Source organism: Aristolochia californica, unplaced genomic scaffold (assembly GCF_029961685.1).
Source record: "Aristolochia californica isolate CCGP_79_NKW_82.1479 unplaced genomic scaffold, dmAriCali1.0.hap1 SCAF_11, whole genome shotgun sequence".
In the NCBI taxonomy this organism is placed as follows: Eukaryota; Viridiplantae; Streptophyta; class Magnoliopsida; order Piperales; family Aristolochiaceae; genus Aristolochia; species Aristolochia californica.
In genome coordinates, this window is record NW_027181782.1 from 31789930 (window position 1) to 31910817 (window position 120888).

The window sequence follows — 120888 nt, forward strand, 5'->3', positions numbered from 1 at the left end:
CTGTGAATACTTGGATATGGAGTCAGACTGACGCTAGGTTCACTTCTTGTTAGTTCTTCGTTTGCTTTGCAGTTTTTCCAAGTCGACTTTTGTTTTTATTTTATTTTTTTTGTTTTTTAAACTTAAAGATCATTTTTTTATATTACAGATCGTGGATTTTTATGATCTACTAGATAAGACAGTCACTGCTGGTTTTTCTTTCGATTTCTTCTTCATTTGCTTCAATAATGGTTGTAAAGATTTTCATTTCTGGACATTTCGTTTTGTTATTCGTTTTAGATCCCTTCCAATCGTGCTGTTATTTTTTTTTGTTTTTCTCTGTATTCTTCAAAATATGTTTTCCTGAATGGAATCGATCGTTTCCAACATTACAATTTCACACCTTCACCATCAACGCAGATATTAATATCAAGCCAAAAAAGTTTGAGTTTTTTTTTTCTTTCGATCATTATACTGACGGTTAAATCGATGTTCTCATTACAGTGACGACCTGCGATTCTGGCGAGGCTGCATTGGCGCTGCTCCGGGAGAGGAGGCAGGACTTCGATATAGTTGTCACAGACATCCACATGCCCAATATGGATGGACTTATGCTTCTGGAGCACATCAGACTCGAAATGGATCTGCCTGTAGTCTGTGAGTACCCCTTCTTCTTCTTCTTCTTCCGATTTCACTCTTTCTGAGTTCGCTTCTTTAGTATTTCATAAATCATCCAGTTTTTAATGGGTCTTCCTCGTTTTCTTCAGTGCTGTCAGCCGATTCACAGCCAAGCATGATGTTGAGAGGACTCAGGGAAGGAGCAGTGTTTTACTATACAAAACCTGTAAAAGTCGCGGACCTCAAACACATATGGCAGCATGTAGTCTGGTGGAAGGGCACGAAAGAAATAGTGGAGACTGAGCAGTCGACCTGCGTCAGTGTCAACGTAAAGAAAAATGAAAACAGCAGAATCGAAGACGAATGCACTTCAAAGATGAGCACTAAAGAGAAAACGATTAGAAAAACTAAGAGGAAATTAATGGATTTCAGAGAAGACGAAGGAGAATCTTCGGGGAAGAAGAAGAGATCCCGCATTGTCTGGAATCCTGATCTACACAGCAAATTTCTGAAGGCCATAAAATCGATAGGATATGAGAGTATGCAGAGACATTCTCTTCTTGATTTCTTGCTTATAAGATTGCAGTACTGGGGTTCTTTTATTTAGTTTTTTTTTTAATTCTTCTATGACAAGATCATCTGATTTTCGTTGTTTTTTTAATGCACGCAGGGGCAGTTCCAAAAACAATCCACGGAATAATGAATGTCCCGGGATTGTCCAGGGAAAACGTCGCCAGTCACCTACAGGTTTGATTTGATTCTCCTTGATTCCTGAATTACAGTCCATCTGTTTGATAAATCGAGCGTCTATGCATCAACTTCTACCGTTCATGAAAATCTGAAGAAATTATGTTTAGTAATTTCTCTTTTATGAAAATCAGAATTCTCTTTTATCAATTAAAATAAAACGATTTTGCAGAAATCTAATAAATCAAATTGATTCAACATGTTTGCATTATTCTCTCAAAACTCTTTTCTGATAAACTACTAAAACTCTATTGTTTCTTGGACATGAAAACATTCATTTGTGGTAAAGAAGTTTCGTTTGTACGTTAAGAAGCATGACCATGAGCAGATTGGTCCAGATGAAAACATGCAGGAAGAACACAACAAGGATCATGGCATGCGAGGATCCAACACAAGAAACCAAAATAACCTAGAAAGTTCACAAGCACATACAACTACTAGAAGAAGGGCATCAAACTCAGGCTCTGGAGCTCCATCAAATGTAACTCGGACTAGTAGATTTTTCCTCGGGAGCGGCTCTAATGCTCGGACAGCAAATCAAGAAAACCTGGAGAAGCCACCGTTTTCTGGTTCATATTTACTCGGAAGCAGCTCTAACACTCCAATGCCGAATCAAGAAAACCTTGTTAGGCCAGTGATGTCTGGTTCAGGTTTATTCGGGAGTGGCGCTAACACTCAGATACCAAATCAAGGAAACTTGGTGAGGCCAATGATGTCAAGTTCATATCCGCTAGGCACTCAGATACCAAATCAAGAAAACTTGGCAAGGCCAGTGATGCCAAGTTCAGATCCGCTCAGAAGTAGCCACAACACTCGGATACCAAATCAAGAAAACTTGGCGAGGCCAGTGATGCCAAGTTCATATCCGCTCAGAAGAAGCCACAACACTCGGATACCAAATCAAGAAAACTTGGCGAGGCCAGTGATGCCAAGTTCATATCCGCTCGGAAGTAGCCACAACACTCGGATACCAAATCAAGAAAACTTGGCGAGGCCAGTGATGCCAAGTTCATATCCGCTCGGAAGTAGCCACAACACTCAGATACCATATCAAGAAAACATGGTGAGGCCAGCAATGCCTGGTTCATATTCACACGGAATTGGCTCCAACGATCAGATGCGTCATCGGGGAAACCGCGTGAGACCAATTGTTTCGATGGCAAATGGTGTCTTCACCATGTCGAATTTCCAAGGCTCCAACAATCAGTCAAGTATGGGAGGAAATGTTGGATCAGTTGGAAGACAAAACTCACGACCTAGGCACTCCATATATGATGCCGGTCTTCCGCTTCCTACAACTCCGGGTCCCTCTAGTTCAACACAGAGAAGCTGGGGTGCAAAGCCGAGCTTCACTGGACTCCTCTCACAAATGGATATGCAGGCGAATTCCAGTCGAGTCCTCCGACAAATGGATATGCAGACGAATTCCAACAGGATCTTCCCGCAAATGGATATGCAGATGAATTCCCATGGAGTTCTCCCACAAAGGGATATACAGATGAACTCTAATGGAATCCTCCCCCAAATGGGTATGCAGATGAATTCCAGTGGAGTCCTACCACAAAGGGATGTACAGATGAACTCTAATGGAATCCTCCCCCAAGTGGGTATGCAGATGAATTCCAGTGGAGTCTTCCCACAAAGGGATATGCAGATGAATTCCAGCAGGCTCTTCCCGCGAACGGATATGCAGATGAATTCCCATGGAGTCCTCCCACAAATGGATATGCAGATGAACTCTCATGGAACCTTCTCGCAAATGGGTACGCAGGTGAATTCCAATGGAGTCCCTCGACAAATGAATATGCAGATGAACTCTCATGGAATCCTCCCCCAAATGGGTACGCGGATGAATTCCAATAGAGTCCCTCCACGAATGGATATGCAGATGAATTCCATTGCGAACACAGGTTTTAGAGAGACTGGAATCTCTTCTCTTAAGCCTTTTTCGGGAACAAGTCAGTACCCAAACAATGTCAATGTGATGCTTCAACGAGATCATAATCGTCATGGTGGGATTAATGCAACTGAAGGTGTTGCGAATCAACCAGGGTGTTCTAAAGTTTTCGCTCCGACTAATTCTTGGTATGGTACTTCAAGGATGAATCAAGAAAACACTGCTGGAAATTTCAGTCTTCCACCTGCAGTTCAGCCAGACACATCTACTGCTCCACCTATCGATAATCAATTCCAAAACAACCACAGTGGCATGGTTCCTGTTGATAATGAGGTTTTGTGGAGTACTTCCAGTTATGATGAGGATCTTTCGCCAGGGCCTTTTGCCTTCGAAACTCTCAACGTCCCCAATAAGTTTGGCTTTGATTCCGTGGAAGAAAGCATTACTAACGAGATCTCCAACTTAAACTTATCTGATATGCAGTTGGGCAGGCCTGCAGGCCAGTTTGATCTCAATGACCCCTTCTCAAATGGCTTCACTCACATGCTCCAAGAGGCCATCGACGGAGTTGGTGGAACCGAGATTGATGACTTCCCTACCGAAGCTGTCCCTTCTCGATTCTCTGATGATGACATTAGAGACATGACCAGTGAGTGATTGAACCTTTTTGCTATAGAGTAGTAACAATTACTTAAAGATATTTTTATCCACTCTTGTTTTTTTTTTTCTTGACAGATCCTTGAGAATCAAGCTCTAGAAGAAGCTTCAATGGAGGATTTCTGCACCTCAAACTCTTCTTTCTGTCAAAGGGGACTGCCTGAGGATGATTTCTTGGTGAAATTCTGAAGTTGTTGCTTGCCTTTTCTATGACATTAGGGTACTTGTAGTTGAATTTATTAAGAACTGCAAGAATCATGTACAAGTACTAGTTGGATTGTGGAATGTTTATAATGTTGTCAAAGATTTCTTGTTATAGTTGTTGAGAACAGATTTGGGTTTGATTGGTGAATGATTTTTAGCGTAATAACTTTGGTTGCTGCTATGAATTACGAAGTATCCAGTTAAGCTTGTATACAGCATGGTCTAAGTTTACTTACTGTAATGTTGTGTTGCTAGTTGCATTAGAAGGGCTTGATGGGGTTCCCTTCTATGGTCCATTGCTCGTGATGTTGCTAGTGATGCTGGTGAACATATTTCTATTTGATGCTTTGTTGATGTTGGAGTAGATTGTTTTCAACAGGTTTTATGGTAATATAAACCCTTGCATGGCTTGAACTCCTAGTACTTGTAGCATCCTTCACAGTTTAACTGAAGAATATTTTGAAGGCTAAGTTTGTGATGATATTCATGATAACTCCATTAACAAGTGGTTTGGTAAATATATCTAAAGTCTCTGTAGAAAGTGATATGTGGTTCACTTTGACAAGTCTTGGTGTGTTTTTTCTCTTTTTTTATGTACAAAATGATAATCTATTTTTATAGGTTTATCGAGAGAGTAAAGTGCTTAGATTTAGGGTTTGGGAGAGTAAGAGTTGCGGGGATTTGAGAGAAGAGAGGAGTTTTAGGAGCGGATAAAGACTTTAAACTAAAGGGTCTATTTGGGACCCTGTGGAAAAGAAAAGAAAAGAAAATGAGAATTTAATTATTATCTCATTTTCACTAACTATTTTTTGGACTTTTAATGATCAAATTCCCATTTTATTTTCTTTTCTAGGGGTTCCAAATAGACCCCAACTAGGCAGCTAGAAACATTAGTTTTGATATTAGGTGTAAGTTGTGTTTGAACAAGAGTGCAACATTAATCTGTTCTTGCACAATGTTTAGAGATACTTATTTTTTTAATTAATTTTATTGAATTGGAAAATCAATGACAAATCTATCAATATATTAATTTGTATTGATGACCTAAATTCAAGAGAAAATCTCTTGATTAAATTGATTGTAAAATCAAGAAATTGATCAAAGAAATACAAATATTTGATCAGGGTGAAATTATCTCCTCTTAGCATATAAATATGCATGTAATTGATTTAAAAAAAATACTTTGATTCAATGAATTTTCTTCATCTCTTTTAGTCAGTGGATTATGCTTCCAAGGCTGAAGCATGCAAAATTTCTTTGTGTTTTACTTTTCATGAATCCAATAACATTTCTCATAGTTTCACACATAGTATTAGGGTTGAAGGTTTGATCTTTGGTTCTTTTTTATTTTTTTCTCAAATTTCATTCAAAGTTTATTCTTTATGTTTTCTATATTTATTCATTCAAATTTTTCTATCTATTATGTAGATTAGTCAATTTTGGATATTTCTCCTCTTGTTTTATTGAAATCTATAGATTAATTATAATATTTTTATGCAGTTCATTTGAAATCGAAACCATTTTAAAAATAAAACCACACGTCTCAATTTTACCACCTTTATTTAATTAAAAAAATCGAAAGAAAAGGTCAATTGCCAATTTTTTGCCACAGGTTCAAATCTCGTTGGAAGAAAGAACAATAGCCAATGTGGCTCACACGAACAACCATAGTAGGTCATTCAACCGATTTTAGAAACCAATTCCGATGTAGGAACATTGAACTGACTCGATACAATGATACCGAGTCCATGGTACTAAACTACACTTTCACTCGACCTTCAAGTTCGGATTCAACGCATTGATATACTAAGCAATTTTGAAACCACATCAATAATTTGTTACATATTTCAAAATTTTCTTTGCATTTGCCATTACTATCCATGCCAATTATCTACTCACCATTTGGTTTTGTTCTTTCTCAATTTTTGACCCAAACCAGCCTAGTTATGGTTCAAAAGACAACTAGTTTGGTGTTCAACTCATATTTCCTCCTTTTTACCTAATAAATTTTTTTTTGTCAAGAGAAGATTCAAAATTCTTGTAGAGATGTGAGTCACGGGTAGAAAGACTAACACTCTCTACATAAACAGTAAAATAAACAAATGATCTTTAGATCAGTTGTAATAAAACAAGGATGGGAGCTTGCTTACACCCATAAAAGTGCCTTCTTGGAGTGTCATGAATTCATCGAAGAAATGACCAGAGCAGTGAGTATTGCCCTAATTGTGGGAGAAGCAAAACCAGTTTGTAAGAGGGTTCTACATGAAAACATGTGGCTGAGAAGGATGTGTAGAAGCTTGACTACAATACTTAGAGAGCTTAATCTTGTCGTGCCATTTGAACTCAACATCAGTGATAGAGAGATAACAAAGTTAAGCTACCAAGTTCCTTTCCTGAATTTTCTCCTTAAGTTACTCTATAACTCATCTGGTTCTATTTCTTATTTCTTTCTTTCATTCTTTTCTCATGTCGAAGAACTAGTAAATGTCGCAACAAACTTTACATAAAAGAGAAATAGTCGTTCCAATCGAAAATTTTCACATGGATCGTTCGTTGAACTTATAGTCACTAGAGAATACATAGTGAGTCCACAGATAGCAAAAATATGCATATATTTTGCTGGTTCTTTGGGGAAAAAAGAAAGATTCTTTTCAAACTGATTTGTATAAGTGGAGTATCCATGAAGAATATATTAATGCTAATAAGATGTATTAGAAGAGTTAGATGGAGGAGGGCTACAAAGAGGCAAATAATTAAGTGAAAAAGATGATTTTAGGTGAGGAAAACTAGTCATGCTAGAAGAGGAGGGCATAGCTACTCTCTCTCTCTCTATCTTATAATAGTTTCTCTCTGAAATCATGTTAAACTTAAAAGAGTTTTTTTAGAACAGAAAGACCTATTCTTGTTTCCGTTCAAGAAGAAAATTAAAGAATAAAAAGGGAGAGAAGTTTTTACCTTTTGAGCAATATGATGAAATGGTCGTCATGGCTGGGCATCGGTGTTGAAGACAATGAAGTTCTAAGTGAAACCGTTGATCGAGTTGAGAGGTCAGGAGAGAGAGGAGAGACTCTTCTGGATTAGTTTCCTCAGTAGAAGGCTCATGGGTTATGGAGGATGGATACTCCTCATAGTGAGACGATGTCCATTCTTTGGGAGAACTATTTTTTATCATCTCTCCACCTTCATCAATTTCTTCAGTCCATACCTCTACACCAACCATTAACATCTTTCTTTGTCATCTTATTTTACTCCATTTTCTCCTTCTTTTCTTTCTTTTTTTTCTTTTTCTCCCCCTTCGCCTTCTTTCTTGTCATTTTCTTCTACCATTTCATACAAAGTTTTAACTACTATTTCACACACAATGAACTCATTTTCATTGTATAATTTCCTCATCTCTTGATTAGCTAACAACATCTTCAAGTCTAGGTTTTTCCTATAACTTCAGCTTCTACAAGTTTACCCTCATTGTGGCAAGGATATCATACACATCCTCAAAAAATGCATTTGGAAACAATTCTTGTTTGGGAAGACTAACTATATTAGAGCCTTTGACATGATTGCTTCTTCCACTTCTCCAACCTTCTCTTTACCTTTATGTGCATTTGAATTTGATGTTTCTTCTAGTTAAGTGGTTTTCTTTTGTGCTCTTGCCATTTGGAAGTCTTAGGAAGGATTTCGATGGATTTTGGGGGGGCAAACAAGTTCTCTTGAAAAGTCATAACATCCAAAGAAAAAAAAATGTTTGAACTTAGTCCAAGCATGGGTAGGAGTTATGTAGCCCAACAAAAGTCATTATCATTTTCAACTCGACCAGCTGAGATTTGAGTTCATTTCTCCCTAGAGCTCTCCATTGTAAATCTTTCGATGTATCATTTAGATATCTGGTTGGTCAATTTTTTTGTTTCAATTTTCTGAAGCTCTCTATTTCAACCTGTCCAATGACTCATTTGATCTTTCCACCAACTAAATTCAATGCCCATGCTGCTTTTACATGCTTTTTCAAGTAAGATCAACTCGATCGGTCAACTTGACATAGGAATAATGCCTTTTGTGTTTCTTTTTAAGCTTGATCAAGTGGAAGACTCAAGTCTTGTCATCGGGTTTACTTCTTTTGCAACTATTTCTTCTTAATTAAGAGATATGTCAATTAATCCTAGTTGACTTCTTTTTTTTTTTTAAACTCTTAGATGTAAGGGGTTTAATGAAGATGTTATCTAAATGATCTCTTGTTGCCACCGATTCCATTCTTATCAATACCATTTGAGCACAATCTCTAAGGAAAATGTGTTTCATTTCCATATCCTTACTTTTACTATGATGCACAAGATTGATGGATGGTGAAGACCAGGCATGGAAGTCTTCAATGATTCTTATAGAAAGAAGTCTCAAAGAAGGAGAGTTAGTATGATTGAGAGTGATAGGAGTATCACGTAAGGAATTCTCACAAGAGAGTATGAGTTCAAAGGTGTTTCAGTTATTTTAGCTATCTTTAGTTGTTGTTTATTATGGGGTGTAACTAGGACATGAGTAGTTTAATTACACTCTAATTCAAGTTTTTCTCCTCTATTATAAGTAGAGGGCCAATGTACTCACTTTATATCAATTAATCAATTATTTTTTCTTCTCCTAAAATTCAATAGGTATCAGAGCAAGTTCTATGAGTTGACTTGGACAACCCACAAAGACGATGGAACGCTATTCCAGTGAATCTTAACTTTTAGTTTTCTTTGTTTAGATATTTATTTGTGTCCCAACAACAATCGTTGCAAACCTTTTTTATTAATAGAATCTTTAAACCTCTTGAAATAGCGTCCTTCCCGATAAAATCCTCAACTCGACTTACTTCTATGAATTAAATACCACCACTTTGTTTGCTGCCTTTCTAACTCATCAGCTCCAATTCTTGATGACAAATTTTTCCTTAGTTGTCGTTGTTCTCTATCTCAGATCCCTCTTTGCACCAAGTAGTGGGGGTATTATAAGGGAGCTAATCAAACAAATGTGTAAGTTGAATTTGTTTATTTCTTTCCTTCCCTTAGGTTAAAGGGTATCAATATATCAATATTTTGATGATTATATAAAAGTTGAGCGAGAGGATTAGGGTTTCACATCGAACCCTAACTCACTCACTTTTTCACCTTACCTCACCTCACCTTCACACAAATCCTATGTTAATGAAATCCTAAGATTCATCATAGTATCAGAGTAGAGATCTTAAGATTCCATGTTTTTTCTACTCGTTTTACTAAAGGTTGCATTTGACAGACATTGGTGGATACTAGGTATGCCTCAAATCAGATAAGTATCATCCTCCCATGTGTGGTTTTCTTTTTGAACCACCGAGGCTTATAGTACAGAGCTGGTTCTATGTAAGATCCATGATTCAATTCCTCATGTTTTTCATAAGTATGTAAAAAAAATCAATTTTTTACCTATCCATGCATGCATTAAGTAGCAATATAAGTTACACGTACTTGTTGTTTCTCCTCTTGAACTGAAGGTAAAGATGTTGTTCTACTATACTAAAAAGTGTTGAATTTTTTCTTGAACAATCTTTGATTTTAGCTAGTGGATTTATCTGAGTTTCTGCATGGAAGAACAACAGTAAATAAGCTCAATTCACCTTACCATGTTTGTTGAAACTTTCGCAGTTGAGGCTTGAGTTTGCTAAGGACTTTCCTGAGTAGGAAACTTAGTCTTGAGTAGAGTTTGTATCCAAGTAGGAAACTTACTCTTGAGCAGGTTGATAAAGTGTGTAGTGTTCCTAGTGCATAAGGACACTTGTCAAAGATACAGAGGTTGAATACACACCTCTTTCAGACTTGTTGTTGTAGTAGGATACAATAGCCAAGAAACCTTTGTGTTCTGGTCTCTCCTTGCTGCTCGCAGTTCCAGCCCAATCGAGGCCTTGTTCTCCTCTCAAGTTCTTCATGAAAAAGAACTCTAAATTGATATTGAGATAAGAGGAGATTGGGGCATGTGTTACTTGAAGAAAATTGAGTATTAACTAAGGTTATTCACCTCAGATATGTGGATTCAAGTTGGTAATTGATACATATTTGGCTATCTTTGTATGAGCCTTCTACTTGATAGATATGTTGAAGTGTTGCATATTGTTTTGATAAGGTATTATTTTCTTGTATTTCTAGTATTTTTCTGTTGAGAGTCCTCACTTTGATTGAGTTAAGAATAATTACTAATGGCTAAAGAAATTTTTTTAAGTATATTTGGTAAGAATGATTTACTCAAGGTTACTACTATTCCACTTAAAGGGTTATCAAATTATTTGAGTTGCTCACAATTTGTTACATGCTTTCTGCTTACCCAAGATTTGTCTAATCATCTGATTAAACTCCCACCAATTATTGATGAAAAGGATATTATGTATAAAAATGGCTTAAAGAGGACACCCTTATTATTTTGTTGTTGATTAATAGCATGGAAGAGAGTGTAGCAAATAATATGGTCCACCTAGAAACTGCAAAACTCATTTGGGACAATTGTGCAAAGCTCTATTATAGTGTTGATAGTTTACAAAAGTTGTATGATTTTTTTTAGACTATGTATAATACCAGACTGGGGGAGAATTTGCATGATTATTTTGTCAGATTTTGAAGCATTATGTAGGAAGAAAGCTTGTCTAACATACTCTATTAATATTGCAGTTTAAAAAAAACAATAGGAAACATTGGTGGTTGTCATATGTCTTGCATATATGAAACCAAATCTTGAAGTAGCTAAGACTCATATTCTTAGCTTTGCAACCTTGCCCTCTGATGACATATGTGCCACAATGCTTTGTATTCCTGACGCCTCTTGAGACACTTCTATAGACGTATACAACCATGTTTTTTTAGAATAAGGGAGGAAGTGCAAGTAATTAGAGGTTGAGGGAGAAATAATATAGGTAGCTAAAGAAGGGGTGGTAGGACTAGTCAAGGTCCTCAAAGAATAGATAATTCAAATCGGAAGAGTACATATTATGGTAAACTAAATCATCTAGCTAACACATATTGGAAAATACATGGAAAATCAGAATGGATCACCACTAATCAAGCTTCAACCTGTAACTGTAGCCAACTCTATAGGAACTATTGAATTCTTCAAAGGAAATAGTTCTTCACTATGAGGGTATTGAATTACTCAAAAAACTTAAAGATATGTTCAAATCTACCTCCAACACTGCACTCCTACTACTATTGATGCCACTACTATTGCACGCATGTTTTTTGATACCTCTCACTCTTCAATTCTTAGATTATTGACTGTGGAGTCTCTCAACATCTGACTAGTAATGTTAATCTTTTTGACCTCTTTATCTCCTTGTCAAAAAAAAAAAAAAAAAATTGTGCGTATAATAGATAGATCCCAAACCAAGGTACATGGGATTGGATCTACTACTGCTATACCATCATTTCACCTAGATGATATTCTTTTTGTTCCTCAATTTCCATTGAGCTTATTTTCTGTCAATAGTTAAACCAAAAATTTCAATTACTCTAGAACTTTTTGTCTTACTTTTTGTACCTTTTGGGATCTACAGACTAAACAAGTGATTGGTAGAGGCCATGAGAAAGGAGGTTTTTACTTCTTGGACACACCAGTAGTCACTACCACAACAAGCTCATAATAAAAGGCTCTCCAATAGCATAATGAGTGGAGCCATCCTTCCCTTCAATCTATCTAGACATTGTTTCCTTCTGTTTAAGTTTGTCTTTGATTTACAATGTGAAATTTGTCACTTGAGTAAACACCACAGAGTACTTATTCTCCTCAATTCAAAATTAAGGGTGTCTCTCCCTTCTTTTTTATTCATACTGATGTGTAGAGACCAATGTTCTAGGTATTTCTTAGTTAAAATACTTTATTATATTTGTTGATGATTAGAATAACGTGGTTGTTCTTGATGAAAAATCGTCTACATTTTTACCCATTTTAAATTCTTTCATGTTGTGGTTTCTACTCAATTTGGCTCAAATTGAAAGTTCATTGGTTTAACAATGCCAAAAAAAAATATATTTATGGTGAGTTTCAATACTTTTGTAGTAAGCAGGGCATCATTCATCAGACATTATGTGCTTACACTCCACAACATAATGGAGTGGCCGAAAGGAAAAACAGGCTCTTACTTGAAGTTGTCAGGGCTCTGGTACAAGATATGAATGTGTCTCAATTTTATTGGTCACATGCAGTCCTCACTACATGTTTTCTAATTTATCGATTGCCTTCCTCATTTCCCACTTAACTAGTCACCTTGATGTTATTCCCTCGTGATATTGTTTTTCCTCTTCACTTGAAGGTTTTGGATGTACCTATTTTGTTCATGACACCTAAATTGTCTCTTTAGGCTATTAATGTATATTGTTGGGATACTCTCGCATTCAAAAAGTATTGAATTTGTATAAAAGAGAAAAACTTCATTGAATTGATGTAATTTAAGTACAATGACCCTCTATTTATAATATAATGGAGAAAACAAGTAGAATCCAATTGCAATTAAACTACTTCTGTCCCAATTATACCCAAAGTTAAATACTAAAAGATAAATCCTAGAATAATTGAACAACAAAACATAAATAGAAGACTAACAAAACTAAAATACATTTATGTGAGACCTCCTTCCATGAGACTCTTTGTAGACTCCACCATATTAATTTTGGCTTTGTGAGACTTCTTACTATGAGAGTCATGTAACGTTCTTCCATACCTACTCTTCAACACTCCCCCTCAAGCTAGATTTTATAACTTCAACTTGCAATGAAAAAAATTCTTGGTCTTCAATTTTCTTTGACTGAAAAAAAAAATCTTCTTAGATGGAAAAACTTCATCTTTTGTGCTCTTCCTTTCTTGACTATTTTGGTCACATCAAAAGTGTCACAACATGTGGAACAAAATATATTTTTTTGTACTTCTTCTTCTACTTCTCTTCCTCAAGCTGAGAATAAAAAGGACTTAAAGACCCAACTTGGACAAAACATAGTATGGGAGAAGAAAATCACTCCTAGCCGTACGACAAAGCTCCATACACCAGTCAAAATGGCCATAGTCTAAAGACACACTCCGCTCAATTTTGAAGGCAAAAAAATGGCCCAAGTTTTAGGCTTAAAAAATAAACTAATTACTTTTTTAAGGGTAGCTCAAATACAAATCACTTCTTGGCTAAAGAATAAATGATTTGACTCAAGTTTTGATGTTGGGCACACTCCAATACTTTTTAAGTAGTGTGTCTAGGCATTGCTCTGAAGTGATGAAAAAATAAGAAGATAAACTGAAGAAATACTAGAGAAAAACAATTTTAACCAAAAGAAGGTGACTATGCAACACTCATACTGCCAACTTGACCTGTTTTTCCCTGAAAACTAGGAGAGACTATAAAGATACAACTTAATAAATTTGACCTAGTATAACATTTTGGGAGGCGATCACATTTTTTCGGAGTCAACTATATGGAAGATGCACAAGTAACACAACCGGAGTTGTCTTCTATTTGTCAAGTTTACATGCAAACTTGCTTAATGTTGGGCAAATCATAGAAAAAGGGTACAATGAACACAAAAAGGGAAAGCAGTGCAGGATTCACAATAGAAAGGGAGCTCTAATTACCAAGGTATCTATGAACCCCAAGTTGCCTATTTTGTTCATCACTCACATAGGATACCTATTTGGCCACCAATGTGCAAAGCGACTCTTGTTTATGACATTGTCTGTTTGAATATGTTAACTAGTTTGGCACTACTAGACCGTGAAGCATGTCCACCATAAAAATAGATAAATCTATTTGTAACACATGCATCATCACCAAGCATTGGAGCACATCCATTCCTTTCAAGCAAGCTTGTTAGGCAAAGGCACTCTTGGAGCTAAGTCACTCATACTTGTGTGGTCCTATCGAAGTTCCCTGACACAAAGGGAAGCGCTACTTTATCACATTTATCGATGATAATATTATAAAAAAACATGGGTGTATTTTTACTAAGAAATAAGTGAGATGCAATGATCATGTTGAAAAAATTCAAATCATATGTTGAGAAGCAGAGTAGGAATATGATCAAGATTCTACTAATGGAGCAAAGCACCAAATACCTTGTGGAGAGTCATATTTCAAATAGTGTGGCATAGAACAATAGATAACAACGCAATCATGCTGCAAAAAAATGGTGTGATCGAGAGGAAGAATCAAACAATCATGGAGATGGTGAGATGCATACTAAAGGGAAAGCATGTTCCCCATCTACATCCTAAAAATGTGTCCACCAAGGGACTCAAGAACATGACACAATATGAAGCATGTAATAGACATGAACCCAATGTCCACCTTATAGTCTTTGAGAGCATGGTGTTCGCATAGATACCGAGAGAAATCCGAAAGATGCTAGATGACAAATAAATTCCCAGAATGTGTATTCATTGGCTACCATAGCCAGATCAAAGGATTCAAGTTGTACAATTCAGTAACCTAAAATACATGCGTAAGCACAAATGTTACCTTCAAAGAAGATGTAGGGTGGCCCTAAACCTACAGGAGTAGAACGAGAAGATTGCATTCTTGTTCCCAATCGAGTCTAGCATGTTCGATCTGATGATTCGCCTCAACATGGAGTCTTCACATTGCAGATAGTCCTAGCACTACTGGTACAACAAAAGTGGGCACATTATCACATAGATGTCTTATTTACCTTTCTTAATGACAGACTAGAGGAAGAGGTCTATGTGGATCGACCCGAACGTTATGTCCAATTAGGGAAAGAACTTATGGTGTATCAACTATAAAATACACTCTACAGACTCAAGCAAGCCCCTCGTGCTTTGAACACATGGTTTGACGATTACTTCAAGCAGAGAGGTTTCAAGAGGTTTGCAAGAACAAAAGACCGATGATAGTAGACACTTTGCTAAATCTTTCTTTGAGATTTTGAAGACTCCAAGACGATCCTTAAGTGAACATAAGACACCTAAGTTTACAACCTAGCTCATCAATTACACTGTTGAATAGCGCTAGTAAAAAAACATCCTTAAACCCTACCTCTAATTACAAGTTTATATAGGTTAGGAAAGATGAGATTTAGCAAGATCCATCATCAAAAGTAAGCTGATTCCAAGCCCAGAGAAAACAAACCAGATTAGACGCGGTTCATTAGTCCCACCACGAGCCTAGTCCCAACTCGGGTATCATAAAATAAGGGGCCATGTCGACTGGTAAAGCAAAGACTAATGAAAAACAGACCCAAGTTTGCTTTCAAGAGCAATCTCTTCTTTAGATTTCAGTTGAGCAGCCAGCAGTTCAGAAATCAGAAACTTTAACTAGTGAAATTCTCACCTGGATTTTGATGTAATTTCTGTAGAGCTTAGGAAGAGGGTGAGAGAGATTCCATAACTCGCTAATGGGTAAAATGAATTGCTACTTGTCTCAGATTGACTTATGAAACTATTTGACTGCAATTTGCGCTGAAGTTTGCTCCCTTCGCCATCGTCTGGATTATCAAAACGCGTAATCATCGAAGAATTATCTGCATCTTCTTTGTTTCGAATTTTTTCTAAAATGGCTGGGAAGGCCAAGGACTTGATCGACGAGCTATTTCTGTATCTTTGACTAATCTAAGACTGAACCCATCACCGAATTATTTGATGAATGAGATTCGTTCAACAGATCAAACAGTCAACCCACTTAAAAAAAACCCAGAGTCGCTTCCCAATCCCAGTTTTCCTGTTATTTTCTCATACCGAAACTGTTATTCTCCCAAAGACGCGTTAACCATGCCCTTCTCGAAGTCCTGAGAAGACATCGTAATCCACCCCTGAAGTCAAAATTCAAAGCAGCATGAAGGCTTCTTCTCAACCCAACCATGACCGACACCAAACTCACTTCTACTTTCATGACTTCAGCTACAGTATTCCTTGTCACCCAACAAGCAGTTACCACCCTCTTTCTTTAATCTTTAAGCACAATCTAAATCTGCTCCAAACCCATTAAAAAAAAAAGGCTTATCGTCTCCTTAAAGCATCCCATTAGGTTAAACCTAGCAGCTTCTTTAATCTTTAAACACACTCTAAATCTGCTCCAAACCCATTAAAGAAATGGATAATCTTCTCCTTAAAGCATCTCACTAGGTTAAATCTAGCACCTGATGAGGATCCCCGCGCTTACCATCCGGCGGCCATGGCCGGCACATGAGCTGTCGGGACATTCTCTGCACCTGGAACCCCTCAAGATTCCAAAAACGGCGACGTGGGTCCTCATAGAAAACTCAGTTTAAACCTCTGATTTAAAAAGGTGGATTATCAGTTCACTCCTGCATGATAAATAATCACCATAAAGGGAGAAGGCATGGTTGGTGGTGGAGGTTGAGGTTGATGATGTTCATTTTGGTCAAACAACTCTAATTACTAATCACAAGCCAAGCCTTCAAAAGCCCAAAAAAAACAAAAATAATCCAATATCTATGAAATTAGTGTGAAAAGGATGTTAGTGATGGAAACTAAACCAGATTCTGATGCATGCACTTTAGATAGGAATATCGCGGAAATGGGTGGTATTTATAAAACTTCGAATAAAACCGACAAAGAAGATCTTATCTTCTAAACCGAAGGGAAGATGAGAGATCTATCTCCTGAACCTAAGCGAAGATAATCCCTTAACCCACATTAAGATGCTTTCTTAGCATGAGATTTTGAACCCGTGAATGGAGCAGAGAGTTGTGAGCATGGTTGAAAATCTAAATCTCAAGAAATATTAAAATGAAGCATTGCGCGTCTAACACACTCAATAATTAACATCATGACTTGCACCAAATTGCATGCACATCAGAAGTCAAATGCCAAACGCGTTTTTAACCTTTAACTAAGAAGAAAGGTCACCAACTGTGAGCCTAACAAAACCCACTTTGAGGTCATAATCTGTCAAAATTACCGAGTAAAAACGCGGTATAATCACATCTAGCTTCAATAAAAAGACTCAAAATCATTTCCACTTAGTGATGATTTTTACTCTTAGTTATTGTTTTCAAGGTAAAAAAACAATAAGAAGGAGAGGAGACAATGGAAGTTGGTAGAATTTGGAGAAGAGATTAAAAGACTGCAACTCTTTGAAGTTGGGTCCAAAGATGACTCTTCTAGTCTCTTGGCAAATTGACTTTTAATGCATTTGCTTTCCTTTCCCCTCCATCATCGGCTTCATATTCGTCAAAATCAACATATATAAACCCTAATTTCTATTATCCATCATAAAATTCATAAACGAAAATTAAACGAAAACAAGGATGCTTATTCTAGAACTTCCAAAAGAGTGTTTCGTCTATTCAAAAATTCTTCAATGGAGACACACAGGCTACCTCTGCTAAATCAGATCCAAATTTCTACCATCTATTATAAAATTCATAAACAAAAATTAAACGGAAACAAGTTTGATTATTCCAGAACTTGCAGAAGAGTGTCTTGTATATTCAAAAGTTATTCGATGGAGAAGACATAGACTACCTCTGTTAAACCATGTCCGAATTCTTTAAACCATCTTTTACCATCAAAAGAAAGAATGGCTACAATCTTGAAAAGCAATGGAAGCATCATACAAGTTCAATATTAGTAACCTTTGAACCCTAAAATCATGTGGAGGGCATTTTTGCAAAATCGTGGGGAGGCCTTGCCATTGGTCAGGGTACACGAGTAGATGGCCGACAGGGTTAGTCCCACTCGCTCCCACCAAACCAATATTTGAAGAACCGAAAAAGAAATCTGACCCTATAAAGGAACCGTCTTCTCTCTCTCTCTCTCTCTCTCTTATCCATCTACCCTACCCTTCACGCGCTATTTCTCGTTTGTCTCCTTCTCTTCATTTTATCGCGCTACGGCTCGCGAGAATTCGAAACCGGTTCGTCTCGTCGGTCAGGAGATCCGATATTCCTCGCGGTCAAAAACTGTGAGAGCATTTGGACTTCGATCCACTGACCACTTTTCGTGCTTTGATTCCCCTGCTGAGCCGGGATTCGCGCGTCCAAACGCACTGAGATTTTTCCGGAGGAAAACGGTGGACCGCTTGACCCAGCTTATTGAACCGGACCCGGACCATATGTTTACATGTAAAACATAGAAAATATATAGAATAAAACATATCAACCATATGTTTACATGTAGAACATAGAAAATGTATCTCCCTTAAAAAGTCAGATTCTTAATGCTTTAGGAGAATACCTAAAACTTTTAGTCATTTCATGTGTCTTATCACCGTTATGATGGCAATGATGCTCGAGAAGGGCAAGTTGATACACCCCTTAAGGCTCTGTTTGGAACACAGAAAGTGGAGATTAAAGAAAATGAAGAGAAAATAAACTTGTTTAGATGCTCATGGAAAATAAGAGAGAAAATAAAAGAGAAATGTAGTTTCTCTTGTTTGGATACAAGTTAAAAATGAAAAAAAAAAATTGGTAAAATTTTAAATTTTTTTTATTAAGATTTTCTCTCAACTTTCCATTTCATTTATTTTCTTCCCAAATTCCATTATTTTGAGAGAGAAAATTTATTAACTACAAGAACAAGTGATTTTCTCTCTTATTTTCTTTTATTTCAATGATTTTCTACTACCAAACAACAGAAAATAATCTTTTTTTCTCATTTTTTTTTCTTTTTTGTGGGTTCAAAGCATGCTCTAAAGGGTCACTGCTTAGACTAGGACCTGGTCCAGTCTTGTCTACATTAGAATAAACTCTTTACAAACACCTCCCCCCTCCTCTTTTCTCTTCCACCATATAAGCTATTGGTGAATTATTTTCTAATGGTTTTATTATGTAATAGCTTAATTAATTGTTTGTAACTTAGTAGTGGTAGTTAATTTTGAAACTAGCAGGGTTGTCTATGCTCCCCATATGTGTTAGATTTCACAAGTGTTTCTACATCTCTTAAAGAGATAACCCAAATAAAGTTTGAAATGTGGTACATACCACACATCTTATATTATATTCAGGCTCCCAAAATGTCACCCTATACCATACATGTTGCCCAAAATATATTACAAATATTTTATAAAAAAAAAAAAGCAAAGGCTTTAACTCACTAAACTTTGGATGTTAATGTTATGAAGATCATAATGAGACTTAGTCTAACCATCTAAATGAGACTAACCATGGACTTGGAACTAGGCCAAAATGTGATGACCAAGCTGAGTATATCGATGAACTATTTGACATACAAAAAGGGGGTATCAAACTTTGCGTATTCGACTTTTAAATTATAAAATAATGATTAATGATGATATCATATGACATTATCACAAGATAACCAACAAACAACCCAATTAACTTTGGTGCAACTAGACACAATCATCTTAGGTGGAATACTATTGAAATACTATTATATAAGGTGTGGTATCTCTAAGTATGTGACTATCTTATTATTACTTCAAGTAATCAAGTTAAAACCCGTGTATTTAAATATGGCGATATTATTTAATCGATCGCCTAAAATCGATATTATTTAAAGATATATATTTGTTGTCAATACCCTAACTTGTTTGCCATAGTAGTTTAAATTTAATACAACTAGGTGTTATTTTATTATGAGTTTTTTACGTATTTTAGTTTTAATTAAGATATGGGAGAAATAAGTAAAGGCATAAGGAGAGAAGAGCAAATTTAAGCCAGATTGGAAGAGTTTTTATTTGGGGGATAAAATATGGGAGTAATTTCTTAATTGGATTAGTAGTTTCCCAAGTAGAAAGATCAATAATTCGTGAAGTGAATCTCTTTTTTTTTTTTTTTGGAAAGCTTAATAATTTGTAATGCAAGTACTATATAAACATGGAAGAGCACAATAGTTTATCCAAATCTTCAATCAAATTCTCCTACCTAGCTTAGAGCTTCATCTATCTTTTACCAAAATATGAGACATAATTAAAATTTTACAAGAAAACAGAGAACGGGCTTATAATTTAAACAGCAAAAGACAAATTTGCAGAATAAAAAAACGATCATGGTGTAGTTTTTTTTCATTCTTAACGAGAAAATTAGCTAAGAAGATTTTTTTCAAAAAAGAACCGACTAATCCAATATAAGGTGACATCTGGACATGATCGATTAGTGTTTTTCAGAGCATTTTTCTTTCTTTTTTCAACTCTGCGGCGCGGCGGATTCTTTTATAGTCGTATCGGGAGAAAATCTTTGTCTATATATTGCAGAGTGCGAAAGTATGGTAACATCTCCCGAGAAAATCGAGAGAAAAAGCAGCACCAACGTGTGAGCGCGAGTCCCTGCATGCCCTCTTTTTCTTCTCTTTCGCTTTCCTTTTCCGTCTTCTTTTCTACTAGCTTCTGGCTTGGAATTCCAGGGGGTGAGGGAGACGGAAGATAATGAAGAAATTGCAGACATGGGTAGTGTTGTGAGAGATGCCATTGACGAGGGGGACAAGGCAGAAGCGGAGAAAATGGCGGAGGAGAGCGTTTTGTACGTTAAGGTGATGACCGACGAGCAAATGGAGGTTCTGCGCCGGCAAATTTCTGTGTATGCGACCATCTGTGAACAGCTCGTCGAGATGCATAAGGCTGTTACCACGCAGCAGGACTCCATTTCAGGTCTCAGCTCTCTTTGATCTTTGTTCTTCGGTTTATTCATCGTTTTCTGGGTGTTTTTGGGATTTTGTTTTTATGGTTGGGACTCTTCGGTTAGTTAATTTTCGTTTTCGTTTACGTTTTTGTTTTCTCTCTTTATAAGTGGTTTTCTTTCTGGGTTGTACTTGGTTTTCGGTGGTGATTCGTATTTGATTTATAGTGTTTGTGTGTCCGGGGGCTTGTGTGTACGTTTACAGTCTTGTGTTTCTTTTATTGCCTGCTTCCACTTCTGCTCTGTAGTTTGCCTATTCTTTTCAATGCCGTCTTGTTTATTCAGTGGGTATGGAATCTTTTCGGTGTATTTCTGATTCAGATTTTGTTCCTTACGTTTTGTTTGAGAATTTTGGATTTTAGCTGAGTTTTTACCCTTTCTTCCTTCTTTTCTATCTTTTTTTTATTTTTTTATTTTTTGCTTCTCTCTTTATCTTTGCGTATCCATGTCCTGTCTTCCTCGGTGTACTTGTTTTATATCCTTGGTTGTGTTTGGTTGTACTGATTATAGCTCACAGAAAGGGCTTGCATTCTGTAATTCGATTTGTTTGGTAGGGACGTGACTATATAGATTTTCTTAAAACTTTCTTACCTTCCCGGTGAAGAAGACTAATTAATTAGAGCATGGTAGTCCTTGGCGAATGATGGATTTTTAAAATTCTGGTTTTCGGTTGACAGCATTTTTCTGTACGTAGTTTAGATGTTTCGGAGCTATTAATGTCCGGGCATGATCAATGGGGTTGTAATTGGAGTCACTATTGTTTAGTTATTTGTACGGTTCTCAATAACGGAGGGATTTCATCATAAATATTTCGAACAGACTTGTTGGTGTCATTTATGCGCCATTTAGTTTTTTGTTCTTCATGTATTATTATTCATGGATTGACGCCTCTTTTTGCGTCTTCGTTTACTTGATTGATATGCCATATTTTCAGAGTCACGGTTATCTTGTAAATATTTGTTTCAACCTCTATTAAAGCCTATGCGAAAATCTTCCTCTGTTTGCTTTACAAAATTTTCTGCCTTATGATGTATCTCTCTCAGCGCCCCGCGTGTTTTTTAAAGCTTTGTGTGAATCCTACCTGGGTTAGGAAATGCAATTCTTCTGCTGCAAAATGGGGTACAGTGTTGTTATGAACTCAGTGGCAAAATCTGCAAAAGGATAGGAAGATAAAATGTTAAGTAGTTCTGTGTTCTTCTTACTAAAATTTTGAAATGGTGCCCTTTTTTTTTCTTGATTATGCTCTCAGATAAGGCAGGAATTATTAAAATACGATTTAGATTGTTTGCGCTTTGGGGAAATGTGAAACAGGTTTATATTTGCCCTGTCAGGAATCAGGCTGGGAAATATGTATTGCGATCCACTAATGACTCCAAGTGGTCACAAGATCACAGCAAGGCAACGATGGACCCCAACGCCTGTGCAGCTTCAAGTTCTTGAGAGTATTTTTGATCAAGGCAATGGGACTCCAAGCAAGCAAAAGATTAAAGAGATAACCTCTGAACTTACCCAACATGGTCAAATCTCAGAAACAAATGTTTATAATTGGTTTCAGAACAGACGAGCCCGATCTAAAAGGAAGCAGCAACTCTCTATCCCAAACAGTGCTGATTCAGAGGTGGATACAGAGGTTGACTCCCCCAAAGAGAAGAAAGCAAAGGGAGAGAATATTCAGACTATAGAAAATCAGGCTCCGGGAGCTGATGATTTATGCTTTCAAAGTCAAGAAATAAGCTCTGACTTGCACCCCTTAGATTCACAATCTGGTAATGCTCAGGGACCATTTCTATCAAATGGTTCTGTGAAGTCATCTAGCACCATGGATCATATTTTGTTCTATGAGAATGTCTTATCTGATCCAAGTATGTATCCTGTTTCAGATTCATCAATGTCTTTAATTCCTTTTCTTTTTATCATTTTAATACATGTCTTTACTTCCTTTCACTTGGATCTTGTTCGAAACATCAAATTTATAAATGCAAAATGTTTTTTACCCATTTCAAACAGTAAAATAAAATAACGATTTAGTATGAAGTTTCTAGATTTTGTCGATGTTGTGTCTTTAATCATCTGTTGTTTGCATCTCTCAGAATGCAATTCGTAAATAAAGGGAACTTAGTTTGCCTGTCCTTTTGAGGTTATGCTATGGAAGAAATGTTTCATAAGATATTTTACATCTTTTGAAAAAATTGTTTAAAACACTCTCTGAAAGACTAAACGAGATTGTTGAAAAGTGTCGTCTTTTTCCCCTATTTACCGAATTTTTAAGTGGTGAAGATCTCATTCTGATCATTTAAATTATCTATAGCCCAAAAAAATTGAACTGTTTTAGTGCTCTTCAACAGACAACCTTGAATGACCTGTTCATTTTACTGCTCTGTCTGAGAAACGTCTTACAAACTCTCTATTTCGGTGAATGCAGGAATCGATCACCATCTCATGGGAAAAATGGGGGTCTCTGGAGGCTTCTGTCACTTTCGAGCAGGAGGCAGCTATGACATGATTGGTTGACATTTCTCTTACTGCAGTCCCACTTTTGGTGTGGCATTTTGAAGTAACTTGAATTGTGCTGATCGCGGCTTGACATTAACAGTCTAGAGGAGAGTTTTGTGAAGAAATTATACAGGGTAAATAACAAGATATACATTTAGAATCTTATACCAGGTTAACCTTTGCAGAATGTTTGTGGGAGTTAGTGTTTGTTGAGGGCGCCTAATCTTTTGGCTTTGGTTCATCAGAGTTACTTCAAGCAAAACCTGAGTCCCTTAAAACTTATGTCCAGGTTAGAAGAAATATAGAGATATGATTCCCACTGCTGGGATGTGGTTGATTGGGATTAATGAATCTTGTTTTAGTGAGTGTAAAGTATTAGCTGCCTGAACACCCTTTTCTTTCTTTTCTTTTTCTTGTTTCTTTCTTACTTGATGTGAACACTAATAGCTAGAGAGGATCTACCAGGCCCCTGCAATTGCAGCTTACTGTGTGGGAATTGATTGTTGCCTGTGTTACCTCTTTGTGAGTTTGTATTGCTTGATGATGTTACTGGCAGAGCTTGATTACTTTATCTTCTTGTCCATAGTGACAGGTTACTTTGTTACCTCTTTAAGGAGAAGGGAATAAGAAAAACTGTGGGTTTGATTTGAGGCATGGAGCCCTTATATGGAGGCTCCCACTAATAGAAAGGACAAGGGAGGGTGGGGTTGAGTCCTCCCCTACCTCCCTTTTCTTCTGGTTGATGGTGAAAAGATCTTTTCCCCATTGATAGAAGAAAGGGGAGGGAAAGCCCCACTTCCCCTATCTCTCTACTAAGAACTGATGGAGGGGTTGGGGGTAGAAGGGCTACCCCACCCTGCCCTTCCAAACTGTTTAAGAATAAGTGCTTAATGAAATTTTATTAAAATTATCAATAAAAACAATAGAGATTCACTATGGAAATATAAGATTTAAAATGGAGGTTTATTAAGAACTCTGTTTATTTAAGAATTAAATTATTTAACTGAAAATCTCAAGGATGTCCTTCTAAATTGGTCTTTACATTAACCTTTAAAGAGTACCAAAATGGTCTATGCACCAAGCAAACAATGGGAAGAATTTTTTATAAGAAACTTCTTGTGTCTATCTCGTTGTCCATATGAAAATCCAACACCAAAATAAGAATATGAATTGTGAAAGTGCCTAACAACAAATATCAGGAAAATACACGGTAATTTGTGAATATAAACTTCTCAGAAGTCATGTTTATAAATGTGGCCAATTAGATGTTGTAATTCCATTCATGACCAAATTCTAAATACGGCCAATGAATACAATAAGGGTAGAGGGTAAATAAGTAATTAATTTAAAATTAAAATTTTCATTTACTATTACTTTATTAATTTTAGTAATAATAATGATAATAATAAAATAAAAATAATAAGGAGGAAGGAGGGTGGTGGGAGATCTAAGGATGAATAGGAAGTTCTCTCTCCCTATGGAAGGATTATGGGAGGGAGGGGTCACCCTTCATGCCTCTCTCTATTTTAAGCAGGCAGAAGCAAAGGTTATCCCCTTCCCCTCTTCCCTCCTCTTCCTTTTCAAATCACATGTTTGAAGGTAGTTCAGCTAGAGTTTACTAGTTTTAGATGACTTCCCTTTGTTGGGGAGGCTATTCTATATAAATCTCCTCTGTTCAGTCCCAGGAAACAAGTATGGAGTGAAATTTTGTAGTTGCATAGAAAGTTTAAAAAAACATCAATTTCCACAGCCAAATTGGTGTTAAAGGAACGTCTCTTTCACCTAAATAAAGAGGTGGGGGTTCCTACCCTTCGGAAAGAGTATGGGCTGACCCCCTCTTGTTCTATCGTGCTAATATAAGGGCACCATGAGAGACCGTTCCCCTCCCCTTCCCTTTTCAAACTATATGCTTGAAGATTGTTCAGACCAATGGAAGGCATTAATGAGTTTTTTACTAACAATTAATGTCACTAGGCACGTTTATGTTCTTTTGTCAAATGAGCTAAGAACATTGTAATGATAAGAGGCCTCCATGGATTACCTTTACAAGTTATCCATGAATTGGTTCAGAAAACAATCAACTTTGTGAAAAAAACTGTTCAAAAAGCTTTTCAAACCTTGATAAGTGAACAATTAGTTAAGATTGATTCAAAATAATTCAAAAAACAAGCAAGCGCTAATTACATATAAAACTTAAAGATTTATATTCATACTTAAGTTCCATGTATGATAACTAACTGCACAAAGAAAGAAGATTTATAATGTGAGGATTTGAAACCTTAGGACACAACAAATGGACCAAATTATTTGAAAATCTAATAATACTTCTTGAGCCTGGACTTCAAGTGGCTTAATGACCGTCTCCAACACTGGCATCCGCTGAACTCAGGCCAAGCTTATTGTGAACCGAAAGCTCAATGCAATCAAGCTTCAGCAAGTAGCACCAACGGAAGACTAGGCTTCAAGTTCAAACATAAAGCACAGATGTGGGGTGTCACCTGATAAGCATCTGGAAAAGCCCTCGCTGAACATTTGCAGTAAGTACACTTCAGCACAGCTGCTCTCTTTGGCTTGTATGTGTTTTTATCTTTAAGATTGGAGAAGAAATCGAACCTTTCGCACTGGAGTGTTAAGCATGCCTCGGCCAATGGCTTTTCTGAAACAGCGGTGATTATGAACTTCAAAGACGATGCCACCACCTATTGCAAAGTATCAGATGTTCCGCATTTTTGCTCAGTTATGCACCTCCCAGTAGTTGAAAGTCTCTTGGGTAGTCTCAGCTGCAAAAACAGAATAGTTAAGAGGGTTTGATTCCAGGAAAGCAGAAAAAATTCAAGTGTGATTCATTTTCACCTTTGATTTTGTTGAACCACAGCTGAAGAGATTGTTAGGTTGTTTAGAACACGAATCTTTCTGAAAGGATTTTGAATATAAAACTTGAGTAGAATTTGATCCACTGGCAGCAACAAGGGGCTGAAAGCAGAATAACCAAAATGTGTTTAATTTACTAAGAGATAACTATGCACATCTCATAATAGCTCCTTGCACATAAAACAACCAAAATGACTTCAATTCATAACTAAGAGAATTACATAAATGACACCTGCTGTCTCCTTAAAAACAGAAACAGCCAATAAACAACTAAAATGGTTCAAGTCTGTAACAAAGAGAATTACATATACTGCTGACCCTATGACTTTAAAACAGAATCAGTCAATAGACTTTTTGTGCTTCTACCATAAATACACTCCATTATCAAATTCACAAAAGCCAAAATTGAAAATTCAACCTAATCACACATATGTGCGTAAACCACAATTTAGAAAAGGTCATGCTTTAAAATGGACAGATGTAAGATGTTGTCAACTTTTCTCATCTTCCAAGTAGTTTCACTTTTCACTTGGGGACCAACATACTCTCCAACCCTAACTGCCAACCTTGGTCCCTGGTGTCAAAACCTTTGAATAAAATATTGTTTGATGCTAAAAGAATTTCAATAAAACAACTAATAGCTCAAAAAAAAAAAAAAAACATGAAATGCAAGCTTTAGATCTTCTTTTTGCTATTGTTGAGCAATGACAGCAGAAGGGTAATTCAGGATCTCAGACTATGAGCAAAATAAAATCCAATCCAGTGACTAAGATTTTGGATCATTTACAGAAAGCACAAAAGAGTACAAGATCTTCACATTGGGTATGTCTGAGAGAGATGAAGAGAGAATGAGAGAGAAAGAGAGAAGATTGAGAAGAAGGCTCAAGGAATGAGCTATGTTGGGGGTCTTGCACGACCTCCAATCTATTTATTTAAGTGATTCTGATAAATTTACAACATTGCTCCTCACTTAAGTGAAACTCTAATCTTCTTATATCTCCCATTCTACATGTCCTATGTACATGAAACTTGGACTACAAACGTAATTCAACATAGGGAACAAGATTACATCAGAACAAAAGTCTAAGGGTAAGGTGAAATGACAAAACGCCCCTGTACTAGTTTTCCGACTTGTTACAGAAGTTGTAATTCGATACCCACGTGTGTAGGGTGGCATGACTAGTAAATAAAGATAACTTTTATAGAGATGGCAAAGAATTGAAATTATGCAAGCTGGTGTATGTCCTCTTATGTATTTTTCTTTTTTAAGCATGTAGTCCTAAGGCATGGCAGAGAACTTGTAATCACTGTAAACGCTTTCCCACAACTATAAATACAACCTCAAGGCATGGGGTAGAACATTCAAATTTCCTCCTCTTGGTTCAAATTCATCCTTACACCTCTCTCTTTTCCTATTCTTTCTCTCCCTTGGTTTCTACTCTCCTCTCTCCCAAGAGCTAGAGTTCGAGTGATTGGTAGACCTAGGGATGTGGGTACAAGTACAATTTAAATGAGAAGTTATATTACATATTTCAAAGTAAATGTCCCAATTCCGCCAGGGAGGATTGTTTGCTTTTGCACACCACTCAATAACAATCTTGGAGTTGCCTTCAATAAGGAGGGGGCCCACAAGATGGCCCTGGAAGATCTAAAGCCTATTGAGTACTCTGGAGAGCTCTGCAGTGGTGGAATTAGAGATTCCCAACGGGCCGACAAAGGAGTAACTGAGACGACTGTTTTCTTCATGGATTACTCTGAAAACAGTAGGATCAGGGCAGCCAAAGGAGCTACCATAAAAGTTCACCTTATAGAAACCAAATGGAGGAGCCCAGATCGCCATAGTTGGAGGATGAGTAGGATGCACCATCTTAGCAACCAATCACCAGTTCCCTCTGAGATTAGATCCATTGAGGTAACTGAATTCCTTCCGAGTCATGAGTCAAGTTGTTTCTTGACCAACAATTTTATCTACCAAAACTTTAACTGTGGAAGATTAAAATTTGAATTTTTGGCTATTCTTTCCCTTCCATAAGGCCCAAAGGATATGGCTCACACAACTAGATATGAGTAGTTTTCCAAGTTTTGGGAGTATAGCACTAGTGATTGAGAGGATAGTGTATGGCAAACTTTGGGAGGTATAGTACTAAAGTTTGATTTTATTAAGGAAGCTAGCCCAAACTGAAAGGGCAAAGTGGCAATGGAGAAGGACATGGGTGGCTGTTTTAGGAGCATTTAGGGAAAAGGAGCAAGAGGAGTCCTAAACAAAAATGCCGCGCCTAATGAGGGAATTAGAGGTGAAAATTTTATTTCTACAAGCACACCAAATAAAAAATTTCGCACAAGGTGGGGCAAGTAAGTTCCAAGCAATGGCCGCAGGGTGGCTAGGTTGAGGGGAGTTGGGACTGCGAAGGAAGTCATAGGCCAAAGCGGTGGTAAAAGATCCTTTGGGGCAAGGGGTCCAGATAAGTGTATCCGGCAAGGATGCCCGAATTTTTACCTTGGAGAGGCTGGTAAGGAGATTTGATGCCAAGATGGCCTCACAGTCCGTAAGAGCTCTCCGAAGGTTCAAATTTCAGCCACCAGTTTGGGACCAGAGGTCAGAGATTGAAACATCAATGCTCCTGGCCAGGTTTGATATGAAACCATGGTTGCTTTCTAGACTACTGATTCCCAACCACCAATCGGACCAGAATTTTGTGAGACGATCGTTACCAATGTAGCATTTGACCGCCTTGCTTAAGTCAGGGAGTAGCATGACAATTTTTTTTCCAGACAGGGGACAAACGGTAAAGCCGTCCACCCTCGGTCCACCAACCAGTCAGTTTGTTGGCTTTAGCGCTGACAAAAGCTCTCCAGATCAGCTCTAGGAACAAGTTGAATTTCCAAATCCATTTCAAGAGATAGGCTGAGTTGGTTGTTGCGGTATCACGAATCCCAAGACCCCCAAGGTGTTTGGATTGACACACATCAGCCCATTTTACAAAGTCAAGATTCAAGACAATTCTAGGTTGGTTGGATTTTTTGAAAGAGTCAAGCAGTTCATGAACAGCCATTACCGAATCAAGAATATTTCGGCCTCTCATGAAGGCACTTTGGTATGGGTTTATTATTTGAAGGGTGGATTTGAGGCGGTTAGCAAGAACACAAATTATTATTGTGTATGAACTAGTGGTGAGGCTGATAGGTTTGAAATCATGAGGGAGGGCTGAGTTCAATTTTTTTGGGATTAAAACAATAAAGGAAGCTCTGATGGATTTATGGGTAATACCAACTTGATGAAAATTGTTAGCAAAAACATACACATCATCTCTGACAATTCCCTAGAATTCATAGTAGAACTCCCTATTGAATCCGTTCGTCCTAGGGGCCCGATCCTTAGGCAAGCCAAGGCCAACCAAGTCGATTTCCTCAAAAGAGAAGGGGCGCTTCAGATTTTCAGCATCCAAATTTGTGATGCGCCAGAATATGAGTTGATGAAGGATTGGCCGGTTGAACGACTCAGAGTGTAGATCTGTAAAAAACTTCACAAGAATGTGAGAAGTAGAGAGGCTATCCGTGGTCACCAGTTCTCCATTACAAAGAGAGGTGATACGATTAGCTCTCCGTGTTGCCGAGGCAACGACATGGAAAAACTTTGTATTTCCATCCCTGTCGGTCAGCCAATGGAATCTTGCCCGCTGTTTCCAGTGAATAGTTTCATTTTTAAGAAGATCAGCAAGGTCATGATTTAAATGATTTCGGAGAATTAATACAGGTGTAGAAAGAAACCTTTGTTCCTCGAGGAGATCAAGCTCAGAAATACGATGTCAAACTAAATCTTTCTGAAGGGCAGCAACGACACGACCATTGGTGGACCAAGTGCGAATTCTAGACTTCATGGCTTTTAGCTTGAGGGAGTAGGAACAACCCGGGTTGGGGTAGTAAGTTCTTGCCACTAGACGGCTAATTGAGATGCAAAAGTTCCATCGAGGAGCCCAGAGTTTTCAAAATGAAACGGGGATCGACCCCAAGTTGGGGGGGGGTTGACTTGGATCGGCCAATGGTCTGAGCTGAGTTTGTTAAGAACTTGACCCGACGTGTTGCCAAAAAGTTGTAGCCAGTCATTGTTTGCAAGGAATCTGTCGAGTCTAGAAAGAATTGGGGGGTGTTGGCCATTGGACCAAGTGTATTTTTTACTGGAGAGGAATTTCTGAGAGTTCAAGGTTGCCAATGAGATCCGAGAATGCATGCATTATGGAAGATATTTTTTTGGCGGGTGGGGATTTTTCGGAACAAAGATGGGTGACATTGAAGTCTCCGGCAAGGAGCCAAGGCAGGTCCCAAAGTTGGACAAGGAGGAGGATTTCATCCCAGAAGGGAGCACGATCACGGTGACGAGTTGGGCCATAAATGCCAACATAGGCCCAGAAAGTCCCCAAGGACCGGTCACGAAAACAAATACCAATAGAAAATGAGGCAAGGTTAGTATGGGTGGCTTCGACAGAGTTTGAGTTCCATATAACAAGAATGCCTCCGAAGTGCCCAATCGCGTCAACTGTGGCCCATTCCGGGTCAAAGTCGTACCAAAGATCACGAGTGATTACAGCTTAGTTTCTTGTAAAATTACAATGTTCGGTTTACATTCAAAAAGAGCTGCCTTGATCACCGCACACTTGAAACACCAGTCGATTCCCCTGACGTTCCAAGAAAAAACTATCATAGTGGGGGGGTGATATCCTCCTCCGAGTAGCAGAGGGCGCCATTGTAGTACTTGCAAAAGTCCCAGACTAACCTCTTCATCTCTTCAAACTCATGCACAGAGTATTTGTGCGCTTGAGTTTCAAGGTGCTTGATGAAATTATCGGCACACTCTCCGTGAGAGAGCAATGGGAGCCCGTCAAGATAATCGAGGAGGGAGGGGGGCAAGGTTTGTTTGAGGATTCTGCATCGGAGGTCTCCATCGGGGTATAGGATTTGGGCTTCATTATTTCCAGAGGTGTGGGGGAGAAGTGTTTATTTAAGCGGGCAATTGGTTGTTTGACGGGGTGGAGTAATTGTGCCACTCAATGAATTTTGGATTTGGGGAGGGGGCGTCTGGATTCTCGAGTTCTCCAGATCAGAGGGTCCCATCGATCCCCCATCTCTAGAATTGGTCCTTGGGAATTAGAGAGTCCACTGATTGCAGTGGAAAATCTACTATTTGAGGGGAAAGGTGGAAGGCTGGCGAATTGCCATGTGTCGACACTGTTGGGATTTTCTGGGGAATCAGGGTTTAGGTGGCTCGATGTGGCAGAAAGTGAGGCAAGGATATAGCAAGGGGTTAAGTCCAGAAGATCAGCAAAAAATCTCATCAAAGCACTCGAGGATTTTTGGTGGGGTCGGACGAGAGGGGGCAGTCGAGGCAATCTCTTGTCCTACAACTGATGGTGACAGATTTGAAAAGTCTAGAAGGCCTAGGTCGAAGGTGATGGGTGGGTTTTTTGAGGCAGCTACATAGCAGGATGGCGGCGACAGATGGAAGAGGTCTAGAGGGATTTGGTTGAGGGTGATTTGTGTATTTTTTGAGAAAAAGAGGTGCGTTTTTCGAGGGGTTGGATTTGTTGGGAGGGTCTAGAGGTGGAATGATGTTTTTTTCCAAAGGGGCGGGTGTAGTAATCGAAGGAGGGAGGGACGCAGTAATCGAAGGAGTGGAAAGGTTTTGATCCCTCGGGATCTAAGTGATTTCCGCGTGGCAAAGCAGGAGTGGTTTCTCTAATCGAGGGGGAGGGGGGGGAGCAGTCTAGGCGACTATCATGGTAGGTGAGGGGACTGTCAGAGTAGGTGAGGGGACTGTCAGAACAGGTGAGTGAGCTGTCAGAGCAGGTGAGGGGACAGGTGGGATGAGAGAGTTGAGACCGGTTTGAATTTTGAATTCGGGACTCCGACTTGGGATAGCTGTTCGGGTGGGCTCAGCTGGAAATGGTCATTCCTCAATTGACTCAGCACAAGTCCGAGCCAAGTTGGGCTGAGTAAGACTTGCCTCAAGGAACCTTACGAGTCGAGGGCCATGGAGGGGAGAACTTCCATGATTCCGATTTCCAGTATCACCCAAAAGGAAAGTCGTTGGAAATAATTTTTACATGAAGAGTATCACTTACTAGAGATTTTGGCCGGAGTTGGAATCTCTCCTAGTGGAGGTGCGCCAGTTGATCCTCTGCCCAAATAATCTCTACAAAGATGTCGACGAGGCAATCTAGGGTATGACGACACCGAAGTTCCACAGGGCTGCCCTGAACAACCACCCATTGTCCCGTAAGGGAATTCGTGAGGGCAAGTGCCCAGTACTCCATTCGCGATATTGGGGATCCCATTTCTTTTTGGATGTTCTAGAGTTGTTGACGATCTTCGGCCGTTTTGAAGGCTAAGAGCCACTGGCTATCCTAGATATGAGTGATTGCCCGGATTTGAAGCATTGGGGCTCTGCTGCTTATCCAAACCCCAAGTTGTTTGATTGAGTTGCAGGTGGCTCGGGTAGAGATTTTTCTTTTTTGAAACAGAGTGTAAATAGATTAAAAAGTGAAGAGTAAGTACAAACAAACCTAGGTCGGAGGGCCATCCTCCACAACAAGTGTTGGAGTGAAATGTCCGCCTTAGCTTGGGTGTCTACCAAGTGATTGGCAGAATGACGAATGTGCTTCCAATTATATTTCAAATGATAAATTATATTTCCGAGTGTGTATCTCAGTGACGCCACAAGAGTTTGATGGATTTTGCATACCGTGGAAAGCCGATTGGTTCCCTCGATTAGAGCTTGAGCTAGGAGGGTAAGAAAGATGTGGTTCTCATGATGTAAAATCATAGAGGGGGGGAGAAGGACGGTGTGGCTATTGCGCTTAGGGGGGAGGTGGTAGTATGGGCGTCTGGAGGCATATGGCTTTTTTCTAGAGAGTGGTGGAGGAGTTTGTGGCGGTATTTGGTGGATGAATGTTTTCTAGGATTTGCACGAGGGTCGGGCGGAATTTTTTCTAGCCGAATCCAGAGTTGGAACTTTGTGGTGGAAAAATCATACCCATCGTCATTGTTCCTTGTTGTTGCGTGATGGAGCACTGCAGAATCCTGCTGTGGTATTGAGTGTGGAGATGGAACGCCTGATCTCTAGTGAGGACTGATTGCCCGAAGCTCCGACCCGTCCTGTCAGCCAGGACCTTGTTGAAAATGGTGATGAAGGCTTTAGTGGGTCGGACTGGTAGAGAGACAAAGGATTTCTGTCCCGGAGTGGGAGAGAATGCGGATGGCTTCCCCAATTCTCTCTTGCGATCGCCGTAGTGAGACAGAAGATTTCACGTGTCTAAAATCGTAGACGGGAGAGTTTGTCGCCTCTTCTATCCTGATTCTTCCTCTCGAAGTGCGGCTGACAACAGTTTACCAACCCGAGTCGGTGTCTTCTTGGTTTGGTTGGTCTTTAGCTTCAATCGGGTCACCTTTCTGCTGCTGTTGCTGCTGCTTCGGATACTGTCTAATCTCCGTCGTTTGCTGAGGCATGTCCCACCCGAGGAAGTGGGGTAGAGGAGGCGATGACATCGGGAGATGAGAAATGTCGGGCCCAATGTGGGGACAGCGCCCTCATTCCTCTGAGATAGGGCGTCCATATCTTCTAATTACTGCTTATCTAACTATCATAACTTATTAGTTAATAGCATTTAAGATAAGAGAGAGAGAGAGAGATATTTCCTTGGTGCTCGTTTCAAATATCTTAAGTGCATCTTCTAGGTGAATATTACGTGGATGATCTATAAATTGATTGCAAATGAGATATTTGATCTAGTAACTATAGCATATATGAGTTTGCTCACTAATCTCCGATACATTGTTTTATCTTTCAATTTTGTACTTTGATCATCATGAAGATCATGTCCTACCTCCATAGGTGTATCAACTGGTTTAACTCCCAAAATACCATATTTTTGGAGCATGTCAAATACATATTTCCTCTAAGTCAAAGCAATTCCCTCTTTGCTTCTCACAACTTCTATTCCCAAAAAATATTTCAATTGTCCCAAACCTTTATTCTGAAAATGAGTCACCAAGTGTGATTTAACTTCTACAATGCCTGAACTATCATTCCCTGATAAAATGATATCATCTACATATACCGGAAAAACAATAATCCCAAATGATCTCTTCATAACAAACAAGGAATGATCACAATGGCTTCTAAAACATCCTATGAACATAACTACTTGGCTAACCTTTTCAAACCAAGCTCATGGACTCTGTTTTAAACCATAAATAATTTTTTTGAGTCTACATATTTTATGCATCTCCCCCTTAGCAACATACCTCGGAGGTAGCTCCATGTACACTTCTTCGTCAAGAAGACTGAGCAAGAAAGCATTCTTGATATCTAGCTGGGATAGACCAGCCTTGATTCACTACAATAGAAACTAGTATACATATAGAGGACAAGCAGGCAATTGGAGAAAAAGTCTCAAATACATCTATGTCATAAGTCTAGTGTATCCTTTAGCAACTAGGAGTGCCTTATATCTAAGTGGTGGCTTGAGGGGTGTGAGGACTGTGGGGGTGGTTTATAGGAGGGCCTAAACTGAAGGGCGAAGCGTGAGATGGCTTCCACCGGAACGCAAATGAAGGACATCTTCGATCTGACGGTAGAGGAGATGCGAATCACCTGTCCGGAGCTCTGGGCGATTTTCTCCATTGTAACTCTATTCTTTTCGTAACTGAAATGGAGAGGATGGTTCCTCCTCTTTCGCCGAGAGATCGTCTTTCAGCTAGCATCGAAACCTTCCGTCGGAGGTTCAGGAGTCTCGTCAGAGGGAAGCTTCGAGAAATCTAAGTGTCTGGAGTGACTTTTTCCTGGATCGGTGGTTGTGGATCTTCTGTGTCTTCTCGGCAAGACATCGTCATTCCGTCGATCGGAGTCGAAGAAGGTGGTTGCGTCCTTATAGGAAGTTCGGTGTCGTGGGTTCTGGTCACTGGCCGTGGGGATGGTAATTGGTGAAGGGTCCCGACTCGTTTCAAATAACAACGCACGTTAGCACATTCGAAATCACCCAGGCTCTCGACGCATGTTACGATTTTTTTTGAGCTAGTTTATTTTGAATGAAATTTGAAACATAAGAATATGACAACATTATCTAGTTAATAGACATAAGCTACAAAAGGGGGATTTTATCCAAGTTCCTTTTGGAAGCTTTACAACCAACCAGAATTCAAACTAACAAATCGGATAAATTAATCTGGTGGCCAGATAAAAATGGCTCCTTCTCAGTTTCCTCCGCTTACCTTGTTATTCGAGGATTACTCATGGTCCCAAGCATGCAGTGGAGTTCACATGGCATCTCAGCGCCCCCCCCCCCCCCCCCAAGTTCAGCTCTCAAGATAAGAGTCATTGAAACTATCTCAGGAAATTTAGCTACATGGCTCCATTCTCAAAAAGTCTTTTCCCCCTTCTCGAGATTTTCCATCAGAAATAATTGGAGATGTCTTGCCCAACTCCACACTTCTTCGAAGCCCCCAATTATTTTTTAGTGGACCCTACCGCTTTCTGGTGTCCTCAAGCTGAATTTTGACGGATCCTCTTTCGGCAACCCTGGCTAGCTGGTTTTGGCGGCGTGCTTCGTGCCTCTCTTGGGAACCAAATCGTCTCCTTCCCTGGTCCTCTTAGTATTGCGGATTCCACGACAGCCGAGCTTCAAAGCTTGCTTAATGGGCTCCGCGTTTTTTGTGATCATTGCTCCGGGCCCATCCTCATTGAGGGAGACTCTACGGTGGTGATTGGTTGGTGTGAGAATTCCTTTGCGCCTCTGTGGCGCCATTAAAACACCTTTTTTGAAATTATGGAAATTGTCAATTTATTTGATTGTTTTTGGTCTCTCATCCCGAGATCAGCAAATTCTATGGCTGATGTTTTAACCAAGCAAAGAGCCTCCTTGTAATCTCTTGTTGTTAAGAGTTAGCTCCTCTTTTTTGGTATCTTAATAAAATCACATTTCATAAAAAAAAAAAAAAACAGATATAAGCTACAATAAAAAAAATGATAAATAACCAAAATCCCCCTGAACTGGTATTTTACCAACATCCAATATATAGTAATATATGTGAAACAACTTCAGAAGGAGTCAATTAAGCTTAACATCAACCCTAAGGATGATGACACAAGCAATATGCAAGTCTAGAAGACCTGTGCAGACACACCATTGGGCAGGGGAACTCAAACAACCCTCAAGGGGCACAAAAACTTCATAAAGTTGTTCAATTGACATTACAAATCATCAACCCTAGAGTTATGGCACAAATAAAGTGAAAATGTCTAATTTTTACCTTCAATCAGGTGCAATTTTGTGAAATCCCTCTTTCTAGAGAGTTTGCAAGCTTGAGAAAGAGAAGAATCTCATTAAAATTCCACAGCAATTAGATCAATTGCTTTGATACCATGTGAAATATAAAAACAAGAAGAAATAGAAGAAGAAAAGAAAAGTTGGAAAGAGGTGTTAGAGAACAGCAGCTGATGGGCCTAAACTCGACCCTAATTCTCTACATAAACTCATTTAAATGATTACAAAACATATATGCCCCTCATAAATAAACCCTTATAACTCCGTAATTACACCATAGAATGACATAAAGATTTAACCAAATAATTCTAACATGAAGACAAGCTAGGGACATACAAGCACTGGAAATTATTTAAATACACTTTTTTACATATATTTCAATAGCTTTTGCACCTCTGAATTTAGCAAAAACCAATGCAGATAATTTCATTATGTTCAGTAGGATTGAAGAGATACACAAATAGAAATCCTTTTAGAATAAAAGAAAAAGGATAATAAACTAGTGTCACTAACTTCATATTAATTCATAATACTTGCAGGCATATTGGTTTTACAGCTGAGTAATTAACTATATGAAGGAAAGACAACCTTTTCCTTTGACTCGTCTTCATGGTCCTTGATCAACACACGATCAACATAAAGGATGACCTATAAAAGTTACCAAAAATGATAAGTGATAGAGAAACTAACCCTTGTGTAATCAGATAAATAATCCAAATAATAACTGCATACCTTATTCATTAAATGAGTATTTGAAGCATCTGTAGCCAAGACTTGCATACCAAGATCACAGCCAGATTTTGTGCAGAAGCAGCAGGGAAAAGTCCTGAAAACACAGCCATCTTCTTCACACCAAACTCCGGGCAGTGGACCGTTTCCAGTTCGTGCAGTGAAGGCATTATTTACAAATGAAATATCAGCAATTACAACAGATACATTCAAGGGTTCACTCACAAACAAGAGATTTTGCAAATGGGCACCCACTGAACCATTTTTGTAAACGGATACCAAATAATCTTTTGAAGATAAACCTAATGAACACATGATAAAAAAATTATTCTCAGGCAGCCCTAATGGATTGTTACAGGAGAAACAGCTTAGATGCAGTTTCTTGTCCATATCCAAATAAATCAAATCATTTGAAGCGTTTTTCGGCATATCTGGCCTTGGAACTCTGGATCGCATGTGACAAATCTCAGGATCCAATCCTATCTGAAAATTGACATCCTGGTTGGAACAGTTTGTTTCTGAGAAAGTGGATGGATCTGTTTGAGAGTGAATACACATCTGGAAACTGATAGGCAGTCTCCTTTTGCTACTGTGAGAATTGACACTTCTGGCGAAAGATGGTTCTAATTCTGAACTACAGACACTGAAATTTGCTTCCCTTTCAGGTGTAGCAAGAGAGCATGACCTTTCAGAGAGTCCACTTAAATTTGCATGAGAAAGTGAAGGACAGCACTGTTGGGCTGATAGCTCATTGCAGCCCTCAACTACAGTGGAAGTTGCTTCATTCATGGAGAGAAATCTGGAACTTTCTTTGACTATGCTTTCATCTGAACTGCTTTCAAAATATGCTGCCGAAGCTGTTTCCAAACTCCTGTAGGTACCATTGAAATATTTATACATATATTTTAAATAAGAATAAGGAAAAATTTTGAAAAAAAAACTCAGATAAGAGCATCCTTCATTTGGGGGATAACAACATTTCTCATTCTCAAAAATATTTTAAGATTTAATTACATATATACCCTGAGATATCACATTATTACCTACATCCTCCTGGAATTTAAAAAAATTACCTATCTGTTACCATAAAAGAAAAATATTCAGTGGGTCATGTTAATAGGACTGACCATATTTTATTAATAACAATTTTACCTTTTCATAAGGTAAAACAAATCCAAGATGCATTAAGGGCAGTCAAAATTATCTCAAAAACTATAGCCACTCCCACTAATATCCCTGTCAGTAAAATGAATGTTCAGCAAATACTTGTTTTTTCTACTAAAGGAACTTAATGCATATCGTACATGGGTATTTTAGTTTTTTTTTTTTAATTTGAAATGTTATGGCATTATAAAGGCCAAACGCCAAGCTGGAAAACCTAGAAATACACTTAGGGGAAGGGACAGTACAACCAGGGATAGAAGCAAGCATTTTTGGTGATATTACAATGGCATGTAGGAATTTTTTTAATCCTAAGTTTTTAGGTTATGATAAGTGTTTAAGCTTAGAAAGGAAACCTCCTCCTCCCCAACGACCCCCCCAGCATCCTGAAGGGGAGAAAGCCTTCCAAAATCATTCTTTCTTGCATTTATCTTTAAGTTTGTAATTCAGGGGCATATTTGTCACTTTGCTTAGGGGTAATTTAGCCATGACACCTCTCTCTAATAAGCTTAGTGTATTCATTACCATACTTTTTTTTGTTCTTTTAAAACAGTGGTATACTTGTTGAATAGAGAGAGGGGCTATCAAACTGGAACTGTCTTGCTGCTTTCTTCCTCTCAGCAACTCTCTCTCCTATTCTCTTCCATGGTTCTTTCTTCTTTCCTACTCTCTCAAAACCTTAATTCTAACTTTATATGGGACCAAAGCAGGAGACGAACTACTAGTAAACCCTACATCAATTTTTTCCTCATCTTCTCTGTGCACAACCTGGTAGTGGAGTTTTGCCATTCATCCTGGTCTGAAAGGTTTCAACAAACTTTTTTCTTTTCATGAAACAACCTTATGGCCAATGACACAGATCCCTTTGTTGCAATTTGTTGATGACACTATTTAGTTCGAAAAACTGCACTTGGGCCCCCTTTATTGAAAAACTTTGAGAGGCATCTTACCACCTGGAGGGGGAAGTTGCTTTCGAACGTTGGTCGGCTTACACGTCTCTATTCTTGCATTACTGGGCTCCTGAACTATTTTTTGTCCTCCATTCCTTGTCAGGCCTCTATTTGTCATCATATAGAACCATTGAGAGGTGTTTCTTCAGGCAGGGTGTTGGAAATGAGTTCAAATACCACTATGTGAGCTAGAAGGAGGTCTACAAACCAAAGCATCTTGGGGGTCTTGGCATTCCGCTCACCAAAGACATGGGGCATGCTCTCTTGCTTAAATGGATTTGGGAGCTCAACTTCACTCCAGCAAGCATTTAAAGGCCTATGGTTGCTGCAAAGCTCCAGTTGACGGATACCCGATGTATCACTAATGGGAGGCGCCATTCTATGTGTCCCCAACTTGGAGGTCTATTTTCCTTGTTCCAGCCTTTTGATCAGCGATTCGCTATTTTGTTGGAGATGGGTCAAGCTTAAAGTTTTGGACTAACTGGTGGAGCAAGACAAGGCCACTTCAAGATTCCAACCAGCCCCTATTGCAGCTCACAACGCTTCAAGACATTTTTGTTGCAGAAGCTTGGGGCATCAACTCTTGGAATCTCCACTTCCGGCGTAAGCTAAATGATGATGAGGCCCTTGCTACTTGTTTAATTGGTGAAAAACTTTAATTGGTGAAAATGATGATGAGGCCCTTGCTACTTGTTTAATTGGTGAAAAACTTTAATTGGTGAAAATGATGATGAGGCCCTTGCTGAGATAGCCGTTTCACATGTTTTGCACCAAATGGCTTTTCGTATTGGATCAGCCCTCTTAGGTTGGATTAACAAACCCTAGGACAAATCTATAGCAATTCGTATTAGGTTAGATTCCAATTGAAGTGAAAACTTCTGGATTTCTGCTTCCCTGCAAATGTAAACTATAAACTTGGTCTTTAGGGTGTGTTTTTATTCTACGTCAAAATCAATCCAAGAAGATTGGGTTGATTGACCCAATTCAACCAACCAGTCCAGTCCAGGTTTTATAAAATTGGAATAAAGGTATGTGCTAATTCCACTCAATCATATAGTTCCAATGACATTTTTTGTGTTTTTTTTAAATTCTATGATCATAAGATAGAAATCTATTGTGCAATATGATTTTAGAAACAGCTCCTTTAAATTGTTTTGTTTTCTTTCTCCTTTCAATAAATTTTCATTTCACTCAAAAAATATGATTTTAGAAACTGAAATTTTTCTTACCAATAAAACTGTACAACTTAAAAAAAATATGAGCTATCACTGAAATTACGTTTACAGTGCCTCACATTTTTTGGTTTTCCATGTTGTATATAGAAGACAAAATTCAGCTTTAACTTCTTTGAATAATCACTCAACCTCAAATTGTAAATGGAAATGTATGAAGTTCAAACTTTGGTAGATATATGTGTTTAGAGAAACAACCTGGTGTCTATTTGGGCGCTGCAATTTAGATCAACACGTTGACTGCACTCGCCAATGTTTTTCTCTTCTGCTCCAATTGATGAGTTTTGAGCATTATCTTCGACTGAAGTCCTATCTTTTTTCACTGCCACCAGAAACTGGGCCAATTTTCTACTCTTCACAGCTGCAATATTACTTTCATAAGTTATTTTAACTTCCTCATCACCATTAACATTACATTTGTTCCTCTTCCTACCACACGTTCTTGAAGTCTTGTTGCAATGGCCTTTTTTATTCAGAGGCTCTCTGTCTATATGAGAGTCTTCCATCTTAATTATGACCCCGACTTTGGGGTCATTTTGGCTCAAGTGCTCCTGTTAATGGATCTAATCGGATCAGATTATATGGTATTCAACTAATGAACTTAACTGAAAATAGTTAAAAGATGCAAGACCTTTGCTTTGAAAAATTTCCTTAATCCTTCCATTGACATGTCAAAGTTGTCATAGCGTTTAATTGATTTCCTCAGCCATTTTGAAATGTATGCTGTATTCTCCTCCTTAAACCGCTCATCTGTCCTCAAATTGACAATGATAAGATCATCAATAAGAACAATACCTTTTTGGTAGATCTGTAGTACAAGACAAGTGAAGATACTTCTTTTGATCTCTTGATATTTACCTAATAGAATGATAGCCCCATAGTCAAGCCGATGCCTAATACAGCGCCCTAGAGAAATAAAAAAGAACTATTAGTAAGAATAAAATATCGCATTCCTCCTTGGTTAACTTATAAGGAAGAAGAGTCATAGTTAAATAAATTTGCTTCCTCTTCAAACTAACTTTTTTTTTTTTTTTTTTTTTTTTTGAAAAAATGACCTAAAAAGAAAATAAGCGAGAGGGCCCCAGAAGGGCAAACCAGACAAAAAAGACAGAACTACATAAAAACAAGGAAAATGCAAAAGAGGCTAATCAATTGAAACGGAGTTTCACACAACAAGATGTTAGCAAGACACTCCACTCTTAGCCAAAAAGACAGCAACATAAGCCTCCTGTTAAGTATAACTACATCCCAAAATGACCTTTTTCTCTAAAGATACTCCACTCTTAACCAAAACCACAGCAACGTAAGCCTCCTGTTAAAGTTGGGCAAAACTACATCCCAAAATGATCATTTCTTCCAACAACCACAGAATTTTTCTAGACTTTAACCTATGTGAAATTATTACCGCTAACACTCCCCCTAATGTCCAAGCCTAAAAGAGTTGATTTGAACTTGGCCTATATGCAGATACAACCCCAAACATGAAAGGCACAAGTTGGGTCCAGGTCAACCTACTCAAAAAATCTAAATTCAAATATGCAAAAAAATTAATATTAAAAAGGAAAATAGGAACATAAACAGTAGAAATTATTTTATTAGTAGATAATTTACCTTAAGCATTAAGATGTATAAGAAGCAGTTCAGTTAAAAGTTAAATCTGGTTAAATCAGCTTAGTTCTTGCAATATTGAGCTACTAAACTAGGAAATGCCAAATCCATATATTGAACCTGAATTCGACCTGATTAGTAATTGGTTAAGTATATAAGATGAGAGAGAGTAACTCAATACAAAGAGCAGAAAAAGAGAGGAGAAAGAAAAGAAGTCATAGAATTGAGAGATGTCACTCTCGCTCTTTCAATCATTAATTTATAAAGGTGTTCACAAAGAACAGTCCCCAATCATAATCCTAGTGGGAGACAAAGTAGTGCTTTCAATCCTCATCTACTTCCATATGAAGGAGTACCAATTCTATAAGACGTCTCATACTCAAAGTCCCCCTCAAATTCAATCATATAGATCATAGATACCCAGCCTGATTGTAGTGCCTTCGCATACACGTCAACAAGTTACCTTTGTAAGGAGACATTTGGGTAAAAAATAATTACAACTTGTCTCCAAAAAAATAAGAGTACATCAATAAGTTAGGTACTCTCATAAAAACTAGATTATTTATAATGAGAATGGTGACTTGATTATCGCAATACAGTGTCATTGGCTCGTCTATAGGCAATTATAACTCTTGAAGGATTTCAACTACGTCATATCACAAACAACATGAACCATAGCTCTATATTCTGCTTCAACACATCATTTTGCCTCCACATTTTGCTTTTTTGTTACACTAGGTAACCAAGTTTCCTCTAAGGTACAGTAAGCAGATGTAGATCTTGTAATATGGGGAACCCACCCAATCTGGATTAGTGAAGTCTTCAATAAGAACATGACAATGAGCCTTATACATCAAACCTTTTCCTAGCAATTTGTTCGAATATCTTAATTCTTAGAACTACTTTTTTTTATTTTTTTTAAATGATGCTAAATTTTATTAAGAGAGCTCAAATGAGCAGATTACAAGAGGGAAAACCTTCCCAAACAATGAGAGATTGCTGGGAGGTTCCGAATTTTTCAAATTTATCAACCAAAGAATTGGTTGATCTAGGAATGAGGTTCCAATTACAATGAATGGATGACACAATGTCAGTAATACAATCAGTGATTGGTTAGTGGCGCCAAGAGGGGGAGTTATCTTTTAAACACCAACTGATGACAGTCTTTGAGTCTCCTTTGATAAGCAGCTTGCCATGAAGCCACTCTTTAAAGATTTGGAGGCTGAATAGAAGAACACTCACTTTAGCAGTATTTGAATCAGCAATACTTACCGGTCCAGCATAGGATAGAATAGGGTCTCCACTACTGTCTTTGAAAACACCACCAACTCTAGTCGGCCTAGGATAGCCTAAATCACTGCCATCAAAATTGAGTTTGATGCAGTCATAAGGGGGAGGATCCCAGGTGGCCATAACCGGATTCCTACAGAGGCCCACCATATGTGCCATCAAACTTCAATTTTCCCGAAGGGAAACGCCCAATAGAGAGGCAAACTCCTTCCTAGTATGTAACCAACTCGAGATAAGGCCCACTGCCTGAGAAGCTGTATTATCCAGGGTGTTAGCCTTGGAGTTGAATCTTCGGTTATTTCGCTCGAGCCATAGGCACCATGGGACATGCACAAGGCATGCCAAGAGAATTATCTTGCCCAACCTAGGAAGGCGGATCCTCATAACCATCTCATAGGTGCCGAAAAGGTCCTCATGTAGCCCCATTTGGAGTCCAATCTTCTGAAATATCTTCATCCAGACTTGCCAAGAAAAATCACAATGTAAGAGAACATGTTGGGTTGCGTAACCTCTTTTATGGAGGTTGTCAGAGATGAAGATTTGTTCCCTGATGGCATTCCACACGAAGAATTTGATTTTACTAGGCGCTGAGAGCTTCCATGCTAGGTTTGCCTTATGCTCATGCATGTTGCAATCTTGCTTTCTAATGTGAGAGTAGGCAAATGCAAATGTGAATCGGCTATTAATGTTGGGCTTCCATGTCAATTTATCAACTACATGCTCATGAATAGTAATGCTGCTGAATCCAGAGAGGAGAGAGCAAAAGGACAGTTTCCTCATCATTTAATCCCTGACGACAAAACGTGAGACTCCATGAACGATCTCTCCAAGAATCAGCCATTGAGCAAGAGAGGTCCCTTGCCACCCTAGAGAGCCCCGGGAAGTCCTCAAAGAGGGGGCGGGGGCCACACCATTCATCCGACCAAAAGAGGGTCCTTCCAATGCATGTGTAAAAGGAAGTTGCATCTCTTAATATTGGGAGGAACTTTTGAATTGATTTCCAAATCGGGGATAAGAGGTGAGTAACGCCATCCTCCCTCCACCAGGCACTCGAAGGTTGAAGATAGAAGCTGACCATATCTCCCCATAGGTTGTTATGTTTGATGTTGAAGTTCCAGATCCATTTGAGCATAAGGGCATTGTTCATCTGCTACGTAGGTCGGATGCCTAAACCTCCCCGATTGCGGGGCATGCAAATATCCTTCCAACTCACCAAATGATATCTGAAGGTGTCCTCTGATCCTTTCCAGAGAAAACGTCGACGGATGGTGTCAATCCTATTACAAACAGAGGCCGAACAGTGCATGAAGGATAATAAATAGTTTGACAATCCTGTCAAACAAGACTTGAGGAGAGTGAGTCGCCCTGCAATAGATAAAAGCTTGCCCCTCCAAGTAGCTAGTCTCTTCTCAAATTTCTCAATAAGGGGGGACCAAAACATCGCCGAAGGCTGAGAGTGGGAGTCCAAGATATGTACTTGACAAATTTCCCACTGAGCACCCCAAATAGTCAGCCATACCCTAAAGCACAGATGAGTCCATATGATAGCCTAGGAGGGTGGTTTTCTTCCTGTTAATATTCTGACTAGAAGCCAATTCAAATAGTCCCAATACAGCGCGCAGTTTTCGGATCTAATCCATAGTACCAAACCCAAAGCAAATGGTATCGTCTGCAAACTGAAGGATCGGCACATCAAAGGCTACACAGTCCATCGTGGGGAGGAGCCAACCCAAGTTCTTGGCTGAATAGATCAAAGAGGATAGATATTCTGCTACCACATTGAAGAGCAAAGGGGAAAGGGGGTCTCCTTGCCTGATTCCCTCAGATCCCTAAAAATACCTACAGGTCGTTCCGTTGAGAAGAACGGAGTAGCTTGCAGAGAATATGCAACTTATAATCCAGAAGCGCCATTTTTCCCTGAATTCCATCTTCCCTAGGAGAGTGTCCAGAAGTTTCCAATTAACTCTGTCAAAAGCTTTCTCAAAATCAAGCTTAAGGATGAATCTGGGAAGCTTTAAAGCCTTAAAATGGTGAATGAGCTCATGACATACCATGGCCGAATCTAATATATTTCTTCCCTTGATAAAAAAACTTTGGTCATGATTAATGGCAATAGGGAGAATCGCCCTGAGGCGGTTGGCAAGGAGGCGCGCAAGCACCTTGTAGGCACTGGTGGTGAGACTGATCGGCCGGAAGTCAGAAGGAAGTTCTGCCCCTTCTTTTTTAAGGATGAGGGCAATAAACCAAGCTCTGATGCTCCTATATTTGATGCCATGCTGATAGAACGAGTGGACCATGCAGGCAATATCGTCTCTGATGAAGGGCCAACATCGGCAATAGAATTCCCCGTTGAAACCATCCGGGCCCGAAGCATGATCCAAAGGAAGACCCAGTGCTACTTTTTCAATTTCCTTACTGGAGAAAGGGAGCTCAAAGAGACTAGTTGCGGCCGAAGGAATAGCCTAGAAATGAACCTTTTCGAAGAAAGGGCGAACTAGCTGGCAATCAGAATATAATTCTGCAAAAAAGTTCACTAGTGAGTCTGAAATAAGGGATCGATCCGAGGTAATCTCACCATTGACGCTGAGCGTGGTGATGCGGTTGGCTCTTCTCCATGCAGAGGCGACTGCATGGAAGAATTTAGTATTGGCATCCCCCTTAATGAGCCACTTAAATCTTGCACACTACTTCCAATGCACGAGCTCACTATGAGAAAAGGACTGCATTTGTCCTTGGAGGGCATATCTCTAGGTTACTTCCGAGGAAGAGAGGTTTCTAGATTCCTCCGAACTACTTGCTAGCCTATGATCAATTGCTAAGTGATAAATCTCACTTCTGCCTATGTCATCTCCTGGTTTACCTGCATCAATCTTGATTTGTGATTTGTGGTATGAATTTGTGTACTATTTGCTTAATCCTGGAATTATACATAGGGGAGGCTTCCCTTGATGTATTCTTTTGCTTTTCTTCGTAATAAAATCATCACCGTTTCACAAAAAAAAGTTAAAAAATAAGGAAGACATACCTAACATGTGTTTTGTAGCTCAGGAATCAAGTATCCAAGATGGGGGAATGAGACACAATAAACGTAGACATACCTGTGGGAGAAGTAGTATGACCCAAGGATGCAAAAGGAATGGAGAGTTGTGCCATACGCAATGAAATCTGTTGTTGTTGCTGAATAAATTGTTGCAACTCATACGTGGCACCAGGTGAGACAAGTGTAGTAATTTCAGACACATGGGCAAATACCCTCATGTGTAAAAGAGTTTGCCCACACAAGTTTCCCAAACTTTATCCAACATTTGTCTGAGTAATGATTAGTGCATCCACGATGAACACACTTTCTATCAGATTTGCCATCCCCTTGGCCTAGTCTCCAGCCTGAATTGTCTCTACCTATGCCTCTGCCAATCCCTATACATCCCCTAGACAACTTAGTGGAACCAGATGTTGCAGCTGATGTATTAAAGGCAATGGCTTCACCCAATTTTGCATCTTTCCCTACTTTAGGCACAATCATCTTTTAAGCTCTCATCACCCTATTAAAGTTAGTAGAGAGGTTAGGTACTTCATCAGAGACTAGGACTTGTGCCTTTATGTGATCAAATTCAGCACCCAAACCATCAAGAAATTTAGCTACTAGGAGATGATTTTGTTGTTTCATGAGTTCTCATTCATCCATAGTAAATAGATGAACAACATTGATTTCCTACCAAACATTCAAAAAAGAAATATAGTATTCTGTCACCGTCTTGTTACCTCACTTCAAACTGAAAAAATCTGTATATAACTAATATACCCTAGAAAGATTGCTCTCTTAAGCATATAAAACTTCTAAAGATAACCACATAGCTTTAACAGTTTCAAAATTCACAACCTGACACCTAAGAGAAAACTCCATGTTGTTGACAATCCAAATTATTACTTGGTTGTCTTCTGCTTCTCAATCATCATCTTGAGGGATAGGAGGATCATCCCTGATAAATTGCAGCTTCTTCTTGCCTTTTAACTACATTCGAATAGACTTGGACCAAGTAAGATAATTATCACCATTCATTTTTTCTGAAGTGATAATAATAATATATTTCCCTTCAGAATTATAATTTTCTTTAGATGGAGTGCAAACTTCACCAGAATCAGCCATGATCAAATAAACCTTCCAAAAAATTCAATATGATAAACCTAGGTGGCCCCCACCACACAAAATTAGGGTCAGGCAGTTACTGTGATGTGCGCTAGTTAAAAATACCAGAATTCCAGCATAGACATCAAATTCCAGATCAAATAGTGCAAAAAAGCATCAAGTAGGGTTGATGTCAAGAAATGCAGAGGACATCAGCACAGGTAAGTTGGGAGTTGGCACGCATCCCAAAATCGGCATAAAAACCCCTTTTGGGCAGTTTAAAACATCAAAACACGTTCCAAGAACAGCAGAATCAATAACCCCAAGGTTTTTGGCAGAGAGAAAAAGAAAAAAAATTGGATTTTTACCAACCACTAGCTAGAAAACCTGAAAAAGATCTTTCTTTTATGTAGACGTTTGCTTCAAAGAGATGAAAAAACTGACAAGGAGCATTCCCAAATGTGATCTACTGTTCTATGTAAAAAGAAAAGAGAGAGAATGAGAGAGGGAGAGAGGAGAAGAAAGCTCGAAGAATAGAGCTGTGTTGGGGGTTAGCACGATTGTCAACCTATTTATTAAAGAGATTTGAATAGAATTACAAATATTATCCTCACTTAAGTGAAACCCTAATCTCCTTATATCTCCCATTCTACATGTTCTATATGCATGAATATGGGAGCATAGACATAATTCAACATAAGGAATAAGATTACATCACCTTGGTTCCCAAGAAAACCTATACCGAGCTCCCCTCCAATTTCAGGCCCATCAGCCTCACCACCAGCTCCTACAAAGTAATTGCGCAATTGTTGGCTAACTACCTCAGAAAGGTCCTTCTGCAGATTATCCAAACGTGTCAGAGTGCCTTCATCAAAGGCAGGAACATTCTTGACTCAGCCATGGCAACTCATGAACTCATTCACTCCTTCAAGTGCTCAAAGCAACTCAGTTTGCCCTCAAGCTAGATTTCGAGAAGGCCTTCGACCACGTCAACTGGAAGCTCTTGGACCATCTGTTCAAGCATATGGGATTCGATAACTGCTAGCGGTTTTGGATGCACAGTTGTGTCTCCTCTGCGTCTTATTCCATCCTGATCCATGGCACCCCATGCGGGAATTTTAAGGGCACTCGTGGGATCTGACAAAGCGACTTGATGTCTCCTTTCCTCTTCACCATCATTGCTGAGTATTTGCCTATCATGATCCGCCACGCTCAAGACATTGGTTGGCTCTCTCCCATCTCTGACCAACCTAACCAAGACATCTCTATTCTTCAATCTGCGAATGATACCATTCTATTTGGCATGGGTTTGATGAAACGGATTATCTGATTCAAGGCTCTAAAATCTCTTCGAGTTTTCGTCTGGTTAGAAAGTCAGTTGGGCCAAGTCTTCTATCTTAGGATATAATATTGAGAAAACCACTCTCAATTGTATGGCCGACTACCTAGGATGTAGAGTCACTAGTCTCCCTAGGACCTACCTCAGCCTTCCTCTAACCGATGGTAACCCGGGTAAGCAATGCTGGCAGCCTATCATTGATCGGATGGAGAGTAGGATGGCTACTTGGAGAGGGAAATTCCTTTCTAAAGCCAGCAAACGACGGCGGGGTCAGCTGTTTCTTACACTGACTTCATTCGTAGTCTTTCTCGTAACGACGATTCGCCGTCTTTTGCTTCCAGTTTTCAGACAGTGAAGTGATCTCAGAGAGTAGCAAGGGGGGAAGCCGCTCATAAAGGAAGAAAGAAGGGGAGACTCTGTGTCTGTAGATACAAAACACCAGCCTCGTGCGTGTACGTAACGAGGGCAAAGAAAGGAAATATAATCGTGTGTTTCTTTTTTGCAATTTGTGAGTTTCTATCCAAAGAGGTGTCATCTGGATTATATCATGTCATTTGATAAGTTAGACTCGTTCCCTATCCGTTTCACGGGTAAAAAATTACACTGCCTGAGAATTTCAGTTTCGTTTATTCGTTATGGGCAAAGAGTTATGGGGTCATATAGATAGAAGTAATCCCGCACCTCGGGAGGCCGAGGCTTTGTCCAAGTGGACAATCAAGGATGCTAGGGTCATGACTTGGATCCTTGGCTCCGTTGAGCCTTTCTTTGTTCTCAATCTAAGGCCTTATAGAAATGCGGCTGACATGTGGAGTTACCTCACCAAGGTTTATCATCAAGACAACACGACGAGGCGTTTTCAATAGGAGTATGAGATGGCTAATTTTACACAAGAAAGTCTCTCCATTGGGGAATATTTATCTGGTTTTCAAAACCTTTGGGCTGACTATACAGACATTGCTTATTCTAATATTCCCATTGCTGCTCTCTTTACTATTCAAGCAGTGCATGAAACCAACAAGATAGATCAATTCTTGATGAAGCTCCGTTCCCATTTTGAAATTGCACGGTCTAGTCTGACGAATCGTCATCCTGTACCATCTCTAGATACTTGTTTCAGTGAACTTCTTCGTGAGGAGCAGCGTATAATAACTCAGGCTGGCATGGAACATCGGGCTAATGTTAGTGACCCTGTTACTGTAGCTTATGCAGCACAAGGGAGGAACAAGGGAAGAGACATGCGTGTTGTTCAGTGCTTTAGATGTAAAACTTTTGGTCATATTGCTCGGGAATGCCTTAAGGAAGTTCTGTAACTACTGCAAGAAACAGGGTCATAACATCGTTGCCTGCCCCATTCGACCAGAAAGGAAGTAGGGTACTGCTTATCATGCCTTTGCTGGTGCCTCTAGTTCTTTTGCATTGCCTACTGCCTCGCTAGTTGTTTCTATTCCTGCTGCACCTACCACCTCAGCAAACCCAAACATACTCACTCCTGAGATGGTACAACAGATGATCATTTCTGATTTCTCTACTTTTGGGCTCTCAGGTAATCATAAAGTCTCTTCTAAGCCATGGTATTTTGACTCCAAAGCTTCTAACTATATGACCAATACTGTTGTTTATCTTTCCAATGTGAGAAATTATGATGGAAAACAGAAAATTAACACCATGATGGCAATTCTCTACCTATCAATGTTGTTGGTGATCATTCCTCTTGCTTAACTGATGTTTTTGTGTCTCTCGACCTCTCCACAAATCTTATTTCTGCTGGTCAATTGGTCGATAATAATTATAATGCCAATTTCTCTCGATCCGGTTGTGTTGTGCAGGATCAAGTGTCAGGGGCGATGATCACGAAAGGGCCTAAAGTGGAACGACTCTTTCCTTTTTATGTTTTTCCTTCCACTATTAGTCCTAGTTTTCCTTTCCTTTCCTTTCCTTTGCATGTAATGTTGTTGGTTCTGGACCTAAGATGTGACATAAACGTCTAGGCCACCCAAACTCTGATGTACTTTGAAAATTATTTAATTCTGGTGTATTGGAACAACAAGCATTTTCTTCTTTTGATCTTTCTTTTGAATGTTCATCATGCAAACTTGGCAAAAGTAAAGTTCTACCTTTTCCTCATCATGCATCTCATGCCTTACAATGTTTCGATATTATTCATACTGATGTTTGGGGGATTACACCTGTTGTTTCTCATGCGCATTACATGTACTTTGTCACTTTTATTGATGACTGTAGTCGATTTACTTGGGTTTACTTCCTACGGGCTAAAGCCGAAGTTTTTCTAGCATTTAAGCATTTTCTTGCGCTTCTAGAGACTCAATTCTTTGCCAACATCAAAGTCTTGCGCTCTGATTCTGGCGGAGAATGCATGCCTAATGAGTTTTAGGACTTTCTTCAAAGCAAAGGGATCGTCTCTCAACGCTCTTATCCTTCGACACCGCAACAAAATGGTGTTGCTGAGCAAAAAAACCGTCACCTTCTTGATGTGGTCAGAACCCTTTTACTTGAATCATTTGTTCCTTCTCGTTTTTGGTGTGAAGCGCTTTCTACTTCAGTTCATTTGATCAATCGCTTACCTTCTCCTACATTACATCATGTTTCTCCTTTTCTTTAAGTTGTTTGGCCATTCTCCTTCATATTCTGATCTTCGGACATTTGGTTGCGTTTGTTTTGTGCATCTCCCTACTCATGAATGACATAAACTTATAGCCCAATCAGTTAAGTGTGCTTTTCTTGGTTATGCTATACCTCAAAAGGGTTATGTTTGTTATGATCCGGATGCTCGTCGTATACATGTTTCTCGAAAAGCAATAAACGGCATCGAAAAAGAAATCGAAATAGAAATCAATCTCTTGGGTTTTACCTTCGTTCGGAGAAAATGATTAACAACTACAATTACCTAGAACCCTCCGCCTTTTGGTTACCTTAAACTAAAATTTGATGGTAACGCCTTTGGATGCCCTGGGCCTGCGGGATTTGGTGGAGTCATCCATGACAACCGTAGCAACCTCCTTCTCTCCTATGCCGGCCTCTTGGGCATCTCAGACTCCACCATGGTGGAGCTTGCTAGGTTGCATAAAGGGCTGATGTCCTTCCGTGATCGCTTCTATGGTCCCCTCATCATTGAGGGAGACTCTAAAGTAATCATTGACTGGTGTGCCAAATCCAAGTCTCCCCCCTGGTGCCATTGGGACAACTTTCTGGATATTTGTAACATCTCTTCCTCCCTAGACTGCATTTGGAATCATGTTCCTAGATCCGCTAATCATCTTGCGAACGCTCAAGCTAAATGGGGTTCAGCCCTCCAAGTTCTTAATAGTCACTAATTCTTTTATTTCAAAAAATAGTTTCTTTCCTAAGAAAAAATTGTTGGAAAACTGGAAAAACTCCAATATGATTCCTTCCCTAGAAGAACCGAAAGATTGACTGAAAAATAATGTGTATTCTCAACTGGTGTGTCGTACAGCTGAGTAACACTTCTATCCTCTTCAAGAACCCTATAAAATGGCTAGAGAACCACCGATCATGAGTCAAAAACACAAAAAGACCTATTTCAATAATTCAAGTGACGCAAATAAAAGAAAAGAAAATTCATCTATCAAAACTTCAATCTTCAACCTCTCCCATGGCTGAAGCCTGATTTATAATATTCAGAATCCTCGAGCACTCAAAAAAAACTAGTGTTTATGAGACTTTAGAACCTGCTTTGATATCGTGTTGAATTCTAGAGTCCAATGGAAGTGAGATATAGATAAGATGAGAGAGAATGACGAAATACAAATAGCAGAGAAAGAGATGAACAAGAAAAGAAGTCAAAGACTCGAGAGATGTCTCTCTTGCTCTTTCAATCTAATGAGTAAAGCTGTTTACAAAGACCAGTCCCACAATCCTGATCATAGTGGGAGATAAAGTAAGACTTTCAATCTTCATGTACTTCCTCAAGGGGTTCTAATTCTAATGTGATTTCTTATATTCAAACAAAACCAAACCTACAAATTAATAACTGCAGGTGGGATCAAATCAACCAGTAGAGTTCAGGCCAGGTCAAATTTTGCCGCCCCAAATTTTCACCACCAAGCAAAAGATATGAACTTTACGCCCTGAGCATGAAATCAGAAAAAAAATAGAAAAGCACAGAAAAAAAAGCTGAAAAAGATGGACAAGACATATTTACCGATAGCCTGATTTAGAGCACGGAAGGCTTGGTAGCAGTACCACTGGCTCCCACTAAGAAGATTTCTGGTCATCTTATACTTATCGTTATACTTTTTCTTCAACACCACTTGAATATCATTTCTGGACACGTGTGAATCAGTTAGCCAGAATAAAAATTCAGGTTCAAATAGTAACTCAAATATCAGTTAGGGTGCTTACATATTTGGAAAAGGGATTCCAACAACTACCTGAATTAGTTAGGGATAACATAAAAAGCATACAGGTATTTTGACAGGTGATACAAATGATAGTTCAATATATCTCTCAGTAGTTTCACATGACCAAGGTCTACTTAAGATGGCTTTACAGCTTCTGAACTTTTTGCATGTAGTTTTTTTCTAGAAGGAAAGGAGGCCACACTCAAGTCCAGCAAACCTTAGCTCCACCAAAAAAAAAAAAAAAATCCTTAGAAAAGCAACACTATTTACAAGAATGTTGTTTACATCATTACATTTACCTCAACGTCATTATTTCATTTTATCATGAAAGATTGACAAAAATAAGAAAAAATCTAAAATTAGCATCAATCACCAATGCATAGAATAATAAATTGTTATAAATTATAATTTTAAATATTTAGTTTTCAAAGTTTCCTAAGAAAGAATTTTCTTGTTGAAAGTTGTCTCTGAGGATGTAAAGGGAGCAAGTACACTACTATAATTTGTTACTAAGTTTAAGTTATAAATAGGAAAGAGAGACCTCTAAACCCTAATCTCATACAACCCTCTCTCTTTATCTTCTCTATTGAAACCTAATCCTAATGCTCTCTCCTTCCCTTCTCAAGCTTTTGTTCTCTCAAGTTAGAATATTGGTACAGGGGTATTTTAGTCATTTAATCCTTTCATGAATGTCATATGTTTCCAGCAAGTTAGACTACTTATCATGTACTTATGTTTCAAGTCTCATTGGATTCTGATGTGTATTAAGTGAGATATAAGGGTTTTCGTACTTGGGAGCATTATTTTCTTTTTATTGTAAATCCACTTAAGTCAATTCTAAATCAAAAATTTGCATCATTTTGTGCTTTATGTGGTATTACTCATCAGACTTCTTGTGTCTAGTCTCCCTGGGGTCGTTAACGTAAAAACAAACACCTTTTTTAAGTGACCTGTACTTTACTGTTTCACATGAATGCCCTTAAATCTTTTTGGGGCGACAAAGTGTTAACATTGTATTACTTGATCAATTGTATGCCATCATTTGTTTGCAAGGACAAGTTCATATCCAGGTCTTAAAACCCCACTATAAATTATTTGATGTTATTCCTCGTATCTTTGGATCTACATGCTTTGTTCATTTATTTTTTACCTCTGCAGATAAATTGTCTCCTCGAACTATTAAATGTGTCTTTTTGGGTTATTCACATCATAAAAAAGGATACAAATGTTATGATCCAATTAAAAGAAAAACATTAGTCTCCTCCGATGTTACATTTTTTTTTAAAACGCCTTGTACTTTGTGTCTTTTGCAAAATCTCAATCTTTATCTGATCTTTCTATGGATAACCCAATTCCAATTACTATTATGGATGCACCTCCTACAGGTTCCTACAGGTGTACAATCACAAAGTGTCTATTGACGCTCCAACTGTCTATCGACGCTCCAGTTCCAATTACTATTATATTGCATTCACCAATGTCTATTGACGCTCCATCTCATGAGCTCGCCACTCAAGACCAGTCATCTTCCTCTTTGTGACACAAGTCATGTTTTGTCTGATTTGGATATACTCATTAGCCTTCGGAAAGGTAAAATGTTGTGTATCTCTCATCTATTTTTCAATATGTTTGCTTTGATTTTTTGTCCTCATTATACAAATTCTTTTCTATATCGTTGACTGTCTTCTGCACCTGGTTCAGTGCAGGAAGCTATGACTTCACTTGAGTGGAAATGAAGTACAAATGAAGAGATGGATATTTTGGTATCTAAGGGCACATAGGGTCTCTGTCACCCACCTTCCAAGGCAATTGTTGTGGGGTTCCATTAGCTCTATACAATTAAATATATGGTTGATGGGACTATTGAGCAGTATAAGGCTAGATTAGTAACCGAGGGCTATACACAAACCTTCGGTGTTGATGTGCATGAAACGTTTTCGCTTGTGGCCTAACTCCCTTCAGTTTGTATTTGGTTTCAGTGGCAATTAATCAAGAGTGGCCACTATTTCATTTGGAAGTCAAAAACCTGTTCCTGTTGGCGACTTAAAGGAGGAAGTATATAAGGAGCAACCTCCTGGGTATGTTGCACAGGCGGAGACAGCAAAAGTGTGCTAGTTGAAGAAAGCTATCTATGGACTTAAACAAAGTCCTAGAGCATGGTTTGAAAAATTCAGCACTAATGAAGTTTGGGTTTTACAGAAGTCACTATGACTACTCCAAGTTTGTGCTGAAAAGGAAGACCGATATTTTTATCTTTGTTATGTATGTTGACGATATCATATTACCTGGGAGTGACTTAGAAGGAATTAAGGAGGTAAAAACATATTTGGCCACAAGTTTTCAATCTAAGGATTTAGGATAGTTGAAATATTTCTTCAGCATTGAAGTGGCTCAGAGTAAGAAAGATGTTGTTCTTTCTCAGAGGAAGTATATCGAAGATAAGTCGCAGGAATACAATCTCCTAGGTGCTAAGCCAAGTGGATACTCCCATGGAAGAAAACTTTGATATTCACGACTCTCATAGTCATGCACTCAAGGACAAAACCTATTATAGACACCTAGTGGAAAAGTTGATTTATGCTACAATTACTACACCTAATATATCCTTCGTAGTAGGAGTAGTAAGTCAATTCATGGTGTTGAAAAACAATTATGGAAGAGTCTTACATGACTCTCACAATAAAAAGTCTCACAGAGCAAGAATTAATTTGGTAGACTCTTATAGAAGTCTCACAAGAGGTCTCATAGAAGAGACAATTAAAAGTGTTTAAGTTAGGTTTATCTTCTATTTATGTCTAGTTGTTTAATTGTTTTAGGACTTATCTTTTAGTGTTTAACTTTTGAGTATAACTGAGATAACGGTAGTTTAATTGTATTTGGATTCTACTAGTTTTCTCTATTACAAATAAAGGCTCATTGTACATAGTTATAAACAAGTCAATGAAGCATTTCGCTTTTCCAAAAAATTCAACATGGTATCAGAACAAGTTTTGTGAGTTGACTCGATCAACCCACCAAGATAATGTGATCTTTTTTTGGTTTATTATCTCCAGTATTTTAGGTTCGTACTCTACCTTTTTTCTTTCTTTCATGCCCCATTATTTGTTATTTCCTTGGTGTTTGCACCTCCATACTGAACTTTTCATAGCGCAAATTATATATTGATAAAAAATCTTTGAGTCTACTTTTCAACACAAAAAAAATTTCGGTAATCGAAGTTTTTTACAAAGAGAAATCGATATTTGACGCAACACAGGTCGGACAACAAGAGATGTTCGAGCAGCAGTAGAACGTTTCAATTTTTTAGGTGTTTTATGCCATCAAAAACGAGACTTTGTATGGAAAATTATCTATCAAAATAAAGATTTGTAAGTCTATTTTCCAATTTATAAAACTAATTCTCAATCTAAGCTTTCTAGATGGAGATATCAATATCAAAAGAATCAAAGGGAGATATCAATATCAAAAGAATCAAAGGTCATGCTGGCCAAAGAAGAAAGAGTAATCACTTCAGCCAGATTGAAGAGTCTATATTCTATCAGATTATTTCTCTCAAAAGAAGTATATCTCATCACAAGGTATATTCTACTTGAATGAGAGATAATGGAATCTAGTTTCAAAAGGAGCAACTTTCATATCAATCTCATCTATATGTAAGGATATATTCTAATTGAAGTCAGCAAGGTCATGCTACATAATGAAGCAAATCAAGTGGTCATCATAAATTCGAGCATGAAGTTTTTTTATATCAAATTAAAGTTCCTTGAGTCCAGTTTTTGACCAACAAACTATTTGTGATTTTGAGCTATATTTTGAGAGATATCGATATTAAAAATACCAATGATCGAGGGAAGTGCTCCGGGTTGCCCAGGTCTAGGGGGGGTTCTTCAGAAATCACAGTGGAGAAACTATTTTCTCCTTACAGATTATACGACCACGAAGATGAACGCTCTTCATCTTGGTTGCAGATTTTCAAAGATAGACTTCAAGGGAAGCTGTTGATAGAGGGAGACTCTAAAGAAGTCATAAGCTGGTGCTCTAATTCAGCTACTCCCCCTTGGAGGCATTGGCCAATTACTTCTTCTATTTCGGATATTGTATCTTCCATTTCTTGTTGGAATCACATTCCTAGGTCAGCCAATTCTATGGCCGATAGGTTAGCTAAATTTGGAACCTCCCAGCAATCTCTCATTGTTTAGGACGGCCGCCTTCCTTGTAATTTTGCTCATTTGAGCCTTTTAGAATAACTCAGCACTATTTCAAAAAAAAAAAAATACCAAAGATCCATTCTACTGAAAATCTCTCAATTTCCTTTTTTTTCTCTCCTATTATCTTTCCATACATTAACGTGAATTGAATTCCTTTTCTCCTAAAATCCTATATTTTTAGCAAAATTTCTTTTCTAATCAGATAATTTTGGTCAAACTTAATTACTCCATAATGTGCTGGTTCAACTATTCAATATCCTGGTTCAATGTTGTTTTCGAGTTTTATGTTTTTGTTACTTAGTCGTGTATCTTCTGCATTGTCAACTCCGAAAAATTGTGGTCACCTAAAAAAAAAATATACTTTGTCAAATCTATTAAGTTCTACCATTATGGTCTCCCCTGGTTTTTCAAAAAAAAAAATAAAAAAATAGGTCACATTCTAAGATTCATTTGGAAGTATGAGTGTTGCATAGTCACCTCTTTCCAATTAACGTTTTTTTTCTTCTATTATTTCTTCGGTTTATCATCTTATGTTTTCATAACTTCAGAGCAATGCCTATACCCACTACCTAAACAGAATAGGAGTGTATCCAACATCCAACTCGAGCCAAATCTTTTATTCTTCACCCAATAGATAATTTGTGTTTGAGCTACCCTTAAAAAGTGAATAGTTTCTTTGTTGTACCCTAAAGCTGGACCAACTTTCTTCTCTCAAATAATGTTTTGTCCGAGCTGGGTCTCTACATCTTTTTTTATCCCCAACTTAAGGAGGAGAAGTAGGTGAAGAAGTACAACAAAGAGATATGTTATTCCATATTTTGTGGTAATCTTATGTGACAAAAACATTCAAGAAAGAGGGAGAACAAAAGATAAAGTTTTTGTATCTACGAAGAAGTTCTTTCAACAAATAAAAAATTAAAGACCAAGAATTTTTTTCATTATAAGTTGCAGTTAAAAACTCCGACTTGAGGGGGTGTTTAAGAGTAGGTATGAAGAGTCATACATGACTCTCACAACAAGAAGTCTCACAAAGCCAGGATTAATATGGTGGAGTCTTACATGAGTATCACAAGATGAGGTCTCACAAAAGAGTCTTAGTTAAAGGAGTTTTATTTATGTTTGTCTTCAATTGATATTCAGTTGTTCAATTGTTCTAGGACTTCATCTTTTAGTGTTTAACTTTGGGTGTAACTAGGACAAGGGTAGTTTAATTGTAATTAGATTCTATTATTTTTTATTTTATTTTTTTGAAATGATGTTGATTTTTCTTAATGCAAAAGCTCAACAGATCATATTACAAGGGAGGGAAGCCTTCACAAACAATGAGAGAATGCTAGGAAGTTCCAAATTTTGCCAATTTATCAGCCAAAGAGTTGGCTGATCTAGGAATGAGATTCCAATTATAATGTGTAGAAGATACAATGTCAGCAATACTATCAGTGATGGGCCAATGCCGCCAAGGGGGGAAGTTGTCCTTGGAACACCAAATAATAATCGTCTTCAAGTCGCCTTCAATGATTAACTTGCTATGGAGACGATCCCTGAAGATTTGGAGGCCGAACAACAGAGCACTAACTTCAGCAGTATTAGAAGCAACAATGCCCACCAGACCAGCATAAGAAAGAATAGGGCCTCCATTGTGACCTCTGAACACACCACCTGCTCTTGTTGGACCAAGACATCCAATAGCACTACCATCAAATTTCAGTTTTATGCAGTCGCAAGGGGGAGGATCCCCAATAGCCATTCTTGGAGCTCTGCTGGGGCCGAACAAGTGAGCGATCAAATTCCAATTTTCCAGAAGGGAAACCCCCAATAGAGTGAAAAAATCCTTCTTTGTATGGAACCAGCTCGAGATGAGGCCGACGGAATGAGAAATCGTGTTATCTGGTGTGCTAGCATTGGAGTTGAATCTCCGGTTGTTCTGCTCAAGCCAAATGCACCATGGAACATGCGCAAGACAGGCTAAAAGAATTAACTTGCCCAGCCGAGGAAGGAGAATCCCTTGAACCATCTCAAAGGTGGCAAAGAGGTCCTGATGAAGCCCCAGTTGGAGCCTGATTTTCTGAAAGATCTTCATCCAAACATGCCACGAAAATCCACTGTGTAAGAGGACATGCTGGACTGTCTCTTCGCACTCACCGCAAAGCGGCAAGAAAGATCGGGGGCAGTGAAGCCTCTTCTATGAAGGTTGTCTGAAGTAAGAATTTGTTCACTGATGGCAGACCACACGAAGAATTTGATTTTGCTTGGCACTGAGAGTTTCCAAGCTAGATTCGCCTTGTGATCATGAGTACTGTAGTCTTGCTTTCTGATATAAAAGTAAGCCAAAGTGACAGTGAAACGGCCACTATTACTGAGCTTCCAAATCAGCTTATCAACTGAGTGCTCCCGGATAATAGTACTGCTGAGTTTAGTAAGGAGAGCAAAAAGCCAATGATTCCTCATCATTTAATCCCCGATAGAACAGGAGACTCCACGAGTGATCACTCCATGAATCAACCATAGAGCAAGAAAGGTCGCTTGCCACCCTATGCAGCCCCAGGAAGTCCTCCGAGAGAGCTCGGGGGCCACACCATTCATCCGACCAGAAGAGAAGGGTCCTTCCATTGCCCGTGTAAAACAAGGTAGCACTCTGAATATTGGAAGGAGCTTGAAAACTGAATTCCATATCGGGGATAGGAGGTGAGTAGTGTCACCCTCTCTCCACCATGCACCCGAAAACTAAACGTAGAATTTCACTATATTCTTCCATAAACTGTTATGCTTGTTATTGAAATTCCAAATCCATTTGAGCATAAGAGCTTTGTTCATTTCTCTTGTAGGCCGGATGCCCAATCCTCCCCTATTATTAGGCATGCAAATATCCTTCCAATTGACCAGATGGTATCTGAAGGTATCTTCTGAACATCTCCATAGAAATCATCGACGAATGGCATCAATTTTGGAGCAAACGGAGGCCGAACAATGCATGAATGATAACAGAGAATTTGGCAGCCCCACCAGACAAGACTTTGAGGAGAGTGAGATGTCACGCTGTTGATAAGAGTTTACCCCGCCAAGTGGCTAGCCTCTTTTCAAATTTCGCAATGAGGGGGGACCATAGTGACGCCGAAGGCCGAGAATCAAAAAGTGGGAGCCCAAGATATGTAGCAAGCATATTTCCCACAAAGCATCCCAGATAGTCCGCCATATCCCCAAGCCCAGCTAGTTCAATGTGATAGCCAAGGAGAGTGGTTTTTCCCCAGTTTATGTTCTAATTGGAAGTCAATTCAAATAATCCCAGCACGGCATGCAATTTTCTGATCTAATCCATAGTACCGACCCCGAAGCAAATAGTATCATCCGCAAACTGGAGAATAGAAATATCAAAGGTTGTGCAATCAGAAATGGGGAGGAGTCATCCCATGTTCTTGGCCGAGTAGATCAAGGAGGATAGGTATTCTGCGACCACGTTGAAGAGCAGGGGGGATAGGGGGGCTCCCTATCTGATTCCCCTAGTTCCCTTAAAATACTCACAAATTGTTCCGTTGAGAAGGACGAAGTAGCTTGCAGAGGAGATGCAGCTTTTGATCCAGAAGCGCCATTTTTCTCCTAATCCAATCTTCCCCAGGGGGGTGTCCAGAAACTTCCAGTTAACTCTGTCAAATGCCTTTTCGAAGTCAAGCTTGAGGATGAATATAGGGAACTTTTGGACCTTGATATGATGACTAAGTTCATGACATGCCATGGCTGAATCAAGAATGTTTCTTCCCTTAATAAAAGCACTATGGCCATGGTGAAAGGCAATAGGGAGGATTGCCCTGAGGCTACTAGCAAGGAGGTGGGCAATCACCTATATGCACTGGTACTGAGACTGATCGGCCGAAAGTCAGATGGGAGCTCTGCCCCATCTTTTTTAGGGATGAGGGCAATAAAAGAGGTTCTGATACTCCTATATTTGATGTCATTCTGATAAAAGGAGCAGGCCATGCTAGAAATGTCTTTTACGATGAAAGGCCAACAACGACGATAGAATTCCCCGTTGAATCCATCCGGGCCGGGAGCACGATCCAAAGGAAGACCGAGGGCTGCAATTTCAATTTCCCGATCAGAGAAGGGGAGCTCGATGAGACAAGTTGCAGCTTATGGAATAACCTGAAGGTTAACCCTTTGGAAGAAGGGCCAGAATGGCTGGTGATCAGAGTATAAATTTGCAAAAAAATTCAATAATTAGTCAGAAATAATGGCTCGATCCGAAGTAGCCCCACTGTTGACGCTGAGCATGGCAATGCGGTTGGCCCTTCTTCGCGCAGAGGCGACTGCATGGAAGAATCTAGTATTAGCATCCCCATCGGAGAGCCATTTGAATCTTGCACGTTGCTTCCAGTGCACTAACTCGCTGTGGGCGAAGGACTGCAATTGCCCTTGAAGGGCATACCTCTGAGAGACTTCCGGAGAAGAGAGACCTTTGACTTCCTCTTCATAGTCGAGAACGGCTATATGAGCAAGGGCATTGGTTCTCATAGCCGAGGAAGAGGCCTTCTTTTCAGAGGCCCAAGACCTCAGCAGCGGCTTCAACATCTTGAGCTTGATTGGGAAGGCACACCCTCTGGGTTCAGCAACGGTCATATTCTCCCAAAAGGATTGGAGAGATAGATCAAAAGAGGGGTCCGCCATCCAAACATTGTTGAATCAGAAGTGTGTGTGTGTGTGTGTGTGGGTGGGGGGGGGGGGGGGGGGGCTTCTGCCAAAATGGGTATCAACCATATCAGCCAATGATCAAAGACGACTCTATTCAGCACTTTGCCGGAGATGTTGCTGTAGAACTGAAGCCAATCATTGCTGGCTAAGAATCAGTCCAGCTTTGAGGGGACAGGGGGTTGCCTGCCATTTGACCAAGTGAAGGTCTTTCCAGAAAGGGCAATCTCATCCAAGTCCCAGCTGCCAATAAAATGTGCAAATAGCCTCATGGATGTTGGTTCTCTCCGGGACAGCCGGGATTTCTCGTGGCAAAAGCGAGTGACATTGATGTCACCCATAAGCATCAGAGGAATAGGCCACATCTGACAAGTCCTCAATAGATCCTCCCAAAATAAGTGACGCTCTAGGTGTCTGATAGGGTCGTTAACACCAACTAGGCACCAAATGTTCCCCGAACCTTTGTCTCGCAGCTTGATGCCAAGGGAGTAAGAGCCACTGCAACGATCAAGCACCTCAGTAGTACTGATGTCCCACATCAATAGGATACTGCCTGCCGATCCCACTGCATCCACTGAAGCCCAGCCGGGCTCCTTTAGGTGCCACAACTCACAGATGCATCCAAGGGGTAGAGAAGCCACCTTGGTTTCTTGGAGAACAACAACATTTGCCTTGGTTGAAGCAAGGAGGTCCCGAATGGAGGCGCGGCGACGCAAGGACCCAATTCCATGGACATTCCAGGAGAGAATGATCATTGATCATTATTCATCTTCTTTGACTTCTCAAATGGGTGGTTATCTCCCGGGAGAGGCTCTGTGAAGACGGTGCCCATCACCTTGGCAAGTTCCACTATCTGGGCCCAGGTTTCTGGGTCGTATTTGTGTTGTTCTGACTAGAGAGCTGCCACAAACACTTGAGCTCATTCACCCAGCTCTGGAATGATGAAATCTCCCATCTCTAGGTTACAGGGGTATCGAATGGTGTCACTGGGTCCTCCTTGTAGAAGTTCTCTACTGCCCTCTAGCTCGGCACTGGTAGGTTATAACAGGAGGGGGAGAATTGTTTTGCCTGTGGGCACGAGGAGAGCGCTCCCTGCTTTCGGACTCTATGTCGGAGAGGTAATTTTCAAGGTGGGGATTTCTTGGGGGTGGGCTAGGGGGGATTCCAATATCTGGGGGAAGTTTGTGGAGTGTGAGGGTTATGGGGATGATTTGTAGGAGGGTTGTGAGGGCTTCTATGGGGGATGGGGGGGGGGGGGGGGAGGGAAGGTGAGGATAAGGGTATTTCTGGCATGTTTCCTCTATTATAAATAATGGCTCATTGTACTCACTTATAAACAAGCCAGTGAAGTATTTCTCTTTTCCAAATATTCAACCCATGGAAAGCCCAAAACTGATACATTTAGAAGCAACACAAAGAATTTTAAAATATTTGAAAGGTGCTCCTAGCAAAGGCTTATTGTATACTTAGAATGAGAAGATTATGTATAGGGATATTTTGATGTAGATTATGTTGGGTACAAAATGGATAAGAGATCTACCACTGGCTACTGCTGTTATGTTGGAGGTAACTTGGTGAGTTGGAAGAGTATGAAACAAGCTATAGTAGCTAGATTTAGTGACAAGGTAGAGTACAAAGCAATGGTTCACATAGTAAGCTTATGTGAGTAAAGTCCATCTTTGTTGAGTTTGGATTTTCCATCCCAGATCCTATGGTTATCAAGTGTGATAATTAGGCTTCTATATTCATAATGTTGGAAGATAGGGCTCAAGCCCACACCACCAAGGAAGGCCCACATATCTAAGAGTATTATAAGATGGGTCACACGACCAAAGAAGGCCCACAAGATGGGCCCAAGCCCATAAGAAGTAGGACCCACTATGATTACCATGAGCTGGCATCCTTATCACATAAGTTAGAAGATCAAGAACTCACAAAGGCATTTTTATCTTATGGTCACGTCCTAAAAGAGTTCTAGTTTGAGTTATGTTTGTCTTTTATCTATATTGAGTTATTTAATTATGCTAGGACTTATCTTTAAGTGTTAGAGTTTGGGTATAATTGGGACAAAGGTAGTTTTATTGTAATTGGACTTTACTACATTCCTCTATTATAAATAGAGGTTCATGTACTCTGATTAGAATAAGTTTTATAAAGTCAATGAAATATTTCTCTTTTCCATAAATTCAACACATAGCAAGTAATCCAGTATTCCACGAAAGAACTCAACACAGAGGCTGATTGTCATTTCATTGGAAATATTGTCATGCAAGGGAAAGTGGTCACTCCTTATGTGACCTCAGAGCAACTTGGAGATGTGTTCACAAAACCCCATGGAAGACATGAACACCTGGTATTTTGTAACAAGATGGACTTTTTGACATTTATTCTCCATCTTGAGGGGGAGTATTAGAATACTGGTACAAGATATTTTGATCATTTTTTCCTCTCAGATGACTGTCATACGTTTCCAACAAGTTAGACTACTTATCATGTATGTATATTTAGTCCCATAGAATTCTGATGTGTATTGAATGAGAATAAGGGTTTTTGTACTTAGGAGCATTATGTCCTTTTATTGTAAATCCACTTAAATGAAATAAAAAAAGGAGGTCAGGCTCGAATTTTGAGGCTGATTCTAATGCAGCTCCTCTTTGGCTGCTTTCGACCTTCTTCTTCTCTCACTATTTTCCTCTCCCATCTTCTCATTTCCTCTTAATCTTACAACTTTTCATCACTTAATAAAAGATTTACAAACTTCACATAAATAAATGTAGAATAAACAAGAATTAAGTTTTAAGTGATTAATTTAATATGATGATTAAATTAAAGGGAGTACCTAACTTAGATAGACTTAGGTCCATACTCTTTATTTTCCTTTTTATAAATAAAGGAATAATGACATAAAATATAATATGTGAGAAGGATACAACCACACGAGCATTGTCGTCAGAGAAGTCAATACCCTCTGATACCTGCAAATAAATACATTAATATATACCATTTAATATTGCTAAGATGGTACAGGTGAAAGGTAATGCAGCAAATTAACAATTTATCGGCATCAAACTATTTTTTGAAGAAAATGAGCACAGATGAACAGGGTACCTTTCCACGGCAAACTGCAAGAAAAGCAGCAGCTTTCTGCGTATGTTTTGGTGAATGGTCTTTCGTACTAAGCTGCTCCATGTCCTGTTTGTCACTCTTCTTAGGTTTAGACTTAGCAGTTTCTCGACAAACACTTCTTGTGTTCCCATGAATTGAATTGTAATAACATTTCAATACAGACTCAAAATCTTCATGATTTCCTCTTGGTTCTGGGGAGAAGGAGACAATAAGCTATCAAATCAACTAATAGCTTTGACGGAGACAGAAATAAAGAATATGAGTGAACTCTTTACCCACAAAAAGGGATTTTTGTGCATTTAGTCGAGACCATTGGCCTGTCTGAATCCAGCGACTTTGTAGCTTTTCAAGCAATTTATAGCTAGGGAAGAAAACAAGGGCGCCACCAGGCACAATTTTGCAGATCTCCTCCAAGGAAGCCCCAAGTGTGTCCTTCATAATCATTGGTCATCCATTATAATCTGTACAGACAAATTAAACATTTTCTTATTTAGATTGGTCACAACTTACAACATACCTGGAAATCAAATCCATCAGCTGTTTTATAACTAGCATTAAGTCGATAATTTCCTGGACCACTTGAGATCACCGCTGCCCATAGCTACAAAAGATGAGGCACAGAAGTTATTGATGGATCTTTGAAATAATACACAATTGGAACCTTGAAAATTGGAGAAAGGCAACAAACTCATTTGACCACCTGTGATTCCACATCTATCACATGTGGAGCTTCCATGCATGTTTCAAATTGAACACCTAACTCTGATGCAAATGAGTCCACAGGGGAGAGTGTTCTGCCTCACCAGAAAATGAAAATGTTTACTAAGAAAGACGGACAAGTAAAAAGTATAAGAATAATGTAAAGATCTAGTGGCCCATCATGTATAGATGATCTAAAGCGGAATGTTTAACCTGAAAACAAAAAGCAACAATAAAATGAGATGAAAATGATGACAAATTTGAATGGAAATTAACAATCTGATAAGCTAATTGGCACATAAGTAGAAGAAGATGAAAATGGCACGTTCATGTAACTTGAAAATAATTTTTTTGTGAAGGTATTCCATTCTAGGAGAAAGTTATCCATTCACCACTTGGAGTGGAACCTATAGTAGACTTGCGCTGTGGCTCAATGGTCTTGTTGACAGTTTTGCAAGATGGAGGTCTCAAGTTGAAGTCTAACTAGGCTATGAGGGTAACCAAGAAAACCTGATGTAATTGAATAACCGAAAAAAAAATATTTTTATAAAGGTTGTAGGATGGTTGGCTGAGAGAGTTGGGAGTTAAATAAAACATAAAGTGGGCCCAAAAAACATACACTTTGCAGTAAATACCATGTTAAAGACTAAGAAAAGCTAGTGAAGGGTATTTTGGTCATTTTATATATACAGATGTTCCTGATTTCCTTACCATCTTGTTCTACATCTTTTATTATGTATATATACTTAATTTCGTGTAATTTGGTTAAGTAGAATGGGAGATATAAGATTTAAGTCATTTAAGTATGTATGGGCATATTTGTAATGTTCCCCTAAACCACTTATTTAATAGAGGGGGAGTTGATCTCGACCCCCATCGAGACTTCTGCCAAAGAGCCTCTTTCTCTTTTTTTTTTTCTACCACCTTTTCTTTTTTAATTCCTTCACTTTTTCCTTCTTATTTTCCATTTTGACAGAGAAGAATTCAAATTCTTTTCAAAATGACTAGCAAAGCTAAAAAGTATTTTATTCAACTGATAATCACCACCATGTTCCAAACTTTAACTTATGCATAGGAGCTACAAAATCCAACCTACTGACCCCAACCCAGCTCATTTATTTTATCCAAACCCGACTGGAGTACTAAATGGGTCAGGTTCAAGTTTATCTACCTAACCTGATGGTCAAGTTCATATTTGACATCAAGACCCAATCCGTCCTGCCTTAATTCCTCAAAAGGCTAAGGATCATGTCAGGCTTGATATATTTGAACTCAATCAAATTGTACCATACTTTTGGTTCAAATACATATTTCTACTTCAGTTACTTGCATAGTAATGAAATCCTTTTAAAATTTTGCGTTCTTATTTTTCCCTTTTCCTATGTATTTTTATCAAACTCATATTACTTCTTTTCTTTAAACTTTTTAATGGGTTGACCAGAAGCCAAAACATCTGGGTTTGGGTCAACACTTTCGACTCATTTACTTAACATGTCCAGTTCAGGTAGACTCATTCAATAAACAGGCCAGGTTTGAGCCATCTTGTTTAACAACAGGTTTAGGCAATCCAACACCATGATGTGGTGAAAAGCACCACGAGTCAAAATATTTTTGTTGGGAGGAATAGTCCCACAAAGAAAAGTGTTAAGAAAAGTTGCTATTTACAAGGTTACGCAATAGGCATCCTAAGTGGCTAGTCATATTAAAATGGAACAGGATTCAATCTTAACATGATATCAGAGTAAGATGTCTGCCTATTGGGCCAATTTATGCACTATTGAAATTGTACCTCATCTATGTTGTTCACGTCTCAAGCTCATTATCTTGCAAATCTGGATGTAAGGGGGAGTATTGGTGGGAATAGTCCCACATAAAAAAGCGTTAAGACAAGTTGTTGGTTTACATTGAGCAATAGGCATCTTAAATGGCTAACATTTTGGGGTGGAATCACGCTCAATTTTAAAAATTCTCATTCACAATAATCAGAGTTGTACAAAGTAATAGGGAAGAGTTCTCTTCACTTTTCTTCTGAGGTTGCATCTTGTTAAACAACTTACATTTAAATCAAGGGTCTACCTAGCATACTCACCAAAAACAAAAACAAAAAAAAAAATTTAACTGAAGTCTCCATCAATAATAATAGGTTCTGCAGGTCCCAAAAGAAGGTCATTCAGACACCAACAAGTAGTCGAAGCAACAAATATTCTCAATCATACTCATCCTAAATGCAATTTCTAATTTCAGTCTGTCCATGGACACCATTTTTATATATCATTCTTAAATGCGTCCAAAGATGCAAATAGACACAATGAATACAGTGAACACAGACATGCACGAAGAAAGAAATTTATTCTTAATGTAGCTCTTTTTTTTTTTAAATGAACTTAATGTAGTTCTTACAAGTAAAGGCACAATGATCCAAAAGAAACATCTGATAATAGAACTGATAAATTTCTGGAAGAAATAAAGTAAATGAAACTCAGGCAAAATACAAGAAGATCAGTAAGCATTTTGTGAAATAGTGTAATGGGAGTATTTACATAAAATCATCAAGTTGATAGTATAGGAATTTCAGTATTTGCTCCACCTTATTTAGGTTATCTTTTATATGTTTATCTTTAGTTGTTTGAGTCAGAATCTTAGTGTTTATGTAACTTAGGAGAGGAACAGTTTACTATTTTTTTTTCCCACATACGTGATATAAATAATTTGTTAGGGCCTGAACGAGATCCCCAAGGAAAGTCCTGACTCTGCAACATCTTACTCTTCTTCTTCAATTAGTTCTTTCTCTCTCCTCACCTTTCTCTCTCCAATCTCTTAGCCACAGCTCTCTCTACACTTCTTTTTAGAATTTCTTTGCTCTTTTTGTTCTGTTGCATTTTTTCTGCCCCTGTAAATTTATATTTTGCCTCTTCTTTCACAAACAAAGAATTGATATTCACTTGAGAATGGAGATACTTACCCAGAAGTGAGAATTATGGAGAGAGAAAGACCAGCAATCTCCTTGAAAACTACAGCGGGATTCAGCAACCACAGATTCAATGACACAGTCAATTTCTGAGTAGCACAACCTGAAATGCAATATGAGCCAATGGTCAATCATAAATTGTGAGCACTCTATTAGTTACATTCGCCATATCTTTTATGGTAAACTATAAAAATTAAACAACAGATTTAGAACTTTGCCTGTTCTGATAACCCATTGGTCATCTTAAACAAGAGCACACTTGAAGTTCAAGAAGTTCATTATTAGAATGAAACTAATCTACTGATACTTACTTGCATCTCGCTTCATATATTTCTGCAGAGCCAGTCGATAGTCACATGCATGAGCACCATTTTCAGAGAAAAAGTAACTCAATGAAGAGAATAATCCTGCAGGTAAGAGTCAAACAATAGTCCCAGAAATTTTGCATCTCATTTACTTATATCAAATTTAAACACATTTTTCTGAAACCAAAGGTGTACAAGATGGAGGGAGTTGTGAACAGGATGAATAGAATACCCTCCAGGAGTACTGCTGATCTGCCACTCAAATGAACTCCGTCCAAATCTGTGTCTGAAGCAGCTTTGATAGCCTTAAGCAAATAAAATAACCTAGTATCATAATTTTTTAAAACTAATTACGACAAACTAACTTTTACCAAATACCTTTACAGCACATTCTTGCAAGATTGGAAAGCATTCCCGAGTGACACCAGCTTCATGAAGCTCAGCCAAAGCTTCATTACCAGTCCAACTGAAAAGATACATGCTATCAATCCATATATAATGCAGTTATGCAACGAACAATTGATGAAGACTAATATGGATGAAGATGATACAGAGAAGGAATGGAAGGTATTTCAGATTACATGATTTCCTACTGGATTACTTGCTTCCAGCAAGCTTTGTTTAGAACTACGACTTCTATTAGGCTTATGCATATAAGGCACATCATGTTTTAATAGTGAATAACAATTTCGGTATTGGTTGCTGCCGTTGTAAATAAATCTCCTAGAGTTCAAGTTACTTCACAACAAGAGGCATGCCACTCTTGTTGTTTGGCCGACACCCTTGCTAGGAGTGGGATTCCCCTCCAAACTCTTGTTGTTTCCAGACCCCATCCCTGATTGCTTGTGGCTTGTTCTCTTATGCTTAATAAAGCTCATCAATTTCAAAAAAAAAAAAAAAAAAAACCAAAAGGCATGCAAAACATCCAACCCCATAAACATGTGGCGCATAATTTAACATGAAAATTACTTTAATATGCCACATATGCTGACTAAACACATGACTATCGGCATCTATAGCAGCACAACTCTCTGTTAGCATATCAATGTAAGCTTGCAAAAGTACAAAATGACAGAAATGCCCATCTCTCAAATGTATATAAATAGCATAATTTTTTTTTGAAATAGAAAATAGCGTAAGAAAATAGCGTAATTCTTAACAAAATAAGAGACAAACTATAACATAACAAAGCATATATCTCCCAAGAGAGAGAGAGAGAGAGAGAATATAAATATGAAAGAACTCTTGAAAGAATAAACCAAACTGAGCATTGGGCTACGTTTTCTAACACTCTCTCAAGATGGAGCATATATATCAAACATCCACAACTCTCTCTCACAATTCTTTCTTCTTCTTTCTCACTCAAATCTCTCTCAAATCTCTCTGTTTACATGGTATAAAAGCAGTGGAAGCAATCTAGGGCAGATTTTCTTCAGTTTTGTAACTTCTTCTTCTTCATTCCACAAGACTATTGAAGGTTCTTCCAATTAATTTTTAGACTAGTAGGGTAAAAATTCAATTTTTTCTTCTTTTCTTCCTGCCATAACAAATTGGTTTATGGCTTTTACTATCAATTGGGCAATTACAATGTTTTAAAGTGCTAGCTTCATTGTTGCCTACGCAGTCTAACCAAGGCTTGCATCATCCATCTTACATGTAATTAACTTGTTTTTTATTCAATTTTCTACTTTAATTGAAGAGTATGATTGCTGTCCATTACTAATTTGTGTACTTGGAGTGAAATTATGCCCTAATTTCTTCAATTGTGGGGCCCACTTGCCTACGCAGGGTAAATTGAATTGGAGAAAGTAACCTGAGCATAGTAAGGCACTTATTTGTATTGAATTGTAATCTTTCTGGGGAAAACAAATGGTTGAACCCAACACACAAGTTGTTGTCCAAAGGGCAACAAAGAGTTCAGATGGAAAACACTCTAAACCTATTCAGATAACATTCATCATACTGAATGGATCAAACTATGTGATGGTCAAGATCCACTCTTATGTTTCTGAAGGTCATAAGAATGGCTAAATACGTCAGAGATGATCCCCCTATACCAGTAATTGAAGACTGGAAAGTAAAGGACAATCAAGTTATGACTTGGTTGAAAAACAGTATAGAGTCACGTTCTAGTGACCAAATTTTTAGTAGTGAGACAGCTAAAGAGATGTCAACAACTTTAGCTTTCATCTTGTCTCATGAGAGTAATTTGTCTCGGAATTATGAGCTATATGTCTGGGATTTTAATATGAAGCAAGGAGATAAATCAATGACAAATTATTTTTCTAAAATTACAGGTGTCCTACAGGAAATTAGTACCATTCATCCTTTCACTGCAAATGTTGAGGATATTTGTAATGAAAAGAATCAAATTAAGGTTGTTAGGTTCTAGATTGTTTGGGATCTGAATATGATGTCATCCGGTCCAATTGTTGGCCAATGACGATGTGACTATTGTTGAGCAAACCTTTAATAGAGTCATTTGGGTAAAAGGTGTGGTAGTAAATAAACCTAAAAAAAATGCTAGATTATCAAATGATGCCGCTTTTAACCTCCAGTCATTTGTTGGTAAGCTCTATGGTCAATGACGCGAAGGTTTGCAGGGACAAGGTCAAGACTTTTGTACTCGAAGTGGTGGCCGAAATGATAGAGGGGATCGAAAATATATTCACTGTGGTCAATCTAACCATATCTGTGACAAGTGTTGGTAGAAATTTGGTAAGCCCACCTAGGCCAATTCCATAATCACGAACAAATATGTTACTTCTCACACCAGTTCACATGATGAGATTCAATAGCTACTACAATGGCCTGGCCAATTGACTATACCATCGACACTTTTTCTGCCATTGAGATTGATCCTCGTCCTCAACAAATGCCACAATGGTGAGTACAGGTATGACTCCACTGAATGTATCCAACTCTCCCTTCTGAATCATTCATTTAGGAGAATCTACCCATATATCAAGTATGTCCTTATTTGAATCCATAAATCCTTCTTATTCATATTGCCAAGTTACTTAAACTAATGGACCCACCCCCCAATTCAAGGGAAGGATATGTCTTCATTGTTTTTGTCCTTTAATTAGCCCTCGCCATTTAAACAAGTTACTCTTTTTTATGGTTTTTCCTCTCCAATTAGTGTTGTAGGCTCCGTTTAGTCTACATTGTCTTTACTCTTTTACATTTTGTTTTGTTTGCTCTGGAATTTTCTACTAATCTTTTTTTCCAATAGTCAAGTCACTAATCTTTGAATTGTTCAATAGCCTTCTATCGTACTCAAATGTATTTTTAGGACAAGGAAGAAGATTGGTTAGAGGCATAAAAAAAGAGTTGTACCATTTAGAAGGCCCATCACATTGGACATCTTCAACACTTTATGTAGATGGACACCTTTCACTTGGCATCTTCAACTAGGTCATCCTTCTCTAGTAAAGTTGTGACACTTATTTCTAGTAAAGTTGTGACACTTATTTCTAGCCTTTCAATGTGAATCATGTCAGCTATGTAAGCACTGACGAGCATAATTTCCATCTAGTCAAACCCACAGTAGTGGTCAATTTGAATTAATTCAATCAAATGTATGGGGACAGTGTCTTTTTTTTTTTTTTGAAAAAAGCGTGAATATATTACTAAGACAGAATAATACAAACCTTACTAAACAGGACCTTCCTCCACAACAAGTTGTTGGAGAAAAACACCTTTTTTAGCCTGACTATCCGCCAAGTGATTTGCGGATCTAGGAATATAATTCCACTTACATTGTATTTGAAAAATTAAAGTACATATATCATCAAAAAGATTCCAATGCCGCCATGGGGGTTTGCATGTCTTCTTACACCAACTGATAACAACTTGTGAATCGCCTTCGACAAATAAAGGTCCGTCCATTCTCTGATGAAACAGCTTCAGGCCATTGAACAACCCAGATAACTCGGCAGTCGTTGAGTCTGATATGCTGAGTGGCCCGCAAAAAGAGAGGAGCAATTTTCCTTGGTCATCATGGATAACCCCCCCATATCCAGCTAACCCCGGACAACCTAACGCACTTCCATCAAAGTTTAGTTTAAAAAATCCAGTCGGAGGAAGAGACCAAGTCTCCATAGTCGGAGGGCGGGGGGGGAAAGGACAATTTTGCAATAAGATCCCAATTCTCACGAAGAATGATCCCTCAAAAACTTTTGAATTCTTTTCTCATCCGAATCCAAGAGATGTCTTGCCCCACAATCTGATTACCGAGAATGTAGTCAGGAAGGGATTTGTTATTAAACCTTCTGTTATTCCGTTCTTTCCAAAGGCCCCAGATAATGTGACCGACGTTGCAGGAGATTAATAACTTTCCAATTTTAGGGAGATTAACTTTAGTAATCGTGGGGATTGTAGAAACGAGATTTTGGGATGAGCAATAGTGCAAGCCAATTTTGTTGATGAGATTTGTCCATACCGAGTGCGCATAATTACAATGCAGAAGTACATGATCCGCAGTTTCAGAGGAGGACATGCAAAACGGGCAAAGAGGATCCAAAACGTGCGTTCCCCAACGAATTAGCACATCCGATGTTAGGATTTTGTTTTGACATGCAGTCCAGATAAAAAATTTTGCTCTCGGGGGTACGTGTAGGGACCACGCAATGGCTGATGGGTGACAGGATTGAGCATGGGAGGGGGGTAGAAGAGCTTTATAGGCAGATGAGACAGAAAACGTACCTTTGGGACAGAGTGTCCATATCAAGGTGTCCGGGCCATTTTTGGCACGGGCCGAAGAAAGACTCGTAATGAGTTCGGCGGCTTCAATAGTTTCTGCTTCTGTGAGCCCTCTACGGAGATTAAGGTTCCAATCACAAGAATTTTGTCCAACAGTAGAAATATAAGCCTCCTTGTTTCTGGCGAGAGAGTAGATTTGACCATAGCAAGAGTTTAGACTTGCCTGACCTATCCACCAATCTGTCCAAAACCCTGTCGTACTTCCAGATCCAATATAACACTTGACAACGGTTTTGAAGACAGGCAACAACTTAGCAATGTTTTTCCAGATAGGAGATAATCTGTTATACCTTCCTCCTTCAATCCACCATCCCAAGAATTTATCTGCTTTACTCGCCACCATGTTTCGCCAAACCAAAGATGGGGTCATGTTGAATTTCCAGATCCACTTCAAAAGCAGGGCCGAATTTGTTGTTGCAGTGTCGGGAATTCCAAGGCCACCCTCAACAAAAGGTTTACATATGTCAACCCATTTTACAAGGCAATATTTTTTTTCACCATTTTGCCCACCCCATAAAAATCTTTTTTTTTAAAACTCTATTCTCTTCCTTATAGAGGCTGGGCAACAATACAATGATAAAAAATAAGATGGAATACCATGTAAACATGACTTAATCAGAGTGAGTTTACCAGCTTTAGACAAAAACTTCCTTCTCCATGAAGCGAGCCTACCTTCAAGCCGTTCAATGACTGGGTGCCAAGAAGATTTTTTGGGTAATAAAGGAGAAAGGGGGAGGCCCAAATACGTACCCGAATAGTGTCCTATTACTAGCGTCATTGGTTCCAAGTATTTTGCTTTGTTTGTTGATCATTTAGTAGGTTTACTTGTGTGCATCTCCAACAGAAATCTGAAGTTTTTAACGTATTCTTGAATTTTGACAATAAAATAAATGGTGTTTCTCTTTGAATCTTGCATACAGATAATGAGTTTGAGTTCATGAACCATAAATTTAATTCGTTTTGTCAAACCACCTGTATTATTCATTTGTCTTCCTATGTGTATGCTTCACAACAAAGTACAATTGCAAAGAGGAAGATTTGTTATTTGCTAAAAGTTGTATGCACTATGTTATTTCATATGCATCTTCCTAGATCTTGCAAGGGTGATGCAATTCAAACTACCTGCTTTCTCATTAACAAGATGCCTTCTTCAATTCTTGGAGGGAAAATTCATTTCCAAATCCTTAAGCCCAATAATGTGTTACTTCTTTTTTATCCTTGAGTTTTTAGCTATATGTGTTTTATACATGTATGGTCGACATGTAGATAAATTGTCTCTTAGAACCATTAAATGTGTTTCTCTAGGTTACTCATGCACACAAAAGAGGTATAAATGTTATAGTCCTTCCACCAAGAAGACATTTGTATCAATTGATGTTACATTCTCTGAAGGTGTTCTATATTTCTCTCTGTCCATCCCTTCGCCCACTACTCCTTCTGCCACAAATCTTGTTGCTCCTAGTCTTTTGGAAGAGGTTCCAAGCCACGTGCCACCGGTTGTGGAATCAAAGTCATTACAGGTTTATCATCATGGAAAACCTCCCAAAACACCATCAAAGGCTCTCCTTGTGCTAGCACCTCCTTCATATGAAGTTCTTGAGGTAAGTAATATAGATCTTCCTATTGTAGTCAGTAAAGAGATTCCATACTTCTACTAGATATCCTATTTCTCAGTTTGTTTCCTTTGATTTATTATTGGGTTCCTTCAAGGAGTTTGCGCTAACATTGTCTTCATGGACTACTTCTTTAGGGTAGGAAGCCTTGTTGACTCCTCTATGGAAGTAGGCTATGGACGTAGAGATAAAAGTTTCACTTGACCAAACCACGTAGACATTATCTTATGGGACGTTATTGAGCGTGTATAATAAAGTATAACATTGGAAGATATGCCCAAGCTCACACGACCAAGGAAGGCCAACTAAGAGTATTATAAGATGGGTCACATAACCAAGGAAGGCCCACAAAATGGGCCCAAGCACATAAGAAGTAGAACCCACCATGATTACTACAAGCTAGCATCCTTATCACATAAGTTGGAAGATCAAGGACTCACAAATGCATCTTTATCTTATGGTCACGTCCTAGAAAAGTTCTAGTTTGAGTTATGTTTGTCTTTTATCTATATTGAGTTATTTAATTATGTTAGGACTTATCTTTACGTGTTAGAGTTTGGGTGTAATTGGGACAAAGGTAGTTTTATTGTAATTGAACTCTACTACCTTCCTCTATTATATATAGAGGTTCATGTACCCTGATTATGATAAGTAAATGAAGTCAATGAAGTATTTCTTTTCTTTTTTTAATTTTAACACCTTAGAGCGTGAGTGAGGCAAGCGGGCGATTTTTGGCGAATTTTCGCTTAACGTGCGCTGATTGCTATCGTGTGCCGTTAATCATTGTAATGTGTATCGTTAGCGATCGTATCGTGCACCGTCTATTTCAAAACTGCTAACGAGCGCCAAAACCCTCAAATGAGAGAGAGAGAGCTCTCCCGACGGTCACCTTCCCTACGGCCGACGATCGGACCACCCCCCACGACCACCGCTACTCAGGCAAGGCTACGGCGAGCCTTTCTGACACCGACAGAGGGCTCGACGATGATGTGACCAGAAGAAATGGAGGAAATATCTCTCCATGGCGAGGAAGAAAAACTCACAAACAGTCGGATCCGTCCAGCCACCGCTCCGGCGAGCTTTCTAAGGCTCCGACGGAGGAATATGAAGCTCGATGGATGCCGGTCACTAGCCGGAAGAATCGAAATAGTATTTTCCGATTCAGCTACGGAAAATGCAGAGTTACCGTCTAGAGAGTCGTCCGAAAATCAGGTCCGGTGATCTGTATCTCCTCAGCCGACAGATCAAAACTTTCATTCATTTGTGTCCCAATAGAAGCGATCCACAACTTCAGGCTTCAGTTCCAGAGAGCTACCTCGGAAACTGAGAAATCCCGTGAGCTCTGGTCATGAGACTCCATGTTTCTCTTCTCAGTGACTACCTTCCATGGTCGTCGGGAATGTTGGATCACCCACAGAAGAGGAACCTCCATTTTAGCCAGACTACTCAAACCTGAGGCCAAAAACTCGGGTTTTGGCAGGAATGAGCGAGTAGATGCACTCCAGAGCCTCTCCCCGGCGCTAGCCATAGCAGAAGTGCCAATCCGCCCCAGTGATGCCAAAGTAAGATTCCCACCTCTCCTCTTAGCAACCCAACGCCACCAAAACACCCTCCCAACATCCCCACCTACTCCTAACAGCACCCCCTCCCCGAAAATTCCTGATTTGCCCCAAAACCATGCATCAGTCCCCCCTGCTCCCACAGAAACACCCGAAATCATCCAAATCCCACCAAACTTTCTCCATGATGGGCGCAGAATTTTGACTCGCTCCATTCTCGTTCAAACATCCCCCGACGTCATCAAATCTAGCATTCTTCACTGGCTGATTGACACTCTTCACCTCCCTTACACTCCCAGAATCTCCTATCTCAATCCCCAAACTTGGCATGTTCATTTCGGAACCCAACAGGAGTCTTCTACAGCTCTTGCCATCATACCCCACACCAGCTTTGGCATCATCGGGGTCTCAGAGTGGCTCCCCTCAGCACCCTCCAGCCAGTACGGCCAATGGGTCACAGTTACAGGGCTTCCTACTAAGCTATGGCAAAACGCGATCTTTTCAAGAATCGTGTCTAAGTTTGGCTCTATCATTGCTTTGGACCCACTCACAAAACACTGGTTTCGTCTGGATGAAGCCCGGATCCTCATCAACCCTCTTCACCCAAGTGAAGAGCAATATTTCAGATGCATCATGGTGGATAAAGCGCAATACTGGATCCATATCATCATCGTTGTAAAAGATGATTTTAGAGATGTGGTCCCTGAAAGCACAAACAAACCTCGGGAAATCACACAGCCAGCCAATGAGATGGCAAGTGCACCTCTCGACTCTGCCCCATCCCAGTAGTTGCGATCCCCCCAGGTAGCTTTATAGCTGGCATGGGAACTATACTCCCTGACCCCCCGGCATTCCCCCCCACTTATCCGACACATCACTCACCCACACACTCAACCCAATCCCCCACAAAAATACCCTTGGTCCCTCCCTTCAATCCCTTGTTGGAGGAGGATGCCTCCCTTGATGTATTTTCTTATTTCTTGAAAAAAAAAATAATAAATAAATATTGGGGACAAAACCTGTAGAGAGACCTATAGAGATGAGTTATAATCTTTATGAAGGTAGTAGTGTTGAACTCAAGGAGAAGACCATGTATAGAAAACTAGTACGCAAATTTAGTTATGCTACAATTACAGGCCCAAATATATCATTTGTTGTAAGCATGGTTAGTCAATTTATGGCCTCATAAAATTCATCCAGATGCAATTCTTAGAACATTGTGATACTTGAAGGGGGCACCAAGGAAAGGTTTATTGTATGAGCCACATGGTCACATGAAGACGAAGGCATATTAGATGCATTCGAGATCCAAAATCTACGACAAGCTATTTTGTATTTCTTGATAGAAATTTAGTTACCTAGAAGTGTAAGAAACAGAATGCGGTGGCCCACTCTAGTACAAAAGCCGAATACAAAGTAAGGGCTCATACAGTTAATGAACTCATGTGGGTTAGGGTCATGATATAGGAATTGAAACTTCCCTTATAGAGGCCATAACTATGTTTTGTGATAATCAAACTACATTTTTTATTGCTAGTAATCTTGTATTCCATGAACAAACTAAGCATGTTAAAGTTGATTGCCACTTTATTCGTGACACGATGATTAGGTTAGTGGTCACTCGTACCTTCAATCTATTGATCAACTTGGTGATATATTCACCAAGGCATTGGGCAAGGGAGAAATTCGGGATTTTTGTAACAAGGTGAGGCTTCTCAATATATATGCTCCAACTTGGGGTTTTTTTTTTAATGATGTATATATTAATAGAGAAAATTACAAATGATAGATGAGCAAATCCCTAACGACAAGAGATTGAAAGGTTGCTCCCATCTTGGCGAAAACATCTGTTACCGAGTTTGTAAATCTCGGAATGTGAGACTAAATACAAGAAAATTGAGAGGCAATTTTAAGAATCTCCCGAAAAGAGTCCCTTCAATGTGAAGAGGGTCACTACAATTGTCTCTAAAAATGCGGAGCCCATTGAGAAGGCCATGGAGCTCAACCAATGTTGAGTCAACAATGCCTAACAGGCCAACATACAAGAAGCACTGATTTTCGAAGGGATCCGAGATAACTCCCCCAAAACCAGCAATCTCGGGATTACCGAGAGAAAACCGTCAAAGTTCAACTTTAGGAAACCATGCTCTGGGGAGTCTATTCCTGCACGACCAGGACCTTGGTTCCAAACCGCATCTTCGCCATAGTGCTCCAATTATCGCGAATAGAGGAGCCTATGAAGGAGGAGAAGGGCTTCTTGGTAAGAAGCCACGCTGAGATTTGGCCTGACACACGATCGATGACTCTTACCGCAGAATCACTTTTAGCATCAAAATGCCTGCTTGGTTATTTTGGTTATTTAATTCTTCTAGTATATCCTTCTAGAAGCAACGGTAAGTTAGGCATCATGTCAAAAACATAAGACTTAATTTTCATAATGTTTTGAGTAGTAGTTTGAAGTTATGAGAGTTTAAGTGATGAGAGGTATTTTTGTAACTTTCATTAACTTTTACTCAAATTGTAAATAAATAGAAAGAGAGTCGACCTTCTCCCCTATTTCACTAAAAACTAGATTCCTAGGGTTTGGAGAGCAAAGACATGATTGTAACTTTTATATTGTTTAAGTTGTAAATACGAAAGAGTGGGTCTACAACTTTAATCTATATTTTTTCTTCCTACAATTTTTTTTTTAAATAAGGTGTGAATATATATTGCAAGCTGAAGAAAGTATACATACCTAGCTAAAGAAGGCCTTCCTCCACAACTCTTCCTACAAATTTTAACATGGTAACAGAACTGATTGCCTAGATCTATGGGTTGATTGATCAATTCACAAAGATGATGAGTCCTTTGTTCAATTCATGGCTTTTAATTTTCTTTTTTCCTTTTTCCAAGTTGTTCTTTTCTCTCTTTATTCTCTTCTTTGTCTTCTCCTTGTTAGAATGTACTTTGTCTTCGTCTATGGTTGTCTCTCGTTGTGATCTCTTAGAGATCTCAATTACTGCCTAATTCTATTAAGTAGTTTAATGAATTGAACAACATGAGAATACACTTCTGACCTTTCCTCAAAGTTTTTTTTTGAAAATGATGACGAATATATTAACAAAGAGGAAACAAACAAAATTAGAGTAAACCACTAACAACAAAGGATTGGAGGGTTGCTCCTTGCTTGGCAAGCACATCAGCAGCCAAATTGGCGGATCTCGAAATGTGAGACCAAATACAAGGGAAGTGAGAAACAATATCCAAAATTTCCAAGAAGACGTCCCAGTGGCCCACGAGGGGGAGGTTGCACGATAACACCAGCCGATAACCAACATAGAGTCACTTTTGATGTTAAGGGGACCCCCACAATTGTCCCTAAAGATACAGAGCCCTCTGAGAAGGCCATGTAGCTCCGCCATCGTTGAATCAGAGATATCTAGGGGGCCTGCATAGGAGAAACACTGGTTACCCAATGAGTCAGAGATAACACCGTTGAAGCCAACAATCTCGGGATTGCCAAGGGAAGAGTCATCGAAGTTTAACTTAAGAAATCCGGGCTTTGGAGGGGACCATGTCTTCATGATAGAGAGGGCTTTTTGCCAAGACCTTTCCTGAAAGTTACTTTAAAGTTTGTTCTGTCACTGTCCGTTTGCCAAGACAAGGATGAATCCACTATTTCTTTCCTTCATATGAAATTGCCTACTTGAAAATCGAGCTCTTAGAAGACTAAATTTTGATAAATCACACTAGAAATTCTAATAAGGATGTTAAATGTATTGAAGAGCAAGCATGGATGAGTCTTACATGATTATTTTTTTTGAAACGGTGATAATTTTATTTCAAAGGAAAGCAAGAAAATACATCAAGAGAGGCATCCCCTAACAACAAGAGATTAAAGGGAAGGACCCAATTTAGCACAAGTCTCAGCAACTGTACTGGTTGATCTAAGTACATGAGACCAAGTAAAAGTAATAGAGGATACAATATCCATTATGTCAAGAAAAAACTATTAGTGTGCCACAGAGGGACAGAGGCAATGGAGCACCATCCAATGACAATTTTGGAGTCTCCTTCCACAATAAGTGGACCGGTTAAGCGGTCCTGAAATATGCAAAGACCGTGAAGGAGCCCCGAGAGCTCAACTGTAGTCGAGTCCTCAACACCGAGAGGACCAAAATATGATATACTAGTTGAGCCTCCAGGATCAAAGATCACCCCCACCAAAGTCAGCCAAACCCGGATTCCCAAAAGTGATGTCATCAATCTTACATGACTCTCACATCGAAAAATCTCACAAAGCCAGAATTGATATGGTGGAGTCTAAGGCGAGTCTCAAGGAAGGAGATCTCATAGAAGAAGGTTAAAGGTGTTTTAGTTATGTTAGTCTTCTAATTATATTTAATTATTTAATAATTCTAGGACTTATCTTTAAGTGTTAAACTTTGGATGTAACTAGGACATGGGTAATTTAATTATAATTTGATTCTACTTATTTCCTCTATTATAAATAGAAGATCATTATACTCAGTTATGAACAAGTCAACGAAGTATTTCTCTTTTCCAGAAATTCAACAAAATGTTTATGTTAGCCCATTAAAAAGTTGGGGAAAATAGGGAGACCTAGACACCAACACACAAATATATGCACAAACAAATAGATACTAACCATGAGAAGTAATGCTCAAATTCACGTCTTTCTAAATTGTTTTTCTTTTGGCCAATCCAGCTTATGATTCCCTAAAAAATCACAACAGCCAGAATAGATTATACATCCAGCAGGTACAGGTTGAGTTGATACTATGGAACAAGACTGAGTACCTGAATCATATCATATAGTGGCTGATAAACCATGATTTGACTTTCAATTAGGCATAGTTGGCCTAACTCAGACTGCAATTCTGTGATTAGGACCCAATTCAGTGGAAATGTCAGAGTTCATGCAGCACACCAAAACATAAAAGAAAACTATAGAACTGGAATTTCAGCAATTTCGGAAAAAAAATGAAACAAGATCAGCAGAAGCTTGTAGTTGGCCTAAAGAGATTGGACAAGAGTAAGGTCTGAACTGTCTGAAACATAAGGGAAGAAGCAAAAGCTTTCACCTAGTAGCTTGTGTTAAATGAAATACAGCCTTCTATGGTTTTTTTTTTTTGAAATGATGATATAGGCTTCTATGGTAGAAAACAATTTGTTAATCTGCAGCCATTCAATGGCTTGCTCACAGTGGCAAGCCAAGCAACAACTCAACAAAGACATGTATTTTAGGTCCTTGAAGAGGACAAATGACTATAGCAAGGCTCTGCACATGACAGGACTTCTTGAAGTAAAAATGCTTTTTTGAGACATCATGCGTATCAAATTACAGTATAGAAAGTCTTTCATAATTCACCCACAAGTGTTTCATTGTATACCATCTAGTAATTCTTCTTCAACATCTAAACTCCCAGCATCACGTGCTATGTCCTCCACATTGCTGAAAACAGTAATTCAAACCGGAAAAGAAAATAATAACTGTTAGTTCATAAAACATTTAAACTTCTTCATGTAAGAGACATGCGAAATTTTTCAACTTAGTTGCTTAGACACATGGAAGACGAATTTGGTATAACCATTAACAATCAATTTAGAACATAGTTTTACTCTTATCTTCAGCTAGAGCTACTGAATATAGAGTTTTTGTAAAATTATTAACTTGAGAGAAGAGAAGAAAGGAAAGAGAGAAGAAGAGAAGGAATATGGAGGAGGTAGCTGCTTGAGTGCAGCCTGCACGATTGAGGGAAAATCAACTCCCTAACCTCTTTTATCCACTCACTTATAAAATATTAGATTGATGGTCCAAAATACCCCTCACTCCTACATACCTCATAACTTGTTAATTACAACTCTGAATTAAGTACAAGGGGTACCAAACTGAATCTAATAGACTCATAAACTCATAAAGACATCTAAATCTATGAGGGGTAACATATACATAATAAAATAATCAATATGCCCCTACTTACATAATTCACCCCCCCCCCCCCCCCCCCCCCTCAAGCTGGAGTATATATATCAAATAACCCCAACATATTACAATCATTACCAAAGTCTCGTCTTCTAAGGGTCTTTGTGAACATGTCCCCGATCTGCTTTGTTATTCGGACATATGGGGTGGCAATCCACCTCTATATGATTGATTCTCTCATAAAATACAAAATCGTTGGTAATAAAAATCGTTGCTTGATTATTGAACTGCAGCATCGTAGGAACTTCAAAGTCAAGTCTGCATTCTTATAGCTTTTATCCACATAAGTTCACTCACTGTGTCAGCCATCGCACGGTATCTGACCTCTGCTCTTCAATGAGCCAAAACATTTCTTTTTTTACTCTTCTATCTTATGAGATTTCCTCCAATAAACAAACAAAATCCTCTTATGGACTTTCTATCCACCTTGGAAACAGTATAATTTACGTCTGAATATTCAACAGCATCCAAATGTACAAGTGATTTATAGAATAACCATTTACCTAGAACTATTTTTAAATAGCACAAAAATTCTCTGAGCTACCTCAAGATGACCTTTGCTTGGATTCTCCACAAATAGACTCACCATACTGTTTAAGAAAGAGATTTCTGGTCTTGTCACTATTGCATGGGTTAACTACTCAACTAGTCGTGTGTACATTGTCTTGTCCTTTAGTAAGGGGCTCTCATCATCAACCAAATTATGACCCACTTCCAAAGGTGTCTCTATTGATTAAACTCCTAACTAACCATACTCATGCAACATGTCAGAAACATATTTCTATTGATATAACATTATGCCTTCTGTTAAGGAATAGTCCCATATGGATTAGTGAGTACAATAATCTTGAGTTTATTAGTTGGGAAAGAGGTTTCCTAAGGTGGCTAGTAATTTTGGGATAGGGCCTTGGACCCAATTTAACATGGTATCAGAGCAGGTACTCATATTTGGGCCTACACCTAAACTATATACTTGTAGAGCCACAAAAGAAGGCCTACACCTAAACTATCCACTTGTAGAGCCACAAAAGAGGGCTTACACCTAAACTGCCTACTCCTAAATTATCCACTTGTAGAGCCACAAAAAGAGGGTCTACACATGAGGGGGAGTGATAAGGAATAGTCCCACATGGATTAGTGAGTACAATGATCTTGAGTTTATTAGTTGGGAAAGAGGCTTCCTAAAGTGGCTAGTCATTTTGGGATAGGGCCTTGGACCCAATTAAACAGCTTCCTTGTTCTTAGCAACCTCAATCCTCAAAAAATGTTTTAGAGATCCAAGGTCCTTTGTCTGAAAATGTTCTTTTGAGATACTCATTTACTTCCTCAATTCACTTTGTGTCATTCCTTGATAACAAAATGTCATCTACATATAACACCAAAACAACAACTCTAGAAAATCAATGCAAAACAAAAAATGAATGATCACAATAACTTCTCGTAAAACCAAATGACATGACTATATTACTGAATTTGTCAAAACAGGCTCTTGGACTTTGCTTCAATCCATAGATTGATTAATTCAATCTTCACACCTCTCATCTCCCCTTGAGTAACATACCAAAGAAGTTGTTCCATATAAATCTCCCCCTGTAAATCCTCATACAAAAAGGCATTTTTAATATCTAATTGATACAGTGGCCACCCCTTGTTCATAGCAAAAAATAAAATAAAATTCAAAAAATATTCATGCTAGACACTCAAGAAAAAGTATCAAATACAACAACCCATATGTCTAGGTGTAGCCTTTGGCAACCAACCATGCCTTATAACACTTTATTGTACTAATAGTAGTGAGGGGATCCTGTACCTGAGTAGGATCATTGCTGGTTTACTCCTCCATACAAACTTTCTTGTGTGGCACCCGTAATGGCTTAACATGAGATGGTGTGGAAGAAACAATGGGATCATCAATCACGGGAAGAGGCAAAGGAGACTCGAGCAAGACATCATTAACTAAGGAAGACCTCAAAAGACTCAAAAAAAATATGGTGTATTTTCAAAGAATGTCACATCAACAAATTATGTTTTACTATGTTTAGGATCAAAACACTTATACCTTTTTGAGTGTGTAGATAACCAAGACATATACATGTAATAACTCAAGGAGATAACTTATTAGTAATAGAACTAACCTACTAAACAAAACACATGGAGTTTTTACAAAAACACCTGAGTGACCTCAAACAAACTACATGTCGGGTTTGAGTACCTACACAGGCACTCTCCCCCCAAAACAAAGGCATTATGTTAAGTAAAAAGGATTCAAAATTGCACCACCCCAAAATGATTTGGGAACATCCATCTAAAATAATAAGGTACGTGTTACCACCAAGAGATGTCTATTTTTCCTTTTTGTAACTTCATTTTGTTGGGGCGTGTAAGCATAGGAAGTCAGATCGATAATTTCATCACTAGTACAAAAATAAAAATAAAAAGTCTAATACTTATTCTTCCTTTTTATAACCCAATTTTGTTGGAGGCTATCAGCACAAGACGTATAATGGATACTTTCACAACTAGTACAAAAATAAGATAATAAACAATTTATGAATTCTAGATGTTGGAAGATGGGGGAAAAAAAAGGGGAACAAAAAATCTTGAGCGATGCGGGACCAGCAATCGGAAGAGAGGGACCCGCGATCGGATGAGAGGGACCAGCGAGGAAGACCGAACCTCCACCTCCCACTAGGAGCTCGGGGCATTCTCCCGACTGCAAACCCCCCTCTTGGTCCATCTCTTCGAGAGAGAAACAGCCCAAATCACGGCAACGATCACTCAACGGCTGAGAAACAACAACAGAAGAAGAAGCAGGCTCAACACGTAGCAGAAGAAGAAGACCCTGGTTGGCAAACTATCATCAGTAGAACATCCCGACAAAGAATATGGCTAAATGAAGATCGTGATTTCGAATTTACAAGTAGAAACGTTTCGATTTCACTTAGGCGAACAAGAGAGAGGTTCGGCGAAGCCATTCGCATTCTCACCAGGTCTGGCACGAGAAAATCTTTTATCTCCATCCCAATCCGAGCAACGGAGGCTTTTGTGAGCGTCTGCGACAAAATTCAAGCCGACAAAACTGGCAGAGGATTCGGGCGATCCCTTCTCACGGGAGACCTAGAATTTCAATTTCATACCCAATATCACAAAGGACATATCAAATGTGTCATCACTCAACGCTGTGGAGCTCTGGTCATGGGTATGATTTTCCTCCCACAAAACTCTGCCTCTGGACTTGGCTGGAAAAAATTTCGAGATACCTTTCTTCAAATCCTACAAAAACAAAAACTTCCCCCTCTACCTAACCACACTCCAAAAAATATCCAAAATCCCCCACAGATAATTCCACCCCCCTTACAAAGCCCGAAGCCGAGCGCCAACCCCCCAACCCTACCCCCCCCCCCCCCCCCCTCAACTTACAAAACAGGAAAACCACTACTCCCTCACCCTCCCAAAGCCAAGCCAGGACTGAAGAAGAGCATCGGCTGTCTCAAGCGACAATCATCTCTGTCCACACAAACAGCAACTCTGGCCAGCAATTAAAACAATGGATTCACGAAAGAGACCCAGAGATTGAGATCCAAGCCACTACCCATATTCAAGACCACAAATGGATCATCGTCTTCAACTCATCTAAAGATCGGAAAAAAATCCACAAAATGAAAAGCCAGGTAGGCTCCCCGATCTTAAAAATGGAAGATTGGACCACCGAACTCACATCCACCATCTCAGGCCACTGGTTGGTTATCTGTGGCATCCCTGCGGAGTTACGCTCCAGACACACCATTGAGTGTCTCACGAGCATCTTCGGCGAGCTCCTCTGGGTAGAAGAACAGCCCGCGAATCTACTGTGGGAGAAACTTTTCCTCCGGCCAAAACCCAGTAAGTGGTACTCATTATGTGAACCTCATCTCTGGCGACACCTCCTCCTGGGTCGTTCTGGAGTTCTACAGTCTGGTCATCCTCCCCGCCATGTTCCCTGCCTCAGCAGGTTCCCAACCAAGTCCAACTCAGTTCGGGTTAACACAACCAAACTCTGAGTTAACTCAGCTCCAAACCGAATCTAAGTCATACAAGAACCGAGTAGAGACAATTGTCCCAACCCAAAATTCGAAATTCAAAAATTGAAATATCTTGAAACTCCTCGAACACAACGCCCATCAACCTTCCTTCACATCACACCTCTCTCCATGCCTCGGGCAGAACGCCCATCCTTCCTTCAGCCTCAGGCAGAACGCCCATCCTCACTTCAGCCTCGGGCAAACGGCCTGCCCAATCAACTCCTATCAAATCTCCCACCTTACTTCCAGTTGTCAAACCAGCCCCCATACTTTCGCCCACCTTGGTCAGATCACTTGACATATCTCCCCCCTCAGAAAGTGCACCCATCTCCACATCACCCCCCTTCAGCTCACTGACCGTTAGGCTTCCTTTCCATCCGCCGACTGTTAGTCGACCTGCCAGCGTACACTCCCCGGAAAATCCAGCATGTCTTCCCACTTCTCTGACATTAGAAAGTGCACCCATCTCCACATCACTCCCCCCTTCAGCTCACTAGCCGGCAGGTTTCCTTTCCATCCGCCAACTGTCAGTCGAACTGACAACGTACACTCCCCTGAAAATCCAGCCTGTCTTCTCTGACATCGTACCTGCATGTCCACCCAAACATATCTTCCCCCTCGAAAAGTGCTCTCTTACCAACTGTCTTCACATCCTCCCCCCTTGTTTCACCGCCTGTTAGTCATTCTGACAACCCACACTCCCCAGAAAAAGCCACGACATCTCCCTCGAACTACTCCCCAAGCTCTCAATCCCGAGACATTTCTCAGGCCCCACCAGCCCCGATGCATCCCTTGAAACCCACCCATCCTTCCTCGACTTCTACGATACCCTCCCGGTTCCAAGGAATTTCCATTCCCAAGAAAATCACCCCCCCCCCCCCCCCCCCATGCTCTGTCCAGATCCTTACATCTCCCATCTTACTTCCTGACATGCACTCCCTGAAAAGCCAAATCTCCAAATCCTCTCCCCTACCATCACCTCCCTCTCACCCTATGCTTATCAACGAATGGGAGCTATCACTCGCCGCCCCTGCCACCTCGAAACTTCAACTCACCAGAAAATTTTTTCAATGCATCCTATCGTAACCCCCCACCCCTTTGTCTCCTATTAAAATAAATGAATGGTCCATGTCTGGATCATTCTACGAAGCAAATAATCAATGGAGGCCAAACCCCAAAGCCTCTCCCAACCTTATTGAATGGCAAGGTTGTCTCACCCCGCCAAACAAGCTCCAAAGACAAAAACACCCCACCCCACCCTCAACTGTCCCACTCTCCCACAAAAAAAAGTTTGAAGAAGAAACCTCCCATCACTCCGTTCGCTCACACTTACTCCAAAAGGAGGAAAACTAAAAAAGAAAAAAGAAAAAAAAAGAGCCCGCCGCCAAAGCCTAGCATTCCGACTAGCCCTCCGTCCACTGCTCCTCCAAAAACTGATTATCTGGCCAACTTCACTCAAATAGCTTAGACTGACGTCCAAATGGACTTTATCTGATTCATCAAGGAGCAAGAGCAAAAATTTCCTCCGCATGAGTTTGAGGAAATTACCAAGTTAGTGTGGGAATCCTGCAAATTTTACCACGACAGTCTCCTAAGCCAGAGGAGGATATCTCCCTACTAGCCCCGAAATGATTGTTCTCTCCTGGAATGTAAGAGGAATTGGATCGCACTCTAAACGGGCAACCATCAAGGTAGTCCTTTTTTAATCCAAGCCTAGTATTGTAATTTTAGTTGAAACCAAACTACAATCTTTTGATAACTTTGTTGCCCAGGAATTATGGTACGATCCTTACCCTGAATGGGCAAAAGTTGATACTATTGGGCATTTTGGAGGTATTCTTGTCCTCTAGGACCCGAAATCTGTTGAAGCTGTTATTTCTCATCCTGGTCTTTTCTCCATTAGAATTCAATTTCGAGATCATTCTCTAGGGATTTCTTAGGCTCTAGTTGGCATATATGGGCCAACTCGTTACTGCCTTCGTGCATCCTTTTGGGAAGAACTCCTTCTCTTGGCCCAACTCGGGGACCTGCCATGGCCCCTGGTGGGGGATTTCAATGCCATCCTCCAATGTTCCCTAAAAACCCTCCTGCCATTCGAACCACCTCCAATATGTGAGCCTTCTCTGATCTCATGAGCTGTCTAGAACTTTCCGAAATACCTCCCTAGAAAAAAATTTACTTGGTCAAATGGCCAGAACCCACCTGTTTTCTCCAAATTAGATCGTTTTCTTGCCAATAATGAATGGCTCCAGAATTTCCCCAACTCTACTAGTCAAGTTCTCAATAAGATTGGTTCTGATCACTGGCCGATCCAAATTAACACTCATCCTCCTGCTTGGGGTAGATCTCCATTTCGATTCGAGAATTCTTGGATCCTTTCAGACAGCTTCACCTCCAATTTTGCTGGATGGTGGCACAAGCTCTCTCATCACCCTAACCCGGGATGGACGCTCCCTATGAAACTCAAAGCTCTAAAGACAAAAATCCGCCAATGGTCTCTCAACCAACGCATTGCTGCTGTTTCTCAGAAAAATTTGATCTGCCAGCGTTTATCTGAGTTGGATCTCCTCGAAGAACAAATGTCCCTTTCTTCCCTTAATTTGTCACTTAAAAATAAATTAACTCTTGAGATGTCAAATATTTTTCATAATGATACCATGTACTAGAAGCAACGAACTAGATTTCGTTGGCTAACCGAGGGGGATGGAAACACTAAATTTTTCCATGCTATAGCCTCGGCCAGAAGAAGGGTTAACCGCATCACCTCTCTCCGTCAGGGGGATCAAGTGATCACGAATAGCCCTGAGATGGCTAACATTCTTGTGAAGTTTTTCACAGCTCTTTACTCTAAGGAGAACTTCAACCGTCCAACTCTATACCAGCTTCATTATAACAGCATTTCCTCTTCGGATGCGGACTTCTTGGAACGGCCATTCAGTACTCAGAAAATCGAGGCTGCTACTCTTGGCCTCCCAAAAGATAAAGCCCCTGGTCCAGACAGCTTTAATGGTGAGTTCTATCAAAAATTCTGGGAGGTCATAAAAAATGATGTTTTTGCTTTTGTTCAAAATTTTCATCAAATGGGGATCACTCGCAAGGCTGTGGGTGCTTCTTTCATAGCCCTTATTCCTAAAAAAGCTCATTCTGCCTTACCTCAAGATTTTCGGCCCATTAATCTCACAACAAGTTTTTACAAAATCATTGGACGAAATCATCTGAGAGTCCTCCTTCCCAAGATCATTAGCCCTTGTCAAAGTGCCTTTATACGAGGCTGAAATATCCTTGATTCTGCCATGGCTGCACATGAACTACTGCATACCTTCAAAAATTCAAAAAAACCCAGATTTGTCCTGAAACTCTATTTTGAAAAAGCATTTGATTGAGTAAACTGGAAACTTGTTGACCAGCTATTTCATAAAATGGGATATGGGACACGTTGGAAATTTTGGATGGGGAGTTTCATTTCGAATGTATCATATTCTTAACAAAAGGATTTTCCCAACTATTGATTTCGATATTGATTATTTCCTCCCGATACATATACATAGGTTAAGTTATAATCTACAGGAAATTACAATAATGCCCTCCCTTATCATAATTCATAAATACATAAATACAAATCAACTTGATAACATCCCCCCTCAAATTGATGCGGGTAAGTCAACCAACAACAATTTGCCAACCAAAAATTGATGCCGCTGCCGAGACATCGGCCACTTGGAGATCCGAAGAAATGTAAGGAAGAGAGATCACTCGACTATCCAAGGTATCGCGGATAAAATAACAATCAACCTCAATGTGCTTGGTGCGTTCATGGAAAACAGGGTTGGTGACAATCTGAATAGTACTAGTGTTATCAGCATGAAGAGGGTAGAAGTAGTCTGAGGGAACTCAAGCTCCGCAAGAAGACCACGTAACCATACAATCTCAGAACAAGCAGTAGACATGGCACGATACTCAGCTTCAGTAGAGGATTTAGAAACACGATCTTGTTTCTTACATCTCCAAGAAATTAAGGCATCACCTAAAAACATACACCAACTTGTAGTAGAGCGACGGGTATCCGGACAGCCAGCCCAATCAGCATCACTATAAGCAATAAGTTGAAGAGAGGAGCCTGTAGGAAAGAATAACCCACAAGTAGGAGAACCACGAAGATAGCGGATGATGCGTTGAATTGCAGCAATATAGAGATGACGAGGAGAGGACATAAACCGACTGACCTGATGAACGGCATAGGAGATATCGGGGCGAGTAGTGGTCAAGTAGATGAGACTCCCAACCAAGCGCCGATAGAGAGTAGGGTCATCTAAAAGGTCCCCTTCATCTTTCTTGTATTTGACATTTACCTCTATAGGAGTATCAACAGAAGAAGTGTCCTCCAAACCAGCCAAGGTAATAATATCTTGAAGATACTTATGCTGGTTTAAGAAAATACCATTGGCCCAATGATGGACTTCCAATCCTAAGAAGTACGTGAGCTGGCCAAGATCTTTCATATGGAAAGAGGCATGTAACACCTGTTGCAGCTTGGTAATCAGTCCAGAGTCAGTGCCAATAATAATGATGTCATCCACATAAACCAGGAGAATGACCATGCCCGCGGCAGACTTATGATAGAATAGAGATGAATCATACTGACTCTGCGTAAACCGGTGGAGAATAAGGGTGCCACGAAATTTCTTAAACCAAGCCTGTGGGGCTTGCTTAAGCCCATACAGAAGACGACAAAGCTTGCAAACCTAATCAGAAGAGGAGGTAGTCATACCCAAGGGGAGCTTCATGTATACATCTTCCTGGATGTCACCATGGAGAAAGGCATTCTTCACATCTATCTGATGCAACGGCCAGAACTGAGAGGCTGCAATCGCGAATATAGTACGGATTGTGGTCATCTTGGCAATCGGCGCAAATGTCTCCTCATAATCAATCCCATATTCCTGTTTGTTGCCCAAAGCTACTAGGTGAACTTTGTACCGATCCAAAGAGCCATCAGAGCGAAGTTTGACAGAGAAAACTCATTTACACCCAAGAGGCCTAATTAGAGGAAGGCAAGGAACAATATCCCAAGTGTGATTCGCCTCAAGTGCTCGAAGTTTTGTTTGCATTGCATGCTGCCAACACTCATGTGCCATGGCATGTTTGTAACAAGTGGGAATAGAAATAGAGGATAAAGTAGCGACAAGAGAGATAGTGGAGGAGAAACCATACCAATGAGGAGGCCTAGAAGGACGAGTAGACCGGCGAAGAGCGATGGAAGCTGAAGCAGGAAGAGGATCAGGCGCCAGGACAAGATCGTGAGGGGGCGTAGAGGAAGTAGAACCAAACTCATGGCCACTAAGTCTGCCATACACAAAACCAGGTTTGAACCTTTCCACAATTGGCAAAGAATCATCAAAGCAAGGTAGAAGAGATAAAGTGGCAAAAGGCTGCACAACATGAGATGGAAAAAAAATTGATTTTCAAAAAAAACCACATTCCGAGAAACACGTATACAACCTAAAAGACTAGTCGTTTAAATGCGGAAAGCCAACCTAATCAAGAGAGGTGGACCGGAACCACCTCTGACACCCACCCCACCCCTTACCGCTGCACTCCGGGATTCGAATGCGGGACATGTCGGACCTAGCTCTGATACAATGACAAAAGGATTTTCCCAAAGATTGATTTTGATATCGATTATTTCCTCTCGATACATAGATATACATAGGTTAAGTTATAATCTACAGGAAATTACAATAATGCCCTCCCTTATCATAATTCATAAATACATAAATACAAATCAACTTAATAACAATTTTGTGTTAGTCAATGGTAAACCTTGTGGGTATTTTAATGCCACAAGAGGTATTCGGCAAGGGGACCCTATATCTCGGTTCATCTTCACTCACATTGTTGAGCATCTTGCCTCTATGGTCTATCTTGCAAAAAATTATGGGTGGCTGAAATCGATCTCGGATGATCCAACTCAAGATATTTCCCTGCTTCAATATGCCGATGATACTATTTTCTTTGGGGAAGGTACGTTAGCAGAAATTTCTCGTATTAAAGCCCTATTAAATTTATTTGAACTCTCCTCTGACTAGAAAGTTAGTTGGTCTAAATCTTCAATTACTGGCTTTAATATTGATCCTACTGTGTTAAATTCAATGGCCCAATACTTGGGATGTAAAATTGCAACGCTTCCAAGTTCATAACTGGGATTGCCTTTGTCACCTACATTACCCTCCAAAAGCTCTTGGCATCCAGTTATTGAGCGTTTGGAAGGTCGTCTGGCGATTTGGAGAGGAAGATTCTTATCCAAGGCTGGTAAACTGGTTCTCATCAAGTCCTGTATGCATGGAATTACTTCCTATTTCCTTTCTCTTTATCGATGTACTGCCTCTATTTGCCAAAGAATTGAACTCAAAAGAAAATTCCTATGGGGTGGACCGAATGGGGAAAGGAAATACTCTCTGGTGAAATGGGTTGAGGTATGTAAATCAAAATCTCTTGGTGGACTTGGGATCCAGGATACTGCCATTACAAATTCAGCACTGTTACTTAAATGCATCTAGAAGTTTAACTTATTCCCTGAATTAATTTGGAGAAAATTGGTTGCGGCAAAAGCAAATAAATCTTTGGGTTGGTGGACTGAGGGTGGGCGATGTAATAGGTTGTCTCCAGTATGGAAAAAAATTGTAAACTTATTACCTACTTTCAAATCTGTTGTAAAATGTTACTTGGGCCCGGGTTTTGTGACAAGATTTTGGACCGACTAGTGGACTAGTGCACATAGCTTCAACAACAGCCACAACTTGATTTCAAATCTGGCAAGAAATATTGAAGCTTCTATTTCTGACCTGCGAACTGATTTTGGAGGGTGGAACCTAAATCTCCGAAGATCACTCTCTGACTCTGAGGCCTTGGTGGCTTCTGACCTCATTACCATGATCTCTTCGATAAGTCTAAAAAATTCGTCAGATACTCTCATCTGGATGCCTAGCTCGAAAGGTATTTTTTCAACTTCCACTGCTTGTGGCTTCCTAAGCTCTACCAATCATCCACAAATCAACCATCCATTTGCCATTGCATGGACTCTGCATGATCCCCCTCGTGCTAAATTTTTTATTTGGACTGCTTGCTGGAACAAAGTCCTTACTTCAGACACCCTAATTCGAAGAGGTGCCCATGTCCCAGACCCTCTTTGCCCCTTTTGCCAAACTTCTACGGAGACGATCACCCACATCCTTCTACATTGCGAGTATGCCTTTTTCATGTGGACCAGCCTTTTAAACAAAATCAGTCTCCAATTCTATTCCTCTCATAATCTTCCTTCAAATATTCTCTCAATTACAAATACTAGCCTTCCAAAACTCGGAAAATTACTAATATCTTGTTGTGTAGGACATCTTATATGGGCATTATGGGAAAAAAGGAATAATAAAAAATTCAACCTAAAGTTTAATTCTAGAGAGATATTGGTTGAAAAAATTATTGGTCAAGTTACTTCATGGATTTTATTGCGTAAGGAATTCCGTGATCTTCGAGGGTCAAACTTCCTAGAAAACTGGCGAATAGTAGCTAGAATGTCCTATCCTGCAAGGCCCCCTCGTATGGCGATTTGGTCCCCTCCCCCTATTGGCCATTTTAAATTGAACTCTGATGGTAGCGCGTATGGATGTCCGGGCCCTGCAGGTTTTGGCGAAGTTGTTCATGATGAAAATGGAGTTCTTCTCTTTTCTTATGTCGGGCCAATTGGAAATTTGGATTCTACAACTGCTGAATTAACCAGATTATTTAACGGACTTCGAATTTTCAAAAGTCGTGCTTCTGGACCCCTCTGTATTGAAGGTGACTCAAAAGTTGTTATCAATTGGTGCGCAAATAATGAACATCCTCCGTGGCAGCATTGGGATATGTTTTACGATATATATAATTCAATTTCTACTTTAAATTGTAAATGGAATTATATTCCTAGATCTGATAATCATTTAGTGGATGCCCAGGCTAAACTAGGGGTCTCTCTCTAACACCTTGTTGTGGAAGGAGGCCCTGTTTAGCAAGGTATTGTAATCTCTCTCTTCTTTTTAATACAGCTTACACATCTTATATCAAAAAAAAAATATGTTGGAAGAAAGGCCCAAGCCCACATAACCAAAGAAGGCCCAAATATCCATGTGTGTTAGAAGATGGGCCCAAGCCCATAAGATATGGACCCACCTAACTTAGGAAACATGTAATTTCGCAACAGTCATCGTCTTCCTCACAGCGCCGAACAAAGCGGGAGACCAGAGACAACAACCCAGTCGATTATTTCCCGAAGATAATAAATCATGGGTATTAACTGAAGGTTTCGACGAAGGAAATAAACCAGCTAGCATAAGATTCTTGGATGGGTCATTTTAAAGGATTATTTGATACGTGTTATATGGGTCCATGCCCATTTCAATTGCAATTATTGTCTCTTTGGATGAGACATTATTATTTTTTTTTGGAATGATGTATAAGCTATTAAAAAGGAGGAGAAAGATTACAATATTTCTCTAAACAGGGTCTTCCTCCACAACAAGGTGTTGGAGTGAAACACCTAATTTAGCCTGAGCATCAGCTAAATGATTAGCTGACCTAGGAATGTACTTCCAATTACAATTTAAAGAAGAGGTTAAATTATATATCTCATAAAACATGTCCCAATGCCGCCATGATGGAAGATTTGTCGTTGCACACCAATTGATGACAATTTTTGAGTCTCCTTCAATGCAAAGGGGCCCAGTAAGACGACTTTTGAAAATCCGAAGTCCATTTAGTAACCCGGAGAGTTCAGCAGTAGTTGAATCTGAAAATCCAATTGGCCCAGCGAAAGAAAAAAAAATACCGTTTTTGTCATGAACAACACCACCAAAACCAGTCGGGCCAAGACATCCAAAACCGCTTCCGTCAAAAATCAATTTATAGTGGCCTATTTGGGGGGGGACTAAATTTCCATAATTGGGGGGCTAGGTGGATAAGACATACCAGCAATTATTCACCAGTTCTCACGAAAATTAGATTCATTTAGATTTCTGAATTCCTTATGCAAAAGTATTCACACAGTAACTTGACCAATAATTTTTTCAACCAATATATTGCCAGGAATAGATTTTAGATTGAATTTACGATTATTCCTTTCTTTCCATAATGCCCAAATGAGATGCCCAACACAGCAAGAGATTAATAATTTTTCGAGTTTTGGGAGGCTAGCATTAGTAACTGAGAGGATGGTAGATGAGAGATTTTGAGAGAGGCAATATTGGAGACCGATTTTTTTGAGGAGGCTGGTCCACACAAAATGGGCATAGTTGCAATGTAAAAGGATATGGGTGGCTGTTTCTGGGGAAGTTTGGCAGAAAGGGCATAGAGATCGGGGACACAGGTTCCTCTCCGGATTAGGGAATCTGATATGAGAATTTTATTCCTACATGCAGACTAAATAAAAAATTTAGCATGAGGAGGGGCAAGCAAGGTCCATGCAATGGCAGCAAGATGTTTGGTTTGTGGAGGGCTGGGACAACTTTGGAAATTGTATGCAGATGAAGTTGAGAAATTACTTTGAGTGCACGGCATCCAAGTAAGAGTATCAGGCACATTTTTATGTCTTACCGAGGAAAGAATGGTGATGAGGTCGGATGCCACCAAAGCCTCAAAATTCGAAAGTGATCTTCGGAGATTTAAGTTCCATCCTCCAGAATCAATTTGCTGGACCGAGATGGACACTTCAATATTTCTCGCCAGGCTAGAAACCAAGTTGTGGTTGATGTTGATGTTGTGGGTGTCGGTCCACCAATCTGACCAAAATCTTGTTACATTTCCCATGCCAAAGTAACATTTTACAGCCGTTTTGAAAGTAGGTAACAATATTACAATTTTTTTTCCACACAGACCAAAACGCTTTGATACCATATAAAAAATAGATTGAAGAATGTAAAAAGTGTGAAACTTAAAGAGAGAGATAAGGAGGAGAGAGAAGAGAAAAGAAGGCAGAAGCTCTGAATGAGCTATATTGGAGGTCGTGACTATTAGGTTTAGATAACAAATTATAAAAATGACAAACATGCCCCTCTTATACGAAAATCACTTATTCCCTTATGACTGCCATTCTACTCTTTCTATGAATATAAAAATTTGTACATAGATTAAATAAAACATGTTAAACAAGATAGTGTCACAATATAAAATATGCAATCATGTAAAATGACCAAAATACCCTTAAGCTGATTTTCTCACACTCCCCTCAAGTTGAAGCATATATATCCATGAGGCTCAGCTTGTCACAAAAGGTCATAAATTCACGTTTTCCTAATGCCTTGGTAAAAACATCTCCAAGTTGATTAGCCGACCGAACATATGGGGTGATCACTTCTTTCTTCATCACAACTTCTCTAACAAAATGGCAATCCACCTCTATATTTTTTTGTTCTCTCATAAAAAATTGGATTGTTGGCAATAAATAAAGTGGCTTGGTTATCACAAAACATAGTCATGGTTTCCTTGTAATGAAAACCTAACTCCCTAGATACCGATCTAGCTAACACTATGTGTCATAACTCTTTTTTTTATAAATATGTATTTATATAAACAAGGGAAATTACAAAAGAAGAGGGAGTAGATCCCTTACAACCAGCGATTGTAGGGTACCTCCCTGTTTGGCAGCACATCTGCTACCGAATTTGCAGATCTCGGAATGTGAGACCAAATACAAAATATAATTGAGGTAATTTCTAAAATCTCCCAAAACATATCTCAATGCCGCCACAGGGAAGGGGATGCACACTCACACCATCCAATGACCACCTTGAGTCCCCTTCAATATGAAGAGGACCGTTGCACTTGTCTCTAAAAACACGGAACCTAGAGAGGAGGCCATGAAGCTCTACTAACGTAGAATCGAATATGCCTAGAGGGCCGGCATAACTCTATATTCTGCTTTAACACTGGATCTAGCTACCACATTTTGCTTTTTACTCTTCCAATTGGTTAAGTTACCACCCAAAAAGACACAATAGCCTGTAGTTGATTTTATGTCTAGCTTTGACCCAGCGTAGTCTACAACAGAGAAAGCTTCAATTTTCAAATGACCATTATTTTTAAAGAAAAGACCTTTACCTGGTGCTCCCTTGAGATATCTCAAGATCCTCTAAGCTGCTTCAAGATGTATCTTTCGTAGGTGTTCCATAAACTAGCTTACTACACTCACTAAAAAGGACATATCTGGGTGCGTAATTGTCGCTTATATAAGCTTCCCTACCAATCTTCTATACAATGTTATCATTCAATTTTCTTCCAAATAGGGGATAACTTGTAAAATCTTCCCCCGTTCGTCCACCAACCATTGTCTGTTCCGGATTTTATTGCAACCATTCGGCACCACAGCAGATTGGGTTGCATGTTGAACTTCCAAATCCACTTTAAGAGCATAGCCTTGTTTGTGGTATCAATGTCCCGAATCCCGAGGCCCCCCATTACAAGTGGTTTACAAACATCTATCCATTTTACAAGATTAAACTTTTTTTCCCCATTTGGCCCATCCCATTGGAATCTTCTTTTCAAAAATTCAATTCTATCCCTAACAGATGCTGGAGCGGAGTCAAAGGTAAGCCCAGATATGTGCTCGGAACGGACGCTACCTTACAACCCAGATAGTTCGCCATTGAGTTGAGAATAGAGGCATCAATATTAAATCCAAAAATTGATGTTTTTTCCCAGCTTATCTTTTGACACGAGGTCAATTCAAAGATGTTCAAAATTGCTTTCATGTGTTTAATTTGTCTCGTGGACCCTTCTCTAAAAAAGATAGAATCATCAGCATACTGTAGAATGGGAAAGTCTTGGTTTGGATCAGAAAAAACAGGACTTAGCCAACCCGAACGTTTTGCAAACCGGATCATAGAGGTAAGGTATTCTCCAACAAGAGTAAAAATAAATGGAGATAGGGGGTCGCCTTGTCTTATCCCCCTAGAAGCTTTAAAATAACCTCAAGGTTTCCCATTTACCAAGACAGAATAAGAAGGAGAGGAAATACAGCTCCTCATCCAGAATTTCCATCTTGTGCCAAAACCCATACGGTCAAAGAGGTAGTCCACCAGTTTCCAATCAACTCGATCAAAAGCTTTCTCAAAATCAATTTTCAGAACAAACCTTGGAAGGGAAGATTTTTTGAAAGAATCAAGAAGTTCATGAGCTGTTAGAGAAGAGTCCAAGATGTTTCTGTCTCGGATAAAAGCACTTTGACAAGGATTAATTACCTTGTAAAGGACTGTTTTCAGCCGATTAGCCAATAGACGCCCAATAATTTTATATGAACCGGAAGTGAGGCTAATAGGGCGAAAATCTTTGGGTAACTCCGAATTAGTCTTTTTAGGAATAAGTGCAATAAAAGATGCGCCGATTCCAGAGTGAGTTATTCCCATTTAGTGAAAATTGTGAACGAGGGCACAAACATCATTTTTCAACAGGTCCCAAAAATAGTGATAAAACTCACCATTAAAACCATCTGGTCCGGGGGCTTTATCTTTAGGAAGGTCAAGGACAGACCTTTCAATTTCTTCTGAGGAAAATGGTTTTTCAAGATCAGCAGCATCTTCAGCTGAAATGCACTCGAAGTCGAGCTGACAGAGTTTTGGTCTTCTGAAACAGACTTTTGAATATAGTTCTGTGAAGTACTTCACTAAAAGCTTAGATATGGAGGCACTATCCGTAACCACTTGGTCTCCGTTACAGAGAGCAGTGCTACAGTTAGTCCTCCTCCTGGCCGAGGGGATGGAATGAAAAAACTTTGTATTCCCATCACCCTCAGCCATCCAACGAAATCTTGAACATTGTTTCCAACGGACAGATTCAGAACGAAGAAACGTAAGATATTCAGAATTTAAATTATTTCTACCCAGTAAATCAGTAGGAGAGATTAACCTTTGTTCCTCCAGTAGATCCAGCTCAGAAATGTGGCGGCGAATCGAATCTTTCTGGGAAGCAGCAGATACTCGGTGATTTTTATCCCACAGTCTAATCTTTGTCTTGAGGGCTTTGAGTTTCCGAGGGAGGGCCCAGCCCGGGTTCGGACGATTTTCCAATTCGAGCCACCACGTTTTCAAAGAAGGGATGAAAGCCTCGATTAATAACCAGGCGTTCTCAAACCGAAAGGGAGATCTTTCCCACGTAATTGGCCGAATGTTGAGTTGGATAGGCCAATGGTCAGATCCTATTTTGTTTAGGACTTGGCCAGAGGCGTTGGGGAAGAGGAGGTTCCATTCTATATTGACAAAAAATTTGTCCAATTTAGACAAAATAGGGGGATTCTGACAATTTGTCCAGGTGGATTTTTTCCCCGAGAGAGGAGCCTCGAATAGAACAAGACTATTGATAAAATCAGAAAAAGCTCTCATGGTTGATGAGGTTCTGGAGGCAGGAGGATTTTTGTCAGAGCAAAGTAGAGTCGCATTGAAGTCTCCTCCAAGGAGCCAAGGGAGGTCCCATAATTGGACAAGCTGAAAGATTTCCTCCCAGAAAGATGCTCGGTCACGGTAACGAGTTGGCCCATAGATGCCGGCTAGCGCCCAAGAAGTACCGAGGTTGTGATCCAGGAGCTGGAAACCGATTGAGTATTGACCCAAAACGACGAAAATGGCATCAAAAGCAGTTGGATCCCAGATGACAATTATGCCACCGGAATGGCCAATTGCATCCACATTTGCCCACGCTGGGTTGGTGTCATACCATAAATTACAAACAATTGAGTAATCAAAAGACTGCATCTTAGTTTCAAGAAGAATAGCAATTTTTGGTTTAACATCAAAAAGTGCCGCTCTGATGAGGGCTCGCTTGGCCAGAGAGTCGAGTCCTCTAACATTCCATGATAGAACGATCATGGAGAATGGTGGGTGTTGATATTCCGCGCCACAACGCCAGCTTCAAAGTAGCCCGCACATAAGATGTTGGCGAGCTCCGTCATTTCTGAAAATTCCTCCCGCAGAAAGTCTTGTTCTTGTTCTAGCAAAAACAGGAGGAGCTCATCCCACGGATTGGGAGTGAAGGTCATGGTTGGGGTAGATTCAAAGGTTATAGTTAGGGGGAGATCGGACCAAATTGGGGGGATTCCAGAGGGGAATGCAGGGGGGAGGTCGTACCAATTAGGGGGAATTTAAAGAAGAAATTAAGATACAAATCTCAAAATACATATCCCAATGACACCATGGAGGTCTGATAGACTAGCTAAGATGGGTATTTCGCTCCAACACCATGTTGTGGAGGAAGGCCTGTCTAGCAAGGTTTGTTTGTACTTCACAGTATCTTTTTAATAGCTTATCACCACATTTCATAAAAAAAAAAAATCCAATGACACAATCAAACATGTAGAACAAGATAATGTAGACTAAGGAACACCAGCTGATGGAAATGACCAAAATACCCCTCGATAGACTTTCTGACATCTATGATCTAAGTTTTATGTTGTTTGGAGATTTAGTTTTGAAGATATAAGGAGTTACATGTAACAGGAGCAAATTTGTCATTGTTATTAGCTAGATGAAAGGAAAACCAAAGCTTCCATGTAAGCTCAGTGTTATCTTTGAGAAAATAAATGATTAAGTGCTCCCCTAGAAATTTCATGGCAGCATATACTTATAGAAGTCAAATGTATGGCTGGTGCTCTCGTCAAAGCTGGAGTCTCTCTTGATTCCCTTGTAGTCAAGAACTCTTTTTCCATTATTTTGAAGGGTTCCTTCTTGGCTTGTATTTTTTTCAATGTTCAATAAGATTTCAGCATTTCAAAAAAAAAAAAAAAAAAAGATTATAGAAGAGATGCAAGAGAGCAAAAGAAATAGAGAGAGATTGAGTGAACAAAAGAGAGCAAGAACCTCTTTTTTGTAGAATCTCATAACTCTAGTTTATAAATTACAAATAAAGCCTTGTTAAGTCAAATGCTGAACACAACTCAAGAGGTAAATGCAAAAATGACATGACATATGCTTGTGATAAATCCTACCTTCAAATATAAATTAAATACATCACCTATTCTACTGTCCTTTGAACAAGGACAAAATTTTAACCAGAAATCACAAGGGAAAATCAAATAACATAGGAAAAAACATCTCAGTTTATAATACCATGGATGATAAACTTATTTTAGAATACCAGTCAGAACAATAGAACATACTGGGCTTCATCAAGAATTACAATAGCCCCTTGCAGATCAACCTCCATAGCCTTTCGAATGGTTGGATTTATGATATAGTTGTAAGGGCAAAAGACTAGTGGTGCTTCTTCAGCCATTGAACGTGCAGCAAAATATGAACAGCCTATCAAAGAAAGTGACACTAACTACAGTAAGTCTTGGAATGTTTAGTTTACATTGCCTTATATAACTACCATTCAAAAAAATATCATTAACATAAAAAATAAAATAAACCTCTGACAGCGTGCCCAATTTTCACAAGATCTTCAATGTCATGTACCTCATTGTAGCCTCCTTTCTGAAAGGAGGGATGGGATCTGATTCTATGAACATTTCTATAATGGATTCAAGAAAAATTAGTTCAACAGTGACCAGGAAAGAAGTAACTAAATCTTTAAAGGACAAACATACAAAAGAAATTAAGAAAAAAACACTCACTTGAATTCAGGGCATCCCATATTTTCATCTGTTAACAGATTTTTACTGCAAAATCAGAACAAATATGTTTATCAAGAGAGCAATTTTTGATAGAAGGAAAGCTTGTTTCCAGTTTAAGACCTTACCACTCCTCATCAATTTTCTCTTTCCCACAAACATGTCTGTTGGTGCAGTAGTGTTTCCGGGACGCCTAAAAAGAACAGCTCAAGACAAACTTTAGAAAGAACACACTTTTAAGGAATCATTTCAGCAGATATAAAGTATAGAAGGACACCAAGAACCTAGCATATAGTTCTAAAAGCATAAAGAGTGTGATATGAAGTTGAGTTTGATATTAAATTCATTTTAATAAAGCAAAAGAAAAGAAATGCTCTATAAGGGGTCCCAACAGACATGGTGTTCCCAACAAAAAAGAAGTTGACAGCCAAGGGATGTGAGGTCAAGAACCTCCAATCTCTTCAAAGTAACCTGAATCTCGTCATAATATCTTAAGAGCCACAAGGAGACTCTGAAAAATTAACTAGTGAGAATCCGACTATTACCCAGTACAATCAAGGGAACACTGATGCTATCTTCAAAATCCATAACCTATGAAGAGGGCACCAATTTCAGTCTTGGTGGATTTGGTGGTACGAAGAGGTCTGCAATAAACTGTCAAGATTTACCATGGAAGATGCTGCCTTGAGCATCATGTCTTAGTTTGTCAAGTGATCTCCTGTCAAAATTTGCTTAAAAGAAAACAAGGAGGAGACTACAAGGTCTAAATAAGAGAACAGCTGTTCACCAGTTCTCACCGATGACCACCCCTGAAAAAATCCTGGAAGTTGGTAGTTACTTAACATGCATTGTGCTATAACAAAATAAGACCAAAGCAAGAACATCACTTCCAGCATTACAGCTTCCTGGAACAGTTTCATTTCAGTCTAAGAAAGTCAAGCACTAAAAAGGGTCAGCCAGATTACTCTACTAGCCCTTTACTCTTATAACACCACTGCACATGACTGCGCTTCATATTGACAATCCACCTCATCACAAAAAATGATGGCCATCAGATAAAAACACAAAACCCCAGACAAATCTTTTTTCTATCCCGCATTCTTTTTCTTTTTCCTTTTTTTCCAGACATTTAGCCTCTTCTTAGACCTTGACTGAACTATGTCCAAACCACTGAAATCCCTGCCTTTAAAAACCTATTTGTCATTAGTTAAACCTCATTTGCATAAAAAAAACTCGAACAGACTCCTCTAGCACCCTTAAAAGCTAAAGCAGGAAGGTATTCATCAATGCCACTTAGAATTGCTTAATGGACACATTGTATAGTAAAAGTTATTAATTACAATGATAATATTTTCAGAGTTATACTTATCATTTGATGCTTCACAAATACAATTCTTTCAACCTACCAATACTTAAAATTCGAAAATATGAATAAAGACAACCAGATATGTTATAATTTATAAAAATCATGATGTTTGGCAGGAGGTTGAAGAAAAAAATAAAAATAAAATATGTTTGGCAGGATTGCTATGCCATTATATACTAGCCCCAAGAACTACTAATGAGAACCAAACATTTGAGAGACTCCTCAGCAATTTGGTGAGAGTTTGATGCTTCAAACAGTTGTAATCCTTTTTATATTTAGTATCAAAAACCAATGGACAAATATAATAGGTCTCTTTTTTTTTTAAATGATATATATAATAGGTCTCTTAATCTGACATTAAGTTGCTCATACTGTTAACAATCCCCACAAACAACTTTTCAAAGCATAAAAGAATTCAGCATACTCACCAGAACAGACATTGGCCCATGATATGATGTCTTACGGTATTCACGAATAACTTGACTTATTTGCCCATGTGTCCTTCTGTGAAAAACAACCCACGGGAATTATCAGTAACTGAGTAAAGAAAGAAAGAGTTAAAATGTAAAAACTAATCCAGCAGCAACCCAAATAAGATAATGCTTACGTGGAATAATATATGCGAGGCACAGTAGGCTTTTTTTCTTTTTTATTGTTTGTTGCTTGTGAAGAACATCTAGAACTTCCCAATAAAGAATTATCTGTCAAAGGATTTCAATTAGTGCCAGAAAGTAAAGTGGTAGACAACCGTTCCTTCCATTACATGACCTACCCACAAGAGTCTAATATTACCTAACAACTCTTTTCCTATTACAACCAAATTAAAAAAACAAAATAAAACTAAACAAAACTAGGTAGCAATTAAAAAGAGCATCCAAGACTTCTCTATAGGAATTTCTATTAGTGCATGCAAAACTATGGGGAGAGAGTAATTATAAATACATTCACAAGATGTCCTTTGCAGACTAATGACTCAATAAACAGGAGATGTAACAGAAATAAAAGATGCTTTCTATTTCACCAACAAAAACAAATTTATTTATTTTATTAAATGATGCTGAATTTTATTAAAACAAAAGCTCAAAATAGCAAGATTACAAGGGTGAAAGCCTTCCCAAACAATGAGAGATTGTTGGGAGGTTCCGAATTTAGCCAGGGAATTGGTTGATCCAGGAAGGAGATTCCAATTACAATGAATTGAGGATACAATGTCAACAATACAATCAGTGATACGCCAATGGCGCCAAGGGGGAGAGCTTTCTTTTGAGCACCAACTGATGACAACCTTGGAGTCTCCTTCAATAAGCAACTTACCATGAAGAAGGTCCTTGAAGATTTGAAGGCCAACAAGAAGAGCACTCACTTCAATAGTGTTTGAATCGGCAATGCCCACCAGCCCAACATAGGAGAGAATAAAAACTCCACAGCTATCTCTAAAAACACCACTTGCTCTTGCCGGCCCAAGATAACCTACAGCACTGCCATCAAAATTGACTTTGATGCAGTCGCTAGGGGGAGGATCCCAAGTAGTTGTAACCAGAGTCCTGCAAGGGGCCGCCATATGAGCGATCAAGCTCCAATTATCTCATAGGGAAACACCCGATAAATAGGCAAATTTCTTTCTGGTATGCAACCAGCTAGAGATAAGGCCCACTGCATAAGAAGTCGTACTATCCGGGGTACTAGCATTTGAGTTGAATATCCGATATAGAAGCTGAATTTGTATATGAGAAGCTGGAACATCTTGAATTAAAAATACCCTCACAAGTCACAGCATTTTAGAATAAATACTAACTTGTTTGGTATAATGGATTTTGAAAGTTCAAACATCAGTTGGGAACAGTTTAAAAGTGTATAGAAGAAAAAAAATAGTGGACATCAGGAATTAAATTACATGTATCTTTGGATAAATCCACGTACTATTTGTTATTTTTAAAAAAAAAGTTTATTCCAGTAGTCCTAAAAAGAGTTGGACTCTCAATGACACAAATTCTTAAATACATTCATCAAGGATTTATCATATACAATCTATGATATAAACAAGGACAAGTAAAACTAAAACAGTTCAATCTAGAATAGTGATGTAGATTTTGGTGGCCAGAATATCAGAGTCCAACTGTTCTTCAGATATAATGTGAAGAAGCAGCATTGAAGAAGGTTTGCAAGATGAGAATGCGGAGATGAAAGCATATTAAGATGAAAAACACACTGCTAGATATAAATGAAATAGAGAACATCTGAGAGCGGCATGAATAGATCAGAAGACAAATATTTGAAATCGATGTTGCATGTTTGATGCAGCCTGATAGGGCTCCAACTTTTCATGAAGTTGGTCGACAAAAATGAAGGAAATTTGAGAATTACACAAATAGAAGTGGGGAAGCAAAACTTAGCGAAGCTTGACTTAACAATGGATGTCACAAAGGATAGAATAGAATTGACTTAACTTTTGGACGAGAACCTGCAGACCGTTTGAGTGTTTGCGGAGACACAATAACAATAACGTTGAGCCTTAAATACTTGCATAAATTCCACATTGGACAATTTTTAGGGGATACCTAAGAGTGTGGTATTGTATTCGCAGCTTTATACAAATATGATACGGAAAAGGAAACAGCAACAGACAGAGTTACCCATTGAGTCTGGTTCAGGTATGAACCCGCCGCCGAATGCAAGAGGATCGAGAGAAGCATCTGGTCCAACACTCTGCCCGTTAGTATTGGGTACTAGAGGCTTCAAACTAAAATGTTTCTGCCAAGCTAGGGTGGAGCAGAGAAGGGAAAGGGACTTCCCCGTCCCGGTGGGGGATTCAAGGAGAGCGTGGCAGCGGCCTTGTCTTTGGGCCTTATCTAAAGTTGCGATAACTCTTCCCATGAAAGCCAGCTGAGTCCCGTACGGTTTGTAGGGGAACTCGACAGGGATCCCGCCGATCGTGTACACATTCGGGTTATTCTCAGGCGCTGGAGAAGCCATTGGAGGAGAAGCTTGCTCGAAGACGGACTTCATGGGTCCTGGGAACGACATTTTGATGTTTTCGTATTTTGGATTTCCGCTTCAGATTCCAGAAAATGTAAACGAAAGGAGGAGTACAAGTTTTTCTTGGCGGGAAAAGATTGAACGGGGAATTGCTTTTGGCTCGCGTAATGTGTCAAACTGTCAACTCCACCGTCTTTTGGTTCGCGGGGGAGGGCGGGGGGTAACTGTATGCGTAATTGTTATAGAATTCAAGAAAATTAATAAAATATGCAATAAAAATAAATATATTTTATTGCTTAACTAGTAAAATTAATTTTATTAAAATATTTTATTTCATTTAAAACAAATTCAAATAATATTAAATTCAAGGAAGTTTAAATAATAATAATCTTAATTTCTTTATTGTTAAAACCACTTCATTGGCTGAATAATAGAACAATAAGTTCATAACCACATATTATTTAATAATATAAATATATTATATTTTAATAATAAATATTTAAAATTAATTGAAACATATTTTAAATGTTTAAGTTACCAAATTATATTATTTAAATATGTTGGTTTAAGGTTAAGTTGAAATATATTTCATTTTATCTGAATTAACACATTAACCTAATTTAATATATTATTAAGTATTTGATTATGATAAGTATTATAAAAATAATAATTATATCTATAATATTGATTAATTATTATTATTATTATTATTATTATTATTATTATTATGATTAAAAAATGAGGGAAAAGTGACTCTAAGAATAAAGGCTAAGAGTGTTTTCTATTTATAAGCCCTTGCATTACACATATCCTATTGCAATTTTATTCCTAAAAAACTTCCACTAAACAAGGAATCTACTAAAAAAAAAAAAAAAACACTACTAGTTTGACTCCACAACTCCTCACACCTGCTTCGACTAGAACTCGACTCCACAAAATCAGTCTTGCATAGAGCATGACGCCTATTACGACACCAATTCTGCTTAACTTACAACTCCTAATAGGCATTGATATTGCCAAAAGTCTAAACTAATTTTCCCTGGGAAAAAAGTTTCATACTATAAAAATGCAAAAACTTAAATGGAAAAGGCTAATTCCTTGTGGAGAAGGTATTGTACTTATTAGACAACATAAATTACACCATTTTGTTAAAGTGTGTAGGCACATGATGTTTGATAAATAATGTCATTATCGTAATAAAAAGATTGAAATTTATTAGACAGATACTCTTTGGCATTATTTGATCGAAACACTTGTATTTGTTTTTTTTTTGGATTTATTCGTTCCTTATTTGAGATTCATTTAAATCACTTAGTACGACCTTTCTGTTAAGTAAAATACCAAAATTTTGAGATTTTAAGATATTTTTTGGTAATTTCATGAAAGAATTATCAAGATACGAATGGCGGTATTGGGCCATCTACATACAATTTTAGTTTATTTTACGTTTCAACCACTATTAAAATATATCTTTTAATTTTTTTGCTCCTCATCTTCTCCCAACTTGGGCAACAAAAATCTTGTGTAAGGTATGGCAAGATCCACCAAACTCTTATATAATATCTTAAATTATTATGGTACACTATTTTTTATGAATAAAACTCTTAATTCATGTTTAGCAGCAGGGTAAGATTATCTCTCTATCATTTATTAGACAGCTAAAGAAAGCAAACAGGTGCTGATATTATATTCTGAATGATCCCCAGTAGGTGCTAGTTTCTCTGTGTTGATCGACTTTCTGAGTGTTTGGTATGTGAGTTGGGCAAAGGGTAATTAATGGCTCGAAAGATCGTTTCTGCATCTGTGTATTTTAGGTGTTACTGGACACTAAGGGTCTGTTAATATCTGTGGAGCTCAGGGAAACAGGTTAACTATCTTTTTTTTCTGTCTCCCACTTTTCCTGACACCTGAAAAAAAGAGAAATAGATGTCTCCTTCTTTATAGAGATGGCTTTGAGCCTCTTTTTCCTCACCTTGTACTCTATCATATTTCTTAAGCAACTTATTATCTAGGAGATTCTTATTTCTCTACAACTAGTGCAGGGGATAGCTCTTTAACTAACTTTTTTTCTATCTCCCACTTTTCCTGACATCAGAAAAAAGAGAAGGAGATGTCAGGGGAACTGCTTTTTCCTCTCCCCTAACTCCGCGCTCCTTTAGGGAGGGAGGTGGTGGCCTGGTGGGAAAGGAGACGAGGGCCCTGTCTCTTCCCACTCTGTTGAATAGAATGAGACAGGGCCTCCCTTCCCAATGCTTCTCTGTGTGCAAGTGCTAGCAGATAAGAGTTTGTCAAAGAAACGACTCCTGCAAATCATGAAATTCCACAACAATCAATACATTGATTTTATAACTAGAACCACATATACATTGATCTCACAGCACTGACATCATATTTCTGGATCATTGTTTTGCTACTGTGACTGGAACTCTTGAATGGAAACACATCATGCATCATCTAATCTACATCAAAGCCACATCCCATCTCTGAAACTTACATCATTCATAGGCATCCTATATGCATTCACACCACTTCACACCCAAAAACCGGTCCAAACAATCAACACTTCCCGGTAATTAAAATCTATAATTCACACAATACTTTTAGCACAGTTCACTAGTTACCTCCTTTAGTAAGTCGCGTAGAATCATCCACTCCACCTCCCTCCCTACTTCACCGATTTCATCTTGGATCATACCTGACCAATGAGTCATCCTCAGATCACAGGCTATCATTGCATCAAGAGAATGACATCCATCTATAGGTGGATATATATGGACGTGTAACATCCTCCATACAGCATCTAATAACTTCTTCCCATGTGGAATCACTGTGGTGTGTCCATGGACTCTTCTCATGAATACAGATCCGCTTACTGGAGGTTTCATTAGTGTCAATAATGCCTCGTTTATCAAATCAAATAACACTTTGCGATTCACTTCGCTGTTGCCATTATTCTTGGTGGCTGCTTCACGCTCCTTGTTTTCCTTTGAATAGCAAATTTCTACTTCCTTGAAAACCCCAATGTCAATTGGTTTTGTTATCTTAGTTGATTTCTCATATAAACCAGCAGCAACAAGTACATCCCGTATGTAGACATGTTCTTGGTCTTCTAAATTATCCGTTTCAGCCTCTAACAAAGCATTCTCCTCAGGTACACCCCCCACATCTTCAGATCGATCTGACTGAAGTTGGTTGAGTTGTCGTCTTAGTTCTGTTCCAGTAGTTAACAGAATAGAGTTACAAACACACAGCAGAAGCAGTCTAAACTTACTTGTGGCCATACTTCATTTGGTCCATGTAGAACACATCCACAGAGAAGGGCAAAAGTAAAGACCACACGGCCTAAATTATTGAAAAACATCATGTTTATAAAGGGTGGAATTATAGATAGACGTGAGTTTCAGTGCATTATCCATGACTCCGTAGTTCATGCCATTTTGCAAGCTCTGAAGATGTATCAACTCTTTGAATTGTAAAACCAAGGTGAACATATGTTTAGTTAATGCCCAGAAAAGATAGAATAGATGGACCCATGGGTAACCACAATCCTTGTTAACTCTAACTACAAATATTTCTGTATATCTGAAGACATCAGTTGAATAGTAGACATAAAAGAGTCATCCAAAGCAAGCAAAGCTAGCTGAAATTCACACCAAGTCAACCTTCTAAACATCTAGACCAAGCATGTGATGAGAACCAGCGTTCAAGTATGACTAAAATAAAGGACCAGGTTGAACCTGGTTGATATGACAGTAAACCCTATGTCTTGATTCAGAAGAGTCTTATCTCAAATGATCACAGAGAACTGTTTTAAGGAATCCCATGTTACTTTGCCAGAATGTGGTGAAAGTAATATGAATTCAAACTTGCAAGAATCAAGACAAAATTTCCTACCATGAAGGTTAGAGCTGATCTCTTTGAAGACCTGCGGGATGGGGTTATCTTCAATGAATGGAACATCCAGTGTTGAAACAGGGCTTGGATGTTCTCCTGGCCGAAAGAAATCCTCATAGGGACTGCTGCACACTGATGCAGGGCTTGGGGGAACCTCAGTTGAGTTTTCCTACAAGGCAATATATCAACCAACTTATTCAATTTTAAGTGATTGTGTGGAAAAATGAAATTAAACAACTTACCTGTGCATTCCCAAGATTCGTTATTATTGTTGGTACTGTCACGAAAGTTCTAAAAGCATCAGATTCTTCCATTCCAGATTCTCTAGTAGATCGGATCTTTCTTCCAAATAATTTACCTCTGAGAGTAAAACTGTATCTGAAATTGGACACCTTACCCTTAAAATTGAATTTCTGCCTCCTAGTTTTACTCACTTCTACAACAACATTTTCAGTTGCTTCATGTTTTCTTCTGATTTGAGCTCCTGTTAAGACATGTGGATCCTCTAAAAGAAGCTTCCCAAATGACGTTCCTGAAACGGGAGCTGACAGAGACCTGACAAGGTTCCTCGGTGAGATTCCACCATTAATAAAATGCTCATCTCTCATCTCCTGATGTCTGAAAGATTTAGTTTTTGTTTCTGACTCAATCTTCACATCTTCCCAGGAGTTTGACTTTCTTCCAATCTTTGAAAACTCTGTCATTGATCTTTCCCTTATCCCTTCATCCTCCAAATAAGCAGTCCGAGAACTCCCATTGACAATTGAAGGACCAGTGACATTTTCTTCACTTCCAATAATGTTTCTTAAACGATCTGAAAGGAATTTCCTTGTGTCTCTATTGAGGAACTCAGGCGAATCAAGTCCATCTATCTGAACTTCACTTCGACATGATCTGGTTGATTCTGATCGTAGCAAATTCATCCCTAGGTCTCGTGTCACATTTTCTCTGACCTGTTTTGCGATGTGCCGAGCAATCTGTTTTGGGTCTGTTGGCCTTTCACTGAATGGAGTCTCAACTCCGCTACCTCGAACAATAGTACTTCTTTTTCCTTTCCCTTGAATTTCAAGTCTCAGCCTCTCTTTTACCTCCTCAAGAAAATTCTCAATGCTGCATTCCTCCATCTCTGAGGAACTGGCATGAGATTCTTCAGTTTCATCAACTCTCTCTGGTCCAGGCTTCAAGATCACAATTCTTGTCTGCTTGGAAGTTTTTTTTGAGCATTTATCATCACTATCTACAAAAGAGATGTGCTCCATATCATCAGTTTTGACTCTATTACTTGCACTTAGTTTGACCTCCTTTTGGCTAGGTTGGGATGTTTTAACCATATGCCCATCCTGATGTAAACCCCTTTTTGGGCCCTCTTTTAATTTAGCTGACAACCCACGTGCCACTTCTCTATTTATATCCAAGTACTGAATCATTTTCTCCTTGTGGAGATTCTCTTGTGCAAGGATTTGGTTATGTAACTCTCTAGGATAGTTGGCCAGTTCAACACTTCTTGACTGCTCCCAAATCTTAGCTGTTTGCCATGCTTCAAATTCTTTCTTGAATATTTGTAGTTCTTCTTCTTGTGGGTGTTCACGAGGCTGGGGCTTTCTTAACCTATGGCGGGGTCTTGATTGATTGGAATCTTGTAAGTAACCATTCACAGGTAAGTCTCGTTTCACCTGCTTCAAGGGCTTTGAACTCACTGTACTCTGATAACTAGAACCATTGTCACGCTGCCCTATTAAAGGCAGGTTGCTTCTATGGTTGTCATTTTTTTGTTCCAATGATTTTACATCTGATGGTAACATATCCATACCCATTAAACGCGCCACAACACTGGGAACATTCTGTTTCATGCCCATTTGTTTCGTTATCTCCTCTTCAATTAGTTTCTTAATGGGGCCCCCACTTGGATGCGCATTCATTTTGAATGAATGTTGCTTCACTTGGTACGAACACTGAAAATCCAGAAAAGCATGAAAGGAGCTGCTCAGAACACATTCATTTGTAGATGAAGCGAATATGATAGTTATTACAGGGATAACATGTGATGATGAACTACTTAATTTACTTAAAGATCTTATAATGCCTTTCCAAACAAGAAAAGATCTTATAATGCCTTTCCGAACAAGAAGAGAACTATGCGTAACATCTTCATTTTTCTTTCCAAAGGGCACTGAACAAATTATAGAGAGCTACAGTTTGCTGTTAAACTTTTCATTGTTTGTATTATCATCCCAAATGAGAAATATATGAAAGCAATGCATTTAATTCAACTACAGATAGCTGAAGGTCAATCAACAGAACTGATACTTACTGGTACAGTCTCATGAATGGCATGATAGCTCTGTGATGCTTCTATAGGCAGCTCCAAACTATTCCTAGGAGCTTCAAAACCTGAGTCATTTTGAAAATCATCAAAATAAATTATCAGTTAGATATAAGGGCACTCGAAAAAGTTATTAAGGGAGGAAAAATGGCTATAAAAACAGAATCGAAGACAACAAATAAAAAACGATTTAGGTTTGTGGATAATTTAGAATTGAACTCAGAAATCGCCATGAATAACAATGACGAATTAACAAATTTTACCATCACAGTGCTTCTTATGTGTCAACAATTTCCTTGATGTGCTTGTCTGATTGAAATCAAAAAGATGCAAGATGCCACCACCCATTTAACTTATCAACCTTTTAAGAAGCTCTTTTGTCTGATTTTCAGCAATGTAGTAGCTATGGTTTATCCCATGACAATCTGACAAGGTTGTTTTCATCCAAAGTAGCTTCCACCGAGCACCTTACTTGAAACCTATATCCTCACAATTACACCACATTAGCCACCAAAACATAGTTTCTCTAACTTTGGAAGTACTAGTTTTCTATACAGAACTAGATCATGAAAAAAGAACTAGAGAAGAAGAGGTAACAAACCATACATAGTTGACATCTATATAATGGAGAGTCAAATACTATTAGTTTACAGATGAGTTGCCCTGTCGTGTGATAGACCTAGTTCAAGGTTGAAACATCTATCATATAATAAAGGTCTAATTATCCTGACTTGTTTTAAACAGAAAAAAAAACAACATTCAGTATTAAGATTCTGTCTAGAAGTAAATTTTGATCTAATTACCTCAACTTGATTTTAACACAAAACAACAGTTAGTATTATCATTCTATCTAGAAGTAAACTTTACCTGGTATCTTATACAGCACATTACAGTAAACGAAATGTAGAATACCATTGTTGTCATGTGTATTATCATTGTCTCTAATTAATAGGATCATAATAAAGAAAGATTTACGTGATAGTAAGAATAACTTATTGTGCATAAAAACAGGGTAATGCAATTTATCAGGTCCTTATTTAACTAATTAGAGGATAAGATAGGAAAATGCAAAATTATCCACATGTATCTCAAATTGAAAAACACTCCATATAATCTGACTTCGTTTCCCATTTTGAGAAGGTTCTACATCCATTTGACCCTATGGAAGGGTCAATCAACCCAAATTCCTCCAATGATTAGACCACCCAAACACAGCATTCTGGTCTAAAGAAGAATCGGGAGAAATAGTAAATCTGTATAGTTCCATAAACAAGTTATGGTATCTCTTTCCCCTTCAAATAAAGGATTAGAAGTTCATTTAACTGATCCCAATACAAAGAGGCAAAATTCACAATCCAGAGACCCCCGCACCCCGCCCCCCTCTCCCCCTTATGAAATGCTTCGTGTGCTAAAGCCCATGTTCACCAGAACTATGAAATGTGAATTTAACTATTTTGACGACATTGATCAATCCCACCGCAATTCAATCAGTTCATCAGACACCAAACTCGCAACAGAAGACGTCCAGGCAATGCAGCACAGTGAAGAAATTCAAGCATTACCTTTGACACATTCCATCAAACACCTCCACGGATGATACCCATCTCTGATTTCGCGCCAAACTTGCATCCGGTTCAACCTGACACTGCGTTTCGATTGGGCGAGAGACGAGAGAAGGCGACGAAGGAGAGATTTGAAGCTGAAGGTTTGAGATTGAAAGCCCGGAAATTGAAAATGGAAGAAAAGCCAAGCTTTTTGAAGGAGAATCCATTGCTGGAATGACATAACAACCTAGAAAGCGAAGCTTATCTTTTATTTTTTCCATTCCCTTATTATTCTTAATTCGATATTTAATATTCTTACCGTTGTCAGTTGAAAGTTTAAAAATCACCCGAACAGAGATGGAGGAATTGCGTCTCCGTTGACTAAGTCTTGAGTACAGAGTCCTGCGGTCGAATCAACCAGGTCCAGGAGACTTTCTGCACATGAATTACACCATAAGAATTGTTCAGTTTAACACTGTGTAGATGCTCATTCTCATAACTCACACACCTCTTTTCGGGAAAAGAAAATCCGACTTGGTTTGATTTGATTCATAGTTGAAATTACAGATAAATTTATCTTGAAAGAATAAAAAAAAATTCCGACAGGTGAGGTTTATCAACATAAGATGGTTATGAATTTCAAATTAAACCCATATAAATAAATGACTCTAATACCCGTTTCACATTGAGATGCATCTTAAAAACTTGGACTAAACTGTATTCTCCTAATTTGAAGAGCAACCTCATTGATAAAAAATTTACAGGTCATTTTCTGCATGACATTGCTCAAAACATTGCCATTTGCTATTTGGTGTCTTATTAAAACCTCTCGCACGCAACTCCAGATTTTCTAATTCGAAAGCAGGCGAGTTAATGTAGGCTGCCGGCGCATGGGTCGGACTCGAAGGAAATCCATCCTCACCCAGAACATGCTTGGGGTTTTGACCCGTCACCCGCCTTTACCCCATTCTTTCCCCCTTCGATGAGAGGCTAACTTCGTCCCTGTCTCAAACGGATCGAGTAAGGGTAGGTATTAATCACAACCTGGGGTTAATCCCCCTCGTTCACGGTAGAAACCGAGCGGCGACCGCCGCTGCTTCATATAATGAATCGCGCCACTTGCTGGCCCGCCCGACTTCGCGACTTTTTCGCCTTTTTGATCCCGTCATTATCGAGCGTCGTCAGAAAGAGGCTGGAAATTACGAAACAACCACTACGAAGGCGGGGAGCATCTGAAGGAACGGTTTGGTTAGTTGTAAAGCGAAGAGGACAGGTGTGGTGGAAGTGTGTCTGGCCGCCTTTGTTGGTTCATGATTTCACCCAACGTGGGCTCATGTGCTTCCTTCATGCAGGGAATGAGTGACCTCTTTCACTGTCTTTCAATTCGGACAAAAAAAAATCTTAGTGAGAAGCTCTTGTGATTTTTGCGATGATGGACCCAAGAGGAACTCCACCTTTCAATTCACTTTCAAGTTTCAACCCTACCATTAAAGTCCAACCCCCACGAGACTGGACATATCCTAATGGCTTCATGTATGATCATTAAGAACAAATTATACCATTATTAATCACTAACAAGAGTTGAATGAATGGTGAAGAGTTGATTTTTTTATTACGAAAACTTATAAAATGTGTGGGCTTCTAACAACTTCATATATTCTTTCTTCATATAATTCAAATGTTATAGAAAGACTAGGTTTTATTCGATCGGCTTGTCGGGACTAGGTCTAATACCATTGTGTAAAAGAAATCAAGAGATGCATAGGGGTTTATCTAAGTGAATTGAACAATTCATCATAAGAGTAGTTTTGTTAACTTAAGAAGAATCATTTCTAAGTTTAGTTTAACTTAGTAGGAAATAAAATAAAATTAGCATAGAAATTCAAATCTATTTTCAAAATTTGACTTTCACTAGAGATTGAAATTCTAAGAGTGAATTTGTGCCAATAGGAAACCATAAAATATGCTTAGTAGAAAACTTTTTGTTTGATCAAAATTTATTTACTTTTATGTGTCACACCGATAGATCGAGCTCGAAAAAGCTCCTAGTCCTTTAGCGTGCGACTTTGATAGGAATTAGACACCCTAATTCCAAACTAACGAGAGCAATAATAATAATCGTAGAAGAAAGAAAAAACAAGCACAAAAATGCAACAAGATTTATACAAGGTCACCTCAACATGAGACTACTCCTGTCTTTCAATGCAACAATAATCCACTATAAAGATGAAATAGTTTACAGGAGAAATCATTTCTCTAACCTCTTCGGTCGCTACAGATGATTCTACTCCAATGATAATACTCTTGGTGATAAAACCCTAACAACGACGCCCCCAAATATAAAGAAAAATTAGGAGAACCGGATTATAAATGTGAAAATTCCCAAACTACCCTTAATGAGAGAGCAGTCAATATATTGTATCGACTTAGCGTAAGGTGTTTATTAGGCTCCACAACTTAACAAACCTAACTTACTTCAGGTGAAAAGTAAGCTAGTAAGCCTCTATTTTAAGAAGAAGCTAAAGAAAAAATGAAGAAAAATAACATTTCATTGAAATGGGGAATATGTTTTCAAGTGATTTACAAGGCCTATTTATAGGTTAAAGAGTGATAAATCCCTTTATTCCTTATTCAAACTCGTAACCAATAAGACATTGCCACTTAAGCAACACAAATATCAAAATTATTCAAATTAAAAAAGACATTATCTCGCATGCCTAAAATGCCTAAAAAATCCTATCCAAATCCGTCTGGATAGATACCCACTTCAAATTTCAAATTTCTGAACCCATCAACCAGCTATATGGATAGGCTTGCGAAGTGTGCCTGGTCGTGTGCCCGCGTAGCATTCTCCTGCCATAATAAGGTTGTTGTCCTCATCGTATTACTTTCCTTGATGGATGAGAAGAAACACCTACCAAATCGATGTGCTCCCTCAATCGTTTGACAAAACGCAAGTCAGTTGGGCTCCTCCCAAACTTGCTCGAAAATATGTTAAACAACACAAGAGTCTATAGTCTCATCGCAAATGCCTCTTTCACTGCATACTCATTCGACATGAACATGAACATGCCCAAGTAAAAAATCGGTCTGTTGGCTCCTCTTCGAGTTGCTTTGATGCCCCCTCAGATCAATGTTGATTTGTGCCAAAGTTGATATTTTGGCACTTTGATCGCACCCAATCACGTTTGCAACCTCCCTCCATGGAGGCAAACTCTTTGGTAAAATTTTCAAGCATAAAATCCTTATTTAGGACTTCCTCCTCTTCAACCAGCATGGATCGACCTTCAACCCATTGTTCGTCACCTACCAAAGAAACAAGAAAATTGGTCTCTCCACCCTTAAGACCCCTCTTAAGTTGGAGAGTTGAAAGTATTGCCGTTTTCCCCTTTATATAGTCTCCAATACTGAAAATTACACAAGGTCCTCCCTTGTTCATAATCCCTATCATCCCCATATAAGGCATTACAAAGGCCTTGCTTCTACAATGGAAATTCATCCCAAGGATTACATTAAAATCATTCAAAAGAGACAAAATTTTAAAATCCAACCCACTTCCCAACAACGATACGAACATGCTTGGCCACCTCAAGCACGACTTTGGCTTTAGAATTGACAACCTTTATTTGATTGTCTGCCACTTCCTACCTTAAGCGTAATCGTCTTGCTTCCTCTTCCAAGATGAAGTTGTGGGTTACTTCCGAATCAATGAGAGCTTTCACTTTGCCATCATTTAGCAACACATTTAGAAAAATCATTTTAGGTCTTACTGGCTTGGATTGGCTTGAGCAACATCAAGAAACCAACTCGACGTTCTTCAATATGTTGATCATCACTTGATTGTCCGACTCCATCGTCCACTTTGATAGCATTTAATAGCTTATTTTTACTTGAACAATCCTTCACCAAGTGATCTCCTTCACAAAGTAAAGAAATAATCTTTCGGTTTTTAGGATTACCTTTTTCTGTGTTTTTTTTTTCATTTTAATGGTTCCTTACCTCTTTCTTGGAGGTTCGTATCCAAGAAGACTTCTTCTTATGGTTCTCATTTTCCCCATTTCTATCTATGGGTGTGGCGACATTGTTATCAAATTTTCTCTCAAGATCCATCAACTTCTTTGCGATGGCTAAAGTGGTTGCAAGCGTCTTTACCTTCCGACGCCTCAATTCTTGTTCTGCCAATGACAAAGTGCTGCAAGAAAAGAAAACGATTGATTCTCATTAATCATGTTAGAAATGTTTAACATTAAAGAAGTAAAGGACTAAATATACTCACAAATTGTCCATTTTTTCTTCAATGCACACAATTCCGTTTGAGCTAGGTAATTGACATCTTCGGGAAAAAGTGGTGCTTCAACTTGCACTTAAAAGCATCCTAAGTGTCAACCGAGTTTTCACTATTCTTGGCATCACCAACCCTTCTTCTCCACCATAAGATAATATCATCAATGAGAAACATAAATGTCGTACTAACTTTTGCTTCCTCATCCGTGACCAACCCTTCTTCTCCACCATAAGATAATATCATCAATGAGAAACATAAATATTGTACTAACTTTTGCTTCCTCATCCGTGATATTTGAAGCTTTGAAGTATTGCTCGACTTGCCATAAGAAGTTATCAATCACCTTCAAATCACATACGCTCCCATACAATTTAGTCTCAGGAACCTTGATCTTCATCTGCGTAGGAGCCCTTTTCCCATTCAATACGGTGTGCTCGAGAATCGCCACTCTCATCTATATCTCTTCTAACTCCGTTCACATCTCATCGAGATCGTTGTGAATCTCAGAGAGTTGCAACAACAACATGCACATCGCCCTCTAGCCCTTGAACCGCTTCAAGGCTATGTTCTCAGACGTCCGCCACTTTTTGAATCTTTTCCTCCCAACTCGAGCATTGACACTCCACCTTTTCGAACCTAAATTCAAAAGAAGTTAAACGAGATTCGGTTTCAGAAACTTTCTTCTTTCCTTTGTTTGGTTCAACATCCAATGTCGGTTCTGAGGAATCCATGGATGAAACGTTTTTGCTTTGATACCAACTGTCACACCATTAGATCGAGTTAGGAAAAACTCCTAGTCCCTTAGCATGTTGCCTAACTTAATTCTCGTGAAAACTAAGCTAGTCAACCTCTCTTTTAAGAAGAAACTAAACTAAAAATAAAGAGAAATATCATTTCACAGAAATAGAGAACTCTAAGCGCGAATTTGAAACTCTAATCAATGAGAAATTGCCACTTAAGCAAGGCAAATCTCATATTTATTCAAATTCAAATAAAACATTACCCCACATGCCTAAAATGCCTAAAAAATTCTTTCCAAATCTGCCTGGATAGGCCCCACTTTAAATTTCAAAAATTTGAACACATTAGCCAACCATCTGGATAGGCGTTCACTTCTGCGCCACCCTGGGCCGTGAGCGCACTTGGGTTGTGTGCATGTTTGACGATGTCAAAATTTTGTCTTTAATTCCTCTTCCCTTCCCAAAATGTTTAAAATGATAGGAAAAAACAAGTTTCTTTTTACTCCAATAGAAAGCCTCAAAACCCTTAGACTCCTCTTACTTTAAAAAATATTGAAAAAATAAGAAAAAGTAGTGTCATCTTAATCAGACTGAACCGACAATTCAATCCAATTGAACTAGAACCGGACCCTTTCATGGTTCTCATATAAGGAAAATGATTTTTAGCTTAAAACATGATTACCTGGCTGGTTGGCCTGGTTTGGATAAGAACCAGACCGGTAAGTTTGATTCGGTTCAATCATTTTCTTACAGAGAAATGGTGAAAAAAATATCAATAAAAAAGAGAATTCCAAGCCATGACAAGTACCTAGACAGAAAAAATGCAGTATTAGCCAATTGAACACTAAATAATGTCTAACTTCAACAAAATAACCTACATACAGAACATAAGAAGGTGGTCCAACTAATGGTTGAACCCTATCTAGCCTATTGGACCAAACCAGTAATCCTACCGGGCTGACTACTTGGTCAATTTTAGTAACATTA

The 120888-nt window shown here is 39.0% G+C and overlaps 3 protein-coding genes across 4 annotated transcripts; 1 reads left to right on the forward strand and 2 right to left on the reverse strand.

Moving 5' to 3' along the window:
• Nucleotides 1-20304: 20304 nt before the first annotated feature.
• On the forward strand, nucleotides 20305-23744 carry LOC137944069 (WUSCHEL-related homeobox 8-like). The gene is made up of 3 exons (XM_068789582.1): nucleotides 20305-20657; nucleotides 22017-22547; nucleotides 23108-23744. The coding sequence occupies exons 1-3, from the start codon at nucleotides 20453-20455 to the stop codon at nucleotides 23194-23196; spliced, it is 825 nt and encodes a 274-aa protein (XP_068645683.1). The 5' UTR covers nucleotides 20305-20452; the 3' UTR covers nucleotides 23197-23744.
• Nucleotides 23745-25296: 1552 nt separating this feature from the next.
• LOC137943958 (uncharacterized) lies at nucleotides 25297-107156 on the reverse strand. Its single transcript, XM_068789409.1, has 28 exons — nucleotides 106773-107156; nucleotides 104747-104840; nucleotides 104568-104643; nucleotides 102902-102966; nucleotides 102777-102821; nucleotides 102573-102673; nucleotides 102321-102462; nucleotides 82498-82559; nucleotides 81905-81984; nucleotides 81753-81823; nucleotides 69544-69631; nucleotides 69398-69470; nucleotides 69172-69267; nucleotides 68855-68963; nucleotides 65894-65987; nucleotides 65711-65794; nucleotides 65469-65625; nucleotides 65176-65384; nucleotides 64998-65042; nucleotides 53181-53209; nucleotides 52981-53102; nucleotides 41296-41343; nucleotides 41069-41187; nucleotides 40636-40988; nucleotides 37098-37965; nucleotides 36954-37013; nucleotides 26032-26151; nucleotides 25297-25958 (listed from the first exon to the last, which is right to left on the reverse strand). The coding sequence occupies exons 1-28, from the start codon at nucleotides 107143-107145 to the stop codon at nucleotides 25878-25880; spliced, it is 3864 nt and encodes a 1287-aa protein (XP_068645510.1). The 5' UTR covers nucleotides 107146-107156; the 3' UTR covers nucleotides 25297-25877.
• Nucleotides 107157-109444: 2288 nt separating this feature from the next.
• Nucleotides 109445-115897, reverse strand: LOC137944801 (uncharacterized). 2 transcript variants are annotated; one of them, XM_068790552.1, is made up of 8 exons: nucleotides 115639-115897; nucleotides 115196-115311; nucleotides 114895-115031; nucleotides 113596-113811; nucleotides 113321-113400; nucleotides 111252-112961; nucleotides 111010-111178; nucleotides 109445-110326 (listed from the first exon to the last, which is right to left on the reverse strand). In XM_068790552.1, exons 4-8 carry the CDS (start codon nucleotides 113678-113680, stop codon nucleotides 109716-109718), a joined length of 2655 nt encoding a protein of 884 aa, XP_068646653.1. In that variant the 5' UTR covers nucleotides 113681-113811; nucleotides 114895-115031; nucleotides 115196-115311; nucleotides 115639-115897; the 3' UTR covers nucleotides 109445-109715. The 2 variants fall into 2 exon arrangements, with proteins under 2 accessions (XP_068646653.1, XP_068646654.1); XM_068790553.1 differs by lacking the exons at nucleotides 114895-115031; nucleotides 115196-115311; nucleotides 115639-115897 and having other exon boundaries at nucleotides 113694-113703.
• Nucleotides 115898-120888: the final 4991 nt, after the last annotated feature.

Bases quoted from the DNA above. Each gene is read 5' to 3' on its own strand.
- LOC137944801 (XM_068790552.1), bottom strand. From the start codon at position 113,680: ATGGGTGGTGGCATCTTGCATCTTTTTGATTTCAATCAGACAAGCACA. The intron at 111,179-111,251 runs GTAAGTTGTTTA...ATTGCCTTGTAG, and splicing joins CGAATCTTGGGAATGCACAG to GAAAACTCAACTGAGGTTCC. The intron at 110,327-111,009 runs GTAGGAAATTTT...CTACTGGAACAG, and splicing joins GATCAGCTCTAACCTTCATG to AACTAAGACGACAACTCAAC.
- LOC137944069 (XM_068789582.1), top strand. From the start codon at position 20,453: ATGGGTAGTGTTGTGAGAGATGCCATTGACGAGGGGGACAAGGCAGAA. The intron at 20,658-22,016 runs GTCTCAGCTCTC...TTGCCCTGTCAG, and splicing joins GCAGCAGGACTCCATTTCAG to GAATCAGGCTGGGAAATATG. The intron at 22,548-23,107 runs GTATGTATCCTG...CGGTGAATGCAG, and splicing joins GAATGTCTTATCTGATCCAA to GAATCGATCACCATCTCATG.
- LOC137943958 (XM_068789409.1), bottom strand. From the start codon at position 107,145: ATGAAGTCCGTCTTCGAGCAAGCTTCTCCTCCAATGGCTTCTCCAGCG. The intron at 102,967-104,567 runs GTGAGTATGCTG...TGTTCTTTTTAG, and splicing joins ATGGGCCAATGTCTGTTCTG to GCGTCCCGGAAACACTACTG. The intron at 82,560-102,320 runs GTATGTTCTATT...TACTGTTTTCAG, and splicing joins GTAATTCTTGATGAAGCCCA to CAATGTGGAGGACATAGCAC.